The following is a 144,179-nucleotide window of genomic DNA, read 5'->3' as shown; positions in this document are numbered from 1 at the left end:
TGTTATTGATCTAAAAGTTATGAAAGTGATTTTTCTGACATAATTTTTATGTGTCTGATATAGATAACAATACATACCTGGCAAATAATGTTAATATTTATCTGATTCTGAATCAGCAAAATGTTAATATGCTCATTTAGAGGAGGATAGCTAACATTCACAAAACATGTTCTTGCTGGAGTATGATAATTAAGCCGGTATAGTATAACATTAAATTAACTTTTATTGTAAATTCATCAAAACAGGACTAATATTTGTCTGGCAGTCAACTGTGACTTTATAAAGATAATTATGTACCAAAAAGAATTTTTTTTTGTTTAGATCACATTTTAAAGGAAAGCCTCTTATAATTTTCCCTCTTTATGAGAAACCAAGAAAATTAAATAAATGTTTAAGGATTAGATAAGTATCTCTGTCAATACAGACTGAAATACCAGTGTCTTAAAAATGAAATATTGACAAGAGAAAAATTCATTTCATTCTCAGCATCCTCAAACACTGTGGAAGAGGGTATCACACAAGAGACTTGTCTGAAGGTTGATGAATCTAAAAATACTGGATTAAACAACCCAGAGAAAAGTTCAGAGTCCAAACCAAATCACCAGCGTGGAGAAACTGAGCATCACTCAGGGGAACCATCAGAGAATCAAGAAGTAACAGGTCATGTTGCTGAAGCTGCTGGTCCTAAAGAGGATGTCACAGGTAATGTTGTAGAATCTTCAAAGAACAAATACAAAGAGAGCAAGGCAACAGCCTCAAAATTAACAGATTCTGGATATGGCTCTACGACTGGTCAAGAAGACTTGTCATCAACAGATGAATCCGACAGGTCAGGAAAAGATTCCAGGGAGTCGAGTCTTGACACCACTGGTCTAGTGAATGATTCGGGCAATGCAGCTTTGGGAAACCTAGACTATCAAAAGACTGAGAGCAAGGATAGCTTGGTCAATGACAGTGAGGTCATGGAGCATACTTTAACATACAGCGGTAGGCCTACTGCTGGTGGTGTAATGGCCGGCAATCCTGAGGTTGAGAGCATGCCCAGCATTGATGCGGTTAAAGTGAATTCAAAATCTCCTCTTAACACAATATCGAAGGATAGCTTGAACAATGAGAGTAAGGTCCTGGAACACACTGTATCATACAGAGGTAGGGCTACTGCCAGAGGTGTAATGGCAGGCAATCCTGCCCCAAAAAACTTTGATGGTAGTCATCCTGTTGATTCACCGGATCCTTCTAACCTGAACAATGAAAAACCTTTTGGCAGCCCTCAGGACCTATACCATTTGCTAGCAGGTGAGTATACCTATTGTGCACACTTATACATTACACTAAAGCCTCTTATATAAAACATCACTAGTTAATTGTGATGCTATCACTTTATATATAGGGGATCTTGACTTATATTCGTGGCTTTGTAATATATGGAGTTTATCAAATGAGTTCAATAATTTGATTAACGACAAATCTTCAGGCGAGTATCATATCACATTACTCAGTACTTATCAAGTTTGATAAATTCCATAGTAATACAAAGCCGCATGTGTTAGATTTAGATTCCTACTTATAAGAATAAACTATGAAGTAAAACACTTGCAAATTCATTTCTATGTAAGACAGGCAAATTTCAACTCTAATAGCTCATATACTTCTCTACAGAGACAGTTGTGTGATGTCACATATTCATTGTGAAATAAATAATTTAAAGTATTTGTGTTATCACAATAGTGAAAAATATGTCTTATCATATTTATGATGTGGCCAAATAACGTTGATGGTTTTAAGAACAGGCCAGTTATGTGATAAATCAAAGTAAAAAAAGATCAAATTATAAACATTATAAACACAATTTTATATCATGCACTACAAGTGTTTTTGATCCAAATGTATGAAGATTTATATACATTGATAAAACATTTTAAAATTTCATGGTGGTGTGCTTCATTAAATTTGCCTTTAAATTTATCCAGTTGGCATTCATAAGTCCATGAATGCCAACTGAAAGCAGTTCAATTCTGAAATATATACCTGGCAGATACAATCCATTACTGTAACAATATATATACCTGGCAGATACGCTTCATTACGATATATACCTGGCAGATACGATACATTACAAAATATACCTGGCAGATACGCTTCATTACAATATATACCTGGCAAATACGCTTCATTACGATATGGTAGCACACTACAGTAGGACAGCCTGGCCATGGGCAATTTTTTTGTTAAGCAAATAACTCCTGTTTTATGATATGCATAAAAAATGAAAAAATAAATGTACACTATAATTGGTATATTCAGTATGAAGAAGTACATACAGGCTTCACATTTGTTAAAACAAAAATTAATAAATTGGTTCCGGATTTTAAATTTCCGGATTTTCCGCAAGTGTGTTTACACAGGAAATTTAGTTTTACCTACAGCGAAAAATGGATGCCCACAGTAAATGTGAGATAGCGGAAAAACTTAATTTACAACATATGTCAAAACAAGATTAATTCTGTCTTTGGGATAGAGATATTTAATTTTAAATAGGTTTCAGAAAAAAAATTGTGTAGAGAATTGTGGTATTTTGGGTCAAATATCATAATATTTTGCAATTTTTGAGCATTTTTTAAGCTGTTACCATGGTATTCACAGCTCTAAAAATCACAGAAAATATCAGTTAACTTATCCTTCAGCGCTGTATTAAAATTGCAAATGTTTTTCAGATTACAATATATATACTTTATTAGAGTTTATATGTAGGGTTAACTGGCAATGTTTACATATCTAAGACATGTGTCATATTTTTCAAAATTGGGCATTTTTACTGTACACTGCTACCTATATACCTGGCAGATATGACTGATTATATCTATTATAATCATGCTCATCTAGAGGAGGATAATTTCATGTACATTCACTTACAAATGGAGGAATTGGAGTAATTATGTTAAGCCTGTTACACATCAGATTTAAATTCATCACAACAGTATTTGCCTCACTGCCAATTCAACTGTGACTTATAAAATAAATATGTACCAAGAGAAACACAATTTTCTTTCCTTTTTAAGGTGCTGACGGTAGTAAAATGCCTGTTTTAACTGTTGTCCACCACCATCACTATGAGAAACCAGAGAGACAACAGCCACCACGGCAGACTAAAAAGGTCCAACCCACCATTAATGTCTATGGTGCTAATAGTGTAGTGATTGGGAAACACTCTCAAGCCATCATGGCCGATTCAACAATGATTTCTAAGTAAGTGCCATGTTCTCCAATTTGCTTGATAATGAAATCACAATATAAGTATTGGGAGATGACTAAGTCTAATACACATGTATACATGTTATTTCTTTAACGAAAAAGTCCATAAAAGTAGATTGCATCACATGCATGACAAACTTGCTAGTAGAGACCAACCAACCAATTGTTTTCCCATAGACTTTAGTGTTAACGTTTTGGAGTATTTCATTCAAATTCTTGAATTCAATATGACAATTATGGTTTATAACAAAAGTTTAGGGTCTGATATAACACCTAATCAAAAAAAAAAGTTGGGTCCTTCAGCTCAAATTTTCTCCAGGGTAGCCATTTTGAAAATAGGTGAATTTCGCAGTAAAAATTCTCAAAAATCTTCAATGTTTACCTGTTTATTATTATTACCTGAACTTTTGGGAAAAAAATCAGTCGGACTTACGAAAATCTATATCAACATTTCTTATTGATAGTTACCTATCAGGCTACATATCTATTTTCTCACTTCATAACATACTGGCCAATCAGTGGCTGTCAGACATTTTATCCTTGGCTCAACTTTCTATAGAGACCAACCAACCAATTGTTTTCCCATAGACCTTAGTGTTAACGTTTTGGATTATTTCATTCAAATTCTTGAATTGAATATGACGATTATGGTTTATAACAAAAGTTTAGGGTCTGATATAACACCTAATCAAAAAAAAAAGTTGGGTCCTTCAGCTCAAATTTTCTCCAGGGTAGCCATTTTGAAAATAGGTGAATTTCGCAGTAAAAATTCTCAAAAATCTTAAATGTTTACCTGTTTACTATTATTACGTGAACTTTTGGGAAAAAAAACAATCGGACTTAAGAAATTTATATCAACATTTCTTATTGATAGTTACCTATCAGGCTACATATCTATTTTCTCACTTCATAACATACTGGCCAATCAGTGGCTGCCAGACATTTTATCCTTGGCTCAACGTTCTATACACAGGGGCTGTTTCAAAAATATATTTTTTCAATTGGTTGGTTGTTCCCTATATACAGGGGCTGTTTCAAAAATATATTTTTTTAATTGGTTGGTTGTTCCCTAGTAGAAGATAATAAAAAAAGAAAAATGCACTTTTAGTTAAGTTTTACGTACTACAGGGTAAATATTCAGTACATGCTGGCTTTTTACTATAAGTTTGGTATGTTATATACTATACCATAAAATGCATTCTTTTTTCCACGGTAGATCACACCAGCCTAAGATGGGTACACCAACACCACAGGAAACAAACGAAGATGACATGACGGCAGATAGTGAAGCGAATTCTACCAGTACTACCCCTACAACTAGTACTGGGTCATTTAATGATTTATCCTCTCCCAAACTTAGTAATTTCAACTTCAACCAGGTGAGTTTATATCTCCTCAACAGCACTGGCAAATGTGTCTTTTGATAGAGGTATGATCAGATATGATGAGGTCTTAAGAACCTGTTGAGAAGACTAGACAATAATTAAATAGCTGAAAGTCAGCTGCACTATGTAGGGTCATTAATTAGTACTCATGATCTCTCTTACCCCCACCCCAGGTAAGTAAACAGACAGCTATTTTAGGAGTTGTCCCCCATCTTGAAATGATAAACAGATAGTTATTTTCGGAGTTTTCTCCCCATCTTGAAATTTTAAAAAGATAGTTATTTGAGGTGTAATGTCCCTATTTTAAAATGTTAAACAGATAGCTATTTTAGGAGTTGTCTCTCCATCTTGAAATGTTAAACAGCAATATGCATACAACAAAACAACAATAAAATTTTAGATCGAAGAAGTTGACAATGTTCAAGTCCCTTTTTCATTTCTTTTTGGCAGAATCTGTCTGAGGGGCAGGGCCAAAAGGGGCCAATTTGGCTCTATTAATATTAACAACTTTTTCTCTGAAACCGAGCAATGAATATTGCTCATATTTGCCTGTTAGCGTCCCTATGGGGTGGGGATTCAAAATTGTACAAATGGTGGGGCTAACCCCCAAGGTCCTGGCATGAGCGGCAGGGCCAAAAGTGGTCTATTTAGCTATATTGAAATAAACAACTTCTTCTGTGAAACCAAGCAATGGATATCACACATATTTGCTTGGTGGCATCCCTATTGGATGGGGATTCAAAATTGTACAAATGGTGTGGCTGACCCCCTGGAGTGCTGAGGGGCGGGGCCAAAAGTGGTCTATTTAGTTATAATGAAATAAACAACTTCTTCTCTGAAACCAAGTAATTGATATCTCTCATATTTGACTGGTAGCATCCCTATGGGTGGGGATTAAAAATTGTACAAATGGTCGGGCTGACCAGGCCCCTTGAGACCTGAGGGGCGGGACCAGAATTGATCTATTTGGCTATGTTGATATAAACAACTTCTTCTCTTAAACCAAGCAATGAATATTGCTCATATTTGCCTGGTAGCATCCCTTTGGGATGGGGATTCAAAAGTGGTGGGACTGACCCCCATGAGGCCTGAGGGGCGGGGCCAAAAGGTGTAAATTTGGTTAAATTGATGCAATCGGCATCTTCCCTTTAACCAAACAATGGATATCACTCATATTTGACTGGATATGCCTATCTAGTAGGGATTCAGAATTGAATAAATGGTAGAGCTGACACCCCAACTCCCAGTGGCCTGAAGGGTGGTGGGACAGAAAGGAATCAATGTGCCTATATTGCTATAAAGAACTATTTCTCTGGTAGTATAAGTGATGAATATCACTCATATCCGACTGGTAGCATCCCTAAGGATTTGGGATTCAAAAAGCTACAAATGGTCCAACTGACCCCCAGGGGGCTGAGGGGCAGGGCCAAAAGTGAGCAATTTGGTCATATTGCTATAAACACTTTTTTTGTAGTGTTGAAACTGTTGAGATTCCCAACCCATCACCATAATAGCATCGCTGGGCACTATGAGATAACCACAATCCTGTTGTAGAAATAGGCCCTTGGGTCTTTCCCCACCCCTAGGGGACTTAATTACTTGAAACACAGACATGTTGTGAAAACAATCCGATCCACTCCCCGAGGGAGACTTGACTGCGTTTCTGGGTTTTATCTTTGAAACAGTTGAGGTCCCTTCTCCACAACTATATAGTGTTGTTAGACATTAACAAATAACGCTATTACGAAATTGAACATGAACATATTTTGGTGTTTGGTCAAATCCAATCAGGTGAGCGATACAGGTCCTCTTGTTATTTTTGTGAACTTCCTGTATGCTTTCATAAATACACATCTTCCTCCAGTTTTTGATCCGAGATAATTTGTCAGGTTTATATTATGTCTGAAACTGTAAAGAGCTCTAAATGTAAACATTTTTTTGGGATATTTGGCTTTAAAATGTTAAACAGACAGTTATTTTAGAAGTTATCTTCCCATCTTGAAATGTTAATGCCTTATGATAGTACATCTCAATAACCAGTACTTAGAGAGAAAGTATCATTGAAATGGTTTACACAGAAGTGTGAGGCATTCTCATATTGCCATACTCTAATTCAAACTAAACATTTACATTCCTACACACTATTATTGGTGTAGTCTGCTGAACCAACCAAGGAATGGAAAACTGGACATCCTTGTGATCAATGGAAGAAATCAACACAACAAACTGGGAAAAGAAAGGTTACTGATGATGGAAGTAGTGATGAAGACAGCTCTTTGAAAGACATCTCCTCAGTCTCCACACATACAGATACAGGTAGGACTATATACTGTACAGCTCTCCAGTCTCCACACATACAGATACAGGTAGGACTATATCACAGTACAGCTCTCCAGTCTCTATACATACAGATACAGGTAGGACTATATAACATACAGTACAGCTCTCCAGTCTCCACACATACAGATACAGGTAGGACTATATAACAGTACAGCTCTCCAGTCTCCACACATACAGATACAGGTAGGACTATATAACATACAGTACAGCTCTCCAGTCTCCACACATACAGATACAGGTAGGACTATATAACATACAGTACAGCTCTCCAGTCTCCACACATACAGGTACAGGTAGGACTATATAACAGCTACAGCTCTCCAGTCTCCACACATAAAGATACAGGTAGGACTATATACTGTACAGCTCTCCAGTCTCCACACATAAAGATACAGGTAGGACTATATAACATACAGTTCAGCTCTCCAGTCTCCACACATACAGATACAGGTAGGACTATATAACATACAGTACAGTTGTCCAGTCTCCACACATACAGATACAGGTAGGACTATATAACATACAGTACAGTTGTCCAGTCTCCACAATACAGATACAGGTAGGACTATATAACATACAGTACAGCTCCCCAGTCTCCACACATACAGATACAGGTAGGACTATATAACAGTACAGCTCTCCAGTCTCCACACATACAGGTACAGGTAAGACTAATAACATACAGTACAGCTCCCCAGTCTCCACACATACAGATACAGGTAGGACTATATAACAGTACAGCTCTCCAGTCTCCACACATACAGATACAGGTAGGACTATATAACATACAATACAGCTTTCCAGTCTCCACACATACAGATACAGGTAGGACTATATAACAGCTACAGCTCTCCAGTCTCCACACATACAGGTACAGGTAGGACTATATAACATACAATACAGCTCTCCAGTCTCTACACATACAGATACAGGTAGGACTATATAACATACAGTACAGCTCTCCAGTCTCCACACATACAGATACAGGTAGGACTATATAACATACAATACAGCTCTCCAGTCTCCACACATACAGATACAGGTAGGACTATATACTGTACAGCTCTCCAGTCTCCACACATACAGATACAGGTAGGACTATATAACATACAGTACAGCTCTCCAGTCTCCACACATACAGATACAGGTAGGACTATATAACAGTACAGCTCTCCAGTCTCCACACATACAGATACAGGTAGGATTATATAACATACAGTACAGCTCTCCAGTCTCCACACATACAGATACAGGTAGGACTATATAACAGTACAGCTCTCCAGTCTCCACACATACAGATACAGGTAGGACTTATGTAATAGTACAGCTCTCCAGTCTCCACACATACAGATACAGGTAGGACTATATAACAGTACAGCTCTCCAGTCTCCACACATACAGATACAGGTAGGACTATATAACATACAGTACAGCTCCCCAGTCTCCACACATACAGATACAGGTAGGACTATATAACAGTACAGCTCTCCAATCTCCACACATACAGATACAGGTAGGACTATATAACATACAGTACAGCTCTCCAGTCTCCACACATACAGATAGAGGTAGGACTATATAACAGTACAGCTCTCCAGTCTCCACACATACAGATACAGGTAGGACTATGTAATAGTACAGCTCTCCAGTCTCCACACATACAGATACAGGTAGGACTATATAACAGTACAGCTCTCCAGTCACCACACATACAGATACAGGTAGGACTATATAACATACAGTACAGCTCTCCAGTCTCCACACATACAGATACAGGTAGGACTATATAACATACAGTACAGCTCTCCAGTCTCCACACATACAGATACAGGTAGGACTATACAACATACAGTACAGCTCTCCAGTCTCCACACATACAGATACAGGTAGGACTATATAACAGTACAGCTCTCCAGTCTCCACACATACAGATACAGGTAGGACTATATAACATACAGTACAGCTCTCCAGTCTCCACACATACAGATACAGGTAGGACTATACAACATACAATACAGCTCTCCAGTCTCCACACATACAGATACAGGTAGGACTATATAACAGTACAGCTCTCCAGTCTCCACACATACAGATACAGGTAGGACTATATAACAGTACAGCTCTTCCAGTCTCCACACATACAGATACAGGTAGGACTATATAACATACAATACAGCTCTCCAGTCTCTACACATACAGATACAGGTAGGACTATATAACAGTACAGCTCTCCAGTCTCCACACATACAGATACAGGTAGGACTATATAACAGTACAGCTCTCCAGTCTCCACACATACAGATACAGGTAGGACTAATAACATACAATACAGCTTTCCAGTCTCCACACATACAGATACAGGTAGGACTATATAACATACAGTACAGCTCTCCAGTCTCCACACATACAGATACAGGTAGGACTATATAACAGTACAGCTCTCCAGTCTCCACACATACAGGTACAGGTAAGACTAATAACATACAGTACAGCTCCCCAGTCTCCACACATACAGATACAGGTAGGACTATATAACAGTACAGCTCTCCAGTCTCCACACATACAGATACAGGTAGGACTATATAACATACAGTACAGCTCTCCAGTCTCCACACATACAGATACAGGTAGGACTATATAACATACAGTACAGCTCTCCAGTCTCCACACATACAGGTACAGGTAAGACTAATAACATACAGTACAGCTCCCCAGTCTCCACACATACAGATACAGGTAGGACTATATAACAGTACAGCTCTCCAGTCTCCACACATACAGATACAGGTAGGACTATATAACATACAGTACAGCTCTCCAGTCTCCACACATACAGATACAGGTAGGACTATATAACATACAGTACAGTTGTCCAGTCTCCACACATACAGATACAGGTAGGACTATATAACATACAGTACAGATCTCCAGTCTCCACACATACAGATACAGGTAGGACTATATAACATACAGTACAGTTGTCCAGTCTCCACACATACAGATACAGGTAGGATTATATAACATACAGTACAGCTCTCCAGTCTCCACACATACAGATACAGGTAGGACTATATAACAGTACAGCTCTCCAGTCTCCACACATACAGATACAGGTAGGATTATATAACATACAGTACAGCTCTCCAGTCTCCACACATACAGATACAGGTAGGACTATATAACAGTACAGCTCTCCAGTCTCCACACATACAGATACAGGTAGGATTATGTAATAGTACAGCTCTCCAGTCTCCACACATACAGATACAGGTAGGACTATATAACAGTACAGCTCTCCAGTCACCACACATACAGATACAGGTAGGACTATATAACATACAGTACAGCTCCCCAGTCTCCACACATACAGATACAGGTAGGACTATATAACAGTACAGCTCTCCAGTCTCCACACATACAGATACAGGTAGGACTATATAACATACAGTACAGCTCTCCAGTCTCCACACATACAGATAGAGGTAGGACTATATAACAGTACAGCTCTCCAGTCTCCACACATACAGATACAGGTAGGATTATGTAATAGTACAGCTCTCCAGTCTCCACACATACAGATACAGGTAGGACTATATAACAGTACAGCTCTCCAGTCACCACACATACAGATACAGGTAGGACTATATAACATACAGTACAGCTCTCCAGTCTCCACACATACAGATACAGGTAGGACTATATAACATACAGTACAGCTCTCCAGTCTCCACACATACAGATACAGGTAGGACTATATAACAGTACAGCTCTCCAGTCTCTACACATACAGATACAGGTAGGACTATATAACATACAGTACAGCTCTCCAGTCTCCACACATACAGATACAGGTAGGACTATATAACAGTACAGCTCTCCAGTCTCCACACATACAGATACAGGTAGGACTATATAACAGTACAGCTCTTCAGTCTCCACACATACAGATACAGGTAGGACTATATAACATACAATACAGCTCTCCAGTCTCTACACATACAGATACAGGTAGGACTATATAACAGTACAGCTCTCCAGTCTCCACACATACAGATACAGGTATGACTATATAACAGTACAGCTCTCCAGTCTCCACACATACAGATACAGGTAGGACTAATAACATACAATACAGCTCTCCAGTCTCCACACATACAGATACAGGTAGGACTATATAACATACAGTACAGCTCTCCAGTCTCCACACATACAGATACAGGTAGGACTATATAACAGTACAGCTCTCCAGTCTCCACACATACAGGTACAGGTAAGGACTAATAACATACAGTACAGCTCCCCAGTCTCCACACATACAGATACAGGTAGGACTATATAACAGTACAGCTCTCCAGTCTCCACACATACAGATACAGGTAGGACTATATAACATACAGTACAGCTCTCCAGTCTCCACACATACAGATACAGGTAGGACTATATAACATACAGTACAGCTCTCCAGTCTCCACACATACAGGTACAGGTAAGACTAATAACATACAGTACAGCTCCCCAGTCTCCACACATACAGATACAGGTAGGACTATATAACAGTACAGCTCTCCAGTCTCCACACATACAGATACAGGTAGGACTATATAACATACAGTACAGCTCTCCAGTCTCCACACATACAGATACAGGTAGGACTATATAACATACAGTACAGTTGTCCAGTCTCCACACATACAGATACAGGTAGGACTATATAACATACAGTACAGATCTCCAGTCTCCACACATACAGATACAGGTAGGACTATATAACATACAGTACAGTTGTCCAGTCTCCACACATACAGATACAGGTAGGATTATATAACATACAGTACAGCTCTCCAGTCTCCACACATACAGATACAGGTAGGACTATATAACAGTACAGCTCTCCAGTCTCCACACATACAGATACAGGTAGGATTATATAACATACAGTACAGCTCTCCAGTCTCCACACATACAGATACAGGTAGGACTATATAACAGTACAGCTCTCCAGTCTCCACACATACAGATACAGGTAGGATTATGTAATAGTACAGCTCTCCAGTCTCCACACATACAGATACAGGTAGGACTATATAACAGTACAGCTCTCCAGTCACCACACATACAGATACAGGTAGGACTATATAACATACAGTACAGCTCCCCAGTCTCCACACATACAGATACAGGTAGGACTATATAACAGTACAGCTCTCCAATCTCCACACATACAGATACAGGTAGGACTATATAACATACAGTACAGCTCTCCAGTCTCCACACATACAGATAGAGGTAGGACTATATAACAGTACAGCTCTCCAGTCTCCACACATACAGATACAGGTAGGATTATGTAATAGTACAGCTCTCCAGTCTCCACACATACAGATACAGGTAGGACTATATAACAGTACAGCTCTCCAGTCACCACACATACAGATACAGGTAGGACTATATAACATACAGTACAGCTCTCCAGTCTCCACACATACAGATACAGGTAGGACTATATAACATACAGTACAGCTCTCCAGTCTCCACACATACAGATACAGGTAGGACTATACAACATACAATACAGCTCTCCAGTCTCCACATATACATATACAGGTAGGACTATATAACAGTACAGCTCTCCAGTCTCCACACATACAGATACAGGTAGGACTATATAACATACAGTACAGCTCTCCAGTCTCCACACATACAGATACAGGTAGGACTATACAACATACAATACAGCTCTCCAGTCTCCACACATACAGATACAGGTAGGACTATATAACAGTACAGCTCTCCAGTCTCCACACATACAGATACAGGTAGGACTATATAACAGTACAGCTCTTCAGTCTCCACACATACAGATACAGGTAGGACTATATAACATACAATACAGCTCTCCAGTCTCTACACATACAGATACAGGTAGGACTATATAACAGTACAGCTCTCCAGTCTCCACACATACAGATACAGGTATGACTATATAACAGTACAGCTCTCCAGTCTCCACACATACAGATACAGGTAGGACTAATAACATACAATACAGCTCTCCAGTCTCCACACATACAGATACAGGTAGGACTATATAACATACAGTACAGCTCTCCAGTCTCCACACATACAGATACAGGTAGGACTATATAACAGTACAGCTCTCCAGTCTCCACACATACAGGTACAGGTAAGACTAATAACATACAGTACAGCTCCCCAGTCTCCACACATACAGATACAGGTAGGACTATATAACAGTACAGCTCTCCAGTCTCCACACATACAGATACAGGTAGGACTATATAACATACAGTACAGCTCTCCAGTCTCCACACATACAGATACAGGTAGGACTATATAACATACAGTACAGCTCTCCAGTCTCCACACATACAGGTACAGGTAAGACTAATAACATACAGTACAGCTCCCCAGTCTCCACACATACAGATACAGGTAGGACTATATAACAGTACAGCTCTCCAGTCTCCACACATACAGATACAGGTAGGACTATATAACATACAGTACAGCTCTCCAGTCTCCACACATACAGATACAGGTAGGACTATATAACATACAGTACAGTTGTCCAGTCTCCACACATACAGATACAGGTAGGACTATATAACATACAGTACAGATCTCCAGTCTCCACACATACAGATACAGGTAGGACTATATAACATACAGTACAGTTGTCCAGTCTCCACACATACAGATACAGGTAGGACTATATAACATACAGTACAGTTGTCCAGTCTCCACAATACAGATACAGGTAGGACTATATAACATACAGTACAGCTCCCCAGTCTCCACACATACAGATACAGGTAGGACTATATAACAGTACAGCTCTCCAGTCTCCACACATACAGGTACAGGTAAGACTAATAACATACAGTACAGCTCCCCAGACTCCACACATACAGATACAGGTAGGACTATATAACAGTACAGCTCTCCAGTCTCCACACATACAGATACAGGTAGGACTATATAACATACAATACAGCTTTCCAGTCTCCACACATACAGATACAGGTAGGACTATATAACAGCTACAGCTCTCCAGTCTCCACACATACAGATACAGGTAGGACTATATAACAGTACAGCTCTCCAGTCTCCACACATACAGATACAGGTAGGACTATATAACATACAATACAGCTCTCCAGTCTCTACACATACAGATACAGGTAGGACTATATAACATACAGTACAGCTCTCCAGTCTCCACACATACAGATACAGGTAGGACTATATAACATACAATACAGCTCTCCAGTCTCCACACATACAGATACAGGTAGGACTATATACTGTACAGCTCTCCAGTCTCCACACATACAGATACAGGTAGGATTATATAACATACAGTACAGCTCTCCAGTCTCCACACATACAGATACAGGTAGGACTATATAACAGTACAGCTCTCCAGTCTCCACACATACAGATACAGGTAGGATTATATAACATACAGTACAGCTCTCCAGTCTCCACACATACAGATACAGGTAGGACTATATAACAGTACAGCTCTCCAGTCTCCACACATACAGATACAGGTAGGACTATATAACAGTACAGCTCTCCAGTCTCCACACATACAGATACAGGTAGGATTATGTAATAGTACAGCTCTCCAGTCTCCACACATACAGATACAGGTAGGACTATATAACAGTACAGCTCTCCAGTCACCACACATACAGATACAGGTAGGACTATATAACATACAGTACAGCTCCCCAGTCTCCACACATACAGATACAGGTAGGACTATATAACAGTACAGCTCTCCAGTTTCCACACATACAGATACAGGTAGGATTATATAACATACAGTACAGCTCTCCAGTCTCCACACATACAGATACAGGTAGGACTATATAACAGTACAGCTCTCCAGTCTCCACACATACAGATACAGGTAGGACTATATAACAGTACAGCTCTCCAGTCTCCACACATACAGATACAGGTAGGATTATGTAATAGTACAGCTCTCCAGTCTCCACACATACAGATACAGGTAGGACTATATAACAGTACAGCTCTCCAGTCACCACACATACAGATACAGGTAGGACTATATAACATACAGTACAGCTCCCCAGTCTCCACACATACAGATACAGGTAGGACTATATAACAGTACAGCTCTCCAATCTCCACACATACAGATACAGGTAGGACTATATAACATACAGTACAGCTCTCCAGTCTCCACACATACAGATAGAGGTAGGACTATATAACAGTACAGCTCTCCAGTCTCCACACATACAGATACAGGTAGGATTATGTAATAGTACAGCTCTCCAGTCTCCACACATACAGATACAGGTAGGACTATATAACAGTACAGCTCTCCAGTCTCCACACATACAGATACAGGTAGGACTATATAACATACAGTACAGCTCTCCAGTCTCCACACATACAGATACAGGTAGGACTATATAACATACAGTACAGCTCTCCAGTCTCCACACATACAGATACAGGTAGGACTATACAACATACAATACAGCTCTCCAGTCTCCACATATACATATACAGGTAGGACTATATAACAGTACAGCTCTCCAGTCTCCACACATACAGATACAGGTAGGACTATATAACATACAGTACAGCTCTCCAGTCTCCACACATACAGATACAGGTAGGACTATACAACATACAATACAGCTCTCCAGTCTCCACACATACAGATACAGGTAGGACTATATAACAGTACAGCTCTCCAGTCTCCACACATACAGATACAGGTAGGACTATATAACAGTACAGCTTTTCAGTCTCCACACATACAGATACAGGTAGGACTATATAACATACAATACAGCTCTCCAGTCTCTACACATACAGATACAGATAGGACTATATAACAGTACAGCTCTCCAGTCTCCACACATACAGATACAGGTATGACTATATAACAGTACAGCTCTCCAGTCTCCACACATAAAGATACAGGTAGGACTAATAACATACAATACAGCTCTCCAGTCTCCACACATACAGATACAGGTAGGACTATATAACATACAGTACAGCTCTCCAGTCTCCACACATACAGATACAGGTAGGACTATATAACAGTACAGCTCTCCAGTCTCCACACATACAGATACAGGTAGGACTATATAACATACAATACAGCTCTCCAGTGTCCACACATACATATACAGGTAGGACTATATAACAGTACAGCTCTCCAGTCTCTACACATACAGATACAGGTAGGACTATACAACATACAATACAGCTCTCCAGTCTCCACACATACAGATACAGGTAGGACTATATAACAGTACAGCTCTCCAGTCTCCACACATACAGATACAGGTAGGACTATATAACAGTACAGCTCTCCAGTCTCCACACATACAGATACAGGTAGGACTATATAACAATACAGCTCTCCAGTCTCCACACATACAGATACAGGTAGAACTGTAAAACAGTACAGTGCAGCTCTCCAGTCTCCACACATACAGATACAGGTAGGACTATATACTGTACAGCTCTCCAGTCTCCACATACAGATACAGGTAGGACTATATAACAGTACAGCTCTCCAGTCTCTATACATACAGATACAGGTAGGACTATATAACATACAGTACAGCTCTCCAGTCTCCACACATACAGATACAGGTAGGACTATATAACAGTACAGCTCTCCAGTCTCCACACATACAGATACAGGTAGGATTATATAACATACAGTACATCTCTCCAGTCTCCACACATACAGATACAGGTAGGACTATATAACATACAGTACAGCTCTCCAGTCTCCACACATACAGATACAGGTAGGACTATATAACAGTACAGCTCTCCAGTCTCCACACATACAGATACAGGTAGGACTATATAACATACAGTACAGCTGTCCAGTGTCCACACATACAGATACAGGTAGGACTATATAACATACAGTACAGCTCCCCAGTCTCCACACATACAGATACAGGTAGGACTATATAACATACAGTACAGTTGTCCAGTCTCCACACATACAGATACAGGTAGGACTATATAACATACAGTACAGCTCTCCAGTGTCCACACATACAGATACAGGTAGGACTATATAACATACAGTACAGCTCCCCAGTCTCCACACATACAGATACAGGTAGGATTATATAACATACAGTACAGCTCTCCAGTCTCCACACATACAGATACAGGTAGGACTATATAACAGTACAGCTCTCCAGTCTCCACACATACAGATACAGGTAGGACTATATAACATACTGTACAGCTCTCCAGTCTCTACACATACAGATACAGGTAGGACTATATAACAGTACAGCTCTCCAGTCTCTACACATACAGATACAGGTAGGACTATATAACAGTACAGCTCTCCAGTCTCCACACATACAGATACAGGTAGGACTATATAACAATACAACTTAAAACGGAATTAAAACCTAATTCATCAAATGAATGTGAGCTATACTGTGCCAATGTTTTCAGATATGGCATTCACAACAGTTACTGATGCCAATTACAACTTCAGTAATTTTAGAACTGAAAAGAAAATTGTTTCAGTTTAATTAATTTGATCATACAGTAAAAATAATATATATGTGTCTGAAAATGATTATTATTGAGCCTAAACATTTTCCACCGCACCTTTCAACCCCCTCCCCTAAAGACCCAAATGTGATTAAATTATTTTACTTATCACAGAATGCTCCAGAACAATAATCTAAATATGTGACATTGTAGGTGATGGCCCAGAACAATAATCTAAATGTGTGACATTGTAGGTAATGGCCCAGAATAATACTCTAAATATGTGACATTGTAGGTGGTGGCCCAGAATAATACTCTAAATGTGTGACATTGTAGGTGATGGCCCAGAATAATACTCTAAATATGTGACATTGTAGGTGATGGCCCAGTACAATAATCTAAATGTGTGACATTTTAGGTGATGGCCCAGAATAATACTCTAAATGTGTGACATTGTAGGTGGTGGCCCAGAAAACTGCTTTGATATAAGTAAGGAAACAAACTTGGAAGGTACAGAGGATGTTGACCAGAAAGACAGATATATCCAAATCACAAATGAAAGTACTGGTAAGTATTCTATTTGTTTGTTCTTAGAAAGATTAATCCTACCTTGATTGGATGACAATACATGGTATCTTTACAATGTGTAAAGAAATGCTTTAGGGTGAAGCACATCATGTATACTGAAATGACATCCGTTATCTGTTTATGAAACACAGATTTCTGCAAAGTATGCAGTCATTTTTACAATGACTGAAATTGTGTCTGATAATAACTAATAACATCATCATATCATTGACACTATAATTGTTTGTATAAGAGCCAAGATCATCAATTATAGTGTCAATTATTTGATGATCTTGGCTCAGACCAATATAATTTGATAATATCATATTGCTGTGATATAGGCCTATAGGTATAAATATAATTAAAAGAGCTAGAAAGTATAAATCTATTCGAGGATGAGATTACATGATTAGCTAATTATCTACCATGTTTTATCTTCGTTAAACAGGTGACTTACCAAGCTCCATAGACGACCAATCATGGCAGTCGGAAACCGAGCTAATGCTAGGTCCTTCACTCAGTAATGATTTGGAGAGTCTATTAGGAAATGAGGGAGTACAATCTCATCAAGAGGATTCATTTAACTCTGGAGATTTTACCTCTAGAAAACTGGCTGTAAACAGCGAAAATATGGTCCAGACTGAAACAACTACACTTACAGATGAATACCGAGATGTAGACCGGCAGTGTGGAGCTGATGGACATTGGGAAATTATTTCACTACAGGAAACCTCTTTGTTTACTTCTAGGTATATTAATAAAGCTAATTGTTTTCTGAGGACTAATGCTGTTAACATGATGGCCCAGTATGCTAAATTTCACAAAGAACAACAAGAACTGGACAACCAGGAGGATGACGTCGACTAAATCTTTATAGACTTAATTTCACGGAACGCAGCTATACTTTAGTCAGTCAATGTCATTAAGTGTGAGGGCAGTGTCTTGTTGCATCTTATCAATTACTGAACATACATTGTCACTTTATCAATTACTGAACATACATTGTCACGTTATCAATAAGTGCAACAAATGAGACTGGTAATTAAATTGGAAAGATTCACATCTACACTCTAAGTTAAATTCTGATTAGAGAATGTATCCTTACTCTGACTCCGTGTTTCTGTACAGAATGGTTGCAGATTAATGTTTTCCTGGTGTTTGGTTTTCCTTCAGTAAAAAACAAAACATGTCTTGATTACACATAAAGTATCTTAAAGTATGATCTATAAGTATCTATATTACTCATTGTAATCATGGTAACCCAATTTATAATATTTTTTGTAAAGGTTTCATGGATTTAAACAATGCTCCTTTAGCACAATACACAATGAGATATGTTTTAGAGGTTGATAGATTGACCAAGCTGTGCCACACTTTACCAACACTCGACTATTGTGGCCTTGATAACATTTACATTTTTTTCAAACGTTGGGTGTTGAGATGATTTGTATTGTAAATATATATAATCTATAATTACTTCATGTATTTTAATATCAGAAGTTTGGTCATTCGATTAGTACATAAATTATAGTGAGTTATAAAACACTTCATGATTATGTACAAGATTTAGTTATTAATTAAATGTGTACATGAAGTTTGTATAACTACTGAATAACTAAACTTTTGATAATATTTGATTAAAAAAAAAGATTTCTATATAAATTATGTATGCAACAGACATGATAATCAAGTAAAAGCCTTGAGTGTTGGTTACCTCGTCATCGTGTGATATGACATTAATTATATGTTTTACTACATATACCTGTGAACAGCAAACATTATTCTAATATCCCCGATTTATATACAGATTCTAATATGAAATATTGAATTTGCTTTTAAATCTGTATGGTCTGGTCTGACTACAACTACAGTTGTACATGATGCATGTACATTGAACATATATATATACTGTTGACCACTTGTTATTGGAGTCAATTATTGACCTAAAATTAAAGTCTTTTATATATTTATTATTTATCATTGTCATTATTATATGTTACAAATGTGTAATTGAAACTTTGTAACAAACAAACCAGTCTGAGATATTATGTTTATCCTTAATTGTTATAAGGTTTTATAATTGTAAATGCTCAAATATAATAGTTAAATGATAATTTTCAAATTATTTAATTATTTTTAAATGTTAAATTACAATACTTATTGTAGTATCATTTGCTATACCAAAACTTTATTTTCTCTAAAAACGGTAATAAATGAAGAAAAAAAAAAAATACAAATTAATAAAAATGAAAAAAAAATCTTTTAAAACTTTTGTGCAAATGGGGTTATTCTTTTAATTCATTGTCATTGGCATTATAAGGAATTAATTCAAAATAAGAAGATTTATATTTTTCATTTATTTTATCTAATTCCCCTTTTCATTTTTCCTGCATTAAGAGACTACATGGTACCCGTAATATGTGACCTTTTTCATTGGCTCCCTTAAATCACATATGAAAGGTTTGACAGTGTATATTGTTTTATTGTTTCTTTTTGCCATGGACAATGTATGTAATTTTTATGTATGACTATTACATGAAATAAACTTGTTTAATGACAGAACTATAAGAAATGTAATTTTAGTAACAGTAAAAAATCATTCATGATTAGATCTTGATAATCTCCTAAATTTTGAATGTATCAAATGTTCATAATGATCTGATTTGGCAAAGTCCCTTTTAAAACTGCTAGAAGTTTCATTTGGTCAATGACTAGGGGTTTGATTGTATCCCCTAGTCATTAGTTTGTGTTGGATGTTTGTCACTAGGCCAATTGTAATAGGGTTCATTGAGGGGATATGACATGGTCAGGAAATAATGAACTACATGTAGTTGTCATGAAAACTGACATGAGTGATCTTTGCGTCATCTTTTGCTTAATTTGTTGCAAAAAAATACTATGCATGTTCTCAATATCTTTGGAGAAAACATAAAAAAGCCATTATTTCAAAATAAGCATGAAAAAATGCCATTATTTTCATTAAATATCTAGTGGTTACTAAGAGAGTCGTATTAGTCCCCTAGATATTTTTAGTCAAATTTTGGTTTTCAGAACATAACTTCAGAAAGGATTGATGGATTTGGTTGAAACTTCATACAATGTTAGCTTATGATGTAATACAGAGTGGGAATGAGTTTGGGGTCGAAAGTTCACCCACGAATGTCACTGTTACTGAAATTAGACTTTTTAGGTCACCTGAGACAAAGACAAATTTACATTTTCAACTTCTTCTTCAAAACCGCTTAGCCAAATTCAATAACCTATAATAATTCTATGCCTACAGGTCAACCAAAGTTGTGAATTATATGGTCCCCAACCCCCAGGGGCCTGAGGGGTGGGGCCAAAAAGGGTCAAATTGACTAAAACTTCAAAAATCTTCTCACATTTTGGACTATTATTTGTTGGATTTGTGTTGGAATTCATTTTAACCTGGTTGACATTATCAGCATGTGATAACAGTTTGATGGTATGCACATGTTGGCCCTGATTGACCCCAGGGGCTGATGGGTGGGGCTAAAAAGGGTCAAATTGACTAAAACTTCAAAAATCTTCTTCAATCTCTACTCTATGATATGGTGGAATCAAACATTCTTCATAGATGGAAGGGTCTTATTGTGCTTTTAAATTACCAAAATTGCGAACTTCATGACCCTGGGGGTCTCACGTTTGCCCCTGGGGAGGGGGTAAACTTTACTATAGTTATCCCCTCGCGACGAAAGTCGGGGAGGGGATATAGCGTTCCGTTCGTACGTAAGTACGTACGTATGTTCACTTTTTGTCAGCGCTCTTGCGACTTCATTTTTGAACGGATTCTGACCAAACTTCATATATGGGTCCAGCATGGGAATACCTTGAACGAGTTTGTGTTTCAGGGTGCCAAGGTCAAGGTCAAGGTCAGCGTAATTTATTTATAGAAAATCTTTGTCAGCGCTCTTGCGACTTCATTTTTGAACGGATTCTGACCAAACTTCATATATGGGTCCAGCATGGGAATACCTCGAACTAGTTCGTGTTTCAGGGTGCCAAGGTCAAGGTCAAGGTCACCGTTACTATTTAAAGAAAATCTTTGTCAGCACTCTTGCGACTTCATTTCTGAACAGATCCTGACAAAACTTCATTTATGGGTCCAGCATGGGAATACCTCGAACGAGTTCGTGTTTCAGGGTGCCAAGGTCAAGGTTAAGGTCACCATTACTATTTATAGAAAATCTTTGTCAGCACTCTTGCGACTTCATTTCGCATGTGGGTTAATGTTGCGTCCCGTTTTGTTGCTCATTTGTGTATTCATGTAAAATATACATTGTTGTACATTGTTGCAACGTGTACATTCCAATGACGTCACATTGTTTACAGATCCCGCGTTGTGTATGCACTGCCTGACACGAAGGCTTCATTCTGTGTTTTTTAGTGTTTTTGTTAGTTTTCTGATAACTCAATTGATCGGGTATGATTAAACAACCCCAATCAATATGAGGTGTGAATGTAATTTTAAGTTTAAACCGCATGTTGCGAAAAATACTTCAAATTTCACTTTGTCAGTGCATTCGTGATCGCAGCTTCAATCGCTGTCATGGCAACGACGAGGACGGTGGTTTCATCACAGTGACGAATTTACAAACTTGCATGTGTACAGCGGAAAACTTCTAACTAGATCTATACCTTATGTCTTTGGAAATCATCTGTAAATAATTAATTGCATTCGTTTATTAACGTTTGTTTGTTTCTATATGCCGATTTCGATACTTAAAACACTGAAGAGTTCCAATATTGGAGAATGAACATTAACACTTGCTCTATGAATCGTCCTAGAGCACCCGACTACCCTAAATCAATACTTATGAAACAGGTAAGTGCGTGAAGGTAATTGTATGAGAACAACGAAAAGTGCTGTACATTCTTACGAAAATGACAAACATCGTCAAAATTACTTAAAAAGTAGTCAATTAATCGGCACTTCTTCAATTAACACCAGTTTATAACGCCGTTATGTAACCATACTTGAATAAATAGAAGAATGTACAGCACTTTTTCTCGGTTTCTTAGCACGATGAATAAGTGTATCATATTTGTTTGTACGACAAAATACGTTGGTCGGGTGCTCTGGCCATATTTACCGACCAAGTGTTAATGTAGTCCTTCGTGCCGGTCACGTGACCACGCGAGAACACGAGGAAGGACGAAAACATCCCGATAAAGACGTTGGACACCTAACATTAAAATCCGATCAAGAAAACAAAAAGAACTAACCGGGAAATCATTAAATATTGAATTTATGTTAAAACATGACGTTTTTTGTTCTTTTTAATTATAAATGCAACATTAACCCACATGCGTTCTGAACAGATCCTGACCAAACTTCATATATGGGTCCAGCATGGGAATACCTCGAACGAGTTCGTGTTTTAGGGCGCCAAACTCAAGGCCAATGTCACTGTTACTATTTATAGAAAATCTTTGTCAGCGCTGTAATGCGACTTCATTTTTGAACGGATCCTGACCAAACTTCATATATGGGTCAAGCATGGCAATACCTCAAACAAGTTCGTGTTTCAGGGCGCCAAGGTATTACTCAATTATCTAAGAATTTACGCAGTAGACCCTCACCAATACTGCAAATCACTTATATTTTCCTAATTACTTTATTTCATGATCTGGTGTCTCCTCATTTATTCGTGAGTATTTAAATTGGCGAATGATGAGACTATCATGCATTGTACTATTATAGCAATACTATTATTTGCGAGGTATATAATTTTGCGATTAAGTCTACTTGCGTATTCACGCGAAAATAAATCTCTCACGAAATATAAGTGTTTACAGTAGTATATTTGACACCTATAGTCTTCATGTGACTATATTGCATTCTGTATTTTTCTTGAATGGGACTCCGTCCAAGAAAATAATCATGTACTATGCCAATTAAACCTTCTGAACAAAGGAAAATGCTTATATATGCATTTAGATACACACATAATTATAATAACTATCGGGAAATGAAGTTGCTAGTGTGATGCGTAACCAGATACTGTTGAATGCATAACAAGATATACCATATTTATCTGGCAATGAGCCCATGCCTGATAATAAGCCCATCCATGTCTATTGCAGTTCAGTGCAAATGACAACTGATGTTATTTCAATGTCCTGCAATAACCCCACCCCCCATTTTGCGTCAGAGTTCATGTGTTAGCTAGCACGCGAGGGGATTTGTATCGTTTGCGATGCCTTGTTTATATAGGGAAATCACATTTTTGACTATTATTTGTTGGATTTGTGTTGGAATTCATTCTAACCTGGTTGACATTATCAGCATGTGATAACAATTTGATGGTATGACCCCCAGGGGCTGATGGGCGGGGCTAAAAAGGGTTAAATTGACTAAATCTTCAAAAATCTTCTTCAGTCTCTACTCAGATATGGTGGAATCAAAGTGGCACTTATAGTATGATACCTTCCATACACTGTTTGATGGTATATATGCACATGTTGGCCCTGACTGACCCTTTAGACTGGTGGGTGGGGCCAAAAAGGGTCAATTAGATTAACTGAAATATTTCAAATATCGGGTGACCGCTAAGGCCCATGGACCTCTTGTTTGGTCACATTTTGGCTTCCAGATGATAAATTGTAAAAGGGTTGACCCATTGTTTTGAAATTTGATGCAATGTAACATTAAAAGATATAAAGGGTGGGATTGAGTTCAGGGTCAAAACTGTGAAAATCACTTACTAAAATAAACATTTATTTCCATTTTAAGGGTGCCCGCATCAAAAATGTGGGAAGCAAATTAAGTTTGTCAGAAAAACACCACTAGTCAATTTACCTATTGGCATACCAAGTCAAAAACTCAAACACAAAGGTCCCTGGTCACTAAAATAAGGTTTTCATCACCATATTCTCATTTCATGCTCAGTCTCATGAAATAATTCAGCAATGATTGTTAAAATCAGACAGCTTTTCATTGCTAAAAACGATTGTTAGAATTAGACATCTGTTCATTGCTATCTAGGTTTAAGTGGCTTAGAAAATTGAACTGATGGCAGGGGACAAGTATTGCATGCAACACTAACTGTAAGCTTGAATTACTGTAGTTGAGAAACTTTACCTACGCGTTAGTTTTTTTTTATGGGCATTGCTATCAAAATATTGAAATTTGAACATTATATTGAAAATAACTATTTTGTCATGAATGAAACCATTAACCTTTCTTGCAGTGATAGATTATGATAGATGTTGTAATAAACAATTACATTACCATTAAATTGAAAAAACCCAACATAATTGTTGTTTTACTTTTTATCACATGAAGAGGAGTTTTCTTCCCTTTACAGACAATTAAATAATTAATATAAAACCAAACCCAAAGCTAAATTCTGAAGACATTTATTTGAAGCAGTATTTATATTAATCTTAAACAATTTAACTAATTAAATCAAGTTTAATGTTCAACAAACAACATGATACAGACAACTAAATCAAGGATAGAAGGATATACTTATATGTTGATTTCCAGTCATAGTGAAATACCAACTATTTCAGCACTTCAAGTTGTTGTTTCATGAAAGTGTTAATTTCAAATCATTTAACACTGATATTTCTATGTGTGGAATGATATTACAATTTTATACTCGACCTCCATTCTTAATTTTATATTTCAAACATGAAGAATTGATGTTAATCATTTTCATCACCAGTGAAATACATATATGGTGGACTATTGACATCAATATTTTTACACAACTCATGGGCCAGTCGACATATATGTAGTATCATAAGAGGACATAACCCGGTGATTTCTGATCACAGGGACTTCGACACAAATTCCCAACTCAAGCTTAATAAATTATGTAGTACATGTATAAGGACTTTGAATTAGGAATTCTTGCCAAGTGCCTGTGGTTTTTAAGTAACTTGAATTATCCTCACACTTCTAAAGGTTGTGTCCATTTATGATGTCTAGCTATAAATAAACAGGCAATTCATGAAAAAGTCACCTTAGGCTAGGATTTCAAAGATTAATGTTTTACGATTTTTTGCAGTAAAAATATTTTGATGTTTTTCTTGTACAATTAAAGATTTATATCATAACAGACACTGTAGCTACAATAACAAGTTGTCACTTGCGCCTTATAGTTGTCAGAAAAGTTTTGTATGCAAGGGCATATTCCTTTGGAGCTTCAAATTGTGGATAATGTCCAATGTCTGGCTTCAACACTGTTATACTTGGGTTGGGTACATTTTCTCTGGAAAAAAAGTGAAAAACAGTTTTATGAAAGTAGCCATATGCAGCGCATATTATTTGAATGTATATGATTTGTATAATATTAATTGTATCTTTATTTCATTCTTTACTTAATGAATTAATAAATACATCAATCATTTAACACAATGAAATGGATTGTATTGTTAACTGTTTTTTTAGTTCGCCATGAGCTAATGCTGTACCCCTGGTGTCTACGTCAGCGTCCCACCCCACATTAAAGTTTTTGGGATTTTTTCGCGTTTTACCATTTTTGTAGACTTAACTTTTTTAGCACCAAAATCCACTTTTAAAGTTTTTGGGATCAGTTTTTGGAAAGCTTCTAAGCCCAAAAGTATACATCTCACACCCTTCTAATTTGGTTTATACATTCATTAGAGGTCTAGAAGTGATGTTATAGCAAAATCATGCAGATAAAAATTGTGATTTTTTTTGCATTTTACCATTTTGTGGACTTAACTTTTTTGGCACCAAAACTCACTTCCAGGAGTGATGTTATGGCAAAATCATGCAGAACCAAATTGTGATTTTTTTTTTTTTTTTTTTTGAACATTCTATCATTTAGTTGACTTAATTTTTTTGGGCACAAAAACCCTCTTTAAAGATTTTGGGGTTAAGTTTTGGAAAGCTTGTAAGTCCACACCCTTCATATTTGGTTTACGTCCATTAGAGGTCTAGGAGCGATATTATGTGACGTACAATTTCAAAATGACATGCTTACCTAGGTATACATACATAAAAAATGAATGCATAGTGTGATTGCTGCCACCGGTGAGCTTTCGCAATCATTGATTGCACTTGTTTATTTTTGTGATTGATTTTATCTTCATAACACTGTGAATTTTATTTGAAAGTTATTTTATTTTCTGACAGTTTTTGTTAAATCAGAATTAATCAGTTTTTAATTCATACCAAGTAAGATGTATTTAAGTTATTATTAATCAAAACTCTAAATTTGTTTTTGTGAACATGACATGTTTCTCTTTTTTATTTAGTTCATACTGACAATTTTACATTAATTCTTTGAACTCTGACCGTCAGATGGTGAAAATGCGGTAAATACTGGCCAAGTTTTTTATACAGCTGCATGTCTTGATTTCTGAGAAATGTTGGCTAGTGTTATTTATAGAAAATACTTATCTATAAGAAATTTGATTGATAGATTCTGAACTGCATGTCTGTAATTACTTTGTAGTAAATGTAGGTCGATGATTATGTTTGTTTACTGGGTTTATTTCCCTGTATTTTGAGGAAGGGTCTCCTTGTAGTAGTTGGTGACTACCCCACTGTACAACATAAGGGAGGCCTGACTCATGCCATCCAGAGCAATTAGGGTAAGGTGTCTTATGCAAGGATACAACCACGACAGCACAGACTAGTCTGGTTCCCTTAACTTCCAGAGAAACACTTGACACCTGAGGTTACATGGCCGTGCTCTAAACACCTGAGCATTTACAGCTTCTTCCAGTGATTATAGAGCTATGCATTTAAAGTGTAGTTGGTGTCACTTACTTGTAAAACTGAATGAAGGCAGGGGGGTTGATAATATCTGCTGGTCCATAGATCATGTGAACTACAAAGAAATATACGACAGTTGTGATTTTAGTCTCAATAAAAGTATGTGGAAAATAATAATTCAACATTCAGTAAGATGTTATTCAAGCTGACAAGCAAGCTTAATATGTAATAGGGAGTGGTTGCTAGATTTATGAAAAAATAATTTCCTATGATTACAGGCCACTGTTAATAATACATGTAATTGTAACTTGGATGTTGGTTTTATGATTTTTTGAAAGAAAAAGTTCTATTGGGACAAGTTGATTTCTACGTTTTAGTCAAATGAAAATCGGCCAATTTCTGATAATGACATTTGTATATGATTATAATGAACATTTATTTACAGAATCACTGTCACTTAACTGTGTACACACCAGGAGAACTTTTCACGCAAGTTCGTCAGTTTGGCACTTACGATTATTCTTATGATTTTCGTAAGTTCTTTTGTGAAAATCACCGTAATCATAAATTTACTCTTATGATCAAAATTACACTAACAAACTTTTGTGAAAAGATCCACTGTATTATGATTTGAATGAAAGGTACAATCAATGTACAATGTATTTAGTACTGAGTACATACATTGACCAATATAATTTTGATAAATATATACACAGGCTATATGCAGACTGAAATATATACCAGAATTTATTAATTATACGTTATTAAATATCATAGTGAGTGATACAGGCCCTTTGAGCCTTGTTTTGCTAGAATGTGTGAAACAAATATCATGAGAATTATTATAATTAGAATTATGTATTAAACTGTAAAATGATATTCCTTGTGATACGAAAGTATTTTAAATTAACTGATTCAATTATCTGCATATTAATTGAGAAGATCACAATGTTATGTTTAAAATTGATTGTTATTGGTTTAATGTTTAATATTGAATTTAACCTAATAAGCACACTTACCCCTATGAACACACTCCTACAAGTCCTGTTACGTCCTATCCCCTTCCATATCAATGACATATTTTGTGAACCCATCAACAGAACTGTTTTACCATTATCATAATATCATGTTATACACCTGATTACATTCTGGAGGCCATTGGTCAAGGTTAAAGAGTTATTAAGGTCATGGCCTCTGACCCCTTCTGCACAGGATGCAAGGAGTATATACATTCCTGTCTGACAGACATTTCCTTGACTAGTTTCTTTGATATTTTCTCTTGAAAGGGGAAGGTGTGCTGAATTAAAACCTTTAAAAAGGATACTGACCTTCGTAATCGGTTAATTTCAAATCTATTTCACATGAAAATTTGTCCTAACCAGTAACCTAAAATGGTTCTATACAACACACCCTGCTTGTATTTTTGTAAGTACAGAGTGCTCTTATTAAGTCAAATACAGTATTGGTTATGAGATGATGTTAACGACATATTCTTATTTATGGATGATGACATTACATGTAACTATATTAGAGGATTGGATTAAACATTTCTTTTATAATACATGTATTTGGTTTTGATTTAATCAGCCTTAGTGGGACTTATCTATGGGAAAGCTGGCCTTAAAAATAAATGTAGAATTTTGATAATGAAGGGGTGTTTCTCCTAACCTGGAATTTAGACTGATTAATCTATGGGGAAACTTAAATTACCTTGTAACGTACAAGTGTAGGTGTGTTTCTCTTTACCTGGGACCTCAGTGGTTCTTATCTATGGGGAGACTTAAATTGCCTTGTAACGTACAAGTGTAGGTGTATTTCTCCTTACCTGGGACCTCAGTGGTTCTTATCTATGGGGAGACTTACCTGTAATGTACAAGTGTAGGTGTATTTCTCCTTACCTGGGACCTAAGTGGTACTTACCTGGTATCTATGGGGAGACTTACCTGTAATGTACAAGTGTAGGTGTATTTGACCTTACCTGGGACCTCAGTGGTTCTTATCTATGGGGAGACTTACCTGTAATGTACAGGTGTAGGCGTATTTCTCCTTACCTGGGACCTCAGTGGTTCTTATCTATGGGGAGACTTACCTTGTAATGTACAGGTGTAGGTGTATTTCTCCTTACCTGGGACCCTTGTAGTCTTTAAGGCACCTACCCATCTATCACTGTACATGGAGCGCTCACTGATGTAGTTTAGAAGGCTGTAATGTATCAAGCTCATAAGGTACAAATACATAGATGTAATATTAATAGGAGGTTTGGTTTATTATTGTTTAACATACAAATACATACAGGACCCAGTCAGATTGTATATCACAGACCAGTACATTTTATATACAGGACTCAGTCAGATTGTACATGATCCAGTCTGATTGTACCGGATCCAATCAGATTGTACAGGATCCAGTCAGATTGTACAGTATCCAGACAGATTGTACAGGACCCAGTCAGATTGTACAGGATCCAGTCAGATTGTACAGTATCCAGTCAGATTGTACGGGATCCAGTATGACAGATTGTACATGATCCAGTCAGATTGTACAGGATCCAGTCAGATTGTACAGGATCCAGTCAGATTGTACCGGATCCAGTCAGATTGTACGGGATCCAGTCAGATGGTACGGGATCCGGTCAGATTGTACGGGATCCAGTCAGATTGTACGGGATCCAGTCAGATTGTACGGGATCCAGTCAGATTGTACAGGATCAAGTCAGATTGTACGGGATCCAGTCAGATTGTACAGGATCCAGTCAGATTGTACAGGATCCAGTCAGATTGTACAGGATCCAGTCAGATTGTACGGGATCAAGTTAGATTGAACAGGATCCAGTCAGATTGTACAGGATCCAGTCAGATTGTACATGATCCAGTCAGATTGTACAGGATCCAGTCAGATTGTACAGGATCCAGTCAGATTGTACAGGATCCAGTCAGATTGTACAGGATCCAGTCTGATTGTACGGGATCCAGTCAGATTGTACGGGATCCAGTCAGATTGTACGGGATCCAGTTAGATTGAACAGGATCCAGTCAGATTGTACATGATCCAGTCAGATTGTACAGGATCAAGTCAGATTGTACGGAATCCAGTCAGATTGTACAGGACCTAGTCAGATTGTACGGGATCCAGTCTGATTGTATGGGATCAAGTTAGATTGAACAGGATCCAGTCAGATTGTACAGGATCCAGTCAGATTGTACGGGATCCAGTCTGATTGTACAGGATCCAGTCAGATTGTACATGATCCAGTCTAATTGTACATGATCCAGTCAGATTGTACAGGATCCAATCAGATTGTACAGGATCCAGTCAGATTGTACGGGATCCAGTCAGATTGTACAGGATCCAGTCAGATTGTACAGGATCCAGTCAGATTGTACAGGATCCAATCAGATTGTACAGGACCTAGTCAGATTGTACGGGATCCAGTCAGATTGTACGGGATCCAATCAGATTGTACAGGATCCAGTCAGATTGTACGGGATCCAGTCAGATTGTACAGGATCCAGTCAGATTGTACAGGATCCAGTCAGATTGTACGGGATCAAGTTAGATTGAACAGGATCCAGTCAGATTGTACATGATCCAGTCAGATTGTACAGGATCCAGTCAGATTGTACAGGATCCAGTCAGATTGTACGGGATCAAGTCAGATTGTACGGGATCCAGTCAGATTGTACAGGACCTAGTCAGATTGTACGGGATCCAGTCTGATTGTATGGGATCAAGTTAGATTGAACAGGATCCAGTCAGATTGTACAGGATCCAGTCAGATTGTACGGGATCCAGTCTGATTGTACAGGATCCAGTCAGATTGTACATGATCCAGTCTAATTGTACATGATCCAGTCAGATTGTACGGGATCCAGTCAGATTGTACAGGATCCAGTCAGATTGTACAGGATCCAATCAGATTGTACAGGATCCAGTCAGATTGTACGGGATCCAGTCAGATTGTACAGGATCCAGTCAGATTGTACGGGATCCAGTCAGATTGTATGGGATCCAGTCAGATTGTATGGGATCCAGTCAGATTGTACGGGATCCAGTCAGATTGTACAGGATCCAGTCAGATTGTACAGGATCCAGTCAGATTGTACGGGATCAAGTTAGATTGAACAGGATCCAGTCAGATTGTACATGATCCAGTCTAATTGTACATGATCCAGTCAGATTGTACAGGATCCAGTCAGATTGTACGGGATCCAGTCAGATTGAACGGGATCCAGTCAGATTGTACATGATCCAGTCAGATTGTACATGATCCAGTCTAATTGTACAGGATCCAATCAGATTGTACGGGATCCAGTCAGATTGTACGGGATCCAGTCTAATTGTACAGGATCCAGTCAGATTGTACAGGATCCAATCAGATTGTACAGGACCTAGTTAGATTGTATGGGACCCAGTCAGATTGTACAGGATCCAGTCAGATTGTATGGGACCCAGTCAGATTGTACAGGATCCAGTCTGATTGTACGGGATCCAGTCAGATTGTACGGGATCCAGTCAGATTGTACGGGATCCAGTCAGATTGTACAGGATCCAGTCAGATTGTATGGGACCCAGTCAGATTGTACAGGATCCAGTCTGATTGTACGGGATCCAGTCAGATTGTAAAGGATCAAGTCAGATTGTACGGTATCCAGTCAGATTGTACGGGAACCAGTCAGATTGTACGGGATCCAGTCAGATTGTACGGGATCCAGTCAGATTGTACAGGATCCAGTCAGATTGTACAGGATCCAGTCAGATTGTACAGGATCCAGTCAGATTGTACAGGATCCAGTCAGATTGTACGGGATCCAGTCAGATTGTACGGGGATCCAGTCAGATTGTATGGGATCCAGTCAGATTGTACGGGATCCAGTCAGATTGTACGGGATCCAGTCAGATTGTACGGGGATCCAGTCAGATTGTACGGGATCCAGTCAGATTGTACGGGATCCAGTCAGATTGTACAGGATCCAGTCAGATTGTACGGGATCAAGTTAGATTGAACAGGATCCAGTCAGATTGTACAGGATCCAGTCAGATTGTACGGGATCCAGTCAGATTGTACAGGATCCAGTCTTAATTGTACAGGATCCAGTCTAATTGTACAGGATCCAGCAAGTTGTACAGGACCCAGTCAGATTGTACAGGATCCAGTCAGATTGTACAGGATCCAGTCAGATTGTACAGGATCCAGTCAGATTGTACAGGACCCAGTATGGCACATGTAGGGAGTCTCATAATTCTATTGGAGGAAACAAAAAAATCCTGTTGCCATTCGGACATGGCCAGGCCGGTCACAGATTTATCTTTCCATGTTTGATTGAGAACTTGAACCCTTGCTGTTTTGACAATGCTGGTTAGTGTTACCCAGTTGACTGTTTAATAACATGTTTTATGAAATGTATATTATTATATTATATACATGTATATATTATGTCATTTTGCAGTTGAAATTTGCTTATCATGCATGAATGATAATAAAAAATAATCTCACCGACTATCTGCCATATTTCCATCTTTGTGAAGTTTTATAGAAAAAAAATCATCAAAATCTTCATCTGAAGGAGGAGTACCAAACAATCTTCCAAGACTGTCAAAAAGGAAAGGCATGCATTGGTTTTCTTTTGAAAAAAAACCCAGAAACAAAACAAATACATAATATTATAGAACATTGTCAAGAAGGGAGAATCCAAATGAATAACCATATGATATCTGCTGTCAACTGTACAGTAACAGTTCCCACGTCACTGCAGAGTAATATGCATTTGATGACCTTGATTATGCCCTCTGCGACAAAGGTAGGTCGGGAATATTGGAATTAGCATGCCCATATGTTGTCCATCCATCTGTCCAGGTGTAGAGACACAATTTCCAAATTGCTGCGGAGTAATGAGCTTGTGACCTTAATTTGGACAAATTATAACCACCCAAGAAATATGACCACAGCATGACAGAAATCTTTTATGCTCCTGTAACAGGAAAGAGAGTAGTGTGCTTCCACCGGGGATCGAACCAGCGACCGTCGGCTTACTGGCCTGCCGCTCTACCGACTGAGCTAAAGGGAAATTCCCTCTAGCGCGAAGCTAGAAGGCGACCATATCATTATGTACAATTAAAACCTGCCACACTCCTATATGTTTCTTAAATCATTTGTAATATCTTTTTCATTCAAATACCTAAACTTTTTTCAACCAAACTTTGTAAAGCAAATGTTTGTAAATCGGTCCACAATATAAATCTGAACAGGTGTGGTTGTGTGACAGAAAGAAGCTCTACTGAACTTATCTACATTTAATTTGGTACATGGAACCATTAACATGTTATTATTATAATTAGTAATAATCAAGAATCCATGAACCTTCTAACTACCTAGTTATCTGATCACAGATCCTGGTCTACATATATATATATATATATATATATATACTTACCTCCTTTTGAAGAAGAATTTGAAGAAGAAAACTTTGGATATCACTGGCCCAATCAGAGGGTTCTTCAGAATCTGTTGGTAAAAAACACGGAATATCAAGATTGTACATAAAATGAAATCTGTTGTTGTCTTTCCATACATTGGTCAGAAATATGAGTAAATTGTCAAGATTGCATGTGCAGAAAACAGAATCTCCGTTGAAGTCTTATATCATGAATTTGTCAAAAATAAGGGTATAAATATTGTTAAGATTGTGCAGAAAATAAAAACTGTGTTGAATTCTTATCATGAATTTGACAGAAATAAGCTTTGGGTATACATAATTGTCAAAATTGTGCAGAAATTAAAACCCTTCTTGTCACAGTGATACATTATAATTACACTGAAATTGACTTATAACTTAAAGCTAATTGGAATTATCTTAATGATTTATTAATATAATGATATTAAATACTTGATTATTTGATGTAAAACTTCAAAAATCTTAGTTGAAGATCAACAAAATTGTAAATCAGCCTGTCCAGTAAACATACTTATCATCACATTGTTTTCTATCACCGGACCCTTCAGGTTTAGCATGATTGCAGCATGATATAATTCGATATCCAAACTGACAAAGTTATTGCAGCATGGTTGCAGCATGATACAGTTCATATGATAAATTAACTAAGTCGACACAGTATGATTGCAGCATGATACAGTTCATATATTCAATTACCTCAATTTTTAAAGCATGGCTGCAGTACATGCTGTACAGAAGCATGATATAATTGCTAACATCATAGAAATTAAAGCATGATTGCAGCATGTGCTGTAATGCAGCAGGGTACCATGCTGCTATGCAGCACATGCTGCAATCATGCTGTGAAACTAGCAGCATGATACCAGCATAAAAGCAGCATGATTCCAGCATATGCTGCATTGCAGTCCATGCTGCAATTTGATAAGGGATACCATAATAAGTGGACCAAATAAATAACTTCAGGGTGTGCTGATCCACAGGGACTTCGCACATATTGCTAACGTACAAACTATTATCAAATATATATACCGGTAGTTACAGACTGTGTGTTGGGAATCCATGCCAAGTCCCTGTGTGCTGAATATATCTGAAGTCTGGACCAATGGGATATATTACATTTATGTGAGTGTATATACAAAGGATGATGAATGTATACATTTAAGTGAGCGTCATGGAGGATATTGAATGGTGTCCACTTGAATATAACATATATTTCTTGAGTATCAGACAGAAAATATTAAATACATGTATTTTTCACAAGTGCACAGTGAAAAATATCAGCACATTCTGTCATACCAGGAAAATATACATGTATGCTATATTGAATAGGAAACCAACTTTATTTCTTTTTATTTCTTTTTTAATGATGAAGTAAGAGAAAAGATAATGCAACAAAAAAGTATTTAGTACCATAATCTGTGACACCTAATCCTTAATCATGAAGTTAAGCTAGACAACATGGCAACGCCATTCTGTCATTTTCTGCTCTTAGCTGGTAAGTTTTGCTAGCATGATTGGTGTCAAATGAGTATTTTACCAAAACATGACAAGTATATTGCAGAAGTGCAGAAAAATAACCACTTATTCTACCTTTGCTTCATTTGCATCTGAACCAAAAAATCAGCAGATTTCAATGCAGCAGTGAATAGAAAGTGATATTATCACTGTCAATGATCTTTATAAGGAATGATGACAAGGATTTATCAATTTGATAATTTCTATTTTATTTCACTTGTAAAACAAAAGTAATAAATACAACTTACCCATTGTATAAGGATCGGGTGATTTGTCTCCGGAAAAATTCCTAGTCAAATTGTAAACGAATGAAAAGGTTTTGATATTTCCTTATATAAATCTTTTCAATAGACAGTTATTAAGAGGAAATGTATTGTAACATATGATAAATAATAATAAAAGAACATGAAACAGTTACTGTGACAGTCGTAAATTTTTATGTAGTAATTTTGTTTGAATTTTAATAACTGCTAAATAGCAACTTAGAAAAGTAAGGGAAAAAAATGTGTTACATACCTCCATTAGAGAGACAAAGCGACAAAACTTTGATCCTGCTATCACCTTTGTTGTGCCTGGAATAAATACACAAACACAATATCAGTTTAATATACATGTAAATCAAACCTTCCAGATTAAACTTTTTAGATTTTAATCATTTCTGAAACAAGATAAACCATTTAATAGTAATCACTTTTTCTGGCCCAGATAGAAGCATACAGTATCTTAATGTAGGAGGAAACAGTACCTAGAGAAAAAACATGATTTATTATATCAATATCTGTTTGTCCAAATAGAGAATTTAAAAAAGAAAATTTGATTGGACATCTGCAGATAGCAAGTTTCCTGGACACTCTGGTTGCTCTTGGACACCTAGTAGAGTCAGATTAACATCTTTCCATGGACATATTTTAATTGGACACTTGATGGTACAACATCTTACAAGTCTCCATGGACACATTCCTGTTTGATTATGATATCTAACAAGTCTCCATGGACATGTTCCTGTTGGATTACGACATCTGACAAGTCTCCATGGACATGTTCCTGTTGGATTACGACATCTTACAAGTCTCCATGGACATGTTCCTGTTGGATTATGATATCTAACAAGTCTCCATGGACACATTCCTGTTGGATTACGACATCTGACAAGTCTCCATGGATTTTGTTTAAAGGCATTAAAGAAAGTACGCAACTGGAAGCCCCACTGCCACCTAATATCTGAAATATTTTACTAAAGTGCATATTGGCAGAACTGACCTTGGTTAAACCTGTTTTGTGTCATTACGTACCTAGCTAGAAGTTCCAGAGCCACTGTGTCACCATAGTCATGTGACAGGATGTGGGCTTGAGTGACACCCAGTTTCAGCAGCAAGGCCTCACCAATATCTGTTTGTTCTGATATCGTAAAGGCATACTGTCCCATCTGTCAAAATACAGCATATACCACTGTCACAGCAATTGAAAGGGTATTCATGTTCTGGGATGTTTATGTCAAATAAACCGTGACACACCATCTAAATATTAACTATATAATTGTGTATATGTAATTACATGTACATGTAATTTGAATTTTACATTATTCAAACAAGGATGGATAGTATTGCAACAGCAATACAAAGTCCCCTGCCTGAGCTAGAAGTGCACCTATTCATTTCCCATTTATTTTGGAAAAATGGTTTTTCGAAAAAAACAAATGTGGGATGCACAACTACATGTTATACTGATCATGTATACCAAGTTTCGTTAAGATCGGAGTAGTACTTTAGGAGGAGTTGTCCGGACAACTATTGCGTGACAGACAGACAGACGGACAGACGGACGGAGGGTAAACCTATAGTCCCCCCGTTTTTCAAACGGCAGGGGACTAATAAATACAATATGATAAATTAAATTAAATTATTTTACTAATCAAAATCAAAATGATCTCATCAATATGTGACAAACTTAACTTTTTTGGGAAAACTAAATGTAATACATTTTAAAATTAATATGTCTCACTATAATATAAGTATTACCGGTTTGTCACTGAACCCAAACCCCAGGAGATCATACATGATGACTTGACTGAACTCAGCCGTCAGATCGTCCAACACCTGGTAAAACAACAGTAATCAATATGAGTAAAACATCAAATATAAATATTGAACATGATTACAGTACCATATACTGTAACAATTTAAAATAAACAACAACTTTGATATGTATATAGTCAAATTATCAGACTGACAATGTACAGGAGAATGGCAAGAGATTTGAGAGATATGCCACTTAATGTTAATTAGTCCTCAGTATAACCAAGAAAAGACGTTGATGCTGACCTTGTTCCAGTCGAAGCTTGACGTAGGATACCCATGAAATATAAGTACAGCTCCCTTATCTGGATTTTTTCCTTTTTCATCTACAAAAGCACACACCATGCATCTGACATTTAAAACTCAAATTTAGAATATCTATGAAGACCTTCTAGTATGTCAAAACAAAGTCATATATAAATCTTTCCTCAAATACATGTATTTTTACCTCATTGGGCAAAAGTATCAATCAAAGGTATTAACCTCAGTGACAGTGTTATTAACCTCATTAACTCTAAATGTAATCTTGGCTATTGACCTATTTAAGGGTCATCTATATAGCAGAATAATGTTGAATTTCAAACACAAATAAATAGCTTAAAAATTGCACAAAAATAGTCATGTTATATACCAAAATGTTTGTTTGGACATGTAGTGTCTTCAAATCACAAATAATTTGATGTAGATGCTAACAATTTCTTCTTTAGAGTTACTTTGTGGTAAGTTGTAGCATGGAATAATTCTAAGCCACAAAAATAACCAAACCTGAAAAATAGCCCAGATGTCATGCTCACAGTTGTCTATAGCACAGGGTAGGAGCATTTGTTTGACCGGATTTGACTTTATGTAGGTATAAACACATATTTAGTTTTGACCTTGAAATGCAAATGGCGGCTGTGGATGATATTACACAAATATGGCATAAAAGGAGGCATTTCAGCCATTAAAAATGCTCCTATATAATACATTTAAGACATCCGATTATAGTAAGAATGACCATTTTAAGACAAATTGTCAAACTGGTGAGTTTTGGGCCTTTTTCAGAAATATATATCTTTTACTCCAAACTCAACGGATGAACATTTTTTCCTAAAAACAGTCTTCCTGCCATGTCTAGAGTTCTCTATAGTATCTAATATGAGCATTTTTGACGTTTGAAATACCTTCTTATATGCCATAATTGTCTGATCTTATTCACAACCGCCATTTGCATTTCAAGGTCTAAATAAAATCAGTGTTAATACATATCATAAAGTCCAATCTAGTCAAACCAATGCTCCTATTTTGTGCTTTAGACCCTTGTGAGCAAAACGACATGACTGTTTTGCACAATAAATGAGATACAAATGAGTTAATTATGTCCCCCTGAAACATGCATTTTTCTCATGTTTTGTTGAAATTTACGAACTACTGAACAAATTGAATGTCAACAGCAAGGCCCACAGTTTGACATGATACATATCAAAATTTTATCAAGTTATTTTTATTAAATAACACCCTAGTTGGGATGTATAGCCTTGTAAAATATCAACTGTTTTGGCTGGATTTGCTGTTTAGATGCCCCTTAAACAGTAATAATGTTATGTCATTTTTTTAGTAAACTTTTAATAAATATACTATCTCGGACATCTTTTGATATATACTATTAAATAATACCAGTTATATGTTGTTTTCAACAGCTGTACTGTACCGTTTTTAGTAGACTGGCCACCAGCCCCTAACATTTTTGTTAGAACTGCTCCACTAAATTTAATACTAGATTATCTCCCCCTAGATTCAAACTTAGGCTAGAATCAGACATATCCTAGTGACCAAAATCATAAAGGTCAATTTTATTTATAATTTTAATATTCTACAGACAGGGAGCCAGTCTACGTTTTTAGTTATACATGTTCATGTATTATAAAAGTGGAGAGCATAGGTCACCTTATTTTTAATTCCTTTAACATAGTAGTAGCATCAAGGAGTACTCGGTATACGAAAGGTTGCTTGTTCGAAGCCCGGCATAAGCAGGGTATTTGTCATTATTGATTCATATTACAATATGGTAGTTGTATAATACAACTAATCAGTTAAGTTGTCACTTTTAAAACTTTAGCAGAAGTCAAATCACCATTACTCAGAAATATAAAGGGTGGAAACACATGTGAAACAGACCTGACTCTCCAAAGTCAAAACTTAATTGAGGGTGTCTGAAACTTTGTCTCATCATTACAATGACATGCATGCTTATAAACTCTTGATCTGTCTGGAGGTAAGTTCTAATGCTAGATAATTGTCCAACTAGATGAATTGCTCAGGCTATATTTAATAATATTGTTGGCTATTATAAGCTTTAGCAATGACAGTCAGCAGACAGATTTCTGGCTAAACTTTTCTGCAGAGAAAATTATAAAAAGAAACATTTTCTGTATACTATTAGAAAAGGTCAGCAAATTTCAAATTAAGCCTAAATGAATATCCATTTTTTAAAGTCTGAATTAACATCCATTTTTCATTGAAATATACCTATATAGAATATATCATGGTTGTTAAATTTGAAGAAACTGCCTCTATCCTTCCAGAGTCTGGCCCGGTCTGTCAGTGGCGGGTTTGGAAGTATCGTCAAAACTACAGCTAACAATACTGCCACAAATGCTGTATAGAGTAACCAACCCATCTTCTACAACAACTGTAATAAAAAACAAGAGATCCCAGAGGGATCTTGGCGCCCACCATTGAATGATCTTCATAGGTTCCATGTCAGATTGATCTTTTCTCTACTTTTCCCTTCCTCTAAGTCTTACTAATCTGTGTAAATTCAGAAACAGCCCTCTATAGCTAGTACTTTTCAAACAAGGGGAACCTATATATAAAATTTAAGATTTAGCGATAATGGCTGTCTGTCAACCATGTTGTTTTTGGATTGGTCCCAATATGCAAAACTAGGCACTGAGGGGAACCTACATATGAAATTTGAGAAAGATCCCTTCAGTGCTTTCTGAGAATTAGCGATAACAAACTTCAATTGTCAAAATCCAAGATGGCTACCTGTCGGCCATGTTGTTTTCCGATTGGTCTCAAAATGCAATATGCATAACTAGGTACTAAGGGGAACCTACATATGAAATTTGAGAAAGATCCCTTCATTACTTTCTGAGAAATAGCGATAACAAACTTCAATTGTCAAAATCCAAGATGGCTGCCTGTCGGCCATGTTGTTTTCCGATTGGTCTCAAAATGCAATATGCATAAATAGGCACCAAAAGGAACCTACATATGAAATTTGAAAAAGATCCCTTCAGTGCTTTCTGAGAAATAGCGATAACAAACTTCAATTGTCGAAATCCAAGATGGCTGCCTGTCGGCCATGTTGTTTTCCGATTAGTCTCAAAATGCAATATGCATAACTTAGCATCAAGGGGAACCTATATATGAAATTTGAGAAAGATCCCTTCAGTACTTTCTCAGAAATAGCGATAACAAACTTCAATTGTCAAAATCCAAGATGGCTGCCTGTCGGCCATGTTGTTTTCCGATTGGTCTCAAAATGCAATATGCATAACTAGGCACCAGGGGGAACCTAGATATGAAATTTCAGGAATATCCCTTCATTAGTTTCTTAGAAATAGCGATAACAAATTTCAATTGTCGAAATCCAAGATGGCTACCTGTCAGCCATGTTGTTTTCCGATCAGTCTCAAAATGCAATATGCATAACAAGGCACCAGGGGGAACCTACATATGAAATTTCAGGAATATCCCTTCAGTACTTTCTCAGAAATAGCGATAACAAACTTCAATTGTCAAAATCCAAGATGGCTGCCTGTCGGCCATGTTGTTTTCTGATTGGTCTCAAAATGCAATATGCATAACTAGACACCGCGGGGAACCTACATATGAAATTTCAGTAAGATCCCTTCATTAGTTTCTTAGAAATAGCGACAACAAACTTCAATTGTCGAAATCCAAGATGGCTGCCTGTCGGCCATGTTGTTTTCCGATTAGTCTCAAAATGCAATATGCATAACTAAGCATCAAGGGAAACCTACATATGAAATTTGAGAAAGATCCATTCTGTACTTTATGAGGAATAGCGATAACAAACTTCAATTGTCAAAATCCAAGATGGCTGCCTGTCGGTCATGTTGTTTTCTGATTGGTCTCAAAATGCAATATGCATAACTACGCCCCAAGAGGAACCTACATATGAAATTTGGGAAAGATCCCTTCAGTGCTTTCTGAGAATTAGCGATAACAAGTTTCAATTGTCAAAATCTAAGATGGCTGCCTGTCGGCCATGTTGTTTTACGATTAGTCTCAAAATGCAATATGAATAACTAGGCACCCAGGGGAACCTACATATGAAAATTTGAGAAAGATCCCTTCATTACTTTCTGAGAAATAGCGATAACAAACTTCAATTGTCAAAATCTAAGATGGCTGCCTGTCGGCCATGTTGTTTTCCGATAGGTCTCAAAATGTAATATGCACAACTAGGCACCAAGGGGAACCTACATATGAAATTTGAGAAAGATCCATTCAGGACTTTTTGAGAAATAGCGATAACAAACTTCAATTGTCAAAATCCAAGATGGCCGCCTCTCGGCCATGTTGTTTTCCGATTGGTCTCAAAATGCAATATGCATAACTAGGCACCAGGGGGACCTACATATGAAATTTGAGAAAGAACCCTTCAGTACTTTCTCAGAAATAGCGATAACAAACTTCAATTATCAAAATCCAAGATGGCTGCCTGTCGGCCATGTTGTTTTCCGATTGGTCTCAAAATGCAATATGCATAACTAGGCACCAGGGGGAACCTACATATGAAATTTGAGAAAGATCCCTTCAGTACTTTCTCAGAAATAGCGATAACAACTTCAATTGTCAAAATCCAAGATGGCTGCCTGTCGGCCATGTTGTTTTCCGATTGGTCTCAAAATGCAATATGCATAACTAGGCACCAAGGGGAACCCACATATGAAATTTGAGAAAGATCCCTTCCGTACTTTCTGAGGATTAGAGATAACAAGAATTGTTTACGGACGGACGGACGGACGGACGGACGGAAGGAGGGACGGACGGACGGACCACGGACCACGGACGCAGGGCGATTTGAATAGCCCACCATCTGATGATGGTGGGCTAAAAAGTAGTATATGGTATGCAATTGGTATAAATTTTGATTATCTAAAATTATTTTTCATTTTATTAATTAGCCCAATTTTACTCTGGCCCTGTCACCACCGGAATCGGAACGCAATGGACCGAAAAGACCACATATGCTTTATTGTGTTTTTCTTCCTGCATAGTTTAAATTAAGACAAGAGATCCCAGAGGGATCTTGGCGCCCACCATTGAATGATCTTTATAGGTTCCATGTCAGATTGATCTTTTCTCTACTTTTCCCTTCTTCTAAGTCTTACTAATCTGTGTTAATTCAGAAACAGCCCTCTAGATCTAGTACTTTTCAAACAAGGGGAACCTATATATAAAATTTAAGATTTAGCGATAATGGCTGTCTGTCGGCCATGTTGTTTTCCAATTGGTCCCAAAATGCAATACCAGGGACCAAGGGGAACCTACATATGAAATTTGAGAAAGATCCCTTCAGTACCTTCTGTACAATAGCGATAACAAACTTCAATTTTCAAAATACAAGAGATCCCAGAGGGATCTTGGCGCCCACCATTGAATGTTCTTCATAGGTTCCATGTCAGGTTGATCTTTTCTCTACTTTTCTCTTCTTCTAAGTCTTACTAATCTGTGTAAATTCAGAAGAAACCTCTAGTACTTTTCAAACAAGGGAAACCTATATATAAAATTTAAGATTCAGGCACCAAGGGGAACCTATATATGGAATTTGAGAAAGATTCCTTCAGTACTTTCTGAGAAATAGCGATAACAAACTTCAATTGTCAAAATCCAAGATGGCTGCCTGTCGGCCATGTTGTTTTCCGATTAGTCTCATAATGCAATATGCATAACTAGGCACGAAGGGGAACCTACATATGAAATTTCAGGAAGATCCCTTCAGTGCTTTCTGAGAATTAGCGATAACAAACTTCAATTGTCAAAATCCAAGATGACTGCCTGTCGGCCATGTTGTTTTCTGATTGGTCTCAAAATGCAATATGCATAACTAGGCACCAAGGGAAACCTACATATGAAATTTGAGAATGATCCCTTCAGTACTTTTTCAGAAATAGCGATAACAAACTTCAATTGTCAAAATCCAAGATGGCTGCCTGTCGGCCATGTTGTTTTCTGATTGGTCTCAAAATGCAATATGCATAACTAGGCACCAAGGGGAACCTACATATGAAATTTGAGAAAGATCCCTTCAGTACTTTCTCAGAAATAGCGATAACAAACTTCAATTGTCAAAATCCAAGATGGCTGCCTGTCGGCTAGGTTGTTTTCCGATCGGTCCCAAAATGCAATATGCATAACAAGGCACCAAGGGGAACCTACATATGAAATTTGAGAAAGATCCCTTCAGTACTTTCTCAGAAATAGCGATAACAAACTTCAATGGTCAAAATCCAAGATGGCTGCCTGTCGGCCATGTTGTTTTCTGATCAATCCCAAAATCCAATATGCATAACTAGGCACCAAGGGAAACCCACATATGAAATTTGAGAAATATCCCTTCAGTACTTTCTCAGAAATAGCGATAACAAACTTCAATTGTCAAAATCCAAGATGGCCGCCTGTCGGCCATGTTGTTTTCCGATCGATCCCAAAATGCAATATGCATAACTAGGCACCAAGGGAAACCAACATATGAAATTTGAGAAAGATCCCTTCAGTACTTTCTCAGAAATAGCGATAACAAACTTCAATGGTCAAAATCCAAGATGGCTGCCTGTCGGCCATGTTGTTTTCCGATCGGTCCCAAAATGCAATATGCATAACTAGTAACCAAGGGAAACCCACATATGAAATTTGAGAAATATCCCTTCAGTACTTTCTCAGAAATAGCGATAACAAACTTCAATGGTCAAAATCCAAGATGGCTGCCTGTCGGCCATGTTGTTTTCCGATCGGTCCCAAAATGCAATATGCATAACTAGGCACCAAGTGAAACCCACATATGAAATTTGAGAAAGATCCCTTCAGTACTTTCTCAGAAATAGCGATAACAAACTTCAATGGTCAAAATCCAAGATGGCTGCCTGTCGGCCATGTTGTTTTCCGATCGATCCCAAAATGCAATATGCATAACTAGGCACCAAGGGAAACCAACATATGAAATTTGAGAAAGATCCCTTCAGTACTTTCTAAGAAATAGCGATAACAAACTTCAATGGTCAAAATCCAAGATGGCTGCCTGTCGGCCATGTTGTTTTCCGATCGGTCCCAAAATGCAATATGCATAACTAGGCACCAAGGGAAACCCACATATGAAATTTGAGAAATATCCCTTCAGTACTTTCTCAGAAATAGCGATAACAAACTTCAATGGTCAAAATCCAAGATGGCTGCCTGTCGGCCATGTTGTTTTCCGATCGGTCCCAAAATGCAATATGCATAACTAGGCACCAAGGGGAACCTACATATGAAATTTGAGAAAGATCCCTTCAGTACTTTCTGAGGATTAGCGATAACAAGAATTGTTTACGGACGGACGGACGGAGGGACGGACGACGGACCACGGACGCAGGGCGATTTGAATAGCCCACCATCTGATGATGGTGGGCTAAAAACTAAGCTTATTATTTCCCAAAACCTGTGTGAATTATATTAAATTCAAAAATTCATTATTTATTAATTACAAGAGATCCCAGAGGGATCTTGGCGCCCACCATTGAATGATCTTTATAGGTTCCATGTCAGATTGATCTTTTCCCTACTTTTCCCTTCCTCTAAGTCTTACTTATCTGTGTAAATTCAGAAACAGCCCTCTAGTACTATTCAAACAAGGGGAACCTATATATAGAATTTAAGATTTAGCTATAATGGCTGTCTGTCGGCCATGTTGTTTTCGTATTGGTCCCAGTATGCAAAACTAGGCACTGAGGGGAACCTACATATGAAATTTGAAAAAGATCCCTTCAGTACTTTCACAGAAATAGCGATAACAAACTTCAATTGTCAAAATCCAAGATGGCTGCCTGTCAGCCATGTTGTTTTCTGATTAGTCTCAAAATGCAATATGCATAACTAGGCACTGAGGGGAACCTGCATATGTAATTTCAGAAAGATCCCTTCATTACTTTCTGAGAAATAGCGATAACAAATTTTAATTGTCAAAATCCAAGATGGCTGCCTGTCAGCAATTTTGTTTTCTGATTGGTCTCAAAATGCAATATGCATAAGTAGGCACCAAGGGGAACCTCCATATGAAATTTGAGAAAGATCCCTTCAGTTCTTTCACAGAAAAAGAGATAACAAACTTCAATTGTCAAAATCCAAGATGGCTGCCTGTCGGCCATGTTGTTTTCCGATCGGTCTCAAAATGCAATATGCATAACTAGGCACTGAGGGGAACATGCATATGAAATTTCAGAAAGATCCCTTCATTACTTTCACAGAAATAGCGATAACAAACTTTAATTGTCAGAATCCAAGATGGCTGCCTGTCGGCCATGTTGTTTTCTAATTAGTCTCAAAATGCAATATGCATAACCAGGAACAAAGAGAAACCTGCATATGAAATTTGAGAAAGATCCCTTCAGTACTTTCACAGAAATAGCGATAACAAACTTCAATTGTCAAAATCCAAGATGGCTGCCTGTCGGCCATTTTGTTTTCCGATTGGTCCCAAAATGCAATATGCATAACTAGGCACCAAAGGGAACCTATATATGAAATTTGAGAAAGATCCCTTCAGTACTTTCTCAGAAATAGCGATAACAAACTCAAATTGTCAAAATCCAAGATGGCTGCCTGTCGGCCATGTTGTTTTCCGATTGGTCCCAAAATGCAATATGCATAACTAGGCACCAAAGGGAACCTACATATGAAATTTGAGAAAGATCCCTTCAGTACTTCCTCAGAAATAGCGATAACAAACTCCAAATGTCAAAATCCAAGATGGCTGCCTGTCGGCCATGTTGTTTTCTGATCGGTCCCAAAATGCAATATGCATAACTAGGCACCAAGGGGAACCTACATATGAAATTTGAGAAAGATCCCTTTTGTGCTTTCTGAGAAATAGCGATAACAAACTTCAATTGTCAAAATCCAAGATGGCTGCCTGTCGGCCATGTTGTTTTCCGATTGGTCTCAAAATGCAATATGCATAACTAGGCACCAAGGGGAACATATCTATGAAATTTGAGAAAGATCCCTTCAGCACTTTCTGAGAAATAGCAATAACAAACTTCAATTGTCAAAATCCAAGATGGCTGCCTGTCGGCCATGTTGTTTTCCGATCGGTCCCAAAATGCAATATGCACAACTAGGCACCAAGGGGAACCTACATATGAAATTTGAGAAAGATCCCATCAGTACTTTCTCAGAAATAGCGATAACAAGCATTGTTTACGGACGGAGGGACGGACGGACGGACGGACGGACGGACGGAGGGACGGAGGGACGGACGGACGGACGACGGACCACGGACGCAGGGCGATTTGAATAGCCCACCATCTGATGATGGTGGGCTAAAAAACCATTTTAAATAATGACAATGATATAACATATATCTAGGTTGGTTCATCAGTATGGAGGTTTAAGTCAAAAGTATATACATCTTGTACATGTTACCTCATTATCAGCAATGTTACATTGACTGTTTTGAAGAGCAATTTTATTTCTGAGCGAGTTTACATATAAATCATGCACTTCTCTGCTTTTTGTAATTCATGGGAAAGTGTCTATTTCAAAACAGATTATCAAATTGTGTAATACAAATAGATACGTAAGTTTCAAACATGAACTTCTATATACTGGGGTATACAGTACATCATGTAAACCATTTGCAATTTAAATAGCATGGGTGAGCAAAATATATGATAAAAGTGAATCATTCATTTTGAAACAGCCATTTTACACTCAGAGAATTTCTCTTTATGAACACATTTTTCTAAAACCATTCCAATCACAGGCCTTCTCAACTAGCTCGTCCGTCAAAATACCTAAGATTTAATGGGTGTAGTATACTGTACATACACATGCATATCCAATCGAAGCCTATCTGTGTTTCAATTTACATAACATTTATCAACAATTTCATTTAAGACATTTCAGTGGTAATGCTTAATGCTATCAACTCTCTGTATCTACCTACATGTACCAGTTCAATATAATGTATGCATAACTACTTAATTACAGTTGAGTGTAAGCTAACCTCTACCCTAGTGCACTAAGTAGTGTAGTGCACTACATTTAAACTACAGGTAAACTATGTATATAAGAAATCTTTTAAGAAAAATTAATGATAAAAAACCCACTACAAATCCAACTGATAGAGTTTTAATTCCTCTTGTGCAATATACATGTATAATAAAATATAAATATAAGAACCGCATGCAATTTTATTTTGAGTTAATATTAGATAAAATTTTATCAACATTTAAATATACCTGGTAACGTCAGGATGACAGATATAAGGCAGTCAATTTACACAGGTCTGTATATGTAACAATTAAATATTCCCACGGTTCTGAAGTATAGGGGGAATAGTTCATCTTATCTGGCACATAGTGCACATGCGCTTCTATAGGCCTAGGTTAGGACATGTATACGTGGTGTAGGGGGTCATTCTCTAGCTTGCTGTCTAACAGTGCAGCTAGTTCATGCTAAATTTTTGCTTGATATTATGTTTATATTAACAAGTTTTTTAAAGATTATTTCAATACAGTTGCCTGCATTTCGGTCGTTTCTGTAGCCTTGCTACATGGTCTTGCTGTTAGGCATTTCGGGGAGTCAGTGTTATCTTGACAATACATTGTACGTTTATAGGGAATATTTTGTGTCCACATGTGCATCTTATCTTAAGAAATTGCAGTTGAGTGACTTTTTCGGTTTTCTTGACACCGGTCCCTGTGTTGGCCTGGAGAAGGTATCGTAGTTAGAGATAATTGATTCCTTCCAAGTTTTTTTTTCCTTGGCGCGCGATACATTCGATGATGGGGCATGTATGGAGCGTCTGGGACGCTTGTGTGGGTACGGAGGGTGCGAGATATATAGGAGCGTTTGTATTACGTTTGCCTGAGTGCGTATGAAAAAATAAATCATTAAACGCCCACTGCACTAATTACAGACGAGCTAGTACGGCAAACAGATATTTGTGTGAATTGGTGTTGTTATTTCGGATACGAAGTGGATTCAGATTATTAGACCTACATTGTACAGGTGTATCTAACACTGGTGTCCAATGGCACTGTCCATAATCTGTATAGGGGGATTTGTGGTCACACCTGACTGGACGTAGTGCACTACTAGTTTACCTGTAGCTTAAATGTAGTGCACTACCAGTTTAAACGTAGTGCACTAGGAGTGCACTAGTGTGTAAAGGTTAGCTTTCACTCAACTGTATATACAGAAGTACATGCATGTGTAACAGTACGGTCAGTAGAGGAAAATGTAACGACAAGACCATGACTCAAACCCAGGACCTCTGAACTCCAGACGGAGACTCTAACCATTTGAACTACCTTGCCATCGCCGTAAGCCCCGTCCAGTTCTGCTACACATATGTATATGTACAATGTTTTCATTGTAAATCAGGATACACATGCAACATAGTATATACATTAGTCAATGTAACCCGTACATATCATATGCACATGCAAACGTTCTACTAACATACAATGTGACTATACCTACTGAAAATAAAAAGAAATAACATGCAGCAATTCACGGAAATAGAATGTAACTCTATTGAACTTCCTAGTAAACAGAAAGTAGAAATTAGGCTATGTATCAAAGGTCAGAATACAACTGTACATTCAATTATTTTGACATATGTCGAACATATAACAATTATTGTGGTATTAATCACATATTTTGCCAGTATCCAGATCCGTTCACACAACGTTGATTTATGGGCCTACTTAATGACCTACCTCCCATACATGTAAGCACGTGTTGTGATAAAAAATGTAAATATATCCCACAAGTCTTTGTACCGGAAATAAATTTGAATTGTGGAATGCAATGAGCATGCGCTTTTGTGTTTTCCGGCTAGTTACGGAAGCAAACAAGATGTCTGCCGTCAGTACTTCTAGAGCTAAAAAGCATGATGTAAGTTCGATTTAAAAGCATTGATTACCAATCTGAGATGATTTATGATATTATCACTAAACATCATTATATTTTCTTTACAGCCGTTGTCGAAAAAAACTCCTGTCAATCCAAAATACAGCCATATCGGACCTACGGTTGATACAGGTAAGACAGTTGTGGCACTAGTACTTGTTTCAGAGAAATAAAGTTGCAGTACAGTCAGTTTCATCGACCTGGCATTAAACTTTGTGAGATAGTTTGGGAGTCATCTGGTATGCACTTCAGTTAAACTTGCAAAAACGAATATAACAAAAATCGCTTAACGCAATAAACACGTAGAATACTAATTGGTCTCTAGATCATATTATATCATTTAAGGTGCTTCAGTAAGATTTGAGAACTAACCAAACGGTTTGTAATCAATGATGAACCCATCCGCAAATGCTTTTGATGTGGTAAATATGTTAAGGGATAGTTACAGACATATTAAAACAGAACTATCAATATAAATTTTGCATGGACTTCATGAAAGCATTCAACAAAGTACCCCATAAGCGCCTTTATATAAAGGAGCTTCAAGGATTACCCCTTTTTAGAACTGCCAAAAAGAGTAGTTTCCCCTAAATTCTAGATTAATCCCTGAATTATTAAATATCTCATTTATCCATATATGTAAGGTAGGTGTTATGTCACACCCGATTTTATTGTGTTTGTACCAAATTCTTAGCGATACCAAACAGTGTCGGATAATTCCACGTTTTCATATAGTAGTGCGCTCTTGCCCTACACCAGACATGGTGTCAGGGCCAGAGGAAACTCGGGCTAGGATACAGCATACATCACCAAATAATAACGTAGATAGAAAACTTCTTAAAAGAAAGAATTCAGAAAGTAGTAGTAAATGGAGAATCTTTGCATATATACCCAGTAGTTGGTGGGATACCTCAAGGAAGTGTCCTTGGACCTATTTTATTTGTCATCTACAATATTGATTGGCCGGAAATAACAGTTTCGCCATCTCCCCTCTTGGCAGACAACACAAAATTATGTTCAGAAATAAAGAGCAACCAAGATACGGAGACCCTGCAAACAGATCTTAACAAACTCCAAGATTGGTCTATGAAATGGCTTCTCAAATTTCATCCAAAGAATTGCAAAGTGTATTCAATTAAATCCAAAATCGAACCTAAAAGACAGTACTACATGGTTGAGACATCTGGAAAGAGAATAGAGCTGGAGAGAACAACAAGTGAAAAAGATATTGGTGTAATGGTGGATGAAGATTTAAACTTTAGGACACATAATGATACCCATACTCAATTAAATGTTAACAAAGCAAACAGTATTGTTGGTCTTATAAGAAGAACATTCACTTATCAGGATGAAAATATGTTTAATTTTTTTTTTAAGTCACTCATTAGACCTGCACACCTAGAATATATGCCTCCATTGTATGGAATCCGTATATGAGTAAAGATATTGATCTAATTGAAAACGTCCAGAGTTTAGCTACCAAGATCATACCTGGATTAAAACAAATGACATATACGGAACGTCTGCAGAGACTTAATCTACCAACCTTAAAGCACCTCTGCATGCGTGGAGACCTTATAAATGTGTTCAAGATTGTAAATAACTTTTATGATCCGTGACTAACTATACGCACGTTTCAGTGCGACATCAGTAGTACATTTGTAGAACAAGAGGGCATTCACGCAAACTCTTTAAAAGACACAGTCACCTTGATATATGGAAAATTTTCTTCACTTTCCGTGTAGTTGATTATGGAACAGTCTTCCTCGGGATGTAATAGATTCAACCTGTTATTAAGTTTGAAATTGCTCTAGATGAATACTATAAACGTGATAAGAGAACTTTTAAAGTGTGTATCCAGGCTAGGGAGTTGTTGTAAGTTGTGTATGTATCCAGACTAAGGAGGTGTTGTCATTTGTGTGTGTAATCAGACTAGGGAGTTGTTGTCAGTTGTGTGTGTATCCAGGCTATTGAGTTGGTGTCAGCTGTGTGTTTATCCAGGCTAGGGAGCTACATGCATTATTCATAGGTGCTATGTCTCGCTGACCTAGTCTTGGTCTGTGCCCAATGTGAGTGATACCAAAATAAAGTCAATAAAATTGGTACTTAAATGCTTTATGTTCAACAATTAATAGCTTCAAATGGATGTTGGTAAGGACAGGTAAGCTGTTTGTAAGATGTTGCTAGACAGCATGTCATTCCATTGTGAAAACACTTTAAAATGACCTTTGGTTAGGTCCATCAACCAAGCTCAACCTCTCTATGTATGGTGACCCTTGTTGATAAGCCAAACAATAAGCTAAGTCAGACTTATTACCCATTCAGGCTATTGTTTACAACTTAAACTATTGTACATGAAATATACTGAGCCTCTGGAGGTTTAACTGAAACCTGTTGGTGTCAGTGGTTTCATGTAGCTTCCAGGAAGATTAGCTAGTCTGCAAGTATCGTTGATAGAGGTCTTAAATTATGGGGGGGGGGGGGGGGGGGGGTGGAAGAGGTTAGGATTAAATATGTGTGAGTGTGATACGACCGCCTCTTAATGTATAGTGGTAAAAAATTATGTAATATGATATGAATGAAAGAAAAAATATATATCAATGTAGATGTATGAAGGATTCTAATGTCTCTACTTGACTCTCTGAATTGGCTCAGCTCTCCATCAGACTGGCACCCTCACCAGACACAGCTCTTGTTGTTATAAACCTCTTGTTGTTATAAAACCCTGTACAATGTATTTTAGTATTAATAAGTATAAGTCCATATATACTTTGTGTTTCAAGATAGATCATGTGTTTATTCATGACTATTCGATAGATCATGTGTTTATTCATGACTATATCGATAGATCATGTGTTTATGCATGACTATTATACCTTTATTCATTTCACACACACACAAATAATAACATTCCTTTAACATTTAAAAACTTATCTGTGCCAAGCTAGATGTTTATGAGGTTAGTGTATTGAAATTTATTATCATTCAGTCATGAATACTGACAATTGTAAATAGCTCATTCCTGAAGGTTTGTTAAATTCTTCAATCTGAGATTCAGTTGGCCTTGGTTCATCATTACATGTAGTTAACTTACCGTATACAGAGCTGTTGGAGGTAAAGACCGCCACCAAAACGAAACCAGTAAATTAGGATCAATACAATAATAATGTGGACCTTGAAAATCATTTGTGCTTAATATAAAACAATGATTAATATTCTGTCCAAATCTGGGAGACAATAAACAAGAAATAATCAAGAATGGGAGAATTGAATGAAAACAATTTGAAAGTACAGTACATGACAAATGACATTGTGTAATATCAAACGATATATCTCTTGTAGTTACTCATATACAAATGTATTGATCTCACAAATTGGAAGTTTGTTTGGTAGTTTGTAGAAAGCATACAGATTGATACATATAATTATATATATTTGCATAATCATTATGCAAATTTTTGAGTTTGCTTTAAGTTAACAAAAAAGTTTCAAATGTGTGGCATTGGTTATTATAATTTATGTGATTTGATCTATTTGTTCACTGATTTGTTTCAGGAGCAAGTTTGACCAGGTACATGGAGAAGATTGATGATTTGAATAAAAGTAAGTACTGTACAACTGATATAGCAACAAAGTACATTATCCTACAAATTGCAGTCTAGAAATTATCATGCATGTATCTTTTAATATATTATACCCCTGTTTATTAGCATACAATTTGTATTGATAGAAGTTTAGATACACACTTGTGTTTGCAGAATATTTGTACCAGTTGTTATATTTTAATACACCAGTTGATAACTTTAGACAAACCAAACCATCACATCCTTCTCTTGAAGAAGTCATGGAAAGTTTTTATATACCTGTCAAAATTTGACAGGAGTATTATGTATAGATGGCATATTGTCTGCCCGACCTTCCAGCATAAACTTTTGTTTTCGACTCGTTTCTTTGAAGCTTTGTAAAAATTATTATGATGATTTGAAGTTGTTTTTTCATGACAAAAAAATTTATATTCAACTATTTTTTGCAAAAGTTATTCCCCTTTGTTCATTTCAATATTCAATTTTTTTTTTTTGTATGGAAATCTACATTTTTCAACCGATCTCTTTGAAACGGGGTAGGCTTTATAATCATGATATGATGTTGTGTTTTCCTGAAAGGAATTTTGATTTTGATTTTTTTGCAAAAGTTACTGTCCTTCTGCACTGTCATTATCAGATACCCACTATGCTACACTCCACTTATCACCACGGTGCGTCATCATGATGTTGTGTTTTCCTGAAAAGAATTTTGATTTTGATTTTTTTGCAAAAGTTATTGTCCTTCTGCACTGTCATTATCAGATACCCACTATGCTACACTCCACTTATCACCACGGTGCGTCAACTCAGTGAAAAATCTTTGTTTCAATGATATCACTCTATAAATAGAACCTTTTGAGAATAAGAACTTGTCAGATTAGAAGGGAAAATATATTAAAAAGTACATGTAACAGTATATGGCTGCACCATGATGATGATGATGATGATGATGATGATGATGATATATATGATGATGATGATGATGATGATGATGATGATGGCGTGCAGATCCTGTGATAAACATATAGTGGGCAAGAAGTCCTATATGTCTTCAGTGTTTTAAACAAGTATAACTAAGTACGTTTTTGGGATGTTTGGAACAACACAGGTGTGCATAGTATGTAATTTAAACATCTGAACTAAAGCTATTACACAGAACGAGTATCGGAATTTGAATGGCTTTGCGGTGTTTACATATATGCTGAATTTCCTGATAACCGGCTTTTCTATCACTTAGGCCTGTTTAATTGATAGGAAGACATCTCTGTCAAAAAAAGGGCATCAGTGATATTCTGCTGAAATCTTTTAAACCCGTTGATATTACACATTTTGGAGATCACTCGCTGCCACTTGTTGATATGCAGCTTCTCTAAAGCAAATGTTACCTTCAATCTGATAGGCTGAAATTCAGAAAGGGAAATGTGATGGCACCAATTAAATAGCTTCCATATTGAAACGAGGAATTTCCTCTGAGTTGACCCACGGATGATAAGTATGGCGTAACATAGTGCAATCAACATTGGGTAGTCCGATAATGCTGCATTGTCTTTCTGTCAAAATGATTAATCGTTTTGTACATATCTCTCACATTTTTTAACAAATTTCTCTGAAACTTGGTAGACTTGATTATCATCCTTAAGAAAGTATTTTGCCAGGAGTCTGGGCCTCCTGTCGACTCAACAGATTAGCCAAAGCAGCAATTTGATTCCTTCAATCATCCTTTGTTTTTTCAACATTTTATTTATATCTGCATCAGCATTTTCCTCAGCAGATCACTTTGACACTTTAGCATCATTATCTTGATATGCTTTCTAAGAGGTTACACATTTTGATATTTAGAAAGTTTATAATGCAAGGGACTCACGGAGGCATATAATGTCGGTTCTCTCGCAGATTATAATCACTCACTCATCAGGTAGGGCCTTAGCATTGCAATGAACTTTCACTGAAGTAAGTTTTAAAGTCTGAATAATCATGCTGTTCTACTCTTCCATTCCCTGACACATTCATTACATTGATTTAAGTGATACCTCCATACAAAGGGGTGTAACTCTTCCATTCCCCACCACATGGATCCCGAAAAAATTCATCTCCAGTCAATGTAAAGGGATGCAACTCTTCCATTCCTCTTTTAAAATTATATTCATTAATTCATTTGACATAGTGCAAAAAAGCAAAGATAGAATAAGTGATTTTGAACCATCCCTTTCCTTCAATACTGTGCAGCTTTTAAACAAAGAATTAAGGTCCTATTTGATTATTGTGAACACTGAAATAGAAAATTTCAACCCATTCAATTGAAATGGTGCTGTGTTGTTGTCAAGCTTGCATCATTATAGATTATTGCTACTGATTTGAATAGACTTATAGGCACATATAAAATTATTGTGTTTTTTTCATCTTTAAAAATGAAAATCATAGAAAATGTATTGGTTTTCTTAAATATCATATGTATCTCACTCATATATGACAGATTAAAACATCTGTATTTATACACAATCACAAGTAAAACAATTACTATATACCAGACAGCTGTGTAGTATGCTGTCATAGAATGAAGTGTAGATTTATATAATATTCAATGAGAAATCTTTCAACATCTTTATGCCATTAATGCAGAATTTTATCAAATATGATATATACAATGAACATGTCCTGGATGATATTAAACAGAACAATTTAAGGTGTTATAGTTAATTGCCAAATAGTAGGAATTTATGATGATTGGTGAATCTGATGAAGTAATTGGTGAATCTGATGTAGTAATTGGTGAATCTGATGTAGTAATTGGTGAATCTGATGTAGTAATTGGTGAATCTGATGTAGTAATTGGTGAATCTGATGTAGTAATTGATGAATCTGGTGTATTAATTGGTGAATCTGATGTATTAATTGGTGAATCTGATGTAATAATTGGTGAATCTGATGTAGTAATTGGTGAATCTGATGTAGTAGTTGGTGAATCTGATGTATTAATTGGTGAATCTGATGTATTAATTGGTGAATCTGATGTAGTAATTGGTGAATCTGATGTAGTAATTGGTGAATCTGATGTAGTAATTGGTGAATCTGATGTAGTAGTTGGTGAATCTGATGTATTAATTGGTGAATCTGATGTAGTAATTAGTGAATCTGATGTAGTAATTGGTGAATCTGATGTAGTAGTTGGTGAATCTGATGTAGTAATTGGTGAATCTGATGTATTAATTGGTGAATCTGATGTAGTAATTGGTGAATCTTATGTAGAAATTGGTGAATCTGATGTAGTAATTGATGAATCTGATGTAGTAATTGGTGAATCTGATGTATTAATTGGTGAATCTGATGTAGTACAATGTAATTGTTGAATCTGATGTAGTACAATGTAATTGGTGAATCTGATGTAGTACAATGTAATTGGTGAATCTGATGTAGTATGGTGTACAAAAAATCAACAGGAATCTTTAGCTGCAGCCTTAACTGAAAGTGAAGCTTGTCCATTATAAATCATGACAGTGGCTGAGACTGAGGAGTAGGTTGTGGTGTATATCTTCTTAATACCTTTTTCCTACACATGTTTTCAAGATATTATACTTTGGGTAATACAATCATAGGTTTGTAAGATTGTGTTAATATTGATCAATGGTCACTAAAGTCCATAACAACTTCTTTTCATATAATTCAAAACTAATTCAGGACCATTTGGATTTGTGTAACTGTTATGGAATGTAATATTTACAAAAACAAAGGAAAACGGTTTTACGTTTTGGATTAGTCTGAGTTCAACAGAAAATGTTACGGATTGTTTCCAAAAGGAAAACATTATCTAGTATAGAGTGGTATCCAGGTAAGATATGATATTAGCCAATCTTGAATGTCAAATAATACAACCAGAAAGGATTCCCAATCGGTAATGTACAATGGATACAACAGTTATTCTGGTCTGTGAGATGCAGATTTGAAAATATTTGCTAGTAAGTGATCAAAACCAAGATTACAAAGTTTTAGACTTTTAATTTTATGTGATAGTTTATCTTTTATAAAGCTACATCATGATAAAGTTAAAATTTGAAACTGGATCAAACAATGCACATATACACATTGTCCACATCAATTGTGGTATTGAATCTGGAACCACATACATCATGATCATCCTGGTCTGCCATCTTGAAAAGACCATTCAAAGGGTACACAACAGTTGTCACTGGAAATCCCTAGCTAACTTTCTTTAAAAAAGTTTCCTGTCATACAAAATTAAATTATTACAATTTGATTTTCACAAATCTTTTTGTTAAAAAAACATATGACTAGGTAGCTTTTTCCCTGTCCACTATTGCCTGATTTTATTACTGTGACAAGTTTTAGGGCTGTTTTCCAAACTCTCTACTGCTTTTACATGGATAGATTTATTGTAGGACGTTATAATCAGATGTTGTCAGTAATCAGAAAATTTACGAATGGCATACATCAGTGGGAGATTACTGTAAGGTTTGGAATATTGTGACAAATGTTATGTTGTATTAGGTCTGCTGCTAGGCAGTGATGTAACTAGCTCTCCTAGCTCGGCTATTACAACTAGTCCGTACATGTTATTGGTATTAATAGAGTACCTGATGACCTATTTCAGTTACACACTGACTTTAACATAAAATAACTCTTCTTATGAAATGGATTAATACTTTTACATAATGCACTAGTAATACCTGATCAAAAGATTATGGTTGTTAATTCTCGAATTAATTTATTCGCGCCAGAACATTAACATGTATCAATTTGGTATAATGGGGCAGTTAACAGTTAAAAAAGTTTGTTTTGTGACTGAAATAATGTACTAGTTGTGCCGAATTAAACTGCAGATAAACCCTCATATACTAGTTCAGATTGACAAATATGTATTTACAGATTAGCAATTGGAGTACATGCAGAAGGCGTTTCTGTACTGTGAAAAAGTCCTCAGAGTCGAATCCTGCTGTCCTGTTGGTGCAGTTACCGATATATATATATAGGTCATAACAGTTACTGTGCAGTCACGAATATATATATAGGTCATAACAGTTACTGTGCAGTCACGAATATATATATAGGCCATAACAGTTACTGTGCAGTCACGAATACATATGTACATGTATATATATAGGTCATAACAGTTACTGTGCAGTCACGAATATATATATAGGTCATAACAGTTACTGTGCTGTCACGAATACATATGTACATGTATATATATAGGTCATAACAGTTACTGTGCAGTCACGAATACATATGTACATGTATATATATAGGTCATAACAGTTACTGTGCAGTCACGAATACATATGTACATGTATATATATAGGTCATAACAGTTACTGTGCAGTCACGAATATATATATAGGTCATAACAGTTACTGTGCTGTCACAAATATATATATAGGTCATAACAGTTACTGTGCAGTCACAAATATATATATATAGGTCATAACAGTTACTGTGCAGTCCATCTGTTTGCAGTTTGATATATATTGACTTTAATTTTTTTATTTAAAGCTTTTTTATTTTTCAATCTCTTTGAAACTTTCTCAGCTTTATAATCATGGTAATGTAGTTTTGTTCCTTAGCATAGTGTAAGACATTTTTTGATGGAATAGCTGGTGCCATCAAGACATGATTATTTTTTAAACATTAATGTATCCTACATTCACTAGCTCCCAGATCATGACAACCATCACCTCACACTTAAGCAAACAATGTAAATATCCAACCAGGCCATTGGAACATTGGTATAATTTGTCACAATAAATTATGATAAAGACTTTCCAAGGGGCTCCTTGCCCATATTCTGACTTTATATACTGTGTATTAGTGTTATTGAACAGAAGGATGAATAATGGCATGTAGGTTTAACAGAAAGTATCACATTGTTGAAAACTTTCTCTGGAAATTTCAGGCACTTTGATGTGTACACATTGCCACATTAGTATTGAAGGCTGTGTATTGCCCAACATAATCGGAGAGATTAAGTTTCAATAGCAGAATTAGTGTTTGCACTGCTATGTAAATAGTGTATTACGTTTTCACATCCCTCAGGAGTCCAGTTCGATTAATGAATATTTATATGGTATAAGTACAGAATGAGCTTAAGGGATAATCCATCATATTCTCCATGCTGTATACACAGCATTGAGAGAGATTTACACGAGATATATTTATAAGTGTTCTCGTCTATAAATCAGGACAGACCTTTATCTTCCTTTTACACGATTTAATACTTTGAAATATTTTAAAAGCCATATCTCATATTTAAATTAGATATAAAAAGCCAGCAGGACCTTTAGCTCATTACTTTCAATTGATATGGCCACATTATAGTTGCAGTAGATTAAATTTTACCTTGGCTGGTGTATATTGACACAGGTATACTGGTACTCAGGAGTTGTTTATCAGACTGACTGGGTCAACAATCATTTCAGTCCTTTACTATCTTTCTAACTTCTCCTTCTGATTTTAACAAATGGAAACTATCTATCTTTAATATTCTGTTTCCTGAGTGGGATCCCAAAACGTGATCTGGAATTCCTCGTGTGTGCTGTCTCCAAGGTGTACAGTATAATTTGAGTGGCACTCCCACACAGTGTGTATTGGCTGTCTCTGTACATAGATTGGAGTAGTACAGCTCCCACACAGTGTGTATTGGTTGTCTCTGTACATAGATTGGAGTAGTACAGCTCCCACACAGTGTGTATTGGTTGTCTCTGTACATAGATTGGAGTAGTACAGCTCCCACACAGTGTGTATTGGTTGTCTCTGTACATAGATTGGAGTAGTACAGCTCCCACACAGTGTGTATTGGTTGTCTGAGTACACAGTGTAGAGTAGTACAGCTCCCATACAGTGGTTAGGGTGGCTGTGGCCTACCTGGATACAGACTGAATGGTTTTTTTCTAAACTGTTATGGAGGATCTATTTGTGTTGTTGACTGGAAACAATTGTGTCTTTTCATCTTCTTATTCACTCTCAGGATAGATAAGGTCATTAAAACATCAAAATGCCCAAGAAAGGCAATCCATCATTCTACAATTCGAGTTATATGACTCCCAGGAAAGCACCTCCCAGACCAAGACTTTTCAAAGAGGATCGTTTCAAACTTTCAGAAATATTGAAAGAGGCTGAGAAAGGTTTGTATTCTTGAGATAATGCAATTGTTATGGAGTTATTTTCTATTCTTGATGCTTTCGTTGACTGTATTTGTTTATCAAGCATATATTATATACTCATGAACAGTATGTCATATTGGTTCTGCAGATCATCAGGCTTTTACTTCTAAGTTTGTAAATTCATAAGCAATCAGAATTATTAAAGAAAAATCAAACTTGGTGTGTATAGATGTTTGGTGTGTTAGATTGGAATACTGTTACTGTAATGTGTTTAGATGTTTGGTATGTTACATTGGAGTACTGTTACTGTGATGTGTTTAGATGTTTGGTGTGTAAGATTGGAGTACTGTTACAGTTTAGTTGTTTGGTATGTTAGATTGGAGTACTGTTACTGTGATGTGTTTAGATGTTTGGTGTGTTTGATTGGAGTACTGTTACTGTAATGTGTTTAGATGTTTGGTGTGTTAGATTGGAGTACTGTTACTGTAATGTGTTTAGATGTTTGGTATGTTAGATTGGAGTACTGTTACTGTAATGTGTTTAGATGTTTGGTGTGTTAGATTGGAGTACTGTTACTGTAATGTGTTTAGATGTTTGGTATGTTAGATTGGAGTACTGTTACTGTAATGTGTTTAGATGTTTGGTGTGTTAGATTGGAGTACTGTTACTGTAATGTGTTTAGATGTTTGGTGTGTTAGATTGGAGTACTGTTACTGTAGTGTGTTTAGATGTTTGGTATGTTAGATTGGAGTACTGTTACTGTAATGTGTTTAGATGTTTGGTGTGTTAGATTGGAGTACTGTTACTGTAATGTGTTTAGATGTTTGGTGTGTTAGATTGGAGTACTGTTACTGTAATGTGTTTAGATGTTTGGTGTGTTGGATTGGAGTACTGTTACTGTAATGTGTTTAGATGTTTGGTATGTTAGATTGGAGTACTGTTACTGTAATGTGTTTAGATGTTTGGTATGTTAGATTGGAGTACTGTTACTGTAATGTGTTTAGATGTTTGGTGTGTTGGATTGGAGTACTGTTACTGTAATGTGTTTAGATGTTTGGTGTTTGATTGGAGTACTGTTACTGTAATGTGTTTAGATGTTTGGTGTGTTAGATTGGAGTACTGTTACTGTAATGTGTTTAGATGTTTGGTATGTTAGATTGGAGTACTTTTACTGTAATGTGTTTAGATGTTTGGTGTGTTGGATTGAAGTACTGTGACTGTAATGTGTTTAGATGTTTAGTATGTTAGATTGGAGTACTGTTACTGTAGTGTGTTTAGATGTTTGGTATGTTAGATTGGAGTACTGTTACTGTAGTGTGTTTAGATGTTTGGTGTGTTGGATTGGAGTACTGTTACTGTAATGTGTTTAGATGTTTGGTGTGTTGGATTGGAGTACTGTAACTGTAATGTGTTTAGATGTTTGGTATGTTAGATTGGAGTACTGTTACTGTAATGTGTTTAGATGTTTGGTGTGTTAGATTGGAGTACTGTTACTGTAGTGTGTTTAGATGTTTGGTATGTTAGATTGGAGTACTGTTACTGTAATGTGTTTAGATGTTTGGTGTGTTGGATTGGAGTACTGTTATTGTAATGTGTTTAGATGTTTGGTGTGTTAGATTGGAGTACTGTTACTGTAATGTGTTTAGATGTTTGGTATGTTAGATTGGAGTACTGTTACTGTAATGTGTTTATATGTTTGGTGTGTTAGATTGGAGTACTGTTACTGTAATGTGTTTAGATGTTTGGTATGTTAGATTGGGGTAATGTTACTGTAATGTGTTTAGATGTTTGGTGTGTTAGATTGGAGTACTGTTACTGTAATGTGTTTAGATGTTTGGTATGTTAGATTGGAGTACTGTTACTGTAATGTGTTTATATGTTTGGTGTGTTAGATTGGAGTACTGTTACTGTAATGTGTTTAGATGTTTGGTATGTTAGATTGGAGTACTGTTACTGTAATGTGTTTAGATGTTTGGTATGTTAGATTGGAGTACTGTTACTGTGATGTGTTTAGATGTTTGGTGTGTTAGATTGGAGTACTGTTACTCTAATGTGTTTAGATGTTTGGTGTGTTGGATTGGAGTACTGTTACTGTAATGTGTTTAGATGTTTGGTGTGTTAGATTGGAGTACTGTTACTGTAATGTGTTTAGATGTTTGGTGTGTTGGATTGGAGTACTGTTATTGTAATGTGTTTAGATGTTTGGTGTGTTACATTGGAGTACTGTTACTGTAATGTGTTTAGATGTTTGGTATGTTACATTGGAGTACTGTTATTGTAATGTGTTTAGATGTTTGGTGTGTTAGATTGGAGTACTGTTACTGTAATGTGTTTAGATGTTTGGTGTGTTAGATTGGAGTACTGTTACTGTAATGTGTTTAGATGTTTGGTGTGTTAGATTGGAGTACTGTTACTGTAGTGTGTTTAGATGTTTGGTATGTTAGATTGGAGTACTGTTACTGTAATGTGTTTAGATGTTTGGTGTGTTAGATTGGAGTACTGTTACTGTAATGTGTTTAGATGTTTGGTGTGTTGGATTGGAGTACTGTTACTGTAATGTGTTTAGATGTTTGGTGTGTTGGATTGGAGTACTGTTACTGTAATGTGTTTAGATGTTTGGTATGTTAGATTGGAGTACTGTTACTGTAATGTGTTTAGATGTTTGGTGTGTTGGATTGGAGTACTGTTACTGTAATGTGTTTAGATGTTTGGTGTTTGATTGGAGTACTGTTACTGTAATGTGTTTAGATGTTTGGTGTGTTAGGTTGGAGTACTGTTACTGTAATGTGTTTAGATGTTTGGTATGTTAGATTGGAGTACTTTTACTGTAATGTGTTTAGATGTTTGGTGTGTTGGATTGGAGTACTGTGACTGTAATGTGTTTAGATGTTTAGTATGTTAGATTGGAGTACTGTTACTGTAGTGTGTTTAGATGTTTGGTATGTTAGATTGGAGTACTGTTACTGTAGTGTGTTTAGATGTTTGGTGTATTGGATTGGAGTACTGTTACTGTAATGTGTTTAGATGTTTGGTGTGTTGGATTGGAGTACTGTAACTGTAATGTGTTTAGATGTTTGGTATGTTAGATTGGAGTACTGTTACTGTAATGTGTTTAGATGTTTGGTGTGTTAGATTGGAGTACTGTTACTGTAGTGTGTTTAGATGTTTGGTATGTTAGATTGGAGTACTGTTACTGTAATGTGTTTAGATGTTTGGTGTGTTGGATTGGAGTACTGTTATTGTAATGTGTTTAGATGTTTGGTGTGTTAGATTGGAGTACTGTTACTGTAATGTGTTTAGATGTTTGGTATGTTAGATTGGAGAACTGTTACTGTAATGTGTTTATATGTTTGGTGTGTTAGATTGGAGTACTGTTACTGTAATGTGTTTAGATGTTTGGTATGTTAGATTGGGGTAATGTTACTGTAATGTGTTTAGATGTTTGGTGTGTTAGATTGGAGTACTGTTACTGTAATGTGTTTAGATGTTTGGTATGTTAGATTGGAGTACTGTTACTGTAATGTGTTTATATGTTTGGTGTGTTAGATTGGAGTACTGTTACTGTAATGTGTTTAGATGTTTGGTATGTTAGATTGGAGTACTGTTACTGTAATGTGTTTAGATGTTTGGTATGTTAGATTGGAGTACTGTTACTGTGATGTGTTTAGATGTTTGGTGTGTTAGATTGGAGTACTGTTACTCTAATGTGTTTAGATGTTTGGTGTGTTGGATTGGAGTACTGTTACTGTAATGTGTTTAGATGTTTGGTGTGTTAGATTGGAGTACTGTTACTGTAATGTGTTTAGATGTTTGGTGTGTTGGATTGGAGTACTGTTATTGTAATGTGTTTAGATGTTTGGTGTGTTACATTGGAGTACTGTTACTGTAATGTGTTTAGATGTTTGGTATGTTACATTGGAGTACTGTTATTGTAATGTGTTTAGATGTTTGGTGTGTTAGATTGGAGTACTGTTACTGTAATGTGTTTAGATGTTTGGTGTGTTAGATTGGAGTACTGTTACTGTAGTGTGTTTAGATGTTTGGTATGTTAGATTGGAGTACTGTTAATGTAATGTGTTTAGATGTTTGGTGTGTTGGATTGGAGTACTGTTACTGTAATGTGTTTAGATGTTTGGTGTGTTACATTGGAGTACTGTTACTCTAATGTGTTTAGATGTTTGGTGTGTTGGATTGGAGTACTGTTACTGTAATGTGTTTAGATGTTTGGTGTGTTAGATTGGAGTACTGTTACTGTAATGTGTTTAGATGTTTGGTGTGTTAGATTGGAGTACTGTTACTGTGATGTGTTTAGATGTTTGGTGTGTTAGATTGGAGTACTGTTACAGTTTAGATGTTTGGTGTGTAAGATTGGAGTACTGTTACTGTAATGTGTTTAGATGTTTGGTGTGTTGGATTGGAGTACTGTTACTGTAATGTGTTTAGATGTTTGGTGTGTTGGATTGGAGTACTGTTACTGTAATGTGTTTAGATGTTTGGTGTGTTAGATTGGAGTACTGTTACTCTAATGTGTTTAGATGTTTGGTGTGTTGGATTGGAGTACTGTTACTGTAATGTGTTTAGATGTTTGGTATGTTAGATTGGAGTACTGTTACTGTAATGTGTTTAGATGTTTGGTGTGTTAGATTGGAGTACTGTTACTGTAATGTGTTTAGATGTTTGGTGTGTTAGATTGGAGTACTGTTACTGTAGTGTGTTTAGATGTTTGGTATGTTAGATTGGAGTACTGTTATTGTAATGTGTTTAGATGTTTGGTGTGTTAGATTGGAGTACTGTTACTGTAATGTGTTTAGATGTTTGGTGTGTTGGATTGGAGTACTGTTACTGTAATGTGTTTAGATGTTTGATGTGTTGGATTGGAGTTCTGTTACTGTAATGTGTTTAGATGTTTGGTATGTTAGATTGGAGTACTGTTACTGTAATGTGTTTAGATGTTTGGTGTGTTGGATTGGAGTACTGCTATTGTAATGTGTTTAGATGTTTGGTGTGTTGGATTGGAGTACTGTTACAGTTTAGATGTTTGGTATGTTAGATTGGAGTACTGTTACTGTAATGTGTTTAGATGTTTGGTGTGTTAGATTGGAGTACTGCTACTGTAATGTGTTTAGATGTTCGGCGTGTTGGATTGGAGTACTGTTACTGTAATGTGTTTATATGTTTGGTGTGTTAGATTGGAGTACTGCTACTGTAATGTGTTTAGATGTTCGGCGTGTTGGATTGGAGTACTGTTACTGTAATGTGTTTAAATGTTTGGTGTGTTAGATTGGAGTACTGTTACTGTAATGTGTTTAGATGTTTGGTGTGTTAGATTGGAGTACTGTTACTGTAATGTGTTTAGATATTTGGTGTGTAAGATTGGAGTACTGTTACTGTAATGTGTTTAGATGTTTGGTATGTTAGATTGGAGAACTGTGACTGTAATGTGTTTAGATGTTTGGTATGTTGGATTGGAGTACTGTTACTGTAATGTGTTTAGATGTTTGGTATGTTGGATTGGAGTACTGTTACTGTAATGTGTTTAGATGTTTGGTATGTTAGATTGGGGTAATGTTACTGTAATGTGTTTAGATGTTTGGTGTGTTAGATTGGAGTACTGTTACTGTAATGTGTTTAGATGTTTGGTATGTTAGATTGGAGTACTGTTACTGTAATGTGTTTATATGTTTGGTGTGTTAGATTGGAGTACTGTTACTGTAATGTGTTTAGATGTTTGGTATGTTAGATTGGAGTACTGTTACTGTGATGTGTTTAGATGTTTGGTATGTTAGATTGGAGTACTGTTACTGTAGTGTGTTTAGATGTTTGGTGTGTTAGATTGGAGTACTGTTACTGTAGTGTGTTTAGATGTTTGGTGTGTTAGATTGGAGTACTGTTACTGTAATGTGTTTAGATGTTTGGTGTGTTAGATTGGAGTACTGTTACTGTAATGTGTTTAGATGTTTGGTGTGTTGGATTGGAGTACTGTTACTGTAATGTGTTTAGATGTTTTGTATGTTAGATTGGAGTACTGTTACTGTAATGTGTTTAGATGTTTGGTGTGTTAGATTGGAGTACTGTTACTGTGATGTGTTTAGATGTTTGGTGTATTAGATTGGAGTACTGTTACAGTTTAGATGTTTGGTGTGTAAGATTGGAGTACTGTTACTGTAATGTGTTTAGATGTTTGGTGTGTTGGATTGGAGTACTGTTACTGTAATGTGTTTAGATGTTTGGTGTGTTGGATTGGAGTACTGTTACTGTAATGTGTTTAGATGTTTGGTGTGTTGGATTGGAGTACTGTTATTGTAATGTGTTTAGATGTTTGGTGTGTTAGATTGGAGTACTGTTACTGTAATGTGTTTAGATGTTTGGTATGTTACATTGGAGTACTGTTATTGTAATGTGTTTAGATGTTTGGTGTGTTAGATTGGAGTACTGTTACTGTAATGTGTTTAGATGTTTGGTGTGTTAGATTGGAGTACTGTTACTGTAGTGTGTTTAGATGTTTGGTATGTTAGATTGGAGTACTGTTACTGTAATGTGTTTAGATGTTTGGTGTGTTGGATTGGAGTACTGTTACTGTAATGTGTTTAGATGTTTGGTGTGTTACATTGGAGTACTGTTACTGTAATGTGTTTAGATGTTTGGTGTGTTGGATTGGAGTACTGTTACTGTAATGTGTTTAGATGTTTGGTGTGTTAGATTGGAGTATTGTTACTGTAATGTGTTTAGATGTTTGGTATGTTAGATTGGAGTACTGTTACTGTGATGTGTTTAGATGTTTGGTGTGTTAGATTGGAGTACTGTTACAGTTTAGATGTTTGGTGTGTAAGATTGGAGTACTGTTACTGTAATGTGTTTAGATGTTTGGTGTGTTGGATTGGAGTACTGTTACTGTAATGTGTTTAGATGTTTGGTGTGTTGGATTGGAGTACTGTTACTGTAATGTGATTAGATGTTTGGTGTGTTAGATTGGAGTACTGTTACTGTAATGTGTTTAGATGTTTGGTGTGTTGGATTGGAGTACTGTTACTGTAATGTGTTTAGATGTTTGGTATGTTAGATTGGAGTACTGTTACTGTAATGTGTTTAGATGTTTGGTGTGTTAGATTGGAGTACTGTTACTGTAATGTGTTTATATGTTTGGTGTGTTAGATTGGAGTACTGTGACTAATTTGTGTTTAGATGTTTGGTATGTTAGATTGGAGTACTGTTATTGTAATGTGTTTAGATGTTTGGTGTGTTAGATTGGAGTACTGTTACTGTAATGTGTTTAGATGTTTGGTGTGTTGGATTGGAGTACTGTTACTGTAATGTGTTTAGATGTTTGATGTGTTGGATTGGAGTACTGTTACTGTAATGTGTTTAGATGTTTGGTATGTTAGATTGGAGTACTGTTACTGTAATGTGTTTAGATGTTTGGTGTGTTGGATTGGAGTACTGCTATTGTAATGTGTTTAGATGTTTGGTGTGTTGGATTGGAGTACTGTTACAGTTTAGATGTTTGGTATGTTAGATTGGAGTACTGTTACTGTAATGTGTTTAGATGTTTGGTGTGTTAGATTGGAATACTGTTACTGTAATGTGTTAAGATGTTTGGTGTGTTAGATTGGAGTACTGTTACTGTAATGTGTTTATATGTTTGGTGTGTTAGATTGGAGTACTGCTACTGTAATGTGTTTAGATGTTCGGCGTGTTGGATTGGAGTACTGTTACTGTAATGTGTTTAGATGTTTGGTGTGTTAGATTGGAGTACTGCTACTGTAATGTGTTTAGATGTTCGGCGTGTTGGATTGGAGTACTGTTACTGTAATGTGTTTAGATGTTTGGTGTGTTAGATTGGAGTACTGTTACTGTAATGTGTTTAGATGTTTGGTGTGTTAGATTGGAGTACTGTTACTGTAATGTGTTTAGATATTTGGTGTGTAAGATTGGAGTACTGTTACTGTAATGTGTTTAGATGTTTGGTATGTTAGATTGGAGAACTGTGACTGTAATGTGTTTAGATGTTTGGTATGTTGGATTGGAGTACTGTTACTGTAATGTGTTTAGATGTTTGGTGTGTTAGATTGGAGTACTGTTACTGTAATGTGTTTAGATGTTTGGTGTGTTAGATTGGAGTACTGTTACTGTAATGTGTTTAGATGTTTGGTATGTTACATTGGAGTACTGTTACTGTAATGTGTTTAGATGTTTGGTGTGTTGGATTGGAGTACTGTTACTGTAATGTGTTTAGATGTTTGGTGTGTTAGATTGGAGTACTGTTACTGTAATGTGTTTAGATGTTTGGTGTGTTAGATTGGAGTACTGTTACTGTAATGTGTTTAGATGTTTGGTGTGTTAGATTGGAGTACTGTTACTGTAATGTGTTTAGATGTTTGGTATGTTACATTGGAGTACTGTTACAGTAATGTGTTTAGATGTTTGGTGTGTTGGATTGGAGTACTGTTACTGTAATGTGTTTAGATGTTTGGTGTGTTGGATTGGAGTACTGTTACTGTAATGTGTTTAGATGTTTGGTGTGTTAGATTGGAGTACTGTTACAGTTTAGATGTTTGGTGTGTAAGATTGGAGTACTGTTACTGTAGTGTGTTTAGATGTTTGGTATGTTATATTGGAGTACTGTTACTGTAATGTGTTTAGATGTTTGGTGTGTTGGATTGGAGTACTGTTACTGTAATGTGTTTAGATGTTTGGTGTGTAAGATTGGAGTACTGTTACTGTAATGTGTTTAGATGTTTGGTGTGTAAGATTGGAGTACTGTTACTGTAATGTGTTTAGATGTTTGGTGTGTAAGATTGGAGTACTGTTACTGTAATGTGTTTAGATGTTTGGTATGTTAGATTGGAGTACTGTTACAGTTTAGATGTTTGGTGTGTTGGATTGGAGTACTGTTACTGTAATGTGTTAAGATGTTTGGTGTGTTGGATTGGAGTACTGTTACTGTAATGTGTTTAGATGTTTGGTATGTTAGATTGGAGTACTGTTACTGCAGTGTGTTTAGATGTTTGGTGTGTTAGATTGGAGTACTGTGACTAATGTGTTTAGATGTTTGGTGTGTTAGATTGGAGTACTGTTACTGTAGTGTGTTTAGATGTTTGGTATGTTAGATTGGAGTACTGTTACTGTAGTGTGTTTAGATGTTTGGTGTGTTGGATTGGAGTACTGTTACTGTAATGTGTTTAGATGTTTGGTGTGTAAGATTGGAGTACTGTTACTGTAATGTGTTTAGATGTTTGGTGTGTTAGATTGGAGTACTGTTATTGTAATGTGTTTAGATGTTTGGTATGTTAGATTGGAGTACTGTTACTGTAATGTGTTTAGATGTTTGGTGTGTTGGATTGGAGTACTGTTACTGTAATGTGTTTAGATGTTTGGTATGTTAGATTGGAGTACTGTTACTGTAATGTGTTTAGATGTTTGGTATGTTAGATTGGAGTACTGTTACTGTAGTGTGTTTAGATGTTTGGTATGTTAGATTGGAGTACTGTTACTGTAGTGTGTTTAGATGTTTGGTGTGTTAGATTGGAGTACTGTTACTGTAATGTGTTAAGATGTTTGGTATGTTAGATTGGAGTACTGTTACAGTTTAGATGTTTGGTGTGTTAGATTGGAGTACTGTTTAAATACTGTAATGTGTTTAGATGTTTTGTGTGTTAGATTGGAGTACTGTTACTGTAATGTGTTTAGATGTTTGGTATGTTAGATTGGAGTACTGTTACTGTAATGTGTTTAGATGTTTGGTGTGTTGGATTGGAGTACTGTTACTGTAATGTGTTTAGATGTTTGGTGTGTTAGATTGGAGTAATGTTACTGTAATGTGCTTATATGTTTGGTGTGTTGGATTGGAGTACTGTTATTGTAACATGTTTATATTGGTATATTGGACGATGGACTAAATATTTCATTTTGATACATGGTTTATTGGATGATCGACTACAGTAGATATTTTCATTTGATATCAGATACTGGTGACATGTTTGTAGTCTATACAGTTACTGGGTTTGTAATCAATACCCCACCTGAAGCCGGGTATGGATCTCCCCATCGGCCCAGGATGTGTAAATAATTGATTTTAAATTCATGTGCAGCTCACTTCCATTGACAGATCCAGTAATGGTTATATGTGCTATAATCTGATTGTCATCTAATTAGATTCAATTTCCTTGATCAAACCCTTGATCTGGAATTGCTTGTTATATTGTTAAACACTTATGATTTAGTTTAGATACAGTTGTTTTTTTAAATCAATTTTGTGTGTAATGAATTGTTTTGAGATGTACAATGTATTTAAAATTTTGCAGTTTTAGTTGAATTAAAAAAAAAAAAAAAAAACACAAAAATATCATATCTCTTCTATCTGAATGCTGACTGCCAGAACACAAAGTTGTAGGATTATAAATTGAGGAATTAGGGAGTTGATGTTGATAAGTATTTGACTGATTGTACTGACCAGAATAGATAAGGATTTGAGATTTGTAAATTGGAGGCAAACTGTCATTGATTGTTTTTACAAAATGACTAGTAAAGAATAAAAAGGGAGCAAATATGTTGATGTGTTACTTTTAATTCAAACATTTAGAAATTTTTGAATTGGTGAGAATTTGAAATAAGATTTATGCTTCACTAAATAAAAATAAATAAAAAAAATTATTTTCCCTTATGAAGATTTTTTTTTCAAAATGTTAATTATAAAAGCAACTAGACAGCATAGCTACCTTTCCCTATGTACTTTGTCACAGAAATGTCAAAAAGAGGGAACTTAAATAGACCCCAGTGTTTCTCATCCAAATGAAAAGAGTTAAATAAACTTTAACAAAGATCCCATTATTTGACAGTTGAAACACTATAATGCTGAAATGAGTTAAACTTTATTCTCAAATAATAAACTATATTGGGAGTTAATTTGTACAGTGAATAATATTTCTATATTGGCTTATAGTCAACATCAAACATTTGCTAAAGCCCAGACAGCAGCCAAGGCTGTTGTTAAAATTGATGAACTCTGTTTGACAATATGTGTCGCTGAAGTCTTAAAATGTATCTGGTAACTGGTAACTGTATTTTAGGCCACAGTTTGTTCAAGTTTAAGCTTTTTGAATGGTGACTGGTTTAATTCTCTCCTATAATTGAAGGGTTACATGTTTTGCTTTTAATCCCTTTCATCACATTCCTCAGTACATAAACATTTGTCATTCACTACCTCCAGTAGTTGTTCTTTGTTAGAATTAGCCCAAAGAACCATTTAAGAGGAAAATCTGTCAATCAAAACAGGGAAGTTGCAGTCAGGTAAAGACAGCTGTAATGATGTTGTTTATTGTGATGTTGGTACCTGCATCAAAATAATTATAAGATTTAGGTTGAATATCCTAATGTACTTTATTTGTTACATAAGCCTGTGTCAGATCATCATCCGATGGGTTTAATTCAGTTTGTAGAGGATTGGAGCTTTAGGCTTCAATATGGGATGGTTAACTGTATGATTACAGAGTGAAGAAACCTTATGTTTACTGGAATAATAAGAAAGTGATGAAACCTTGTGTCTACTGGTAGAATAATAAAAGACAGGTGAAACATTGTGACACTGTCCACTGGAGGTATGAGAAAAGACAAGATTGGTGAATCTTTGTGTGTCTACTGGAGGAATGAGAAAAGACAGAGTGGTGAAACTTTATATGTCTGCTGAAGGAATGAGAAAAGACAGAGTGGTGAAACTTTATATGTCTACTGAAGGAATGAGAAAAGACAGAGTGGTGAATCTTTGTGTGTCTACTGAAGAAATGAGAAAAGACAAGATTGGTGAATCTTTGTGTGTCTACTTAATGAATGAGAAAAGACAGAGTAGTGAAACTTTGTGTGTCCACTGGAGGAATGAGAAAAGACAGAGTGGTGAATCTTTATATGTCTACTGGAAGAATGAGAAAAGACAGAGTGGTGAATCTTTGTGTGTCTACTGGAGGAATGAGAAAAGACAGAGTGGTGAAACTTTATATGTCTACTGAAGGAATGAGAAAAGACAGAGTGGTGAATCTTTGTGTGTCTACTGGAGGAATGAGAAAAGACAGAGTGGTGAAACTTTATATGTCTACTGAAGGAATGAGAAAAGACAGAGTGGTGAAACTTTGTGTGTCCACTGGAGGAATGAGAAAAGACAGGATGTTAAACAATACCAAACTAAACCAATCTGTCAAACATCAGTTATCTTAGATGGAATGGAAAATTGCAAGTTATGGATTAACCCCTCAAAGATTATGTGGTGCATTGACTTGCATATATTTCCAATTAACATGATTATAATTTTTACGCTAAGGACATAGAATAAAATGAAAAAAACAAAGCAGAAAATGTCCACTTTTCTTGTTTACCACAATCACATTACTTAATTGATAAAATTTCTCAAAAATAAATAAGTAGGAAGGTAAATTTGGAATTTATATACTAAGGGGCATTATACATAATTTAATATACTTTTCAACCTCTGGAAATTTGGGTAGATACGTTACAATTTCTAAAATCCTTTTTGGCAACTAATACCTTAAATCTATATATTCAAAACCTTTCTTTTTACGGGACTAATAGAAATTTTAAGATTAATGAATAGTAATTTTTTGACAAGGTTTTACTGATAATTTACTGAGTATGTAATCTTAAATAAGGGTCAAAATCTGGAGTCTTACAAATGCTCAATCCTCAACGGCTGGCAAGTACCTTATGAACTTTTCACATAAATCACGATGTACTACTAATTTAATCCCAATATGACTCTGTTTATTTTTCCATATTACTTTCAAACTTTGAAGCAAGGTGTTATCATCATGTCTATTAAGTAATGGAAAATAATGACGCACCACTTTCATTAGGTTTGTAGACAAGCTTGACTAAATTACCGGTGTTAACATGCTATAATGGTCGTGTCAATGTTGAGGGAGTATACCCTCTATTAAAATGTATTGATTCATGTTTGATTATTTAAAAAAACAGAACTGTGAAGCGAGGTGGGATTGATTTGTTGGTACCTGTACTGTATACATATTGATTTACAGGTACACTGTAAACAGTGTTGACGGCCTCGATTAAAGGCTGGAAAATATCTTTCACACACCATACAATTTCTAGTTTCCTTTACTTAGAAATCAAGGAAGCTGCTCCCTCTTAGGATAAACACAAGCAGCTGGGCCAACCATTAAAGTTCTGTAGATATTCAAACATTGGTTTGATAAATTTCACATGAGATGAGATTGAAGTTTGCCAACTTTACTTAATATATATATGTTATGGCCTGTATACTACATATATTTTAGCCTGAAGTAATTGAAATTTGTCTTGGAACAGACTAACATAAGGCCTAACTGTTATAAACTAATTCCCATCATTATGTCTCGGAGAAGTCCGAGTTAAACACTTACATCACTAGAAACAGTATGGATACAACCAGATTTTATCATCTCAATCAACCAAAGCTAGTTCACCTCACCACCATCCAGAAGAAGATCAATTCTGTGATGATCAGAGGTGCTCTGGATTGTGAGTTGTTTATCTTTTAATTAATTTGTTAAATGTTTCGACAAAGATCTGTGAACAACATATCAATTGATTATTTTTCCTGTTTTAAAATGTTGCATATTATTTCTATTTTGGAGGCTGTACATTGTTGACAATTTGTTGTTTTCTGTATTAATATTATAGTCTAACTGGACTGGGTTGTACACTGGTGACCTAATTCAGGTAACTCAAATGGTTGGAATGTCTCTTTGAGTTCGTGGATCCCAGGTTCGAGTTCTGATGTGTTCATTGCATTTTTCCACTCCTGTATACATTTGGTAACTAATGGACACTCTAACCATTTGAGCTGCCTGGCCTCTGGCATTCGACCTAGTACCACTACAATATTCACTAAACAGTTAAGGTCTACTTTCTATATTACCTTTTCATAATAAGTGTTATCCTTTATATATTTATATGAGACTATATGTAATGTGTTTAATATATTACATGTATGTAGTCAAGGGTGATTGAATTTGACGCTCCACTAGACTTCAGGATTGTCTGTTGTAGGTTTTTAATTTCACTTCGATGGTCTGTCATGCACTGGTTCCTTAACCTACATTGTTCTTATGAAACACCTTAAAATTGATTGGTGTATTGATTTTGGCAATGAGTCTGCCATTTAATTTTGATATTTATCTAAGGTGAATTGCTTATATATTGCAGGATTAGAAGCATTATAATTACAAGCAAAAATGGTATTTGTTGAAGGTTATTATCAAAAGTGAAAACTATTGTTTATGTGATCAATATTTCAAGTTTGCTACAGCAGGTGGAAGAGTGGAGGAAGTAGTAATTATAGAACAGGTTCTATTGTAACAGGAAATTAGATTGTTTGAGCTGTCTTAACTGTAAGCTAATATCAATCCACAGAAATGAAAAGTGTCTGCTCTCATTATTTAGCAAGAAATATTGAACAAAACCATTAATTATCCATTTACCACTAAGATTCATTTTACGTTTAATTTAAGGTCATGAGTTTGAAATCCTTCCAATTTTTAGGCAATCAGGTAAAACAGTAGAGTACATTTATAATTGAGGTATCATTTATGGTATATATCTGGTTTAGATGAATGTCATACTAAACATTAGCTGTTAAAAGGGTGGTAGGGTATAAATAGCACTTTAAAAAGATGTTAATTAGCAAAGCAAGGTGCATGTAGCTATAATGAAGCATTTATTCTAAGTTTAAAGTGATAATAGTTTATGTAGTGATGAAATAGTCCATTATTCTACAAACTAGAACGTACAAGTCTGAATCAATAAATGATAAACTCAATGTTATTCACTAGATCCATGTAGAAGTAAACGTGTTTACAACAACTCATCAGAACAGAGGAAAGTAATCCATATTGACAGGTGGTCTTTATATAGAGGTACAAATCACAATCAAATGTGTTAAAACAGGAACCAAAGCAAGTGGTCTTTTTAGACAGGGGTTTAGCTTGATGCCAGTGGTCTTTTTAGACAGTGTTTAGCTCGATGCCAGTGGTCTTTTTAGACAGGGTTTAGCTCGATGCCAGTGGCCTTTTTAGACAGTGTTTAGCTCGATGCCAGTGGCCTTTTTAGACAGTGGTTTAGCTCGATGCCAGTGGCCTTTTTAGACAGTGTTTAGCTCGATGCCAGTGGCCTTTTTAGACAGTGGTTTAGCTCGATGCCAGTGGCCTTTTTAGACAGTGGTTTAGCTCGATGCAGTGGCCTTTTAGACAGTGGTTTAGCTCGATGCCAGTGGTCTTTTTAGACAGGGTTTAGCTCGATGCCAGTGGCCTTTTTAGACAGTGGTTTAGCTCTATGTAGAGGTTCTAGGAATTATTATTGATATCTCAGGTCCTCATTAGATCTGAGTTCTAGTTGAATTGTCTATTGTAGCTGTGTAGCTGTCAGGAGAGTAAGGTTTGATTGTTTTGTACTGTGTATTGTAGTATGCAATTGACATGGATGGTTGCTCAGCATCATCAACAATTGATACATGGGAACAGTAAAACTATAACTCATTTGTATCTTTGGTAGCCATAGCATTGGCATTGATGCATGATCATTCAACATTCCAATACAAGGCTCGGTATAATACATATATATACAACTAATACATTCAGTACAGTAGAATCTGTCTTTAAAATCAAGCAATAAGCCCCTTGCCAAAGTCTACTGCTTTCTAGGAGAATCACCAATTAAATCATCATTTGTCCTGTGTCAGAGGTTATGTGTTGGTGCCCTAAGTGATAATTACTAGATAAATTATAGTAATGTGTTGCTCAAACTACTTTGTATATGTTAGGTGTTAGTACTTTGGAATTTTCATATTACCGATATAAACTCCTGGGACTGAAATCTCACAGACTGCATGAAAGGTTTGTCAATATAACAACTTGACTAAATTAATGGCCCATTGCATTTGATATCTTCTATCCATTTTGTCATTTCAGATTACAAATTAAGAAAGGATGAAATCTTCAAACGCATGAAAGTGACAACATTTGTTCAGTTGGTATGTTGATGTCTAACTTCTTTTACATACATATCTTATGCCCTGAATTTCCCAGATATACATTGTATCATAACCTTCTCCCCTGATGATGATAACAAAATCGTAAATAAGTTGGAATAAATTGAATTTGTTAGTAAAGTTCTACAAATCTTTGATGTACCTCAGTATTTTTATGGGGCTTTGTTCATAACAGTTTAGCTGTATCTGCTGTCATGTGCCAGTAAGGTTTTTTAGGTTCCTTCTTAAATGTTGCATAATATAAAAATTTATGTGGGCTCTCAATATGTTTTAGTATTTCAATATAATTATATTTAATATTAGAATCAGCAAAAGGTTAAAAATCCACATGCAAATTGCTAATTATCTAAGCTAGAGCTGTACATATGTTTTAAGCCATCTAATAGCTCATTATACAATACACGGTAAATACATATGATAATAATACATTGAAATAGTATTTGCAAATAATGATCTGGTTTTATCTGTTTTATTAGTTGGTACAAGTTGCTGATTTTGAGCAGGATGCAGATTCACAATACAGTAAGTTGAATTTATCGCATTAAACTTTCACCAAGTTTATTGGAGGAAATGATGCGTTATTGTAATCCATGAAAGGAAGCTGGTTTAATATCTTTGCTTGATCACTTGAAAAGCTTTTTAAATCTAGATATACTCTCTCTTCAAGGTATCACTTTGTTAGAAATAACTTATATCAGATAGCCTATTATCACATTAAAATGCAGAGGTATTAAACTTACTCTAAATATTTTGCCCCTTACTCTTTTTGCGCTGATGAGGCATCCAAGATGGCCCCCACAGCCTCTGATTGGCTGAAATCATATTCAGTAATAACTTTTATTCTATCTGATGGATCTCTATGAAACATTATGGAATGGATGATAACATGACAGCTGTCATTTAAAATAAAAAATCCAAAAAAACACACTCTGAATTACGATTCAAGATAGCCGCAATATGAAGTCTTCTGATTGGTTAAAATTAAGATAATGTCGGATTTTAATGAAAATTGGTATTTACATACATGTGGTTGGGTTATACTTAGACAATGGTAGTGTTAATTTGATGGGGAAAAAAAACCAAAACACTGGCTGCTATTTATTACCCTCTGATTGTCTGACAATGGTAGTGTTAATTTGATGGGGGGAAAAAAACCAAAACACTGGCTGCTATTTATTACCCTCTGATTGGCTGAAATCATATCCAGTATTAAGTTTTTTTATGCATCTGCCATAAAATGGGGTGTCATGTAGCGTTGCCCATGGCTGTCCTGTCCCATCCCGTTGCATCACGTCTGCAGCTGTTCCGTCTTGTTCCATCCTGTCCCATCCAGTCCTGATTCAATTTTAACACTAAACAACTTCATTCTTTGACAGATTTTCATCAGACTTTATATACAAAGGTCAAGTATATGTATACTTCTGACATTGTTGTATTTTAGGATTCAAAAATCAAGGCCAAGGCCAAAATATAGAAAGTCATCAACTGTTTTATTTTTAACACCTAGCAACTACTTTCTTTTAAAGATTTTCATCAGACTTTATACAAAGTTTGATTATAAGTATATTTCTGATGTTGTGTTTCAGAGGGGGCATTTATGTCTTAAAGATATGTTCTAGTTCTTTTTTAATGTCAAACTAAGAATTACTAATTACAAATAATTGTATAGATTAATCAAGTTTTTTTTTCATAACTTAAAAGAAAAATCTCAAAGTATTTGAAGTATGAACTCTGTTTTGGGTCTGTTAAGACCAAAAAAAAAATGAAAAATGATTATTTTAATCATTTATTTTATTTATCTATTTATTTTATTTTATATCTAGGGTATAAAATAAATAAATAAAAAAGAATAACATAAGTGTTGATATTTAAATTAGCAAAGCAGGGGAAGTAACTTCTGTAGTTAAAGTAATTGCATAACATAGTATACTGGGTAGTGTACTGTGGTATACTGAGTATTCTACCATGTTTGCTATGTAAAGCCAGTTTTGATTGGTTAAAAACCATGTATTATTTTCCAATAACCCACGCTCGTGCCAATAATACACACTCGTGAGTCACGGCTGTTACAATTTTAAATATCTAATATTCACCCGTTTCATAAAAGGTTACTATAGCCGAGTGGGCTAATGAGTTAGTCTTTCAATATATTTTTATCACGACGCGAGTTCGAATCCTACGGAGGCCCCCACTTTTTTTCTTTTTTTTTTTTATCCTTTTTTCTACTGGGTAGTGTACTATGGTCTACTGGGTAGTGTACTATGGTATACTGGGTAGTCTACTATGGTATACTGGGTAGTCTAATATGGTATACTGGGGGGTAGTGTACTATGATCTACTGGGTAGTGTTCTATGGTATACTGAGTAGTCTACTATGGTATACTGGGTAGTCTACTATGGTATACTTGGTAGTCTACTATGGTATACTGGGTAGTGTACTATGGTATACTGGGTAGTGTACTATGGTATACTGGGTAGTCTACTATGGTATACTGGGTAGTCTACTATGGTATACTTGGTAGTCTACTATGGTATACTGGGTAGTGTACTATGGTATACTGGGTAGTCTACTATGGTATACTGGGTAGTCTACTATGGTATTCTGGGTAGTGTACTATGGTATACTGAGTAGTCTACTATGGTATACTGGGTAGTGTACTATGGTATACTGGGTAGTGTACTATGGTATACTGGGTAGTCTACTATGGTATACTGGGTAGTGTACTATGGTATACTGGGTAGTCTACTATGGTATACTGGGTAGTGTACTATGGTATACTGGGTAGTCTACTATGGTATACTGGGTAGTGTACTATGGTACATACTGCGTAGTCTACTATGGTATTCTGGGTAGTCTACTATGGTACATACTGGGTAGTGTACTATGGTATACTGGGTAGTCTACTATGGTCTACTGGGTAGTGTACTATGGTATACTGGGTAGTGTACTATGGTATACTGGGTAGTGTACTATGGTACATACTGGGTAGTCTACTATGGTATTCTGAGTAGTCTACTATGGTACATACTGGGTAGTGTACTATGGTATACTGGGTAGTGTACTATGGTATACTGGGTAGTGTACTATGGTATACTGGGTAGTGTACTATGGTATACTGGGTAGTCTACTATGGTATACTGGGTAGTCTACTATGGTATACTGGGTAGTGTACTATGGTATACTGGGTAGTCTACTATGGTATACTGGGTAGTCTACTATGGTATACTGGGTAGTGTACTATGGTATACTGGGTAGTGTACTATGGTATACTTGGTAGTGTACTATGGTATACTGGGTAGTTGTACTATGGTATACTGGGTAGTGTACTATGGTCTACTGGGTAGTCTACTATGGTACATACTGGGTAGTCTACTATGGTACATACTGGGTAGTCTACTATGGTATAATGGGTAGTCTACTATGGTATACTGGTTAGTCTACTATGGTATACTGGTTAGTCTACTGGTCTACTGGTTAGTCTACTATGGTATACTGAGTAGTCTTCTATGGTATACTGGGTAGTCTACTATGGTCTACTGGGTAGTCTACTATGGTATACTGGGTAGTCTACTATGATCTACTGGGTAGTCTACTATGGTATACTGGGTAGTCTACTATGGTATAATGGGTAGTCTACTATGGTATACTGGTTAGTCTACTATGGTATACTGGTTAGTCTACTGGTCTACTGGTTAGTCTACTATGGTATACTGAGTAGTCTTCTATGGTATACTGGGTAGTCTACTATGATCTACTGGGTAGTCTACTATGGTATACTGGGTAGTCTACTATGATCTACTGGGTAGTCTACTATGTAATCATGTGAGCTATGATTGTTATTCCAGCTAAAGGTCAGTATTCAGACAGGACAGACATGGATGGAGAGTACTCAGATCGGCCAGATACAGCCGACAGAGAAGTCCTGAAAATCCAGGAGAAAAGTCACTCACCTCGCCATACAGATAGGAGTTCTGGTGCTGGAGACACAGAGAGAACTCGATCCAAATTACAGAAGTTAGTAAAAATTCTTTAAATATTCAAGAATAAGCAGATAAAATAGGATAAGTTTTATTTTTGAGTGACCTTATATAAGTGTATGGAAAAGGGTAATAAAAGGAAAGATTTCACAGAATATGTCATGGTCTTCATAATGCATGTTTATTTTCATTTGTTCAGAACCAGAAAAGATATTTAGATTTTGCAAATACAGTCAAATCTGTATTAAGCGACCACTCAATGGAAGTTGAAAAACGGTCTCTTAATGGAGAGTGGTCTCTTAATAGAGATGGAATCTTAAATTTAATAAATGTTCATAAGCTTTTTATTCGCTTTATAAATTGGCAATAATGATTATAATATATATGAAAAATGAACCACCACTTTGACAAAACAATTTTTTTTTTTGTGTATTTTTTTTTAATAATTATTCCTGTGCTAATTTTTCATCACTATATGTATTTTTTGAAATTCTTTCAGCATAGCAAAATACATCCATTTAACATGAGAAATATATTTCATTAGCTAATTAGATTACTTTCAAATTATTTATATATTTTTTTTAATTCCTGAAATCTTGGTCCGGATTTCCGCTCTGATTATTATTTACGTTCCTGCATTTCCTACTTTAAAAACGGTGACTTTTTCACTGGCAAATGTTTGTTTTAATGTCTCAAAAAAGATAACAAATCACGATTTAACAGTAAGTTAACTGTACAGTTTTATTAGCTGTCCAGAGAACTTCCTTGTAACATTGTAATCCAGAGATCATCCACCATACCCTCCAAAGTCTTTTACATTTTTGTTATATTATATTAATAGATGATGATGCAGGGTTTGGTAAATAAATCTGATCAATTTAAATCATTTTGAACTAAATTCTTTTTAAATACAGCTGTGTAGTTTTTGAATCATAATATTAGATCTAAACATGTAACACCAACATAGCTTTGAGTGTGTATTGTTAAGAGTGTTGATTGGCACAAAGTATGGTTCTGTCTGTATATATATATAAGTGTTATATTTTCAGTGTTGTAACTGTTGTAGGAGAGATTTATGTTTGGAATGCCGATGTATAACACCTATCACTGTCAAAATGTTATATTTTTAGTGTTGTAACAGGTATATAGGAGAGATTTGTGTTTGAAATGCTGATGTACAGCGTTTAGGTCTGACTATATATCTAATGTTGTATGTTTAGTGTTGTAACAGGTGTAGGAGAGATGTACAGCGTTTAGGTCTGACTATATATCTAATGTTGTATTTTCAGTGTTGTAACAGGTGTAGGAGAGATGTACAGCGTTTAGGTCTGACTATATATCTAATGTTGTATTTTCAGTGTTGTAACAGGTGTAGGAGAGATGTACAGCGTTTAGGTCTGACTATATATCTAATGTTATATTTTCAGTGTTGTAGTAGGTGTAGGAGAGATGTACAGCGTTTAGGTCTGACTATATCTCTAATGTTATATTTTCAGTGTTGTAACAGGTGTAGGAGAGATGTACAGCGTTTAGGTCTGACTATATATCTAATGTTATATTTTCAGTGTTGTAACAGGTGTAGGAGAGATGTACAGTGTTTAGGTCTGACTATATCTCTAATGTTATATTTTCAATGTTGTATCAGGTGTAGGAGAGATGTACAGTGTTTAGGTCTGACTATATCTCTAATGTTATATTTTCAGTGTTGTAACAGGTGTAGGAGAGATGTACAGCGTTTAGGTCTGACTATATATCTAATGTTATATTTTCAGTGTTGTAACAGGTGTAGGAGAGATGTACAGCGTTTAGGTCTGACTATATATCTAATGTTGTATGTTTAGTGTTGTAACAGGTGTAGGAGAGATGTACAGCGTTTAGGTCTGACTATATATCTAATGTTGTATGTTTAGTGTTGTAACAGGTGTAGGAGAGATGTACAGCGTTTAGGTCTGACTATATATCTAATGTTATATTTTCAGTGTTGTAACAGGTGTAGGAGAGATGTACAGCGTTTAGGTCTGACTATATATCTAATGTTGTATGTTTAGTGTTGTAACAGGTGTAGGAGAGATGTACAGCGTTTAGGTCTGACTATATATCTAATGTTGTATGTTTAGTGTTGTAACAGGTGTAGGAGAGATGTACAGCGTTTAGGTCTGACTATATCTCTAATGTTATATTTTCAGTGTTGTAACAGGTGTAGGAGAGATGTACAGCGTTTAGGTCTGACTATATATCTAATGTTATATTTTCAGTGTTGTAACAGGTGTAGGAGAGATGTACAGTGTTTAGGTCTGACTATATATCTAATGTTATATTTTCAGTGTTGTAACAGGTGTAGGAGAGATGTACAGTGTTTAGGTCTGACTATATATCTAATGTTGTATTTTCAGTGTTGTAACAGGTGTAGGAGAGATGTACAGCGTTTAGGTCTGACTATATCTCTAATGTTGTATGTTTAGTGTTGTAACAGGTGTAGGAGAGATGTACAGCGTTTAGGTCTGACTATATATCTAATGTTGTATGTTTAGTGTTGTAACAGGTGTAGGAGAGATGTACAGTGTTTAGGTCTGACTATATATCTAATGTTATATTTTCAGTGTTGTAGTAGGTGTAGGAGAGATGTACAGCGTTTAGGTCTGACTATATCTCTAATGTTATATTTTCAGTATTGTAACAGGTGTAGGAGAGATGTACAGCTTTTAGGTCTGACTATATATCTAATGTTATATTTTCAGTGTTGTAACAGGTGTAGGAGAGATGTACAGTGTTTAGGTCTGACTATATATCTAATGTTATATTCTCAGTGTTGTAACAGGTGTAGGAGAGATGTACAGTGTTTAGGTCTGACTATATATCTAATGTTGTATGTTTAGTGTTGTAACAGGTGTAGGAGAGATGTACAGTGTTTAGGTCTGACTATATCTCTAATGTTATATTTTCAGTGTTGTAACAGGTGTAGGAGAGATGTACAGCGTTTAGGTCTGACTATATCTCTAATGTTATATTTTCAGTGTTGTAACAGGTGTAGGAGAGATGTACAGCGTTTAGGTCTGACTATATATCTAATGTTATATTTTCAGTGTTGTAACAGGTGTAGGAGAGATGTACAGCGTTTAGGTCTGACTATATATCTAATGTTGTATGTTTAGTGTTGTAACAGGTGTAGGAGAGATGTACAGCGTTTAGGTCTGACTATATCTCTAATGTTATATTTTCAGTGTTGTAACAGGTGTAGGAGAGATTCGTGAAGATAAACCTCAATCAATCCAGAGGAGTAATGACTCTCCCTACCTGTTACTGGATGTGAGAGATGCTGATAGTTATAAACAGTGTCATCTTATAACAGGTAACATCCCATAGTTATAAACAGTGTCATCTTATAACAGGTAATATATCCCATAGTTATAAACAGTGTCATCTTATAACAGGTAACATCCCATAGTTATAAACAGTGTCATCTTATAACAGGTAACATCCCATAATTATAAACAGTGTCATCTTATAACAGGTAACATCCCATAGTTATAAACAGTGTCATCTTATAACAGGTAATATATCCCATAGTCATAAACAGTGTCATCTTATAACAGGTAATATATCCCATAGTTATAAACAGTGTCATCTTATAACAGGTAATATATCCCATAGTTATAAACAGTGTCATCTTATAACAGGTAACATCCCATAATTATAAACAGTGTCATCTTATAACAGGTAATATATCCCATAGTTATAAACAGTGTCATCTTATAACAGGTAATATATCCTATAGTTATAAACAGTGTCATCTTATAACAGGTAACATCCCATAGTTATAAACAGTGTCATCTTATAACAGGTAATATATCCTATAGTTATAAACAGTGTCATCTTATAACAGGTAACATATCCCATAGTTATAAACAGTGTCATCTTATAACAGGTAACATCCCATAATTATAAACAGTGTCATCTTATAACAGGTAATATCTCCCATAGTTATAAACAGTGTCATCTTATAACAGGTAACATCCCATAATTATAAACAGTGTCATCTTATAACAGGTAATATCTCCCATAGTTATAAACAGTGTCATCTTATAACAGGTAACATCCCATAGTTATAAACAGTGTCATCTTATAACAGGTAACATCCCATAGTTATAAACAGTGTCATCTTATAACAGGTAACATTCCATAGTTATAAACAGTGTCATCTTATAACAGGTAACATTCCATAGTTATAAACAGTGTCATCTTATAACAGGTAATATATCCTATAGTTATAAACAGTGTCATCTTATAACAGGTAATATATCCCATAGTTATAAACAGTGTCATCTTATAACAGGTAATATATCCCATAGTTATAAACAGTGCTTCTTATTACAGGTAATATATCCCATAGTTATAAACAGTGTCATCTTATAACAGGTAATATATCCCATAGTTATAAACAGTGTCATCTTATAACAGGTAATATATCCCATAGTTATAAACAGTGTCATCTTATAACAGGTAATATATCCCATAGTTATAAACAGTGTCATCTTATAACAGGTAATATATCCCATAGTTATAAACAGTGTCATCTTATAACAGGTAACATCCCATAGTTATAAACAGTGTCATCTTATAACAGGTAACATCCCATAGTTATAAACAGTGTCATCTTATAACAGGTAACATCCTATAATTATAAACAGTGTCATCTTATAACAGGTAATATATCCCATAGTTATAAACAGTGTCATCTTATAACAGGTAATATATCCTATAGTTATAAACAGTGTCATCTTATAACAGGTAATATATCCCATAGTTATAAACAGTGTCATCTTATAACAGGTAATATATCCCATAGTTATAAACAGTGTCATCTTATAACAGGTAATATATCCCATAGTTATAAACAGTGTCATCTTATAACAGGTTATATATCCCATAGTTATAAACAGTGTCATCTTATTACAGGTAATATATCCCATAGTTATAAACAGTGTCATTTTATAACAGGTAACAACCCATAATTATAAACAGTGTCATCTTATAACAGGTAACATCCCATAATTATAAACAGTGTCATCTTATAACAGGTAACATTCCATAGTTATAAACAGTGTCATCTTATAACAGGTAATATATCCCATAGTTATAAACAGTGTCATCTTATAACAGGTAACATCCCATAATTATAAACAGTGTCATCTTATAACAGGTAACATTCCATAGTTATAAACAGTGTCATCTTATAACAGGTAATATATCCTATAGTTATAAACAGTGTCATCTTATAACAGGTAATATATCCCATAGTTATAAACAGTGTCATCTTATAACAGGTAACATCCCATAGTTATAAACAGTGTCATCTTATAACAGGTAACACCCCATAGTTATAAACAGTGTCATCTTATAACAGGTAATATATCCCATAGTTATAAACAGTGTCATCTTATAACAGGTAATATATCCCATAGTTATAAACAGTGTCATCTTATAACAGGTAATATATCCCATAGTTATAAACAGTGTCATCTTATAACAGGTAATATCTCCCATAGTTATAAACAGTGTCATCTTATAACAGGTAACATCCCATAGTTATAAACAGTGTCATCTTATAACAGGTAACATCCCATAATTATAAACAGTGTCATCTTATAACAGGTAATATATCCTATAGTTATAAACAGTGTCATCTTATAACAGGTAACATCCCATAATTATAAACAGTGTCATCTTATAACAGGTAATATATCCCATAGTTATAAACAGTGTCATCTTATAACAGGTAACATATCCCATAGTTATAAACAGTGTCATCTTATAACAGGTAATATATGCTATAGTTATAAACAGTGTCATCTTATAACAGGTAATATATCCCATAGTTATAAACAGTGTCATCTTATAACAGGTAATATATCCCATAGTTATAAACAGTGTCATCTTATAACAGGTAACATATCCCATAGTTATAAACAGTGTCATCTTATAACAGGTAATATATCCTATAGTTATAAACAGTGTCATCTTATAACAGGTAATATTTCCTATAGTTATAAACAGTGTCATCTTATAACAGGTAACATCCCATAATTATAAACAGTGTCATCTTATAACAGGTAATATATCCCATAGTTATAAACAGCGTCATCTGATAACAGGTAATATATCCCATAGTTATAAACAGTGTCATCTTATAACAGGTAACATCCCATAATTATAAACAGTGTCATCTTATAACAGGTAATATATCCCATAGTTATAAACAGTGTCATCTTATAACAGGTAATATATCCTATAGTTATAAACAGTGTCATCTTATAACAGGTAATATATCCCATAGTTATAAACAGTGTCATTTTATAACAGGAAATATATCCTATAGTTACAAACAGTGTCATCTTATAACAGGTAACATCCCATAGTTATAAACAGTGTCATCTTATAACAGGTAATATATCCCATAGTTATAAACAGTGTCATCTTATAACAGGTAACATCCCATAGTTATAAACAGTGTCATCTTATAACAGGTAATATATCCCATAGTTATAAACAGTGTCATCTTATAACAGGTAATATATCCCATAGTTATAAACAGTGTCATCTTATAACAGGTAATATATCCCATAGTTATAAACAGTGTCATCTTATAACAGGTAATATATCCCATAGTTATAAACAGTGTCATCTTATAACAGGTAATATATCCCATAGTTATAAACAGTGTCATCTTATTACAGGTAATATATCCCATAGTTATAAACAGTGTCATTTTATAACGGGTAACAACCCATAATTATAAACAGTGTCATCTTATAACAGGTAACATCCCATAATTATAAACAGTGTCATCTTATAACAGGTAACATTCCATAGTTATAAACAGTGTCATCTTATAACAGGTAATATATCCCATAGTTATAAACAGTGTCATCTTATAACAGGTAACAACCCATAATTATAAACAGTGTCATCTTATAACAGGTAATATATCCCATAGTTATAAACAGTGTCATCTTATAACAGGTAACATCCCATAATTATAAACAGTGTCATCTTATAACAGGTAATATATCCCATAGTTATAAACAGTGTCATCTTACAACAGGTAATATATCCCATAGTTATAAACAGTGTCATCTTATAACAGGTAATATATCCCATAGTTATAAACAGTGTCATCATATAACAGGTAATATATCCCATAGTTATAAACAGTGTCATCTTATAACAGGTAACATCCCATAATTATAAACAGTGTCATCTTATAACAGGTAATATATCCTATAGTTATAAACAGTGTCATCTTATAACAGGTAACATCCCATAATTATAAACAGTGTCATCTTATAACAGGTAACATCCCATAGTTATAAACAGTGTCATCTTATAACAGGTAATATCCCATAGTTATAAACAGTGTCATCTTATAACAGGTAACATCCCATAGTTATAGACAGTGTCATCTTATAACAGGTAATATCCCTCAGTATCTGTTACACCCCATCACAACACAACAGTTATAGTGACCATCTAGTCACCACACAACAGTTATAGTGACCATCTAGTGACCACACAACAGTTATAGTGACCATATAGTCACCACAAAACAGTTATAGTGACCATCTCGTCACCACACAACAGTTATAATGACCATCTAGTGACCACACAACAGTTATAGTGACCATCTAGTCACCACACAACAGTTATAGTGACCATCTAGTCACCACACAACAGTTATAGTGACCATTTAGTCACCACACAACAGTTATAGTGACCATCTAGTCACCACACAACAGTTATAGCCACCATCTAGTCACCACACAACAGTTATAGCCACCATCTAGTCACCACACAAGTTATAGTGACCATATATAGTCACCACACAACAGTTATAGTGATCATCTAGTCACCACACAATAGTTATAGTGACCATCTAGTCACCACACAACAGTTATAGTGACCATCATGTCACCACACAACAGTTATAGTGACCATCTAGTCACCACACAACAGTTATAGTGACCATCTAGTCACCACACAACAGTTATAGTGACCATCTAGTCACCACACAACAGTTATAGTGACCATCTTGTCACCACACAACAGTTATAGTGACCATCTAGTCACCACACAACAGTTATAGTGACCATCTAGTCACCACACAACAGTTATAGTGACCATCTAGTCACCACACAACAGTTATAGTGACCATCTAGTCACCACACAACAGTTAGATACTTTAAGTCCCCACATAATACTCATTACTCTATATTATAATATCCCCACATTTCTGCTTCATCATATACTATATCACCACTTGAATGAATGTATAATGACTAATAAATAATTTGTCATTTCAGCGAAGCATTACCCTAAAACCATGTTATCAAGATCTTACGACTTTGAGACCAAGGACATGTTAGCATATGTATCCTTTTACCAGCTGATGACTTCCTGGAAACTCTCGGCCTTCATAGGTCTGAAATACTTATTGAGTGATCTTTTTGTTGACATTGTCTTTTTCAAGATGTCTATTTATCTATCTCATCACAACAACTGGAGTGACTGTGGGTCAGATATGCCTTAACATAGACCAAAACATACAGTATAAAGAACATGTTCATTGAATTGGCTTGCTTGTTTAGTATATCTACTTATCAAAGGTCATGTCCATTTACTGTAATAGAAAAATGATTACCATACAAAGCTGGAATCTTCTGTAAGCCAATGAGATAAGTTCATGCACTTTTCATAGTAAACATCCTGTTTATTCCGGTCTGAAAATAAAGGTTCAGGGTTGCTGACAGTAAGCATGTGTAAATCGTAAATTGGATTTCTTGTAGTTTCTCTTAGTTTCCATACTTCAAACATGCTCAAGCTACATATTCTGTTTTCCTGCAGAGAGTTTCCCCATGTGATTACCTTCCATATCTGATGGCCAAAAAATCTCACCATATAATCCTTACAGGGGAGTTGACATTGCTCTGTGATATTTGCCTCGGCTTGAATTGTTAAGAAGCAAGAAACAGCATGCGACATGTGTTATTTTGATCTGATTCACTATAATGATTTAAGTCCAATGGTATATATTTGATCTGTTTCATTAATATGTCCCTATAGGTTTACATCGCAAAACCAATCAAAATAATTGACATGGCTGCTTGTTAACGTGTCGTTAATATACAGTGGAACCTCTATAAACCGAACATGCATGGGACATGACTATTTGTTCGGTTTATAGAGGGTTCGGTTTGGAGAAGTTGATCGAAAAATGACCGGTCAAATTCCGGATATAATTGGTTGGACGATGTTTTATTAGAATGCACCCGATTACAAAACGGCACGTACATACTTAGACAATTTGGATTGTCTGAATAATATGCATATTATGAAAGTTAATCAATGTATATATTGCAGAATATATAAGAAAGGCAAATGACTATAACAATAGTTTTAAACAGTATTTTCACATGTACAACTACACTTTACGATCGGCCTACATTTTGTTACATCCGGTGAAGCTTCGTCATGTGGATGGGGCCAATAGTCCGATACGGAATATTTTACACATCAAATAATATTAAAGGGTGTGAAGATGTTTTGTTTCAATATCAATTACAATTGATCAGATGATACTGGTCGTATTTCCGAATCGCTGTTGTCTCATAAAATAAACATCACGGGCTTCTTTACGAAAACAACCCCTTTTGGGCCTCATTTAAATTAAATGCGAAACTCAGGCTTCTAGCTCTACTTGCATTGAGAAGATAAACGAACCGACGTGCTTCAATGAAGTGTGGCATTGTTTCATAATTGTCGTGTTGATTATACACTAGGCCTTCCGTCATATTGCCCCCTTGGGGTATATATTGGATACCTGTACAAATCACCTACATGTACGTAGGTCCCGAGACAATAAGGCTTCACACAATACCCGTCACAGTTGTTGTTTCACGGTTGACTGGCCTGACCTCGTGTCATAATCGCCCAGGTAAGGCCGGTTTTCAGAAGTAATTTTTGGTATATTTTAACAGGAACCGGACACAAAATCAGTCCGGTGTTCGGAATTCAGAGGGATCGGTATTTGGAAGTTTTTTAATACTATAATAAAGAAGGACCAATTCCGTACAATGACAATTCGTTCGGTATTCAGAGGTGTTCGGTTTTTAGAAGGTTCGGTTTTCGGAAGTTACACTGTACATATTTTATGCTTTTATGATGAACATGCTTTCTATTTGACATCTATGTTGACTATTTTCATTTTAGAATTCAGGTTAGCATAATTCAAATGTAATATGATCACATGGAACTTAGTGGTGATATATGGAGTTATTCCCCTTGACTGTTTTATCAGAGAAACCAGCCTGGTAAAATAATTGTAGTGTATGATGAAGACGAGACTATAGCTCATGAAGTAGCCACAACTCTGGTTCAGAGGTTTTATGAAAATCTGTTTCTCCTATCAGGCGGTAAGTCGAACTAAGTTGACAAACAAAGAAAAGCTCATGTATTTGTCATCACTATAATGACATATAGAATAAAGAAAATACTTCAGAACCAAATATATATCATACATTTTGTTTTTAGGGGGTAATTTTTGTCCCCTTCTGTGACAGAAAGTCGTATAAGCGAGACCAAGGTGTTTTCAGTGTATGCTTGGGTTTGAATTCTGGCCCCATAACTTTGTTAATTGTTGGATTCTTCTTCTTCTTTTTAGGTCATCTGACCCAAAGGGTCAGGATGACCTATAGTCATCGTGCTTCGTCCGTCGTCGTCCGCCGTGCGCCGTGCGCCGTCCGTAAACTTTTTCTTTCAAAACGCTACTCCTCCTTAACGCTTGGGTGGATTACTTCCAAATTTGGTTTGAAGCATCATTGGGGGAGGGCAATCATATTTTATATAAATGAGGCTGGTCTGACCCCTGGGGCCAGAAGGGCGGGGCCCCAAAAAGGGAACTTAGGTGAATATTGCTATAAAATCCTACTCCTCCTTTACCCTTAGGTGGAGTACAACTAAATTTGGTGTGAAACATCATTGGGGGAGGGCGGTCATATTTTATATAAATGAAGTTGGTGTGACCCCTGGGGCCTGAGGGGCGGGGCCCCAAAAGGGGAACTTTGATGAAATTTTGCTATAAAATCCTACTCCTCCTTAACCCTTTAGTGGATTTCAACCAGATATGTTGTGAAACATCATTTGGGGAGGGCCGTCATATTTTATATAAATGAGGCTAGTGTGACCCCTGGGGCCTGAGGGGTGGGGCCCCAAATGGGGAACTTTGATGAAATTTTGCTATAAAATCCTACTCCTCCTTAACCCTTCAGTAGATTTCAACCAGATATGTTGTGAAACATCATTGGGGGAGGGTGGTCATATTTTATATAAATGAGGCTGGTGTGAGCCCTGGGGCCAGAGTGACGGGCCCAAAAAAGGGAACTTTGATGAAATTTTGCTATAAAATCCTACTCGTCCTTAACCCTTTGGTGGATTTCAACCAGATATTGTGTGAAACATCATTGGTGGAGGGTGGTCATATTTTATATAAATGAGGCTGGTGTGGCCCCTGGGGCCAGAGGGGCGGGGCCCCAAAAGGGGAACTTTGATGAAATTTTGCTGTAAAATCCTACTCCTCCTAACACCCATAGTGAATTATTACCAAATTTGGTGTGAAACATCATTGGAGGAGGACAATCATATTTTATATAAATGAGGCTGGTTTGACCCCTAGGGCCAGAGGGGCGGGGCCCCAAAAGGGGAACTTTGGTGAATTTTTGCTATAAATCCTACTTCTCTCTAACCGTTGGGTGGATTAATACGAAATATGGTGTGAAACATCCTTTGGGAAGGATGGTCATATTTTATATAAACGAGGCTAGTGTGACCCCTGGGGCCTGAGGGGCAGGGCCCCAAAAGGGGAACTTTGGTGAATATTTGCTGTTAAATCCTAATCCTCCCTAACCTTTTGGTGGATTACAACCAAATTTGATGTGAAACATAAGGTGACGGCAATCATATTTTTTAATGAGACAGGTTTGACCCCTGGGGAAAAAAAGATGGGGCAAAAGGAGCGCTTAGGTTAAACATTTCTTAAAAATGCAATTCCTCCTTAATGCCTGAATTGATTACAACCATATTTAGTATGAAACATCATTGGGGAAAGGCAATCCTAATTGATATAAATGAGTCTTGTCTGACCCATTGGGACAGAGGGGCATGCCCCAAAAATGGGAACTTGGCTAAAATTTTGCTTTATGATGCTGCTCTTCCTGGACAAGCTAAATGGATAAAAACCAAATTTGATCTAAAACATAACTGGCTGCGATAAATAATTTATGGTAATAATGCTGGATTGGGGTGTGTGTCCCTGCTGTGAGTGTAAGTGTTTGTCAGATGACCGTTAAGGCCCATGGGCCTCTTGTTTAGCCCATCTGATGATGGTGGGCTATGTGATGATATTGGGCTATTCAAATCGCCTTGCATCCATTGTCCGTCTGTCCATCCATCCATCCATCCATCCATCCATCCATCCATCCGTCCGTCCCTCCGTCCCTCCGTCCCTCCGTCCGTAAACAATTCTTGTTATTGCTATTTCTCAGAAAGTACTGAAGGGATCTTTCTGAAATTTCTTATGTACGTTGCCCTTGGTCACTAGTTATGCATATTACATTTTGGGACTAATCAGAAAACAACATGGCTGATAGGCAGCCATCTTGGAATTTGACAATTGAAGTTAGTTATTGCTATTTTACAGAAGATACTGAAGGGATCTTTCTTAAATTTCATATGTAGGTTCCCCTTGGTCCCTCGTATTGCATTTTGGGACTAATCTGAAAACAGCATGGCCGACAGCCATTATCGCTAAATCTCAAATTTCATATACAGGTTCCCCTGGTTTGAAAAGTACTGGAGGGATGTTTCTCAATTTACAATGATTAGTAAGAGGGAGGGAAAAATAGAGAGAAGATCAATCTGACATAGAACCTATAAAGATCATTCAGTGGTGGGCACCAAGATCCCTCTGGGATCTCTTCCCCAATGAAGTCATTGAAATTTTCAAAATTGTAAATCTTATGTGTTTTATGTAAGGACAAAAAATCCTGTAATCTATTAGGAATTGACAGGAAAACACTTGATGTATGAATTTAAGATAAGCTTTGATTATTTAACATATTAGTTAAAACCTTACCAGTTGAGATACAACTCCAACAATTTGATGTGTAGGTATGCGGGTTGCCTACAAAGCCTTCCCGGAGGGTCTGTTCACCGGTACTCCAAGTCAGAAAGTGACAGAGGCCAAAAATCCTCCAACAACAGTGCTCAACTCCAGTAAAGACCGATTCACTGAGGAAGACATTGACAGACTTCACGTGTACCTCGACAGCGCCCTCTCCGACCGCAGTGTTGGTAGTAAGTACCATTATTTTATACCCTGCAAAGAAGTAATTTGGTGGATGGGGGGAGGGGGGGGGGGAGGGGGGACTGGTAATCCGTCTGTCCTTGCCAGGATTCTGTCCAGACAGCTCCTACAGTTTTTATCCAAATTACTGTACATGAAACATCACTGATCATAACTGAAGTTTTGCACCTGTGAAGTTGTGCCCCTTTCACCGATAGTTAATCTTATGGTAATGCAACTAGACAACTCCTCTTCAGTTTTAATCCAAACTTTACCGATGTCTGCACTCTGCACTTACTATTTCGATCTGTGTATTTCTAGCTCACCGGTTATGAGTAACGGTGATCTAATGCTGTACCCCGGTGTCCAAAAGTATAACACATCCTTCTAATTTGGTTTATACATTCATTAGAGGTCTAGGAGTGATGTTATGGCAAAATCATGCAGAAAAGATTGTGATTTTTTTTAATCTTACCATTTTGTGGACTTCACTTTTTTGGCACCAAAACCCACTTTTAAAGTTTTTGGTTTTAAGTCCAAAGCCATATACCTCACGCTGTTACAAATCATCTTTGCATTCATTGAGGTCTACATGCGATATTACTGCATGCCAATAAAAGAAAATTGGGATTCAGCTTTGATGGAATAGGAACATAATGAATGCAGCTAAGAAAACAACACCTATAACTAAGAAATTGCCATGACGTACAATTTCAAAATGACATGTTTATACATAATAAAAAAATGAGTGCAAAGTGTGATTGCTGCTGGCGGTGAGCTTCACAATTATTGATTGCACTTGTTATTGCAGTTATGCCCCTTTGCTTATAAATGTTTTGCTGACAACTCCTCCTACAGTTTCCACCAATTAACACTGTTTAAAACTTCACTGATTTTGTAAGCACACACTGACATTGGGTACCTGGATATTTGCTTTCGATTCAAGTGTTTTATTGCAGTTACTACCATTTGGCTATGGTTTTTAAGCTAGTTTACATGTTCACTGAAGTTGTGTGCCTATGCTTACAGTTTTGGTCTGCTGTTAGATTCTACACTTCACCACCCATAGGTATTCCCATGCTCTAACTAGCTATATGCTGAAATTTCACCCATAACATTCATAGTCAATCAAGACATTTAACATTTCTGACACATAACAAAATTGACAGACCCTAAACCCACATAATCTCATCTGTGACCCCATCACCTGTTAGATGTGACATCATTAGTGGTCTGATGGTATGCGCTGTAAGTATGCTTCATCATGTAGTGTAACCAAAGTGGTACTCCAGTGACATTACCGGTATTGTATCATGTTTTGGTGGAGTGATTCAGATACTACAGTGACATTACCAGTATTGTATCATGTTTTGGTGGAGTGATTCAGATACTACAGTGACATTACCGGTATTGTATCATGTTTTGGTGGAGGTGATTCAGATACTACAGTGACATTACCGGTATTGTATCATGTTTTGGTGGAGTGATTCAGATACTACAGTGACATTACTGGTATTGTATCATGTTTTGGTGGAGTGATTCAGATACTCCAGTGACATTACCAGTATTGTATCATGTTTTGGTGAAGTGATTCAGATACTCCAGTGACATTACCGGTATTGTATCATGTTTTGGTGGAGTGATTCAGATACTCCAGTGACATTACTGGTATTGTATCATGTTTTGGTGGAGTGATTCAGATACTACAGTGACATTACTGTATTGTATCATGTTTTGGTGGAGTGATTCAGATACTACAGTGACATTACCAGTATTGTATCATGTTTTGGTGGAGTGATTCAGATACTACAGTGACATTACCGGTATTGTATCATGTTTTGGTGGAGTGATTCAGATACTACAGTGACATTACTGGTATTGTATCATGTTTTGGTGGAGTGATTCAGATACTCCAGTGACATTACCAGTATTGTATCATGTTTTGGTGAAGTGATTCAGATACTCCAGTGACATTACTGGTATTGTATCATGTTTTGGTGGAGTGATTCAGATACTCCAGTGACATTACCGGTATTGTATCATGTTTTGGTGGAGTGATTCAGATACTACAGTGACATTACTGTATTGTATCATGTTTTGGTGGAGTGATTCAGATACTACAGTGACATTACCAGTATTGTATCATGTTTTGGTGGAGTGATTCAGGTAGCAGTGTACAGTAAAAATGCCAAATTCTGAAAAATATGGCACATGCTTTAGATATGTAAACATTGCCAGTTAACCTTACATATAACCTCTAATAAAGTATATATATTTGAAATCTGTACAACATTTGCAATTTTAATAGAGCTCTGAAGGATAAGTAAACTGATATTTTCTGTGATTTTTAGAGCTGTGAATACCATGGTAACAGCTTAAAAAATTCTCAAAAATTGCAAAATATTATGATATTTGACCCAAAATGGCACAATTCTCTACACAATTTTTTTTCTGAAACCTATTTAAAATTAAATATCTCTATCCCAAAGACAGAATTAATCTTGTTTGGACATATGTTGTAAATTAAGTTTTTCCGCTATCTTACCTTTTCTGTGGGCTTCCATTTTGCGCTGTAGGCCAAACTAAATTTCCTGTGTAAACACACGTTCGGAAAATCCGGATATTTAAAATCCGGAACCAATTTATTGATTTTTGTTTTGATAAATGTGAAGCCTGTATGTACTACTTCATACTGGATATACCAATTATAGTGTACATTTATTTTTTCATTTTTTATACATATCATAATACAGGAGTTATTTGCTTAACAAAAAAATTGCCCATGGCCAGGCTGTCTTACTGTGGTGTGCTACCTTATACATCACTTTTGTTAATTCTAATTTTACTAAAAAGCCCATGAATGTCTAGAATATGTTCCGACGAACAAAATGACATATCGGGTTACTGTGTATCTTTAATAGTCACCGAGTATTGCTGATTTCCCTGAGAGGTGTATTTTGACAACTTTTTCTCCCAATCCAGTAATAAGGGGAGGTAATTTTAAAGATGAAAACTCCCATAATTCTGTATATCTCTTGAATAAAGTTGTGTTTTGAGTTGAATGTGGTACTTTGAGTCTCTGTGCATGTAATCAAGCAAAAAATACTATACAACTATCAAATTTAGCCTTGTAATATGACGTCATAGTTACCATGACGTCATCAGTAACTATGATGTCATCAGATGGTATCCATGACGTCATAAATACTCAATGGTGTCATAATAAATAACCAAATTCCTTTCCAAACCTCAGCTTAGCAACACATGCAATATTCTAACTGATAAATCATGACATGACATCCAAGATTTCAAAATGTCATGCCTATGACATCACAGTCATCTGTTTCCACCCCGGTAATTCAGATATGTACCAATGATCATATGAAAGTGTCCGCTGATCCCATTTTATGCGGAAAATGCTATTTTTTCTGCTTTACCGAAGGAAGTGACAATAATTGACAATATTGTATCAACCGTACACTCCATCAATTGAAATTACATGCTTACCAATGTATAAATAAATTGAAAATAATGGTTTCACCAAATATTTCAAAAAATAACACTTACTGTAATAGTTTCCATGGATACGGGGTAATAAATCAGGTAAAACAAACCAGAATTCAGTCTATATGGTTTGTTAGATACCCAATAAGTTATTTTGGGTTTGTTATAAAACATAGAATATCTTTTCAATTTACACTGACTCATTAACATTATGCTTAATTAACCCACCCTTAAAATGGGTAAATATGCGAGTTACCTCCCTTGATTCCTCTAATATGACAAGCCTGATAATAAACAAGTTTTAAATTGTTTTTATGCATTTTTGAGCAATAATGAACTAAAATGAAGCTTAATCAAGCATAATTAAGCACAATTTCCAAAAAATAACATTTTTCAGCCCCTATAAGGTAGCAGTGTACAGTAAAAATGCCAAATTCTGAAAAATATGGCACATGCTTTAGATATGTAAACATTGCCAGTTAACCTTACATATAACCTCTAATAAAGTATATATATTTGAAATCTGTACAACATTTGCAATTTTAATAGAGCTCTGAAGGATAAGTAAACTGATATTTTCTGTGATTTTTAGAGCTGTGAATACCATGGTAACAGCTTAAAAAATTCTCAAAAATTGCAAAATATTATGATATTTGACCCAAAATGGCACAATTCTCTACACAATTTTTTTTCTGAAACCTATTTAAAATTAAATATCTCTATCCCAAAGACAGAATTAATCTTGTTTGGACATATGTTGTAAATTAAGTTTTTCCGCTATCTTACCTTTTCTGTGGGCTTCCATTTTGCGCTGTAGGCCAAACTAAATTTCCTGTGTAAACACACGTTCGGAAAATCCGGATATTTAAAATCCGGAACCAATTTATTGATTTTTGTTTTTAATAAATGTGAAGCCTGTATGTACTACTTCATACTGGATATACCAATTATAGTGTACATTTATTTTTTCATTTTTTATACATATCATAATACAGGAGTTATTTGCTTAACAAAAAAATTGCCCATGGCCAGGCTGTCTTACTGTGGTGTGCTACCTTATACATCACTTTTGTTAATTCTAATTTTACTAAAAAGCCCATGAATGTCTAGAATATGTTCCGACGAACAAAATGACATATCGGGTTACTGTGTATCTTTAATAGTCACCGAGTATTGCTGATTTCCCTGAGAGGTGTATTTTGACAACTTTTTCTCCCAATCCAGTAATAAGGGGAGGTAATTTTAAAGATGAAAACTCCCATAATTCTGTATATCTCTTGAATAAAGTTGTGTTTTGAGTTGAATGTGGTACTTTGAGTCTCTGTGCATGTAATCAAGCAAAAAATACTATACAACTATCAAATTTAGCCTTGTAATATGACGTCATATTTACCATGACGTCATCAGTAACTATGATGTCATCAGATGGTATCCATGACGTCATAAATACTCAATGGTGTCATAATAAATAACCATATTCCTTTCCAAACCTCAGCTTAGCAACACATGCAATATTCTAACTGATAAATCATGACATGACATCCAAGATTTCAAAATGTCATGCCTATGACATCACAGTCATCTGTTTCCACCCCGGTAATTCAGATATGTACCAATGATCATATGAAAGTGTCCGCTGATCCCATTTTATGCGGAAAATGCTATTTTTTCTGCTTACCGAAGGAAGTGACAATAATTGACAATATTGTATCAACCGTACACTCCATCAATTGAAATTACATGCTTACCAATGTATAAATAAATTGAAAATAATGGTTTCACCAAATATTTCAAAAAATAACACTTACTGTAATAGTTTCCATGGATACGGGGTAATAAATCAGGTAAAACAAACCAGAATTCAGTCTATATGGTTTGTTAGATACCCAATAAGTTATTTTGGGTTTGTTATAAAACATAGAATTTTCTTTTCAATTTACACTGACTCATTAACATTATGCTTAATTAACCCACCCTTAAAATGGGTAAATATGCGAGTTACCTCCCTTGATTCCTCTAATATGACAAGCCTGATAATAAACAAGTTTTAAATTGTTTTTATGCATTTTTGAGCAATAATGAACTAAAATGAAGCTTAATCAAGCATAATTAAGCACAATTTCCAAAAAATAACATTTTTCAGCCCCTATAAGGTAGCAGTGTACAGTAAAAATGCCAAATTCTGAAAAATATGGCACATGCTTTAGATATGTAAACATTGCCAGTTAACCTTACATATAACCTCTAATAAAGTATATATATTTGAAATCTGTACAACATTTGCAATTTTAATAGAGCTCTGAAGGATAAGTAAACTGATATTTTCTGTGATTTTTAGAGCTGTGAATACCATGGTAACAGCTTAAAAAATTCTCAAAAATTGCAAAATATTATGATATTTGACCCAAAATGGCACAATTCTCTACACAATTTTTTTTCTGAAACCTATTTAAAATTAAATATCTCTATCCCAAAGACAGAATTAATCTTGTTTGGACATATGTTGTAAATTAAGTTTTTCCGCTATCTTACCTTTTCTGTGGGCTTCCATTTTGCGCTGTAGGCCAAACTAAATTTCCTGTGTAAACACACGTTCGGAAAATCCGGATATTTAAAATCCGGAACCAATTTATTGATTTTTGTTTTAATAAATGTGAAGCCTGTATGTACTACTTCATACTGGATATACCAATTATAGTGTACATTTATTTTTTCATTTTTTATACATATCATAATACAGGAGTTATTTGCTTAACAAAAAAATTGCCCATGGCCAGGCTGTCTTACTGTGGTGTGCTACCTCAGATACTACAGTGACATTACCGGTATTGTATCATGTTTTGGTGGAGTGATTCAGATACTACAGTGACATTACCAGTATTGTATCATGTTTTGGTGGAGTGATTCAGATACTACAGTGACATTACGGTATTGTATCATGTTTTGGTGGAGTGATTCAGATACTACAGTGACATTACCAGTATTGTATCATGTTTTGGTGGAGTGATTCAGATACTACAGTGAATTACCGGTATTGTATCATGTTTTGGTGGAGTGATTCAGATACTACAGTGACATTACCAGTATTGTATCATGTTTTGGTGGAGTGATTCAGATACTACAGTGACATTACTGTATTGTATCATGTTTTGGTGGAGTGATTCAGATACTACAGTGACATTACCGGTATTGTATCATGTTTTGGTGGAGTGATTCAGATACTCCAGTGACATTACCAGTATTGTATCATGTTTTGGTGGAGTGATTCAGATACTCCAGTGACATTACCAGTATTGTATCATGTTTTGGTGAAGTGATTCAGATACTACAGTGACATTACCAGTATTATATCATGTTTTGGTGGAGTGATTCAGATACTACAGTGACATTACCAGTATTGTATCATGTTTTGGTGGAGTGATTCAGATACTACAGTGACATTACCGGTATTGTATCATGTTTTGGTGGAGTGATTCAGATACTACAGTGACATTACCAGTATTGTATCATGTTTTGGTGGAGTGATTCAGATACTACAGTGACATTACTGGTATTGTATCATGTTTTGGTGGAGTGATTCAGATACTACAGTGACATTACCGGTATTGTATCATGTTTTGGTGGAGTGATTCAGATACTACAGTGACATTACCAGTATTGTATCATGTTTTGATAAAGTGATTCAGGTATTATCAGATAACTTTGAAGGGCCATATTCTAACGATGTTATCTAATGTTTTGTAGGTCGGCTTTCCAATGCCAGTACATCATCCAGTAGAATAGGAGGAGCTTCACAGATGTCCAAAGCTAGTAAGCCAGAATGGGCGGTGAAGGGCCGCAAAGCTTTCAAACCATGACCTCATTTTCACAGTATTAACAGGTACAATTTTATCATGCCCCCCCAAATATTATACCTCCACCTAGTTAAAAGGGGTTATATAGTAAAGTGCTTTGTCTCTGTGTCCATCTTTAGTATATCTCATGAAACACTCAGTCTCTTGACTTTGTTCATAATCCGACCATAATATCATAGCATCGAGCTCTATAACACTTGATTACAATTAAAGCCACATACTGTTAAAGAAATGTTTACATTTCATGCTCTTTACAGATTTCAGACTTAATATATACCTAACAAAGTGTTGCATATCATTCAAAAACTGGAGTAAAATGTGTATTTATGAAAGTATACGTATAATTTCCAAAAATAATAACTAGGTCTGACAGAACAAGTATGCGAAATAGTTCCATAATGCAACAGCAGGTTATCAGTCTATATAAAATGGCGGAACACCAAATGCGTGAACCTGCCAAAACACAGACAGATTCTGCCAAAAAGGAACGTAAAAGGGACTGGAACTGGCAAAACTCGAGTATTACCTTAGGAAAGGAAATGATTCGTTGCCACTTAGAGAGAGAAGAAAAGTGAATAGACTCGAAGTCCGATTTTGCATGATGTCTATTGGATTGCTTGTTAGCTTTTGAACATTGTCAACTTCACTGATCTAAAATTTCATCGATGTTTTGTAGTATGCATATTGCTGCATTTTAAAATTAAGTATTTAGATGTATATTTGTTTATTTTGTTCAATTATTCCGCAAATATTCTGTTAATATGTTTAAATGAAAGCATTATTAGGTTAAGTTCACATATGCTCGATATGTAAACAACAGCCATGTGTGTAGTTTATGTGCAGTGCACATTGTTATAGCCTCGTTCTCGGCTCTGTGACAAATCTCGCGATAAAAATAAATGTGGCGAGTTGTTTTTATACACTGATGTCTCAAGGACTCCCTCGGTCAAGCGTCTAGGCCATTGGTCATTTTAATGTTAGGAGAACATGAATGAGCATCTTCGATTGCCATTAATACATGTGTGCAACTAGAATTTTAGGTTATTTTGGAGTATGTGGCCTTAAAGATAATCATTTATATATATTTTTGAGAGGGAATGGGGAATATCTTTGATTTTTTTCAACTGACTGTGAATAATGATAAAAAGCATAGTAAAAAAAAACTTGGATGTTTAATTCTATTCATATATGTTAGATTTAAATAGTTGTCTATGAACTGCCAATGGTGTCATGTCATATCTGAATACTGTTTATTAAAATTTGTAACTCTGTCTTTTTTTTTTTTTAAGAATATCTGAGCTGCTTGGTCGTCACAGGCATGGGTAGATTCACAGGGAAGTGGAAGTCATCACTGGAGTCAGAAGTACCTCAAAAATGTTTAATACTAACTGATATATGTGTATGCACCTTTGATGTGTGGCAATAGACAGAGATGAGGACCAACTTTCTATTTCACTGTATTGCTTATCATTTGTGTGATAATACATCTAAAATGAAATAAATATTGCAATCTTTTGTTATATTTCAATATTCACAGTTAAAAAATAAAGTGATTATCATTGCTTTTGTCAAGAATTTGTTGGTCAGCAATATTGCTAGACTTTATATCAAATGGTGGAATCTGTCTACGCTTTGTTAATCTATGCATTAGATATCACAAAAATGAAAAGAAAAAAATGCTCTGTAAAATTTAACCTCCAATTCAAAACAAGCTATGATTCTTCCTGTATCCTGATAACAAAATAAAATGGAAAATATTTGTCAATGAGGCATAAAATCTATTTCTTGGGAACAACAGATTTAATTGTACCAGATCTTAAACACATCATCTGCCTTTGCATGCTTTACCTCACCTTTTCTCCACTGTAGTCTATATGGGGAGTTTTCTGAGCTGCTGATAGGACATTCTGACCACATTCTGTTGGTAAACTCCGTCCATAACCCATGTTTATTGAATGGGTATTATTAGGAAATATGTGTATTGAATGGGTATTATTAGGAAATATGTTTATTTCAAAAGTTTTTATTCACTTATTTAGGTTTTAAAGTTTAAGTCTCAAATCAAATATTGATATGCCATTGAATATTACATTAAAACATGAGAGAGTATGAAAGGTTTAATATTTAATAGGGTGACACTCTGTACTTGTATTGGTTGTTGTTAGCCACATGATACTTAAACCTAGAGTTTATTGTTATCGTATCAGTGTGTGGAATGTTCACTATATATATAAAGACTGAAAGTTGTATATTTTTGTATTTGTGTTGAAAAATATTTCTTGTGTTTTTTACAAATGTGTGGCCTTTTTAAAGAGAATTATCTCCCCTTACCTTTATTTGGATTTGCTATACTGAATGTCATTCATGATATTGTATATCACACTTACTACATGATAAAATCAAACATCATTCTAGGCTTGACTTTCAATAGCTTATTTATTAACAAAACTCAATGTTTTTTATCTGTCTTTCACTGCCATATGAAGAAAGAGTCTTAAATTATAGAGAATATGAGAATTGTGTCTGTTCTGTGCTAAAATGTGTGGAAGATAGAAGTAGGTAAGAGAGTGAGTGTCCTCTATTATAGGGAGTATTGGAAATGATACCCTTTAGTATACAGTGAGTATAAGAGGTGAGAAGTGAGAGTGCTTCTCTATTGTAGAGTAAATGAGAGATGAGAAGCGTAACTGTTTATCCTCTATTACCCAAGTATAATGTAAATGAGAGATGAGAAGTGTAACGTTCTGTTTATCCTCTATTACCCAAGTATAATGTAAATGAGAGATGGGAAGTGTAGCTGTTTATCCTCTATTACCCAGGTATAATGTAAATGAGAGATGAGAAGTGTAACGTTCTGTTTATCCTCTATTACCCAGGTATAATGTAAATGAGAGATGAGAAGTGTAGCTGTTTATCCTCTATTACCCAAGTATAATGTAAATGAGAGGTGAGAAGTGTAACTGTTTATCCTCTATTACCCAGGTATATTGTAAATGAGAGATGAGAAGTGTAACGTTCTGTTTATCCTCTATTACCCAGGTATAATGTAAATGAGAGGTGAGAAGTGTAGCTGTTTATCCTCTATTACCCAGGTATAATGTAAATGAGAGATGAGAAGTGTAACGTTCTGTTTATCCTCTATTACCCAGGTATAATGTAAATGAGAGATGAGAAGTGTAGCTGTTTATCCTCTATTACCCAAGTATAATGTAAATGAGAGATGAGAAGTGTAACTGTTTATCCTCTACTACCCAGGTATAATGTAAATGAGAGATGAGAAGTGTAACTGTTTATCCTCTACTACCCAGGTATAATGTAAATGAGAGATGAGAAGTGTAACTGTTTATCCTCTACTACCCAGGTATAATGTAAATGAGAGATGAGAAGTGTAACTGTTTATCCTCTATTACCCAGGTATAATGTAAATGAGAGATGAGAAGTGTAACGTTCTGTTTATTCTCTATTACCCAGGTATAATGTAAATGAGAGATGAGAAGTGTAGCTGTTTATCCTCTATTACCCAGGTATAATGTAAATGAGAGGTGAGAAGTGTAACTGTTTATCCTCTATTACCCAGGTATATTGTAAATGAGAGATGAGAAGTGTAACGTTCTGTTTATCCTCTATTACCCAGGTATAATGTAAATGAGAGATGAGAAGTGTAACTGTTTATCCTCTATTACCCAGGTATAATGTAAATGAGAGATGAGAAATGTAGCTGTTTATCCTCTATTACCCAGGTATAATGTAAATGAGAGATGAGAAGTGTAGCTGTTTATCTTCTATTACCCAGGTATAATGTAAATGAGAGATGAGAAGTGTAGCTGTTTATCTTCTATTACCCAGGTATAATGTAAATGAGAGATGAGAAGTGTAGCTGTTTATCCTCTATTACCCAGGTATAATGTAAATGAGAGATGAGAAGTGTAGCTGTTTATCCTCTATTACCCAGGTATAATGTAAATGAGAGATGAGAAGTGTAGCTGTTTTTCTCTCATATCTCGCCATGTTGGATAGAGTTTGCCCATGTAAGATAGCTATGTAAGATAAATCTATCTTACATAGCATTTCACGCGCGCGGATTAATCTGCGTTCAAGGGGGACAACTCTCACAACGTCGTCTGCTTGTGTTCACAAAAATACATACATTCTTAGATAAATATATATCATATCAGCAGTAAATCAATAGGGCTACACGGTTAAACGATTAGACATTTCATCTGAGCGAACATATAACTCCGTTACTGTAACAAACAGTTAGACTACGCCTACAGGCCTGTTGTAACAGTTACAGTACAATACAGACTTGCCTACCCGACAGATTTGTCATTTGTCATTAAAAACATGTAAACACACACAATCACCTGGCAATGACAGGAAGTAAAATAAAAGCCACACATAAAAAAAATATAAAAAAGAAAATGTCAAACGTCACAACCTATGAAATGGTTCCGTTTGCGTCAGCAGGGGGCCCTGGAATTTGTTTACTCTACGGTACTGTCAGTAACTGTTAGGCCTACTCAGTAACCTGTGTATTTGGAAGTTGGGAATTGGCTCTTAAATGAACAAACATTCGGTAAAAATGACACCCCTCGATGTTCATATAAAAAATATTTATTTCAATTGTAACTCAGAGTCTATATTTGTGTAGAGTAACCATGAAAACTAACTGCCATCCTAGCCTTTCAATATGATCATCGTTAGCCTATCGACTGACCTACCTTCGTCATTCCATCAAGACAACCGGTTAAACACATATAATCCTATGTCACAGAAAAGATCGAATACTCGTATAGAGTCACTGTTCGCTGGTTCACACACGAAGTTGCCAAAATCACAGTGAATTTAAAATTACCAGCCACGAAACATCGCCGCGTCATGGCGATCGAGATCGACATCACTCTCATTGAACTATGAATGGAATTCCAATGACAGTCGTGACGTCATGCAGTGACGTAGTATTTTATAAAAAAAAAATTTGACTTGACATTTAAAAGTACAGTGTGTTCTGTGAAATGATTAAATATGTCGAGGTGCAAATCAAATTATATGTGAAGTTGGGAAACTCATTTCAGCGTTGGCTTTCAGTATTGTTGATAGAACTTCTTTTTCTCGGATGTTGACAATTTGATCACGGCCACGTAAAAGTCGGTCAAGTTACGGTAATTTTTATCGGCGAATTGTTCATTCGTTCATCACTTAACCACAAAATGAATGAAATTTGTGTGCAAACATTGTTTGCTAAAAATAGGCTATGATCTTTCAGAATATCATAAGTATATTTAGTAAAAACGTCAAATAAAGAAATTAAAAAATTGAAGAAAATGGATGGCTGAGGGACACTTTCGCCAGAAATTCGGTAATGATATGAGAGAAAAAGACTCTTTCATTATGTGTGTATGTAGGATAGGGATATTCCACCCTCGGGATCACAAAATGTGGTAAAACCCTCGGCAAGCCTCGGGTTTCACCACATTTTGTGACCCCTCGGGTGGAATGTCCCTATCCTACATATACACATATGAAAGAGTCTTATAATCCTCTATTACCCAGGTATAATGTAAATGAGAGATGAGAAGTGTAGCTGTTTATCCTCTATTACCCAGGTATAATGTAAATGAGAGGTGAGAAGTGTAGCTGTTTATCCTCTATTACCCAGGTATAATGTAAATGAGAGGTGAGAAGTGTAGCTGTTTATCCTCTATTACCCAGGTATAATGTAAATGAGAGATGAGAAGTGTAGCTGTTTATCCTCTATTACCCAGGTATAATGTAAATGAGAGGTGAGAAGTGTAGCTGTTTATCCTCTATTACCCAGGTATAATGTAAATGAGAGGTGAGAAGTGTAACGTTCTGTTTATCCTCTATTACCCAGGTATAATGTAAATGAGAGATGAGAAGTGTAGCTGTTTATCCTCTATTACCCAGGTATAATGTAAATGAGAGATGAGAAGTGTAACGTTCTGTTTATCCTCTATTACCCAGGTATAATGTAAATGAGAGGTGAAAAGTGTAACTGTTTATCCTCTATTACCCAAGTATATTCAGTAGATGAAAAGTCTGAGTCCTCGTCCTCTGATGAAAAGAAGATGAGAGTTGTAAATGAGAAATTCAGGTGTTTTGTCCTGCTTTTGAGAGCTGATTTTGGAGAGTGATGATATTTGATGTACTTTTGTTTGTTAGTCCATAAGTAATATCACATTATTAGTTAGGTTCTTGTATCTGACCAAGCACAGAAATATGTGACTTGTTCGAGCCTCATATAAATTACTGACCACACATACTCCTTGGTAGTAGTTAAATCCTTGTAAAGATTTATTTTTTTTTTACTTTTTTGAAAACACTGATATGGTTTTGAGACCTAAAATGCCACATTGGGAGATCTCTAAAGTTTACTCTCCCAATCTTGTCATTGACAACAGCAGAAAATAATGCTAAAAACCTAAATTATTTACCTCATTCTGTGACTGCATCATTGATGTTGTTGTCACTAGCACTAAAAAACACTAAGCGACTGATAAATAAGTACATGCATTTGTTTGAATATTTATGATTTGTACATACTATCAATGTGAGCATCGCCTATATTGTCAATAAATATCATGATGCAAACAGTTGTTGGCTTCTTTATAACTACTTAATATAGAATTGATATCGGTAGCATTTTAATGTCAATAATAATATTCAAATGTTCTGTATTAAAGTATAAGTTGTTCATTAAAATAGCATGACGGCTTATTTCATTGGTAATTTAAGGACTGAAGCTGAAATGCAGAGATCCTTATTTCTATCATCAAACTTTGGAAATCATTGGTTCATATCTGTCTCCTTAGACCATTCCAGTCATTTCATCTGCTAGTGGATATTTTAGAAATGTTTGCTACCTAAATTATTGATATTAAAAAATATATATAATTATTAATATGGTACGATATTGGTTAATTTGGCCAACGTTTGGTCTTCTTGTCTCCCTTTGTATAACTACACAGTGAAAGTAGTAAAATTTGTTTCTTAAATGGGCTAATATATAGTAAAGCAATAATCTGGGTAGTGTCAATGCATGTTTATGATATTACGATCTTTATTAAGAACTGTAAAAAAAAAAAAAAAAAAAAAAAAATTATTCAAATTTTTTCCACATAATCACATACATCTACACATCACATGTAATTGGATATATTATCAATCACTTTATAACTCATTATTCAATGACAATTTTAAATAGATTATTTAAATTATCATTATGTTCATATAATATGAATGTACAGTACATTACACATGTAAAAAAAAAAGGACATGGATCTGTTTACCTTTTCTTGTTTACTGACCTTATCTTTATACTCATAATATAAATGTACAAGTACAACACCTGTAAAATATGGACATGTTTCTACAGTTGTTACCTCATGAAACATGGTAAAATTATAAACAGAAACTGTGTAGTTTACAAACCCATTGGTTTAGCAATAGACAAATATTTAATAAAAACTAAATAAGAACTGTAAAAATATATTACGATTTTTATCTATAATTTAAGAACCGTAAAAATTATATTTATGTCTATGAACTATAGTAACTATACATGTAAAAATTGTCACATACGAATTGCATTTTAGGTCATTTGAAACTCAAGGGACATATTGATGATGCCTTTAACATCCTTTTCCGTCTTCCATCGTAAAAGATATGTTATTTGTATATATATATATTCCACTACTTAATAAACAAGAGGCCCAGAGTCCTGATATTAGGTCAGTAGTATGCTTGGATGAACAATCCTGGATACTTTCATAGTCACAAGTGTCAAATAACATGATCAGTTGAATGACCTTTCCTACATTAAATGTCGAAGGGGCCAAATGTGCTAAAATATTTACTTTAAAATCTAAAAGCATCACCTATCAATTGTATCATCGTTATTTGGCGAAATAATTGATAAGAAATAAAGTTATTTTGATCACTTCTGTCGGTGACCATTGGTTAAAAATGATGATCGACAAAATAAAAGGAGGATGTACGTATTCAGAATAGTATTAAGAATGTTAATGGTGCGGCTTTTTACCACAGGAAAATGCGGGAATAGGCGTAAGCTATTGTAGTTAATGCTTTATTGAATTGTACTACTTATTCTTAAATATTGGTTAAACTAAATAATGGTGATGTAGCAATCTGTTGTCACGTGATAATGATGACAGAACATGTTGGAAAGGTATCTGATAGTATCTAATGCTGAAACAGGACGACATTGTGTGGTCACGATAGCACTGAGACAGGAAATGTTGACAATGAGTGTACAAGAGATAGAAATAGTTGGAAAAGTTGACAATCATCTATGGTGTTCCGTTAGGGCCAAATTTCCAATATCGCTCCTTCGCTCCTTATCGCTAAACGCGAAGGATTGAAGGAGCGAAAACACGATGACGAAGGAGCGATATTGGAAATTTGGCCCTAACGGAACACCATAATTATCTGAATCAACATAATAGTTATTAAGGAACAAAACAAATGTTGACATTCAACTGGTAGTATTACTGAAAATATTGCAATCGAAATTCATCGCTTTAGAACTATATTATCAATCTGCAGCATTAAAATGGTTAACTGAAGATATTGTTGAAATTCAAAGCTTTTTTGAGAAGGATGTAAGATGTTAATTGATTTGAATTGAAATGAATAGTAATCTGTCAGATGCAGTCGCTCAATGTAACATTAGATTTTCACCTGATCAAAGGAACAGTTAAAGGGGGCGTACCATCAACACGCCAACAATCGCTAGGCGGGTAGACGAGACGCTATCTCAACACGTACAGCTCACCGTAGTGTTAACGACGCTGCTCATTCTTCAGTAAAACTAACATTAGTTTGACATAAAGATGATTAAGGAATCAAGTTCTGAGTAAACGTACTCGGATATGCTTACTATCTAGTTTATGGATTCAGTTTTAAGACTATTTATTTTTACATGTTTGTATTGATATAAAAATAACTAAAACTAAATCAAAATATGATTAATGATAATTCTTTTTGTATTTGGGCAGGGACGCACGTCCTCGATTAAGGCGATGCAGTCATTGGTAACCGCTGATATGCATTCATTGATAAGCTCTGACGATTCAGCCATAAATAAGCGTTGACGATACGGTCATTGGTAAGCGCTGACGATACGGTCATAGATAAGCTCTGACGATACGGTCATTGATAAGCTCTGACGATACGGTCATTGATAAGCTCTGACGATACGGTCATTGATAAGCGCTGACGATACGGTCATAGATAAGCTCTGACGATACGGTCATTGATAAGCGCTGACGATACGGTTATTGATAAGCTCTGACGATACGGTCATTGATAAGCGCTGACGATACGGTCATTGATAAGCGCTGAAGATACAATCATAGATAAGCGTTGACGATACGGTTATTGGTAAGCGCTGACGATACGGTCATAGATAAGCTCTGACGATACGGTCATTGATAAGCTCTGATGATACGGTCATTGATAAGCTCTGACGATACGGTCATTGATAAGCTCTGACGATACGGTCATTGATAAGCGCTGACGATACGGTCATTGATAAGCTCTGACGATACGGTCATTGATAAGCTCTGACGATACGGTCATTGATAAGCGCTGACGATACGGTCATTGGTAAGCGCTGACGATACGGTCATAGATAAGCTCTGACGATACGGTCATTGATAAGCTCTGACGATACGGTCATTGATAAGCTCTGACGATACGGTCATTGATAAGCGCTGACGATACGGTCATAGATAAGCTCTGACGATACGGTCATTGATAAGCGCTGACGATACGGTTATTGATAAGCTCTGACGATACGGTCATTGATAAGCGCTGACGATACGGTCATTGATAAGCGCTGAAGATACAATCATAGATAAGCGTTGACGATACGGTTATTGGTAAGCGCTGACGATACGGTCATAGATAAGCTCTGACGATACGGTCATTGATAAGCTCTGACGATACGGTCATTGATAAGCTCTGATGATACGGTCATTGATAAGCTCTGACGATACGGTCATTGATAAGCTCTGACGATACGGTCATTGATAAGCGCTGACGATACGGTCATTGATAAGCTCTGACGATACGGTCATTGATAAGCTCTGACGATACGGTCATTGATAAGTGTTTACGATACGGTCATTGATATGCACTGAAGATACAATCATAGATAAGTGCTTACGATACCGTCATCGATAAGCGCTGACGGTACCGTCACAGATGATTTTAAGCGCTGACGATACAGTCATAGATTATGCTGACGATACGGTCATTGATAAGCGCTATCGATACCGTCATAGATAAGCGCTGACGATACAGTCATAGATAATGCTGTCGATACCGTCATAGATAAGCGCCGAAGATTATCGCTAGGACCTGATGAAGGTCCGCTGAACGTTAGAATATAGCCCGAGTAATTCTTACTATCTACCCACTTCTAGTAGTATAAAAGTGTTATACAATACATAATTATAATTATCATATATAGTCATAAATTATATGTACTCAATAATGCTTTTACTATTTTGGAAACCTGAATATCTTTGACATTGTACTGTACATGTATATATTGAAGGCTCTGAAATGATTAAAATGTATCGAAAGATGGGGATTAAAAGTGCAATTTATAAATGGTAATACCCGAAAACATATGCCACCAAATGTACACAGCTTTAGGTATACAATTGAAGTTAATCTGTTTTGCTCGCCCCAATATCCTTAACAATTTACACGTTTTCTTAAAGTTTAAGATTCGCATGTTTATGCTAACATCATTTTGTATGTATATGGATAATCAGCTTGATTGAATTTATATCAAATGTTGACATCTGTTTCTGAAGACATAACGGCCCAATAAACGTTATACTGTAACATTTGGAAGTTCGATTAGAATAATTTTGGTTGAAATCTCATTTTCTCCAACATTCGTTGCTAGACTGGATTGTAGGACAACATATGGTTCGCCATACCATCGGATTACACACTGTGGTATGAATCTGTCCACAGCTTACAAGGTATTGTTGTAAAGAGGACAACTCACAGCTGGTACCATGGAGCCACGTCAGGGGGAAAGTACAACATCCAACTATATAATTTCCTTAATGTATTTCCAACTAAAATAAATCACGGACTTCGGATATTCGTGGATAATACGCTCATGTGCATATACCGGCCACACTTATGGTGTTAGAAGGTAAAAGTAAATGAAAAACTGTTCATTCACACATGGAGCGAGACTGGCTGACCTTACTAGTGTCACGGTTTACTCATTAGAGTGTTACATGTTCCCTGTCAGACATTACGACATTCACTGACCGGGTTATACACATGCTAGCGCGTGAGACGATCCAATAGACCTACCATCATATTATACTTATACATGAAGCTTACACTGATGATGAGTTTTCAAACTACATATTCAAACTACAAAAAAATTAACAGAGAAGAAAGACATTTCTCCTATACTTCACAGGGTTATCCAGTGGTTGCTAGGGAAAAGATAAATCTTACACAGGGTAGGTAAAGACAGACGGCACGCGTTATAAGACGCTGCTCACAATAACGTAACGTCATCATATTACGTTGAGTAACCAAGTCGTAAATGATGACGTCATATATTTTGACGCATATTCCAAGGAGCATTGAAGACGGCGCGATGACAAACTTTCATAAAAAAAACTTATGTTTGGTTGTAAGTATGTGAGAAAAATGATCAATCACGGGTCTATTCCGCGAACAAGGATATCTCAACCCTCGTGTAAGACAGGCCAGCACTCGGCAAACACTCGGGTTGAGATATCCTTGTCCATGGAACAGATCCATGATCGATTCTATTATTCTCTTACCCTGGACAGGGATGTCCACAGTTTAACGGGGTGAGATTTTCTTATCTCACCCTAGGGAAAAGACAAGCTACACGTGCTCTTTGCACGTTCTCAACAATTGTATTTCGTCACGTCAACAAACCATGACGTCACGGCAACAGTACAATAACATCACGTCGACAATTCAATCACGTCTTGCATTGATGTACATAACGTCAATATTAGATACATAAGAGGGTAAACAGGGTAAATAATCATCCCCCCCCCCCCCTCCCCCCTTCTATTAAATTCTATTAAAGATTCTATTAATCAACGAAACATTCTAAATCGATAAAACGGTGGCGAAACAAGAACAATATATATATATATATATATATATATATGGGGCAAAGAAGTAATTCAAACAGTGTAAACAATAAGGTTTGTTAAATTTTCGAGGCAATCCGCCCCTTTATCAAAACACAAAAAATCACAAATACAATCACATAATATATATAAGAAGTACTGGAAATACAATAAAATGCAATAAGAATAATGTTTTAGTAACTGGAGAAACCACAATGAACCCTTCGGCAAACGTGGGCCGAAGGCGGATACTAGCGTGACTGCATCATGTTCAAACACTAGAACGCTTTGCCCCATATAATCATTACAAGTAATTCGTATCCTCCATACATTTATGTGAGGATCCAGTGTTATCTGGGTTATACTGTTCATGTTATATATATATATAGATTTACATGTTTACCCTAAAATATACAGGGAGAATAGCACCAGTACCCAGTTTCATCGACATCCATTACCTTGAGGAAATTCCTTACCTTTTTTTTTTTATAGGAAAACATAACAGAATGTAAGGAAATATCTTTAACAAAGATATTCTCCTTAAATCCAACAAAGTTTTCCTATGGACATTTTAAATTACAGAATCGTATTGATTCATTCCTCTACAATAATGACCAGAGTTTTATAATAATGTATAATTACAATACCATAGTTTTATAATAATGTATAATTACAATACAATAGTTTTATAATGATGTTTAATCACGATACCATAGTTTTATAATAATGTTTAATTACGATACCAAAGTTTTATAATGATGTTTAATTACGATACCACAGTTTTATAATGATGTTTAATTACGATACCACAGTTTTATAATGATGTTTAATTACGATACCACAGTTTTATAATAATGTTTAATTACGATACCACAGTTTTATAATGATGTTTAATTACCATACCACAGTTTTATAATGACGTATAATTACGATACCATAGTTTTATAATGATGTTTAATCACGATACCACAGTTTTATAATGATGTTTAATTACCATACCACAGTTTTATAATGATGTTTAATTACCATACCATAGTTTTATAATAATGTTTAATTACCATACCATAGTTTTATAATAATGTTTAATTACCATACCAAAGTTTTATAATGATGTTTAATTACGATACCATAGTTTTATAATGATGTTTAATTACGATACCACAGCTTTATAATGGTGTTTAATTACGATACCACAGTTTTATAATGATGTTTAATTACGATACCACAGTTTTATAATGATGTTTAATTACGATATCATAGTTTTATAATAATGTTTAATTACCATACCACAGTTTTATAATGATGTTTAATTACGATACCACAGTTTTATAATGATGTTTAATTACCATACCACAGTTTTATAATGATGTTTAATTACGATACCACAGTTTTATAATGATGTTTAATTACCATACCACAGTTTTATAATAATGTTTAATTACGATACCACAGTTTTATAATGATGTTTAATTACGATACCATAGTTTTATAATGATGTTTAATTACGATACCAAAGTTTTATAATGATGTTTAATTACCATACCATAGTTTTATAATAATGTTTAATTACCATACCACAGTTTTATAATGATGTTTAATAACGATACCATAGTTTTATAATAATGTTTAATTACGATACCACAGTTTTATAATGATGTTTAATTACGATACCATAGTTTTATAATAATGTTTAATTACGATACCACAGTTTTATAATAATGTTTAATTACCATACCACAGTTTTATAATGATGTTTAATTACCATACCATAGTTTTATAATAATGTTTAATCACGATACCATAGTTTTATAATAATGTTTAATTACGATACCACAGTTTTATAATGATGTTTAATTACGATACCACAGTTTTATAATGATGTTTAATTACGATACCACAGTTTTATAATGATGTTTAATTACCATACCATAGTTTTATAATAATGTTTAATTACGATACCATAGTTTTATAATAATGTATAATTACGATACCATAGTTTTATAATGATGTTTAATCACGATACCACAGTTTTATAATGATGTTTAATTACGATACCATAGTTTTATAATGATGTTTAATTACCATACCATAGTTTTATAATAATGTTTAATTACCATACCACAGTTTTATAATGATGTTTAATTACCATACCACAGTTTTATAATGATGTTTAATTACGATACCACAGTTTTATAATGATGTTTAATTACCATACCATAGTTTTATAATGATGTTTAATTACGATACCATAGTTTTATAATGATGTTTAATTACCATACCAAAGTTTTATAATGATGTTTAATTACCATACCATAGTTTTATAATGATGTTTAATTACGATACCACAGTTTTATAATGATGTTTAATTACGATACCATAGTTTTATAATAATGTTTAATCACGATACCATAGTTTTATAATAATGTTTAATTACGATACCACAGTTTTATAATGATGTTTAATTACCATATCATAGTTTTATAATGATGTTTAATTACGATACCACAGTTTTATAATGATGTTTAATTACCATACCATAGTTTTATAATGATGTTTAATTACCATACCACAGTTTTATAATGATGTTTAATTACCATACCACAGTTTTATAATGATGTTTAATTACCATACCATAGTTTTATAATGATGTTTAATTACGATACCACAGTTTTATAATGATGTTTAATTACCATACCATAGTTTTATAATGATGTTTAATTACCATACCACAGTTTTATAATGATGTTTAATTACCATACCACAGTTTTATAATGATGTTTAATTACCATACCATAGTTTTATAATGATGTTTAATTACGATACCACAGTTTTATAATGATGTTTAATTACGATACCATAGTTTTATAATAATGTTTAATCACGATACCATAGTTTTATAATAATGTTTAATTACGATACCACAGTTTTATAATGATGTTTAATTACCATATCATAGTTTTATAATGATGTTTAATTACGATACCACAGTTTTATAATGATGTTTAATTACCATACCATAGTTTTATAATGATGTTTAATTACGATACCATAGTTTTATAATGATGTTTAATTACCATACCATAGTTTTATAATAATGTTTAATTACGATACCATAGTTTTATAATGATGTTTAATTACCATACCATAGTTTTATAATGATGTTTAATTACCATACCACAGTTTTATAATGATGTTTAATTACGATACCACAGTTTTATAATGATGTTTAATTACCATACCACAGTTTTATAATGATGTTTAATTACGATACCATAGTTTTATAATGATGTTTAATTACCATACCACAGTTTTATAATGATGTTTAATTACCATACCATAGTTTTATAATGATGTTTAATTACCATACCACAGTTTTATAATGATGTTTAATTACGATACCATAGTTTTATAATGATGTTTAATTACCATACCACAGTTTTATAATGATGTTTAATTACCATACCACAGTTTTATAATGATGTTTAATTACCATACCACAGTTTTATAATGATGTTTAATTACGATACCACAGTTTTATAATGATGTTTAATTACCATAACATAGTTTTATAATGATGTTCAATTACCATATCATAGTTTTATAATGATGTTTAATTACGATACCACAGTTTTATAATGATGTTTAATTACGATACCATAGTTTTATAATAATGTTTAATTACGATACCATAGTTTTATAATGATGTTTAATTACGATACCACAGTTTTATAATGATGTTTAATCACGATACCATAGTTTTATAATAATGTTTAATTACGATACCACAGTTTTATAATGATGTTTAATCACGATACCATAGTTTTATAATGATGTTTAATTACCATACCACAGTTTTATAATGATGTTTAATTACGATACCACAGTTTTATAATGATGTTTAATTACCATACCACAGTTTTATAATGATGTTTAATTACCATACCACAGTTTTATAATGATGTTTAATTACGATACCATAGTTTTATAATGATGTTTAATTACGATACCACAGCTTTATAATGATGTTTAATTACGATACCACAGTTTTATAATGATGTTTAATTACGATACCACAGTTTTATAATGATGTTTAATTACGATATCATAGTTTTATAATAATGTTTAATTACGATACCAAAGTTTTATAATGATGTTTAATTACGATACCATAGTTTTATAATGATGTTTAATTACCATACCATAGTTTTATAATGATGTTTAATTACGATACCACAGTTTTATAATGATGTTTAATTACGATACCACAGTTTTATAATGATGTTTAATCACGATACCATAGTTTTATAATGACGTTTAATTACGATACCACAGTTTTATAATGATGTTTAATTACCATACCACAGTTTTATAATGATGTTTAATTACGATATCATAGTTTTATAATAATGTTTAATTACCATACCATAGTTTTATAATGATGTTTAATTACCATATCATAGTTTTATAATGATGTTTAATTACGATACCACAGTTTTATAATGATGTTTAATTACCATACCACAGTTTTATAATGATGTTTAATTACGATATCATAGTTTTATAATGATGTTTAATTACGATACCATAGTTTTATAATGATGTTTAATTACCATACCACAGTTTTATAATGATGTTTAATTACCATACCACAGTTTTATAATGTTTAATTACAATACAATAGTTTTATAATAATGTTTAATTACCATACCATAGTTTTATAATGATGTTTAATTACCATACCAAAGTTTTATAATAATGTTTAATTACGATACCACAGTTTTATAATGATGTTTAATTACGATACCATAGTTTTATAATGATGTTTAATTACCATACCAAAGTTTTATAATAATGTTTAATTACCATACCACAGTTTTATAATGATGTTTAATTACCATACCATAGTTTTATAATAATGTTTAATTACGATACCATAGTTTTATAATGATGTTTAATTACCATACCACAGTTTTATAATGATGTTTAATTACCATACCATAGTTTTATAATGATGTTTAATTACGATACCAAAGTTTTATAATGATGTTTAATTACCATACCACAGTTTTATAATGATGTTTAATTACCATACCACAGTTTTATAATGATGTTTAATTACGATACCATAGTTTTATAATGATGTTTAATTACGATACCATAGTTTTATAATGATGTTTAATTACGATACCAAAGTTTTATAATGATGTTTAATTACCATACCATAGTTTTATAATGATGTTTAATTACCATACCACAGTTTTATAATGATGTTTAATTACGATACCATAGTTTTATAATGATGTTTAATTACGATACCATAGTTTTATAATGATGTTTAATTACGATACCAAAGTTTTATAATGATGTTTAATTACGATACCAAAGTTTTATAATGATGTTTAATTACCATACCACAGTTTTATAATGATGTTTAATTACGATACCATAGTTTTATAATGATGTTTAATTACGATACCACAGTTTTATAATGATGTATAATTACGATACCATAGTTTTATAATGATGTTTAATTACGATACCAAAGTTTTATAATGATGTTTAATTACGATACCAAAGTTTTATAATGATGTTTAATTACCATACCACAGTTTTATAATGATGTTTAATTACGATACCATAGTTTTATAATGATGTTTAATTACGATACCACAGTTTTATAATGATGTTTAATTACGATACCACAGTTTTATAATGATGTTTAATTACGATACCATAGTTTTATAATGATGTTTAATTACGATACCAAAGTTTTATAATGATGTTTAATTACGATACCAAAGTTTTATAATGATGTTTAATTACCATACCACAGTTTTATAATGATGTTTAATTACGATACCATAGTTTTATAATGATGTTTAATTACGATACCACAGTTTTATAATGATGTATAATTACGATACCATAGTTTTATAATGATGTTTAATTACGATACCAAAGTTTTATAATGATGTTTAATTACGATACCAAAGTTTTATAATGATGTTTAATTACCATACCACAGTTTTATAATGATGTTTAATTACGATACCATAGTTTTATAATGATGTTTAATTACGATACCACAGTTTTATAATGATGTTTAATTACGATACCACAGTTTTATAATGATGTTTAATTACGATACCATAGTTTTATAATGATGTTTAATTACGATACCACAGTTTTATAATGATGTTTAATTACGATACCAAAGTTTTATAATGATGTTTAATTACCATACCACAGTTTTATAATGATGTTTAATTACGATACCATAGTTTTATAATGATGTTTAATTACGATACCACAGTTTTATAATGATGTTTAATTACCATACCACAGTTTTATAATGATGTTTAATTACGATACCATAGTTTTATAATGATGTTTAATCACGATACCATAGTTTTATAATGATGTTTAATTACCATACCACAGTTTTATAATGATGTTTAATTACCATACCATAGTTTTATAATAATGTTTAATTACCATACCATAGTTTTATAATGATGTTTAATTACCATACCACAGTTTTATAATGATGTTTAATTACCATACCACAGTTTTATAATGATGTTTAATTACCATACCACAGTTTTATAATGATGTTTAATTACCATACCACAGTTTTATAATGATGTTTAATTACCATACCACAGTTTTATATTAATGTTTAATTACAATACTACATTTAATTCATTAGAACTGAGAAGCGAAAATCTCCGCTCCGATCTCAACTCAGATGTCTTTCCATTCGTTAACAAACAAACTCTTTCCTCTTCCAATCGTCTCAATGACAGAGATTAGTTTATAACGCTCTATCTATGCTATTTTTTGAAAGAGGAGTTGTTGCAAACGGCGTCTTTTCTGTGTATCATTGATAACATTCTATGTTGTTAGCAGAAGAAAAGTGTTTTCATGTTCAGCCAAGCTGACCCTGAAAGCGCAACAAAATCTCTTACGTTCACCCAAATTTTAAAAATATATCTCTACACATGATCTGCATTTGAAAACCGTTTCATCTTAATAACATTTATTCATTTATTATTCAATGTATTCTAAAATCTGTATCATTTGACGCGGGATTGCTTAAACGTGTTGATATATACCAGCATATCATTTACATGTATACAGAAATAATTTGATAAATCATATAACGATATATCTAGTCATCTGTGGTGGTGTCATGTAGCCTCGATCTGGCTATATTTTATTGACTACCAACTGTTTCGCTTTTATTCATAAAGAATTTGAAAACATGATGTTTCGTTGAATATATTTATTGATCTATAATGCAATGAGATTATAAGAAATAATGCGATTCTGTATTTATAAGTGTATAACCGAACCCCGGGGTAGATTATCCCGATATATACTCTGGCTCGAATATGTTTTATATTATGCATATGATATTTTTTATATCATTATTTTTTCTCCGGGAATAAAAATGATCATCGACAGGCTGGAGCCTATAGAAATATTTAAACATCACTTGACTTCGAACACACTTCAAAGAGAGAGGTGTTTGTCAAAAACTTACTTTGCATAAATTACACGGCCGGGGTTGGAGGTCCCCGTCTGCCGGGTGGGCGTGTCCTAACTCAGGATATTAAGTCGTTTGAACTCTTACTTCACATGACGCATAATATGTGCTTTTGAGCTTAAATCCGCTGACCCAGATTGAGGTTAAACCTTGTGCCTGGTAATGCCTGTCTATCTTTATAAATTTTCCTATCAAAATTACGTCGATGAAATCATTCCAATGTTACAATAAGCAAAAGTTGAAAGTTCTAATTTCATTTTCATTGTAAACATAGATCGTATTGATTAATTCCTGCAGTTAATGAATGATACTCTGGTTACATGTTGGATTTATCCATTTTTTATCTGTTGGTCTCTAATCTTTGATGGTCCATATACATATAAAATCAACACAACAGAACCGATATATTACATTTACTACATCTATACTGATGTGTCGAGTTGATGATACCAGAATTGTTAAAAAAATAAAAGATAATAAATAAATAAATGAATAAATAAATAGAATAAGCAATAAACTTCTTTGTACTTTACTTTTATCATTCTAAATCTGAATCACGTTTCAGGATTTCTAATATCAATATCGCTGTCTTTGTAAAGGTGAATGCATTTCTCTGGAAAGGAAATGAACATCTAACACTATTCAATTTGGAAGAATCATGAATGCATGCGATGAGATTGTTTATAAGGTAAAAGCTTTAAAACTGGCATATTTTTTTGTTAGTTTTGGTAACAATCGGTGTAACCAGATGACCTGGGTGTTTTTAAAGATGTTTAGATTAATAAGGTTATTTACCAGAGTTTATCCTATACATTTTCTCTTTCTCTTTAGTAACATAGCATCTAACCACGTGTCTGTGCATATTTATGACAATAAGAATACTGACATAAAACATTAACACACAAAACACAAAGGAAAACGTTTAAGGGACAAAGCAGGGACAAAGTAAACCTAGGTCAGAAAGTTTGTTATTCAGCCAGTGCTGTATTTGTGTGTTAATCTTAATTTTATTTATTTATTTTTTATATGATTTTATTTTTTTTTATTATTATTTTTACTTACTTTCAGATAATGCGTTCCATTTCTAGGCATTTGGATATTTATAAACATGTATGTATTGTTTTATCAAGAGTATTATTAAGTTGTCCATGTTTATTAACCTGTTAGCAAAAGATAAATTTTTGTTTATCAACTCTAAGACTAAGATTTTTAGTAAAATATTAATTATTATATCGTCAATCAGACTAGAAACATTCTTCACAATTCAATATATACACGCGTTAGTGTTTCTGGGTGACTTTTACATTGTATATCTAATCTGCCAATATGAAATAGAAATGTGAGTGTAGTTAGAATTCTGTGATTTATTCTGTAGTTAGGTGGCCTTATTTTGTTACAGTTGTAGTCAGTATAGTTTGGAACTGGTACAGGTATTTCTAAAAAAAAAAAATTCGTGTACCTTTATTTATATTCTTCATTTATAATTGATAATGTATGTATTTCAATGGTTAATTTCTGTTTTCTTAGGAATTGACTTGATATTTGTAGTTATACCAGTGGTATAATATAGGTCTGTATCAAACGTTCAGCGGTTCTTATTTATATAATGACGGAGAACATTTTTCAGATGAGTGTTGAATTTTTCACAAAATTCTTCTAAACTGTATGAAGATCTTCTTGTTTTAACATCGTTATAGTTAGTATGTGGTTTTAACATCGTTATAGTTAGTATGTAGTTTTAACATCGTTATAGTTAGTATGTAGTTTTAACATCGTTATAGTTAGTATGTGGTTTTAACATCGTTATAGTTAGTATGTGGTTTTAACATCGTTATAGTTAGTATGTGGTTTTAACATCGTTATAGTTAGTATGTGGTTTTAACATCGTTATAGTTAGTATGTGGTTTTAACATCGTTATAGTTAGTATGTGGTTTTAACATCGTTATAGTTAGTATGTAGTTTTAACATCGTTATAGTTAGTATGTAGTTTTAACATCGTTATAGTTAGTATGTGGTTTAACATCGTTATAGTTAGTATGTAGTTTTAACATCGTTATAGTTAGTATGTGGTTTTAACATCGTTATAGTTTAGTATGTGGTTTTAACATCGTTATAGTTAGTATGTGGTTTTAACATCGTTATAGTTAGTATGTAGTTTTAACATCGTTATAGTTAGTATGTGGTTTTAACATCGTTATAGTTAGTATGTGGTTTTAACATCGCTATAGTTAGTATGTAGTTTTAACATCGTTATAGTTAGTATGTAGTTTTAACATCGTTATAGTTAGTATGTGGTTTTAACATCGTTATAGTCAGTATGTAATTCCTTCTCTCTGATAATTATTCATTTGATGATTTTATTATTTCTTAAAATCATCGATAAAATTTCAGCACATAAAATGAAGAAAAAATATATGACGATACAGGGTTACTTATAAGAAATTTGATTCTTTCATCTAAAGTGCCTTTTTCATATATGTTATTTAAAAGTGGAATAGATCTTCTATTATCTGGCTTATTACGAGGTTTGTCAACTATCGGAATGCAAGTTATAATTCCTTTTTTTCTGTTACTGAAAGTTCTGCTTTCTATAACTAATTTAGTGATAATAATAAATGTTCCAAATTGTTACCAAAATGATTTTAGTGACATGAATCAGTAATTACACTCTCTTATCGATTTATAAATCCCATATCTACGACGTCTTCAACATACCTCTAATTAATACTATGGTGAAATCGCGTCGATTTACTCACCTTAATTCCTGAATTAGTCAAGAGAGAGCTATATTTGGGACAGGGAACATAGTCCCTAGTTTTACTTCCGGAGGATGTGTTGTGTTCGTTTGTGTTTGGTGCCTGCGTGATTCTTTTTGTCTGTTTTGGGGACGTCTCTGTTAAAAAGTTATATATTGTTTTAAGTTTGTGTTTCCACAGAGTTTAATCAGTGTAATATACATACATGTACCATATAAACTTATTCTACTAAAGTTGGCATGTGCATTAAAATAAAACACCCATATGAATATTTGCTTCATGTACATACATTCCAAACCATTAAATAACGATAAATAAAACAGAAGTGGTTATTATTAAAAAAATTATTTTCAATGTTATGCTCGCCGATTCAGACGTGAGGTAAGCTAATGAGCTGTCTATCGAGAGGTAAGCTAACGAGCTGTCTATCGAGAGGTTAGCTAATGAGCTGTCTATCGAGAGGTGAGCTAACGAGCTGTCTATCGAGAGGTAAGCTAACGAACTGTCTATCGAGAGGTAAGCTAACGAGTCGTCTATCGAGAGGTAAGCTAACGAGTTGTCTATCGAGAGGTTAGCTAACGAGTCGTCTAACGCGAGGTAAGCTAACGGGCTGTCTATCGAGAGGTGAGCTAACGAGTTGTCTATCGAGAGGTAAGCTAACGAGCTGTCTATCGAGAGGTAAGCTAACGGGCTGTCTATCGAGAGGTAAGCTAACGAGTCGTCTAACGCGAGGTAAGCTAACGGGCTGTCTATTGAGAGGTGAGCTAACGAGTTGTCTATCGAGAGGTAAGCTAACGAGCTGTCTATCGAGAGGTAAGCTAACGAGCTGTCTATCGAGAGGTAAGCTAACGAGTCGTCTATCGAGAGGTGAGCTAACGAGTTGTCTATCGCGAGGTAAGCTGACGAGTCGTCTATCGAGAGGTTAGCTAATGAGCTGTCTATCGAGAGGCAAGCTAATGAGCTGTCTATCGAGAGGCAAGCTAACGAGCTGTCTATCGAGAGGTAAACTAACGAGCTGTCTATCGAGAGGTAAACTAACGAGTTGTCTATCGCGAGGTAAGCTAACGAGTCGTCTAACGCGAGGTAAGCTAACGGGCTGTCTATCGAGAGGTAAGCTAATGAGCTGTCTATCGAGAGGTTAGCTAATGAGCTGTCTATCGAGAGGTGAGCTAATGAGTTGTCTATCGAGAGGTAAACTAACGAGTCGTCTATCGAGAGGTGAGCTAACGAGCTGTCTATCGAGAAGTTAGCTAACGAGTCGTCTATCGAGAGGCAAGCTAACGAGCTGTCTGTCGAGAGGTTAGCTAACGAGCTGTCTATCGAGAGGTTAGCTAATGAGCTGTCTATCGAGAGGTTAGCTAACGAGCTGTCTATCGAGAGGCAAGCTAACGAGCTGTCTATCGAGAGGTTAGCTAATGAGCTGTCTATCGAGAGGTAACCTAACGAGCTGTCTATCTAGAGGTAAACTAACGAGTTGTCTATCGCGAGGTAAGCTAACGAGTCGTCTAACGCGAGGTAAGCTAACGGGCTGTCTATCGAGAGGTTAGCTAACGAACTGTCTATCGAGAGGTTAGCTAACGAGCTGTCTATCGAGAGGTGAGCTAACGAGTTGTCTATCGAGAGGTAAGCTAACGAGCTGTCTATCGAGAGGTGAGCTAACGAGCTGTCTATCGAGAGGTAAGCTAACGAGTTGTCTATCGAGAGGTAAGCTAACGAGCTGTCTATCGAGAGGTAAGCTAACGAGCTGTCTATCGAGAGGTAAGCTAACTAGCTGTCTATCGCGAGGTTAGCTAACAAGCTGTCTAACGCGAGGTAAGCTAACGAGCTGTCTATCCCGAGGTAAGCTAACGAGCTGTCTATCGAGAGGTAAGCTAACGAGCTGTCTATCGAGAGGTAAGCTAACGAGCTGTCTATCGCGAGGTAAGCTAACAAGCTGTCTAACGCGAGGTAAGCTAACGAGCTGTCTATCCCGAGGTAAGCTAACGAGCTGTCTATCCCGAGGTAAGCTAACGAGCTGTCTATCCCTAGGTAAGCTAACGAGCTGTCTATCCCGAGGTAAGCTAACGAGTTGTCTATCGGTGTATTGCTGGTTATGTTATTTCATGTAAAGTCTTTGATGCAGAGCACGTTGTATAACCAGCAGAAGGTCGTATTATACAGAAACAAACCGATCTTATCATCAAACTACCTTCATATGAGTTTACATGTTAAACTGTTTTATGTACAGATATGCATCATTCATTTACGATGTATTCCTTTCTTTTTATAGAGACGTGTTCGGTTTATTATGCCTGTATTTTATGTGTTGTTCATGAAGTTTGCTTTTCATAGTTCAGTGAGAGCTAGTCACAGGTCGACATCCATTACCTATACATAGGATATATATCTACCTCATGGAAAAATACATTACAACCACTCGTCAGAGTCTCAATAACCCAGTAACTCCGTATTACTACAACCACTCGTCGGAGTCTCAATAACCCAGTAACTCCGTATTACTACAACCACTCGTCGGAGTCTCAATAACCCAGTAACTCAATATTACTACAACCACTCGTCGGAGTCTCAATAACCCAGTAACTCCGTATTACTACAACCACTCGTCGGAGTCTCAATAACCCAGTAACTCAATATTACTACAACCACTCGTCGGAGTCTCAATAACCCAGTAACTCCATATTACTACAGCCACTCATCAGGGTCTCAATAACCCAGTAACTCAATATTACTACAACCACTCGTCGGAGTCTCAATAACCCAGTAACTCCGTATTACTACAACCACTCATCAGGGTCTCAATTACCCCATTACTCAGTTCTAATACAACCACTCATCGTGGTCTCAGTAACCCAGTAACTCAGTATTACTACAACCACTCGTCGGAGTCTCAATAACCCAGTAACTCCGTATTACTACAACCACTCGTCAGGGTCTCAGTAACCCAGTAACTCCGTATCACTACAACCACTCGTCGGGGTCTCAATAACCCAGTAACTCAGTATTACTTCAATCACTCGTCAGGGTCTCAATTACCCCATTACTCAGTTCTAATACAACCACTCATCGTGGTCACAGTAACCCAGTAACTCGGTATTACTACAACCACTCATCAGGGTCTCAATAACCCAGTAACTCAGTATTACTACAACCACTCGTCGGAGTCTCAGTAACCCAGTAACTCAGTATTACTTCAACCACTCATCAGGGTCTCAGTAACCCAGTAACTCATTATTACTTCAACCCCTCATCAGAGTTTCAGTAACCTCGTTACTCAGTTCTACTACAACCACTCGTCAGGGTCTCAGTAACCAAGTAACTCCGTATTACTACAACCACTCATCGTGGTCACAGTAACCCAGTAACTCAGTATTACTACCACCAGTCATCATGGTCTCAGTATTCCAGTAACTCATTATTACTTCAACCCCTCATCAGAGTTTCAGTAACCTCGTTACTCAGTTCTACTACAACCACTCGTCAGGGTCCCAGTTACCAAGTAACTCCGCATTATTACAATCGCTAATCATGGTCTCGGTAGCCCCCGTCATATTACCACGTTAAAATATTTGTACACAGAAAATGCCACGTCACGTGATAACGTTAAAACATGTGTACAACAGAAACGTCACATCACGTCATCATGTTAGTGTTCGATCTATGGTTGTTGCCGTTATGTGCCATGGCAAAAATTGATAATGAGAACATCTGATCGGCAGTATTATAGTGCTACATAACTTGATAGAACTTAATTAAGCCTGCGAATAAATTTCAAGTTTTATATTAATATACTAATTCATATTAAACCATCAGCGCGGATATTAATCAACCCGACTAAGTGCATGTGTACAGACTTAATAACGGTGCGCATCTGATGATCCCCAATTCGCATTCGTTTGGCGAACGACACTTAATATGGTAAAAACTGATTAAAAATCAATAAACTGTTTATGTTTATTGCCAATCTTTAGATAGATTAATAGCTAACGTTGATAGCTGTAGTTGTGGACGTGTTGGTGTCAGACAGTTCTCTGTTTTGTTGACACGATTGGTAAGGTTCTGTGTCTATGTATGCCATGCTGCAGCATGTCAAAACTTGAAAATGGCTTTGTATGGCTCTGAATGAGTAAAATATATATTATAAGAAATAAAAATGACGATAGAAATAATCGCCGCAAGTACTTATGCACGAAACGGGTTCCAAAACGAGCACAGAACTATTGTTTGGCCAAATCTATTTAGTGTTTGTGCATTCAAGCATCGCGTCATATAAAGGCGGAATATAGAATGTCTGTATATCTCACTTATCAGAAAACTGTAACTTCAAATCATAAATATTGTTTGTTATGTCATTTTCCAAAACAGAGACAGGACTAGTAAGTAAACAATATCTTATTTCGTTAATCAAGAAAGGTGACAAGGCCAATCTTGTCATATCCCTTTTGATCTAAATTTAAATAGGTTCAAATTGATAATAAAACATTCATTCGGTTATTTATTCAATTACTGATTTGTGAATTTATTGATTATTAACAGGGAATTGTTGCATAAGTAACAATATCTTTAATCAAAATGCTATAAATGTTTCACATTTTGATAGTTCCGCTTTCGTTGAGAAGTATAGTGCCGAGAGTAGTAGCTCCATGAATGGGACAGGGGTCAATTCCTAACTTTTGTTGTGATATAAAAAATATTGTTGAATTAGTACTAGTGAAATAGTTTTGTTGAATTAGTACTAGTGAAATAGTTTTGTTGAATTAGTACTAGTGAAATAGTTTTGTTGAATTAGTACTAGTGAAATAGTTTTGATATCGACAACTAAACCAGCGCGTGAAGTATTGCATAGTTATTTCTCGTAAGGTGACCTTTGAGTTGGAACATACCTGAGCTAACCCGCATTCAGCTTTAGTGATATTCAAATTGGAATCTGAAATGACTACACGGGGGCGTGCGTCACACTCCTGAATGACTTTTTAAGAGTATTCTGAAAATAAATATATTCTACACCACTGCGTGGACAAGTTCTCATTGACAACCCGCCACCAGCATGGATACGACAAAATTAAAAGTGTATTGTGGGGGACTTCAGATGTGTGAATAACAGCGGCCCATCTAGAATACGCCTCGGTGTGAGAAAACTTGATAATCTACATTTGTTCTCATGGCTTGTATCAGGGCCAATCTACACCGGGGTACGCGAGCTCATGCATACAAACAGACTGGGAGAATTACAGGTAAAACTTTATAATTATATACCCAGAATATCTATAATCATAGTCATATAGTTAGGTGTGACAATATCAATAATTACATTCTGCTGGTTAAAGTTAATTAAATGTTTCATTGCATATTTTTTATTCGTATGCGTATTCGATGTAACCTCTGAGGATTACTTATTGGCAGTCTTATCCTTCTTTTGTATGCTATAAAATATATGTACTTGTTACAGAGTATATACACTTGCATTGAAATATATAGTTATGCATGATGCTTATGCAAATGCACCTTGTTACAGAAGCTATTACGTTACGTTACATTTCCTTTCTCGCCAACTTAATTCGTGATTTCGTCATTTCATATTAATTACATTTATTGTCACAACGACTTGCTAATTACTTAAAACGATACTAGCATTTTGATTTTGTATTAATCACTCTACAAATCGGAACTCCTCGGATCTTACTACAACTCAACATAAGAATCAAAAATATGTTTCGGTGACTTGTATAACGACTAGAGGGGACTTGAGTTAGTTCTGAGAATAGTGACGTTTTACTACAATTATGACGTCTCCCTCAGACATATTCATCATAATTTATATTGTTTCAGTATTATAATAAGATCATGCAAAATATACGATAATCATATTTCCCTTCATTCACCTTAGCAAATTAATCTTCGTTATCGATTTATATGTCATATGTTATAATTATACTTTTAAATCAAATTGCATTTATTTCTGACTTAAATTGTACGGGCTTTAAAACTTTTCATCATTCTAAAATAATGTGTTTAAAGAATGCTGTGCATTGGTAGGACGGGGTTTAACTTGTGTAGACGGTTATTGAATAATGATTAGTTGTAAGAGGTGTTCAATAAGCCTTTCATTGATAAATATCTTAACATTTACATTGTATACAGTGCCACGCCTAGTAACGGACTCGAGTCTGCCCACTTAGGTCAAGTCAGACACCTAACTAGCTAATATGGAATAAAACATTGTCATGTGTTCATTCCAAACAGGTTTTAATAAATTTTTTAAAAAAGAAAAGAAAAAAGAAAAAAAAAAAACCATGGTTTATACGTATGTAAATGATTATATTGGACGATCTGTAGACGTGACGTGGTAGTACACGTATATGTAATTGTGTTATAAGGGAACTTACACGACCCCAAAGGTCCAGCCCACGCAGGTGAGATGCTAGTGGAACACACCCTGCCTGGGTGGAGTGGTATGGCGGTGAGAGTAAGTGGGTGGGTGTTGACATAAACTGTTTACACAGTGCCGACCCACTTCTACCAGCCCGCCATGTTAAAGTGTGTGCTGTGTACAAAATGTTGGCACAGACATAATTGTTCCATTAATAGTACTAAAAGTACAGAGTACTTTTTCACGTGGTATAGAAAGTGTTGACAGACGTAAGGAAAGGACTGGTTTAGTTTGAGGTGTTCACACAGTTTAGGCGGGAGTAGTCTCATTATCTGTCTGTATTGTCCTCGCCTCGACATACCTCCACTATAAAACGCATATTTCACACCTACAGCGTCTTACCTGGGTAAGGACAGCACAATAAATATTTACGTCATACGTCAACAACAAAGTCTTACAGAAAAGATAGTTAATTATCGATAAAAATATGATCATATCAGGTTATTTGAACTTTTATAAGTGGTACTTTTTGGTGTTCTGCTTGTCATATGGGAAGTTGATGTATTCCTTAAAGGTCAAATATCTGTACGACATGAAGGTCGAATACACCATAAATACTGTCAATAACACACCTCAATCGTTAATGCACTATCATTCTGGTGTGTGACCTCAGGTGTGTGTTTGTATCATGAGGCGTTGACATGCACCACCGCCCCCTCCCAACCCCACACAGTCTGAATGTATCTTGTTACTACAGTCTTAATATACTATGTCACTAAAGTCTTAATGTACTATGTTACTACAGTCTTAATAGATTATGTTACTACAGCCTTAATATACTTTGCTACTACAGTCTTAATATACTGTGTTACTACTGTCTTAATGCACTATGTTACCACAGCCTTAATATACTATGTTACTACAGTCTTAATGCACTATGATACTACAGTCTTAATAGATTATGTTACTACAGTCTTAATATACTTTGTTACTACAGCCTTAATATACTTTGTTACTACAGTCTTAATATATTATGTTACTACTGTCTTAATGCACTATGTTACCACAGCCTTAATGTACTTTGTTACTATAATATTAAATTACTATGTTACTACAATCTTAATATACTGTGTTACTACAGTCTTAATATACTATGTTACTATAATATTAAATTACTATGTTACTACAATCTTAATATACTATGTTACTATAATCTTAATGTACTATGTTACTACAATCTTAATATATTATGATACTACAGTCTCAATGCACTATGTTACTACAGTCTTAATGTACTTTGTTACTACAGTCTTAATATACTATGTTACTACAGTCTTAATGCACTATGATACTACAGTCTTAATGCACTATGATACTACAGTCTTAATGCACTATGATACTACAGTCTTAATATACTTTGTTACTACTGTCTTAATGTACTATGTTACTACAGTCTTAATGCACTATGTTACTGCAGTTTTATAATAAATACATTGTTGTACTACAGCTTTACTTTATGTTACTAAACTCTTACTATGTTACGACAGTCTTAATGTACTAGTATTAACGTATTCATTATGTATTTCATTAAATTTACATCTTGTTATGTTGACTATAGTGTCAATATATTGACTACATATTTAATCGCAATACATTAAAGTCTAACTATATTGAATTAGGTTTATACTTTACTGCGAATAAAACGATGGCCACTGGATGATAGATGTAAAACGAGAAAACCACAAATTTTAATCTTTTTTTTAGCATTGAAGGATACGAAGACAGGATTTGTGAAAAATCGTTTGTAAATATCATTCATAATCTAGAAAATTGAGGGGAAAAAACATAAAGTGAAAAAAGTGTGTTACATCCGTCTCCGAGAAAGCTTTTATTAACATGCCTATTGATCACCTATCACATGGTTGATGAATGGAAATTAATGCAGCATCACTTGCAAACCAAGAAATCTTTACAAGTACGTAAGCCAATCCAGGCCACCATGTATATTGCACTTAATGGCCAAGGGTGACAAAGGGTCAGGTATTCTGATTTCAGGCACAAGTAAACCTTTACAGTGAAATAAACCGGTATATGTGTTCAGATATATGCTCGCCATTGGTCAGATATAGCCTTAATCAATTCTTCTAAATGAAGCACTCTGTGACCTCCATTGATACGAATAGGACTGAAAGATACAATAGTTTTATGCTATCTTTTCATGTATGATTTATTATGTTGATTGAAAATACTAGAGTTTAGAGTATACAATGTCAAGTTTTACCAGAGAACGTTGCATGGAATATACTATTCTGCCATGCATGTAGTTTTTAGTGTTGATATAAAAAGTCCTTATTGGTACATCATGTATTTCTTCTCGTCGTACGTCTGATATTTATAATAGTATCTATAGTGGTATTTGATATTTATAGTGGTATTAGTTATCTGTAGTGATATTTATAGTGGTATATAGAAGTACAAGGCCAATTAGTACAAGTATTTGTTTATTTGTGTGGTTTTCCTTGTCCAACGTCCTATAAAAATTTACGAAATGCTAGTTGACTCTATGATATATACAGCAAATTGACAAAGAAAGAGGAATAATCTTTTGCCATTTTTCTATAACTTAGATATTGACATGTAGATCCACAATCCCAACATTTGCAATGATTTGGTTGTAGCTTGTTCAGACCTCAGTCCTTAACTTAGGATTTATCATTGAAAGTCATTTCAGAGGCTTTTTTTTTTTTAAATCCACAATGTTTTAATGTTGAAAGTTAAAGTTAAGGAATCTCATTAATTTAAGGAATTTTGTTCAAAATTGGCCAGATTGTGTTTATGGTTTACAATAATTTACCACAGACAGATTCAACATTTACTAATACGTTTATGATTAAGTGGCATTTATAATCCTTTAGACACATTAGTTTGTTGTATGGGGTTTCCTTAACGTTTTTAAATGCTGTACACATAAAGTTAAGAATCACTCTAGATAATGATATTTTTTACATTAGATATCTAACTATTGTATATTATGGAATGCATTGGCATTTTGTCATGATGTTCAAATAGTAAACGTGACTTATACCCATTCTCCGGAAAAGCTTTCCATATTCCCATATATATTCATATGTAAATAATACATCACTGTGTAACACGTCTGAGGCTGGTTTTATTGAAGAAGTGTCAACTATATGAGGATGTAGGCTCGGGTAATTAGTTCGAGCTTGTGACTAGACATGTTCTGGATGGTTTATTCTCTGTCGCTGATATAAGTATCAGATAATATTTTTAACGTCTAATTAAGATAGCATTTTCACACTTCAGAAAAATATGGAAAAAATATTGCATACCTATAAATCTATGACGAAGAATGTTTGAAGGTAAAGTGTGTGTTTTGTGTATTATCAGCTGTATATCTCTGCCGAGGTTATAGACTTATTTGAAAGTGTAATATTCTTCTATGTTTTTTCTTCTTTACTCGACATGACCACGCTGGCATAAACTTTTCAGATTCAGATAATTTATAAAAATTCTATTTGGATTTCCTAAAGTCTGTCTTGTTTATGAAAATACAACGTACGTCATAACTTTAAGGTGCCGTTCATAGAGATGTACATAATGCATCATTACATATATCTGAAATACACAAATAATTTAAAATTGATTTGAATATACCTAAAGTATCCCAGTATGTATGGTGTCTCAGTTTACAATGTGAATATTTCCCAGTCCCTTGATGTTTTCTGGGATTAGTTTTTAAAATTTTTACACATCTATAGCTGGAGAGAATCAGGGCGAGGTTCATCATGGGTCGATTGCTAAGTGTGTCACGGTACGTTTGAGTCATTTCATAAGAAGGTGCTATTGTATTTATCTGGGGTTGTCTCTGGCTATCTTTATCCCTCGTAGAATCCTCATTTTCTGTTGAACTCGTTTCTGTCATAACTTGCAGCTATTCAAAACCCACTACTTTATATAAAGTCGATGGTAGCGTGAAGAGTGAATTGTTTTAGGGACCAACCAACCAATTGTTTTCCCATAGACTTTAGTGTTAACGTTTTGAGTATTTCATTCAAATTCTTGAATTCAATATGACAATTGTGGTTTATAACGAAAGTTTAGGGTCTTATATAACACCTAATCAAAAAAAAAAGTTTGGTCCTTCAGCTCAAATTTTCTCCAGGGTAGCCATTTTGAAAATGGGTGAATTTCGCAGTAAAAATTCTCAAAAATCTTAAATGTTTACCTGTTAATTATTATTACCTGAACTTTTGGGGGAAAAATCAATCGGACTTACGAAATTTATATCAACATTTCTCATTGATAGTTACCTATCAGGCTACATATCTATTTTCTCGCTTCATAACATACTGGCCAATCAGTGGCTGCCAGACATTTTTTCCTTGACTCAACTTTCTATACACAGGGGCTGTTTCAAAAATATATTTTTTCAATTGGTTGGTTGTTCCCTATAAATGTGTTTAGCCTGTGGTTTGACTATGAAACTTTTTCAGTATATATCAGCCTTCTTATTTTTGACCTTGATGTCACGATCATTTTGACATCGTGTTAGTTCAGTCATCTACGTGTTTTCCCCATGTTTGAGAATATATCCCAGAGAATATTTAACTTTTGACCTAATCTGAATGGTTACGACCCCAACCACTCATTAACCAATTCCCCCCCCCCCCCCCAACCCCAACCCCCTTAAAGTACAGATATGTAATGTTTTATTAATCTATCTTAAATGCAAATACACCCAAGGGAGAATACTAGTAAATCACAGTTCAAGATTCATCAACACATTTATAATACTAAATTTGATGATTCGGTGAAATTATAAAAAGCAGCAGACGCATCGGTCCCTTCATGCTAAAGAAATGTTAACTGAATCTAAAGATCGTGTTTGTGTGGAAGAATATATTAAATAGCGTTAATGAAATACATGTACTTTTTTTGCGAATCCGAATTAATGTCACAGCAAAGGTCTACATGAAATGTACAGGTCTAGTTTCAAGTCCATAACCATTGTCTTATATAAACAAATGGGATACTGATACGAATCATTTCGTCCATTCTACGTTTATGGTTTGTTTGGGTCGGTATCATAAACGCGACTACATACATGTATTTGTAAAATGCCAATATTTGCATTTGAATTGAATTAGAGGTGCGTGGCGTCAACACACACACACACACACACACACACACACGGAAAACGGATACGTTTGTCCTCGTTAGTATTGAATCATCAACAGTTTATGTGTTTATACTCAACAATACAATGGCAACACTTATACAATTGCATTAACAATCTCATCAATATTTTGTAAAAATCAATATACCGTCATGAACATTAAAATATATCAAGTCTAAAATATCTATAATATTTTTCATATATGTAAATACGTGTCTACAGTGTTGTCGATACTGACGGGAATCATCGTCGTTATTCATAACCTTGTTGTATATCACTCAACAGAATTCAACGTTTGTCACGATTGATTAATCTAAAAACATCCTGTAGGTATTAAGTTAGGAAAATAAACAATGAACAGTTTTATGTTAAAATGCTGTCTTTTAAATAGCAAATGTTGTTAGCGTTAATGTGGTTCTGACATTTTACTTGCTACCTGCCCTGTTCCATGTCTGGACGATTGGTACAGATTTCATCAATTAATATATTAAAAGTATTTGTATATCAGTCGAAAAGATCATGTGAACTTTCGATAGTTTTAAATAATTTGCATTGTTTAATCATTATCTTACAAATTTAAAGAACTTGCAAATACAACCGGATTTGTTTTTACTTAGAACTTCCAAACTTCTACTAATGTCCTACGAACAACCTTAGAGGATTTTCGGAGACATGCTGTAAGCAATGCACCACTCACATGTGACCAACGATTTGGTTTGTTCCTTGTCATCCATGTAACTAAACATCGACATGTTAAATAGTACAACTCCTTATAACTTTCTAGGAGCTGTGAGGCACTCAACTGACATTTAATTATGATAATAACACGACGCTCGACCATGCATCTCCTTTACCCCAAGTGGAATTAGGCTTAAACATTTAAATTAATTTAGATTCTATTTCTTAACACAACGCCGAATCGTCTTCATTGACATAGAATATGAACAGATTATTTTTATAAGGAATTGTACTAGAATATGAGCAGATTATTTTTATAAGGAATTGTATAGCTAGTTCTATAAACTCTGTCAGCCTTGGTTGTGCAATATATATGGATTTAAATTCTCTACACGTCCAATGTATCGGAGATCGGTTGTATGGCCGACTTGGTCTCCTTCAGTCGACTTCTTCTTTTTTTCGTATTGAATTCAGCTCTGATTGGCACGAAACGATAGTGGTAGGCATCAGATGCTTAATCATTATCCATCACATGCATTGATCCAATACGTCATTGAACGCAGAATTCAAACCCCTAAACGAATAAGATCAGAACATGTAGTATTGTGGATAACAGGAGCAACTAGAATAGCCCCGGTGTCAGATCTATCAGCAGTAAACTGGAAAGGCTCTATTCACTGTAAAGTGACACTCGAAACTTTTTAATAACTTTGCAAATATTTAAACTTTATCATCATTAAGTTATTGACAAGTTTTATTGTACTCATGTAGTCGGAAAGAGAACACGCTAGGATTTTAACTGGTGGGAAAGTATCATGTATCTAATAATAAAACTACATGTTGTCCCACGTTAGTCATAAAAGTACCAAGCTAGCTTATAATAATAACATTATCCAGTTCTGATATACAATGTATCCATAAGATAAAAACATTCATGATCAATGTAGAACGATGTTAATATAGCAAAATCTATAATAGCAACGGCATAATAAATCAATGTTAATTAAACGTCGTAAGAAACAATACAGCACTAAAGATGTTCTTATTTCTTGCACTGCGCATGATTTGGTAATGCTTTACCTACCTTGATGTGGATAGGATACATTCTCACTTATTTTATCATGAAAATAATACTTATCTTATCGTGAGGATAATACTCATTTTATTATGAAGATAATGCTCGTTTTATTATTAGGAAACTGCACATTTTAATATGAGGATAATGTTTATTTCATTATGAGGATAATGTTTTTTTTTATTTTGAGGATAATGCTCATTTTATCACGAGGAAAAATGTTTATTTTAACATGGCGATAGTGTTTATTTTATCATAGCAATAGTGCTTACTTTAAGACAAAGAACTTTTAGTAACAACACTGTTACTCCGTTTTGTGATTACAATATATTTTTCGTGTCAATTATTTTCATTTTATCTCGACCCTTTAATCATAACTAAACAGTATCCTTCAAAATAATCTACTTTTTAGTCATCTAAAAAAACACATTACTGAAAACCTTCGACTATACGTTTTACATTTGAAAAAAACAACATTTACTAATTGCTGCAAATAAATAATTGTTTTGCTGAAGTCAGTCATGTTACAATGTTTTAGAACGACATGTTAGGTCTGGATCATATCCTTATAGTTATCAATGATTATACGAGCATTAAGCTAGTAGTGTGTTTCTGTTGATACTTCTGTTACATTTCCGGATAACATAGATGAAGGTTTCCACTTCGGACATTAATTAATACGGTTTTCATTCTGATCGATGACTGTATCTTTGATGTTCACCCCCCTGTCGCTCCGTTCTATATACAGACCAACCAATTTATACATGAAAACTGCCAGCTTTTCATCAAAATACAAAATATGGCGATGTGGCGGATTGGGTTTGGTAGTTATCTTGATAGAAGGGTATAACGCATCACATCGATCAGATGTGGTCGTTAGTTTATATGCACAATACCAGTCTTCAGCATGGGAGCTCTGAAACCGGAGTAGCTGGCTCGATTCTTTCTTACTGAGGTAAAAGTTTATTATAGATTTATTCTATATATATAACGTAAAATCGTTACGGACGCGTAAAATAATTATAAACAAATACCGACATTAAAATATAACGTTCCATTCATTTTTTCACGACTTAAATAGTATTTGTATATCAATTAAATAATTATTAGATTGCATTATATTTCGTCCTAATAATAGTATTTTACCTGTTTGAGAGGCCAAAATATTTTCAAACTTTTTTGAGAATTATTGATCTCATCAATTTTAAAAATTTAAAACATATGCTTATTTGAATAATCATATTTCGTTAAAACGTTGTGTATTGAGAAATTGCCGAGCATGACTTCATGATATTCAGCATTTAATTCAGAAATTATTATTTAATTTAAGCAATTATATAAGGAAATAATAAGAATTAACAATTTTCGTTCAGAATATCTTTGTTCTTGATAAAAAAAATAATTCTTTTGAAAAATGATTTCAAGAATGTTTTGCCTCGAATGTCTTAACAATTAAAAGCGTTAATATTCTCTGTTTTGACAATATGTTCTTAAGAAAACGTTCACCAAACATGAAACAATGGAAACATTAAGATATGTTTATTCATGGTAGGCACCCAAACGCTGATCATAGTTATATTCAGGGGGAAGGTTTTCAAAAGCTGATAAGCTTAATAATTTGATAAGTGAATATTTATTTCGTAAAGTAGGCAGAGGGATAGACTGACGAATGTTGTACTTTCATAAAATTGTGACGAGATTTCATCTGGATTTTCTACTTGTTGTTGAATTGTGATTAGCCTAATCACTTCTTTTGAAAAACTGGGCTTAGATGACAACAGGTATACTTGGTATAGTATATCTCTGTCAGAAATGTTTGCAATTTAATGCGAAAAAATCCTTTACATATTCTGTATTATATAATTATCTATTACTCTTAGCCATCGTTTAGTGGTGTTCAAGATGGCGTTAGCCCTTACCTATTTTCTTCTCAAATCATACTTTGTTTCATTTAAACGTTCAACGGTATTTATATATAGTTATGTTGCCTGCAGAGCTGCATCTAATTGAATGATCTGTTTAATATTTTCCACACACTTATTTCTCATTTCATATTGACTGAGCATCAGTGAAATATTTGAAAACAAAAATTGTCACCATAATTGCGTATGTTGTTGAATGATATTTTACTGAAAGTAAGTCTGTAATATACATCTTTGTTGTATAATTATTTGTTACAAAAATAAAATAAAAAATGATAAATGATATTATTTTTATCTAATATGATGATAATGTAGTTATTGAAGTATTTATCATTATTTGTATATTAAGTGATTGTTTTATTTTTTCTATACAATGTGTTTGAAAATAACATGCAACTAAGAATTAACACGAGATCAAAGTTTTCAAATCAACACGATTTGTGCATGCATGTGGAATACATTTAAAATTTAACCCAGATAATTATCCTTTGCAGATATTACGTGTACGAGTTTAACAGTAAGGAAGAGTAAACTTTCTGCTGTATTTATTTTCATTCCACCATTACTTCCCGCCGCTCGGGAAGGAATTCTCCCACTAGCCTTTTGGGGGTTGTGTATTTGACAGTGTAACTGACACACTGTGCAACGTCGATGTGATGTTTGATGGATTATCTTGTCAATGCGATTAGCAGTGAGTCATAATTAATTGATATTTCGATAGGAACTTCGTAACCAATTTATCTGGACTTTGTAACACATTCCGAGAACCACTGTGAAATATGAGTTAGGTTTAACTGTGGGAAGTGTGTCACTTTGATATGTCAACTAATGTTTAAATGTCGAAATAACTAATTAGATCTGTTCCTTTTAGATATCCACATTGTATATGATTGATGCGTTTTTGTGGGAGTCAGTGTATATGATTGTAAACAATATCTTTGATGTTGCATCTTCAATGGAAAACTATACTTGGCAATAGTTTCATCGCCCGCAACATTATAATTATCATTCTTATGTCATCCAACTACATTAGATACTATGCTTTTATTCCAAATATGCGTATAAGCTTCATCCACTATGCAATATATTTCCAACAAAGCAAATACATTGTATTTACTTTTATTTTACATGTTTATTGTATAAAATTGTATCGACTAATTTTAAAAGTTAATGTAAAGGATACCATGTTTTCTATTGGGCTATGTAGTAAAACCCAAATGAGGATAATTCCTTTATCAAAACCAAATTATGTCGAACTTTTAATGTTTAGAGCAAATTTGTTGATATGCATTACCTTATTTCTGTATCATTTTCATTTTCATGATTAAACTTTTCGGATTTCTGTTGATTGTTCCTGTATGTAGTAACATTATGATTTCTATAGTGTACCTGTCTCGTGATAATATATATAACGATGTGATGGTAATTCTTAGATTATTCGATGCATAAAAACCTAAACATCACTACACTAGTCATAAGAGTCGACAAGCTACTGACTGTTTACATTATGTTCATATTATTTCATTCACCAAAATCATATCTTCTACTAATATTTTATACAGAATCGCGACATGATGGTCGGCGCGTGTCCTAGGGTTTCGTTGTAACTCACATGACAGTCAGTTTGAGAACGTAACATTAAATGGACCGAGTACAATACTAAGCTAAATGTCCCATGTAAATATTGGCTAATGTGTCCTAATTTAACTGCGTACTTGGATACATTTCGTAACAATTCACATGTCGCCAACGTAATATATCGTTTAAATTATTAATTATAAAAAAAAAATGAAACATTAAAGATAAAGGGGGAAAAAACAATATTACATACAAAAGCAAGAACCTTGCTTCTGCAAACAGTTATTTTTCATGTTAGAGGCTACCATCGATATGAAAACCGCCTATTTATAGCTTTAGGTGATTTATGAAATTTAAATTGATTTCGCTATTAAAAGGCGCTATTTCTTATGAGTAAATGTGTGCAGTGGATGTCTTGATCGATAACGTTTTCTATAACTGCGGGGTCAAACAACTGGCTTCTAGAATTAATTTATACATTGCGAGCGCGAGCCACGCATTTTAATGTTATGTTAAGACTATACAATTCGTAAGTCGACCACATCAGAACACGTTTCTACATTTTCCATTAGACAGTATAGTTTACACTATTGAATTCGAACACACCGTTATTAATGCATAAAGCCGGAGAGGTTGTTATATTTTCCTTTCGGGGATATTGCAACAGCCGCGGTCTGCAAAAGAGCGGATTAGGGACCGATGTATTTACCTTCAAAGGCTGAATCGATCACACCTATTCATATGAAAACTTTCACAGCGGACAGCATACTAGCAACGAATAAATCTCATTATTAAAAATCGCTAAAGCGAACTGCTTCTCTGCAACATGTGGTACTACCCTGTATAATGTATAGTTGATGAATAATGAAATCCTCGCATATGTATAAGCCTCGTTTTTCAGTCGGGAACTTGGGCTGGGTGAGAGAAGAGCTTGACGGGGCATGATGGGACGGACCAAGCAGTACAAGGCACCGGTCGGACAGGTAAGGTAAGGTAAGGTAAGGTAAGGTAAGGTAAGGCAAGGTAAGGTAAGGTCAACTATTATTTCCTCTAGAAACATAGAAACTGAATATTATACTATATAAAATATTTCATTATTTCAAATATTATACTAAGTATGTAAAATATCATAGTTGTATAAGTGAACGAGAATGTTAAATAGTATAATATATCAGCTCTGTCAGCCAAGTAATTAAACCAGTCTACTTTGATGATGATCTGTCTCCTGCTTAATGTTATTAAGTATCTGAAAGCATAGAGGTTTAATAGGGGAACACTTTATGAAACACATGTGTGTTTTATAGCCTTTTACAAAAAAAGATCAATCAAAGCAAGTGTCATGCATATAGATTTTAAACATCAATAAATACTGTACAAACAGCAATGAGTGGAATAGTTAACACTAGGACATGTAGTCGTTGGTTAACTCGTGTCTAGTTTTGTGGTAAGTAAGCCACGTGTTAATTATCGTGGAATTCGACATCATATTTTGTACTGTTGTTATGTATGTGTGATAGGTAAACATATCCTTTAGTTGTAAAGTAACCTTATTTAGCGTGTTGTTTGGTCCACATGGTAAATATCATTAGCTGTCGTGGTTAGGAGAACCTGTGTTATCATATTGTGGTATGATGTAAAATAGGAGTTAGCTGTCGTGGTTAGGAGAACCAGTGTTATCATATTGTGGTATGATGTAAAATATCATTAGCTGTCGTGGTTAGGAGAACCAGTGTTATCATATTATGGTATGATGTAAATATCATTAACTGTCGTAGTTAGGAGAACCAGTGTTATCATATTGTGGTATGATGTAAAATATCATTAGCTGTCGTGGTTAGGAGAACCAGTGTTATCATATTGTGGTATGATGTAAAATATGAGTTAGCTGTGGTAGTCAAGAGAACCTGTGTTTATCATTGTGGTGAACCTTTATCTAATATGCGGAAGATAAACCTATATATTATCCTGGTAGGCGAACTTATAAACGTACGTGTGGTAAGTAATCGAATAAATATTGCGGTAGGCGAACCCAATTTATAGTGGTAAGGTAATATATATCTAGGTTGTAGTAGGTAAACATATTTAGTATTGTGGTAAAATAAACATGTATCTATGATATGTTCTTGTTTACTATGGTGGAAGGGGGGACCTTTGTTTAATATCGTGGTAGAGGAACCTTTGTTTGAGTCGTGGTAGGGTGAACCTTTGGTTAATATCGTGGTAGGGTGAACTTTTAGCTAATATCGTGGTAGGGTGAACCTTTGTTTAATATCGTGGTAGGGGAACCTTTGTGTGGTATTTTGATGAACTAACATCTCTATCTTCATTACGGTACGAATTAGGTAAATATGTCTAGTATTGAGAAGACGAACGCTCATATCAACAATTTAAAACTAAATCTAGTAAGTATATGTAGGCGTACTCAATGTCGTTGTATGAGGAATCTTTAACTATATATATTAGAATGTCTCCTAGGCAAACGCGTTTATTTAGAAGTGTTTATGATGAAAATTGCGTTTAGTTATTGACACTATAGGATGTGTGGATACGTGCTAGTGATGTTTTTTATACAAATTCTATACAATCTGCCTTTCGTCAACGTGGCGATTGATAAGCATTTGAATTGAAACGTGGCGGGCCTGGCTATAACAGTATGTAGATCAATGGAAGGGTGCGGGCAGGTCATATTTAGTGGAAACCTTGTGTGCGGCAATTTCTGGCTCAAATTGCCAGGGATTATACCTCGAGCGTGTGAGATTTGCATGCTTGAGCTATCAATATTTCTAAAATGATTAAGCTGTGACTCCCTATGTCGAGGAACACATTCAACCCCCATCTGTGTCCCAATCCACACCTTGTTCGGACTGAGAGAGACTTGGGATAAATACCAACAGATGTCGGACGTTGAGAGACACATCCCGAGCGGGACGTGGACAACAGTGCGTGCCATCTTCCCGAATCATGATTTTTTTTTCGTGATGGCTCATCTATTATAGATACCATTGAGACGTGCTTGAGTTCCAAAAATATATTTAAATAGAACTGTGTTAAATTAACACTCGGAATAATAAGAGCGAACCACAGAAAGACTATATAAACGATGTTGTTAGTGGAAGAACGCTGCTCATTAGTAAGGTTTTATCATTTCAATTTAGTGAATGGATCTTCACGGTACGGTAAGATTTCTAAATATTTTTATCTATGTGAAATATGTATCCGACACTGACTCACCATTGTCTCGCCAGTGTCCAAAAGTGTTTGGGGTGACGTGGTGCAGGGTTATCCTACTTTGTTTGCACTTCAGACTAACGAAATGCAAACAGAAAATATAATGTT

General features: G+C 35.1%; 3 protein-coding genes and 1 long non-coding RNA gene across 17 annotated transcripts in view; 2 read left to right on the top strand and 2 right to left on the bottom strand.

The window, feature by feature from the left end:
• The window catches only part of LOC117331719, a 22,114-nt gene extending 2,582 nt beyond the window's left edge, over positions 1 to 19,532 (top strand). Inside the window, exons 4-9 of the mRNA XM_033890573.1 lie at positions 487 to 1,296; positions 3,060 to 3,246; positions 4,469 to 4,631; positions 6,812 to 6,953; positions 17,991 to 18,098; positions 18,547 to 19,532. Of these exons, the coding sequence (XP_033746464.1) occupies positions 487 to 1,296; positions 3,060 to 3,246; positions 4,469 to 4,631; positions 6,812 to 6,953; positions 17,991 to 18,098; positions 18,547 to 18,965 (1,829 nt within the window). The 3' untranslated portion in view covers positions 18,966 to 19,532. The remainder of the gene's footprint in view (positions 1 to 486; positions 1,297 to 3,059; positions 3,247 to 4,468; positions 4,632 to 6,811; positions 6,954 to 17,990; positions 18,099 to 18,546) is intronic.
• A 5,933-nt stretch (positions 19,533 to 25,465) lies between these two features.
• Positions 25,466 to 49,916, bottom strand: LOC117331717 (mesoderm-specific transcript homolog protein-like). 5 transcript variants are annotated; one of them, XM_033890568.1, is made up of 12 exons: positions 49,858 to 49,916; positions 40,367 to 40,529; positions 38,105 to 38,184; positions 37,802 to 37,879; positions 37,076 to 37,209; positions 36,300 to 36,355; positions 36,032 to 36,072; positions 34,248 to 34,318; positions 33,311 to 33,406; positions 29,942 to 30,018; positions 27,871 to 27,931; positions 25,466 to 26,341 (listed from the first exon to the last, which is right to left on the bottom strand). In XM_033890568.1, the coding sequence occupies exons 2-12, from the start codon at positions 40,515 to 40,517 to the stop codon at positions 26,215 to 26,217; spliced, it is 972 nt and encodes a 323-aa protein (XP_033746459.1). In that variant the 5' UTR covers positions 40,518 to 40,529; positions 49,858 to 49,916; the 3' UTR covers positions 25,466 to 26,214. The 5 variants fall into 5 exon arrangements, with proteins under 5 accessions (XP_033746459.1, XP_033746460.1, XP_033746462.1 ...); XM_033890569.1 differs by lacking the exon at positions 49,858 to 49,916 and adding an exon at positions 49,794 to 49,851; XM_033890571.1 differs by lacking the exon at positions 49,858 to 49,916 and adding an exon at positions 49,619 to 49,749.
• On the bottom strand, positions 28,517 to 29,932 carry LOC117331718. The gene is made up of 2 exons (XR_004533641.1): positions 29,802 to 29,932; positions 28,517 to 29,721 (listed from the first exon to the last, which is right to left on the bottom strand). It is a non-coding gene; the product is annotated as an uncharacterized LOC117331718 (long non-coding RNA).
• Positions 49,917 to 49,965: 49 nt separating the features above from the next.
• On the top strand, positions 49,966 to 108,138 carry LOC117331716 (centrosomal protein of 41 kDa-like). Of its 10 annotated transcripts, XM_033890565.1 has the most exons (14): positions 49,966 to 50,035; positions 50,119 to 50,182; positions 53,606 to 53,653; positions 76,715 to 76,776; positions 77,271 to 77,316; positions 80,641 to 80,809; positions 83,994 to 84,101; positions 88,223 to 88,242; positions 89,130 to 89,197; positions 91,124 to 91,238; positions 93,991 to 94,176; positions 101,414 to 101,549; positions 102,813 to 104,232; positions 107,077 to 108,138. In XM_033890565.1, the coding sequence occupies exons 1-12, from the start codon at positions 49,997 to 49,999 to the stop codon at positions 101,524 to 101,526; spliced, it is 1,038 nt and encodes a 345-aa protein (XP_033746456.1). In that variant the 5' UTR covers positions 49,966 to 49,996; the 3' UTR covers positions 101,527 to 101,549; positions 102,813 to 104,232; positions 107,077 to 108,138. The 10 variants fall into 10 exon arrangements, 3 of the variants coding, with proteins under 3 accessions (XP_033746456.1, XP_033746455.1, XP_033746457.1); XM_033890564.1 differs by lacking the exon at positions 88,223 to 88,242 and having other exon boundaries at positions 83,994 to 84,121; XM_033890566.1 differs by lacking the exons at positions 49,966 to 50,035; positions 50,119 to 50,182; positions 53,606 to 53,653; positions 88,223 to 88,242 and adding an exon at positions 60,027 to 60,767 and having other exon boundaries at positions 83,994 to 84,121.
• The last annotated feature ends 36,041 nt before the right edge of the window (positions 108,139 to 144,179 follow it).

This window comes from Pecten maximus, chromosome 7 (genome assembly GCF_902652985.1).
Source record: "Pecten maximus chromosome 7, xPecMax1.1, whole genome shotgun sequence".
NCBI lineage: Eukaryota > Metazoa > Mollusca > Bivalvia > Pectinida > Pectinidae > Pecten > Pecten maximus.
Note: the sequence above shows the minus strand (reverse complement) of the source record. Positions and strands in the feature narration are given on the sequence as shown.

Excerpts from the sequence above, each read along its gene's own strand:
- LOC117331717 (XM_033890568.1), bottom strand. The coding sequence starts at position 40,517 with ATGGGTTGGTTACTCTATACAGCATTTGTGGCAGTATTGTTAGCTGTA. Across the intron at positions 34,319-36,031 it reads ACCCGATCCTTATACAATGG|ATTCTGAAGAACCCTCTGAT; the intron begins GTAAGTTGTATT and ends TTTTACCAACAG. Across the intron at positions 33,407-34,247 it reads AAATTCTTCTTCAAAAGGAG|TCTTGGAAGATTGTTTGGTA; the intron begins GTAAGTATATAT and ends CCTTTTTGACAG.
- LOC117331716 (XM_033890565.1), top strand. The coding sequence starts at position 49,997 with ATGTCTGCCGTCAGTACTTCTAGAGCTAAAAAGCATGAT. Across the intron at positions 91,239-93,990 it reads TCTGTTTCTCCTATCAGGCG|GTATGCGGGTTGCCTACAAA; the intron begins GTAAGTCGAACT and ends TTTGATGTGTAG. Across the intron at positions 94,177-101,413 it reads CTCCGACCGCAGTGTTGGTA|GTCGGCTTTCCAATGCCAGT; the intron begins GTAAGTACCATT and ends AATGTTTTGTAG.